At 44.3% G+C, this 144,179-nt stretch overlaps 1 protein-coding gene across 1 annotated transcript; it reads left to right on the top strand.

Moving 5' to 3' along the window:
* The first annotated feature begins 61,275 nt into the window (after positions 1–61,275).
* Positions 61,276–140,562, top strand: ALX4 (ALX homeobox 4). Its single transcript, XM_044437277.1, has 4 exons — positions 61,276–61,735; positions 110,378–110,688; positions 133,912–134,040; positions 139,606–140,562. Exons 1-4 carry the CDS (start codon positions 61,276–61,278, stop codon positions 139,927–139,929), a joined length of 1,224 nt encoding a protein of 407 aa, XP_044293212.1. The 3' UTR covers positions 139,930–140,562.
* The last annotated feature ends 3,617 nt before the right edge of the window (positions 140,563–144,179 follow it).

The following is a 144,179-nucleotide window of genomic DNA, read 5'->3' as shown; positions in this document are numbered from 1 at the left end:
GTCTGAACAGCCATAGGACAGGATGGAGTTCCAGCTCCAACCTTGAAAATGCATTCCAAGGTCAGGAGTAGGTTTGAAATGCTCTCCTTGGGTTCTCACAGCCAGTGCAGTTCTTTCCACCCTGGCTGTGCTTGTGAGTTTGTGGGGGACCATTTCTGGGGAGTGGGGAGCAGATGAATGAGGCTGTGCTTGCATAGAATGCATCCCAGAAGCAAATCCGCTTGTCCACCTCACAAGATGATGTAAAGCTTTAAACAGAAGAAATCCACTAGCCAAGTCTATTGCAGAGCAAGAAAAGTACACAGGCATCTTTGCATTCTTTCCATCCTTGTTCGGATGCCCTTCAACCTTCGTTTTCAGAAGGTAGCAGGCAAACACAATAGATTGCACTGGGACTGACTGAGGCTTCATACTTGCAAACTTGTTCTACTCTTCAGAGCAATATTTACTTCTATAATCAAAGGGTCCTATAACATCCATTCATTCACTATTTCTTCTATATAGTAAAAAAATCTTTATTATAATTGCTTAATAAAGAGGTTACGTGTTCTAGTCATTGTGAGAGACTAGACCCTGCTAGCATGTTTCAAAGCTATGCAATCTGATAGTGATATTTCAATAGTTAAAATTTTAAGCAAATATCAATTAAGTTTGAGACACAAATCTTTTTGGCAGCAGTTACTACTTCTGAGTAGAAGTCTACAGAATTGTACTGCTAAACCTGTCTTCATTTTGCATGTGGCTTGCTGTTATTTCTGATTTTAAAATGTATAAAAATAGGAAAGGTTTGGAGCAAAAACTCTGTTTCTGAACATTAAAAATATAATTACAGTGTTGTTTATTATTGTTCATGAACTCACAACATACTCTAGAAGAAATCTTCAAAAATACTAAAAACTCTGCCAGCATCTCTCTAATCTGAAAACAGAGGAGCAGACCAGTATATACAACAGGCAAAATATTACAATGAGGTTCATTGCCTGATTTTAAAAAATGCCGATAGATCATATATTTTAGTTGATTCAGAGATAAATCATTCCGTTAAACTTCATGAAATTTCATCTGAGGAAAAAAATATTTCTAAAAGCTCTTGTTTGCGGATCAGAGTAGTGTTGTGCCAAAAAAAAAAAAAAGAGTCTTTCACTTGTTTTCCAACCTTTCTCATTCGATTTGGTAGCTCATGGGGTTTTGCGTTCTTGAGATGATCTCACTGATGAAGTGGCTGCAGAATCGGCATACGTGTCTTGGTTTTCATTGTACAATTATCTTCTTGGAATCCTATAACTCCCTCAATTTCCTGCACTTCAATTAAAACCTAGGGAAAACCATCATAAGGTGGTATCTCCCATAAGGGTTTTTTTTTTCTTCAGATCAGAAAGTGAAGGCAGCCTGAAAGGGGGCAGAGCAATTGAGTGATGTAAAATAGAAAGAAAATACACACACAGCACCTTGGCCACTTTTCAGGGGTTGGATAAGCTCAAAAATACCTTTATGATATATTTTAAAATGCCTTGGAAAGGAGCATTGAAGGAGAAAAACAGAAGCCCGCTTCATGAGGGAAGAAAGCTTTCAGGAAGCTGAAGGACACATTTTGGCGCAGTGGTGGTTCACTTCTTTCCTAGAGCTGGAAACAACCCTGTTCTTCTACTGTAGGGCTTTTGGGGAAATAGTGGTATTATGAGCATCTATACTGGAGACCAGATGTATTCACAATGACCCTCGGAAATTTAATATTCAGAATATCCTGGGAAAGGTGCTGAATCCTGAAGAATGACTACTTCAGCAGAAGCAATGATTTGCAGAAGGTATTTTCTCGTCAAGTTCTGAAATGTCCTTGTCCTCCTCTCAAAGGAGATAAAAATCCACTTTGCAGAAGAATTTCCCTCAAGTTTTCTTCACTATTTATGGGGGGGAGGGAACTTCCTGCCCCAAAAACCCCTGCCAGCAGTGAGTCCCACTTATGAAAAAATATTGGAGAATTATGTGTCCCCTCTGGAGGAACTTGGTGAAATGACTCCCCCAATTTCTTGGTCCTCAAATCAGAAGGAGGATTTTGAGAGGCAATTTACACACCTCTCGATTATATTAACACATCTAGGTTATATACACAAGCAAGATTCCCTCCTCTTTCCCACATAAGGGGACAGGCTTCTCTTACAAGAAGGATTGTAGTCTGCACTTTTTCTTTGCACTGGTTTTTCAAAATATTTTTAAATATTAAGATATGTCAACTAATTCACTGGGGACAATTTTTAGCTGATGTCAATGTTTTATTTGATGAATCCAATTGATGAATTGACTAAGCATGTACCCCTAATTAAAATAGCATCTTTCTGCCCTCTTAGAGGATACAGGACTTCTCCCAGGCCATTGGAATCTCTCAATAGGCTATCTTGTTTACATCATAAACTTGTTTACCTTTCTGCACTGCACTGCCTGACCAATTCTGGACCAAGGACCACCTTATTGACCGTCTATTCCTGATGCCACTTAGATGCCTTCCTTTTCTTGTTCTGGTAGAGATATATTTCCACTGGAAGGCCATTTCAGACTAGCATTCAAAGATAACATTCTAGTGGTGGGTGGGACCAAAAGTTAAGAAGATGAAGCTGAACTTCTTAACTACCAGCATATTTTGACTTATGGTACTTACAGCCAGTAACTAAAGCTTAGGCAAAACATTTCTACCTTTTAGAATGAGTGTAAGAGACACATATAGGGAAAGAAAACCTGAAACACCTCCAAACAAAGAGAGTGTGGCCTGGGGAAAGGCCACCTGTGCAATTGTGGAGGCCTAAAATTCAACCCCAGGTTTACTGAGGTCCTGTAAGCCTCCACAGATGTCCCCACAGAGACATCAGAGCCTATAATTCCAGCAGATGGCATCAAACTGGACACCAGTGAGAAATACTGCTGGAGTTTAATAAGCAACTAAGTTAGAATTCTCTTACTTTGGTAGGTTTTAATATTTGTCCTCAGGCACCAAAGTCTTCCTTTGAACCAGGAGCTACAGAACAAGACTAAGTTGTGCACAAGGATGATCCTGTAAGAAAGTGAAAATGCCATTTTCACTACATGTGGCAAAAGTTCTCCCTTCTGAAGGATGGTTTCCAGGAAGGTCTGTAAAGGATATCTTCTTGGTGCAAATTTCTATTTTTAAAATTAATCATTGTAAGATCTGTAAAAATTCTTCTTGTATTCCTTTCCTCCTCATTCTTCATTATGAACATTCTTCCTCCAGTACTGGGCAGTGGGAGCTGGTGGATAGAACAGCCCTTATTTCTTTAACAAGAAAAAGAAAGGAAGGAAGTAGGCCTAAATCACTTTCAAAGTGACATTGTTCTAAATTCTCCTTATCATTTCTACACCTATTGTCCCTTGAAGGGAAAACTGGCATGTTGAATTTGTTGCCAGAAAAAAGCTGGTCTACATTTATGACCATAATGTAAGCTGCAGCTGTTGCTGCTTTTTCTCCTTCTTTGCTTCTTGATTTCTTGCTCTCGCTCTCTCTCTCTCTCTCTCTCTCTCTCTCTCTCTCTCTCTCTCTCTCTCTCTCTCTCTCTCACACACACACACACACACACACACACACACACACACACACACACACACACAATGAAGCTTCATAACTATAAAGAAGACTGCCTGGAGGTTGATAGAGCATGACTTGTGCCACTCTTTACAGTTGAAGTTAATTTTGAGGAACGCTAGAAAAATCTGCACAAACAAAAGACAGACCAGCAAGAAGGAAGGAAGAGAACCAAGGAAGGAAGCTAAAAAGGAAGGGATTCAAGAAAGCTTTGGTGCAGCTAATTCCCATATATGAAAAGGAATTTGGACAGGAAGGATCATTGTCCTTAAAACACACAGAGAGAAGGAAATATCTTTCCTGTGAAATTAATTAATATCATTCAGTTCTATTTATCTCATTTCTGGACATGTGGCTTCTCCCGCAGGGTCTCTCTAAGTGCTCCTTGTGTGTTCACTAAATATAGATCCCAGGGCCCTTTTTTGACAGCATAAGCATGGAAGATTTTCAGGATGAACTGGCCTGCATTAATATAGATGCCCTGTAGATTGGTCTCAGGAAAACTTGCACATGCTCAAATCCGTATTCCTTCCAGACAAGGTGTATCATCTGCACTTACTTAGAGAAATAGTAACCTTTAACAACAGAACAACTGATAACACCTGCTCACCAAACACAACTTCACCCACAAGCCTTTCAATGTAATATGGGTTATGGAATGCAAGTGGTCTCAATGCAACATCCGTTATTCTAACATGGACAAAACTTTCCACATTCAAACCGAGTTCTCCAAACAAGAAAAACTCTTTCTTTGTACTGAAGCATATCTTTATTTCAGCCACATAAGAAGGATTATTGTTTTCCTTGAAAGATTTCTTCGTCCAGAAACGATAAGTCATTTTGTCAAGAGCACCTATCGTCCACTGATATGCAAGCTGTGCTGTCCATAATCTAATTGCCCCTCCACTCATTATAGCATTCTTCCCCATGCTCATGTATCCGAGTATCTAAATACGCTGGAATGAAATTAAAAGGCATGACACCTCTGAGTGGCATCTGTGAAAACTGCAGCAGGCAGACAACAGTACGAAGTCCAGCTGACTCCAAGGCTGCTCTTCTGGGCAGTGCTTCATGCTTCTCTGCAGCTAGAAAATGACAGGTGGACATCTGGATGACAGGACAGAAGACGTTGGGAACAGCATCAGGGGGATGGGAACAGAAAGCAGCCTGGAGGAGCAAGGCATGCAGCAACAAGTCTGTTACTACGCAGAGAGAGGTGGTCCAGGCTGCCTGGCTGGAATGGCTCCGTTCTTATCACAGTGGATCCTGTGATATTCGAATACCAGAAGCATATGAACCACCATATCAGGATCAGAAGTCATGAGAAGCCATCATGGTATGCAAAAACCATAGAACAATCCATTGTTTATTAGTGTGGTTCCGACAGACCAAATGTACCATGCTGAAATACTACGATTGGGTTCTGATGACAGGACAATTAAAAAAATAAACAAACCACTGTAGCTTGTCATGTTGTGTGAACCCAGTCAGTGCCTGGGTTCATACAACAAGCAATTCTGCTTGGCTCCCAGTTTTTTACTATGATTTACCCTCAGATGTTTGAGTGGTTTCTACATTATCACAGTTTCCACCCTTCCCATTCAATTCTCCTGCTGTTAGTAAATATCACCCACCGTGCCTGATATTCAGTCTCAAGCAGCATTGCTCCCTGCCTACATCATTTGCATCTTCCTCACTGGTCTACACATAGAGAGTAGATGGCTGGAGAAGTTCCTGCAGTTACTACTCTTTCCACGGGACTCCGTGGCAGTTGCATACCAGGACCATGGAACCACAATTCTGGGTTCAGACTATACAACAAACCATGATGGGTTTTGATCATTGGTCTGCTGTGCTGTCCAAATCCAGCCATGGTATTTCATCTTGGTAAGTATGGTCTCACCACAATAAGAAACAATGGTTTGTTCTATAGTTTTTCTATATCAGCATGGCCTGTTGTCAACATTCTGAATCTAGCCGATATCTTGTTTTACTTCTCATGTGGCAAAATATTATTTCTGTTGAAATTGCTAAGTGGATATATAGGCTTTGGCTGTTGGATGTTGCTCCCTACCTAACTTCAGAGTAAACTGGAAAAGAGTCCTGTGGTTATGGTGGTTTTGTTTTATTATATTTGGGCAGTGTCATATACATTAAAAACATAAAATAGTAATATTAAAAACAGTGCAGAATAAAATAGGCTGAAACAAGCTGCAAGGAATAAAACCATTCCATTGCATCAAACCAAATTAAACCAAACAGCAAAACAAAGCAATGAGAGCATGTTTTTTTTAAAAAGGCTTGAGAGAATAAAAAATTATCCATCTGATACCAATGGTACCGATACGTAGGTGCCAGGTGGGCCCCTCTGGGAAGAACATTTCACAAACAGGATGCTATCATCTATATCTCTTCTCAATCATTCCAGAGTGCAGGAGACTGAATAATGGCCTCAAATTGCAGGAAGATTCAGGTAGATATTAGGAAAATGTTACTGACTGTTAGAGCAGTATGACAATGGAGCCAACGACCTAGGGAGGTTGTTGACTCTGCCACACTGGAGGCATGCAACTGGACAGACATCTGAGAGGGATGGTTTACCTGGGAGACCTGCAATGAGCAGGGGATTGAATCCAATGGCCATCTGCCCCCTTCTAACTCAACTATTCTATGATTCTGTGACAATGGACGCCCTCTCTTGTCTTGCTTCCAGCTTTAGGAAACCATGCTTCCAAATTTGTTCCCTACCTGCAAAGTCATGTCTATCAGAATTCCCAATAATTTATATGCATTAATATTCAATAAGCTTGCAAAATTCAATCATTTTATGAAATGAAGAAAATCAGCCATTTAAAAAAATTATATCATTTATTTTATTTTCACCTAAGTATTATTCATTTCTGCTAGTGTACCCATGTATAGCAAAAATAAAATGTAGGCGTTAGAACCATTATCTGCTTTCTATGAACAGGAGGGGTCTGCTCACAGAAGATGCATTTGCTCATTTTTCAGAGATATCACCCCACCATACCTAACCCCATTTAGCAGAATTCCTCAATCTTCTGAGTATTTTCGAGGAGGAGATGTTCTGGGGAAGAAGGGATTGCACATGCCCAAGTCTGGACTGAACCCTAGATGTGGCGCACAGTCTTTCAACAACAGGGTGAATTGGCCCCATAGTCAGAGGCAGGGCCAGGTTGCAAAATGACGCATCCATATCCCATCATGTCCTAACAAGCCCTGGAGGTCTGGAAGACTGAACGAGAGTATCTTGCCAAAGGCCACTCTGTAAGCGAAATGTGGGTCTTCATTTGCGTCCCCAGCCTGCATTACACTTGCTGATACTGGAGGATGGTAGAACAGGATTCCAGACACATTAGACAACACATCGTGGAACGCTCCATCAGTCGGGTCAAGCAGTTCTTCTGAGCACTGTGACATCTGTTCACAAGGAATCAGATAATGTCCATGTGCACGAGAACCAGCCATAAAAATCCCAGCTTTCTATCACTGGATGAAACCAACCTGGAATATATCTTATGACAGAACTTCACAAGAATTGCAGTGCCAATGGAGTTTGTCCATTTGTGTACTATATTAAGTAAGGGGTTGTTGTGACCTGGTTCATATGTCAATTTGTGAGTTATTTAAACCACAAGTTGCTGGGGTGAGCAGGACTGAGCAACCGCAAAGTCTCTAGGTCACCCCTCACTTCCACTTTCAGTAAGCAAATTACAATCCTCCATAGCTGTTAAGATGGTGTCTGCCAGCAACAGGCCATGGGTTAACTCTGGATTGTTTAAACCCTAAGCAAACCAGAGTGTCCTGGTTCAGATAGCATGATGAAATTCTACGAATGGGCTGGGGAGAAGATTGTAGATTGTTTACTGAAAACAGAAGTGAGTGGCACAGTAGAGGCACTGCATTCATTCATTCCCACTCATACCGAACATAGATCCAGTTCATTATTTGAAAAGAAGGCCTATGTCTGTCACAGAAAAAGCAGCATCTTGTTTATTTGGCACATGGCTAGCAGGAACTTCAGGGATCCAAATAATACATACAGTCCCCCAGATAATCTGCTCTAATCTTTCAGCCAAGACCAGAAAAGCATGGCTTCTTTGCCACACTTGTTCAGCCTGCTGGGCTTTTATTTATAGGTGTGGAAGTCCTGCCAGAATAAAGGATGGCAAGCCTAGAGATTTCCTCCAACTCCTTAGGAAAATCAATCATCTAGTAAGAATATTGCAGGGCCAGCTCTACAACTAGGTACTTTTAGGCAGGGGTATCATGAAAGAGCAACCTGTGGTTTATATTTGCAGAACAGTCCTACCACTAGCTTACCATAGGAACATTCAGATTCTCAGCCCCGAGGATGGAAAATCACTCTGACCTCAAAGCTGGGATGTGCACTTGGATAGCTTCCTCTCTCCCTTGCAGCTGGTAAAGACCCATGCTGGCCACTTCTCAGATTTTGTAAGAGCAGCTGTGGAGAAAGGGTTGGCTAGGGCATTCAGAGAGCAACAAGGGAGGGCAGGAGACTGGCACCACCAAGGTATGATGCATCCCATGATCCTGGTGCCTCAGCTTCCTTCCCTCACTGTCCGAAGCACCATAGCTGGACTACCAATATCAGCCAACTAGCTGTTTTGAACTGCAGGAGGAGGTTGAAGATGAACATTGGCTCTGCTTTCCTCCCACTCTGCATAGGATACTCATAATCCTCCAGGTCCACAGGATTATGGGCCTCCTTATAGGACTGTGCCTTTAATCGCTCTTATTGCCTTCTTACTGCCAAGGAAACACTGTGTCTGAGAACATGGCTGAGACCACCTTGCACCTTGAGATGAGGCAGATGCTGGAGGTCACTGACATTTGCTTCTGCACCTGAGGCAATAAAATACCATGGGTCAGCCCTGGGAAAAGTTAAAATATAGTTAAATATGAATGGCCTTTAAACCCCTGATGAATGAATTCATCGGCATAGCCCAGAATGATGGATTTATGCTTTAACACTGCCTTGGATATTTTGGGGGTGAGAGACGAAGACCTGAAATTCCAGTTGTGGTGTCAGAATATGGCTCAAACTGCTCAAACTTGTCTATCTTCCTGAACTCCCTCTACAAAAAAAATTAAACAAGGATCTGAGTCCAGAGAAAGCTGCTGCATCTGAAACTTTTCTCTTCTTTGATGCATACTCAATGCATAATGATGCATTTAATTAATGTTAAACGCACACAGAATTCTTCTGGCCAACAAACCATATGATAACCACATTAACACCAGCTGAGGTCAGCATGCTTATTGTCACTGTAATGAATGCCAAAGCGAACAAGAAATGTTGAGTTGTCATTCACAGCAATGTGAGCACATTAATTTCAGTGGGAAGGGATTTAAACTTGTTGAGGTCAGTAGGCCTTAAGACTGTTGTATTTTGGCTTGATGATGCCTATGGTTAGTGAAGAATTGAACATATTTCATCTCACATTCTAGTTCTTAGGATTCTTCAGAATCACATACTATGATTCTGCAAAACCAGCTAGAATAAGAGAAAATATGTTCATTCATCTCTCAACCATGGGCACGATCCAGTCAAAGTGCCCCATAGATTTCAAGATGTTTCCTTCCCTTTGAAATTAATGAGACTTTCTAAATTCCTTGACTTTAAATGGATTATAACCCATTGTTGTTGTAGTTTCACTTTTTGTTTTTTACAAAATACTTCTGATGAAAAGGAAAAGCATAATAACATCCACAATATCCATTACTTTGACCCAAGGAAACACCTAAGCAAATACCTGGGAAGTGTCTCACAGTAATCCATCAATTTCATACGGTCAAAGATTCCTAGGGAAAAAAACCTCTACATTATACAAAACATATTAATAACACTAAAAAGGCATTTTAAATAGTGCTGAAAGACAGAGTTACTTTAAGTCAGAAAGGAGCCAAGAACAGAAGTGCTGTGCCCAGCGTTCCTTGCGTAGCCTGAAGCAAACTTTTCCAAGAATCAAATGCTTGCATTTTTCCTTGTTAAGGAATGCCCCTGAACTAAGCTTTTCCTAGAAAATGGGGCAGCGGGGGGGGGGGGGGTGAGGGAGAGAGGGAAGGAGAGAGAGAGAAAGAGAGAGCAAGAACCCTTATTGAAAAGATTATCTTTGCCATTAATAATCCCCATGTAACAGTTCCTTATTAGTAAACCCCATGGCAAAACCTGACATATTTACTGCGTGCAGTAAACTTTATGTATCTGCAACAATATTCATAATCAAGAGCTGGTGACCACAGCAAATCGTTCGAGCCCTTGCAAATGATCAAGTGAAAGCTTAATTGTACTGAAAAGACCAGCGTCCTGACAAGTCAGAAACCTTTTCCACGCACACTCTACACCAGGAAAAGAGACCTTTCCCTAAGATGAAAAAAGTATGTTGTCAGGATTGGAAACATAAGATTTTTTTTAAGGAAAAAAGAAAAGAAAAAACTAACCACCCTGATATCACAGACTGAGTTGAGACAGAAACCTGATCTTGTACACGGAATGGGCAACATTTGGGTCTGTTTTATGTGAATTGCTCCAAGCTGTTTTGGTTAGAAATGTATAGATTTTAAGGTAAGGCATACCAAATAGGCAGTCTAAGTCACATACACTTTTGGAACACAGTTCTCCATTACTTTTCATCCACGAAAGGTAGGGTCCAAACTTTTCTTTCTTCACTGGTTAAATTCATTGCCTTTTAACCTGGAACATCAAGGGGCACTTGGGATATTGTTCAGTTGGTAAACATTTCAGCACTGTGAGCTGCATGTAACTTTTTGTCTTCTTTTCTAGCCTTAGATTTCTTTCATTAAAAAAAAACCAAGTAGTAATATTGTTGGTGGGGTGGGGTGTCCATTTTCAAGTGATTTAGAAATTTGGTATGCTTTTACTCTGCCTAGTGAATAAACATCATCATCATCATCACCACCATTTTTATTATTAATGCATCATTGTTCAAAACAATATTTGAATGAAAATTAAGTAAGTCAAATGCACCTTCTGTTTGGCTGCTCTTTTGCTCAAAGATCAGAGCCACAGAGGTTATACTTGAATAGAATGTGAAGCAATTCTCCCACATTCTGAATTTACATTCAGCTGCAGAATACCATCCAAAAAAGCAAAAAGGAACGTTTCTGTCTTTCACAATGTTTTTTTTTTTTTTTTTGTAATGCTATGTGCTTAAAGCTTAGGTAAATTAAAGGCATGCATATCAAAATTATATTTTGGAATTTAAAATATGACATATGGAGGAAAATGTATAACAGAAAGTTTCATAAAGCAAAGAGAAATTGTCTAATTAACATAAGGAACAATATAATATTCAAATAGTTAGAATTTAAATGTACCAAAGACAATTTGATTGGCTAGTTTTCATTCCATTTTACTGATTTAGAATTGGCAAGAAAAAAGATTAATAGTTAAATTATATGTTTAACTATACACATACACTTGACATAATCATGAATGATAACTTTTTACAAGTAAGTGCATTTTTAAATTCATGGTGGCATTACCTTTCCTTTATATACATTCACACAGAAAAAGATACATGCTGTGATACTTATATTTTAGTTTTCACTTTCCAACCACTTCTGTTTTCTCATTCTGCCTGGAAGTGTTTTAGCAGCTGCATTTTTTAGGAGTGGTTCAGAGATAAAAGCATGCATGCCTGATTGCATATTGTACTCGCATCCAAATTAATAATAGTGAAAATTCACACATTATTTTCCATTTAGCAGCCATCATTTTTCCTTTTGATTTTTATATGTTTCCTGTCCTTATCATTATCCTTCTGAGATTCCTGTCTTCCTTCTGTGTTTCCAGTGTTTATTTGTCTACTACTGTCTACCTTTTATATTTGTACATTTTCAACAGCGAGAAAAATCTAATCTGTCTGTAAAGAAAATCAGACATATTATGATGCCCAAAATTCTGTAGGGAGACTTATAAAATCCCTCAATTTAATGCACACAACACTAGTAAGTAAGAATAATATGTTTGGACACTCTTATTTAAGTAACTGAATTTGAAATGGAATTTTCTTTAGAAGGTATAGCATCTGCACTGAAGAGACATATGTAAGCTCAGTATAAACACTATTAGTACACAGAAGACAAAAAGTCTAATTCTTCATTGTCTTTCTGGAGTATATATTTGTTGTCATCACACAAACCTGTTTGTTTGTCTGTATGTGTAGTTATACACCCCTAAGACAGGTTATTAAACTGCTTAGCATTGGCTTGTAGGAAGGAAAAATAAAGGCATTTATATCCTAGCCTAAGGACAAAGGGGGTTCTTAATAATAAGCAAAGGAAAAATTTAAAATTGTTTTCTTTACATTAAAAATCAAACAGAATTGTTTTAATGAATATCCCAAGTTAGGAGAGCAACTTCAGTTCTGGCTTTCAGCTTTGCTATGACTCAAAGAACATTTACTTTGTGGTTTTTCCTGCAAGATCAAAAGAATCTAATTAACTTTTCTATAAGGTAAACAAACTTGAAACTTGAAATATCCTTCTGAATTATCTGGGCAGTGGAGTCAGGGCCTCTGTGTGTTGTGTCTTTCGTTTTTTATATTGCCGACATTTTTCCATACTGTGAGGGAAGAGAGACCCTATATTTCTGGGCACAGAAAGGAAAGATTCCAAGTCATGGCTGTTTTATAGTCAATGAAATATTTAAATGAAATAGCTGCAAAATTGCTGAGCTGAACCCATTTGGAAGATTAATAGAGTATTGTTCTATTAAAATGGATTCATCCTTCCTAAATCCACTTTAAGTGCAGTCCCTTTAAGACAGAAACCTACAACTGGGAGTGTGGGAAAGTTGGATATTCAGATATAAAGAATGAGGAGGGGGAATGAGATAAGGGACTGCTCAATGAACCCCAGGTGCTGAAGCTGCTGTTTTGGTGCATTTGTTCTTTTCAAATGAAGAAGGTGGAGTTGAGCCGCTGTTTTATGTACACTGTCTAGCCAACCAGAAATGACTGAATGAAGGGAAGCTGGAGGATGGATAGAATTTGAGCATAATTTCTCCTGATATCACTGAGTTTTCAATAATTTCATATCAACTGGACATATGTTTCTTTGTCTTATAAATGATTCAAGACAGGGTTAGGCCATCCTGGGTCCGAAGTCATTATTCTTTAAGATTTCCAAACTGGAGAATAAACTGGCTTGCCATCTAAACCATTCCCAAGAGTGGAAGACAAGCAAGCACTCATGAAAAAGCAGCCAACTGAAAAAACATACACATTTGTGGATCATCTTCAGGTCTTCATCTCATCTTGAGGGCAGAAGTACATGCTCTGTGCACAGGCATATCTAGCACATGTGTATACATTTGTGTCATCGGAAGGGAGTTTGCAGTGGTGAATGTGTCTGTGGCCATCCCGTTAGAAGGAAGCCATTGCCCCAGGTGGCAAATGCTGGGACAGCCTTGGCAGTCTCCTGGTGGCTTCTTCTGAGCCCAGCAGCTTTTCACCTCTTTCTGCAGCCAGACCAGGATATGCCACACAGTCTGTTCAGAGCCCGCTAACTTGGGCTGCTGCCTCAGGTGCAGTGAAGGGCATTCTCCCACTGCAGGGCTGAAGAAAATTTCAACTGCTGATGCATCACATGGGGAGGAAGCATCAACTTATCCTTTGTTTCAGACAGCAAAACATCTTGGGAAGCCACATCAATCTATCTGGGTGAAGAAGCAACAAGCAGGGAAGTGGGTTAAACATTCTGCTCTCTTATCCTGTCTCCATTTCAAATTTGGATGTTGCTTTGCTTTAAGAGAAGTAGTGCTGGTGGATTTAGTGACAGATATTTGTGCACAATGTATAGTATAGCTAAGTGGATAAACAAAAAGCTCCCTCCTTCCTTCCTTCCTTCCTTCCTTCCTTCCTTCCTTCCTTCCGGGAAAGTCCATAATTCACTGGGAAAGCAAATGCTTTCAATGCAGAAAATCTCAAATACAATCCCTGAAGGGAAGGCTGGGAAACATGTTCAGAACCCTGAAAGCTGTTGCCAATCAGGGAAGACAATACCAACCTAGATGGATCAGAGATAGGGTTCTCTCACTCATAGGCAGCTTCCTCTGCTCCTAATATCATCCCAGATGGCAGAAATGCTTGATACCGTGGTACCACACACCAGTGCCAGATCTGTTACACTGACGGCATTGGTACAATAACTGGGGAAGGACACAAAGAATTGGCCAATGTTCTTTGCCCCTTGGCTTCTGAACAGCAGCCATCCTGCCACATGGCAACCTGCGTTGGAAACCGAAGGGACTTCCAAAGTATTTTGATGACATAGGATGGATGTTTGCTGATCTAGAAAATAAAAATGACCCTAAGCATGTTCAAGACATTGGGTTCGCTTGAAGTAAGTTTTTGGATTCTGGCTTAGAGTTGCTGGCCAAGATCACTAATTTCTTAAGTCAGCCATCACCAACCTGGTATCCTCCAGATGTGTTGGATTCCAACTCTTGGAATGGAAATTGCAGTCCAGTGTATCTGGAGAGCACCAAGTTGGAGAAAGCTGTTATGGCTGAGCACTACAGAAATACATAGGAAAAAGGGGAAGGATCCCCAGTTCCTGGTGTGTTTTCCTGCTTTTGTTGCTTGAAGCCAAATTATTGTGCTTAGAAGTGGGCATTGTCCCAGCTTGCAAATGCTGTATTCCTTTGACAAATGGATTTTTATAGAGAGCAAAGCTGAAAAATGAATCCATTTCTCCAGAGTCTGAACCTCTTGCTCTAAGGACAAGACTTGGGGGTAAGGGCTTTGTTGAAAAATTTCAGGTGTTATCTAGTATTCTTTACAGCCTCATAGATAAGTCAGTTAAGCTGAAGTCATTATGAAATGCAAACTGTGAACCTTATATGTTTCAAAGAATTGATCCACTGGCTCCGTAATTGTGATCTTCAGTTTGCTAATGCCTGGACAAAGTTTCATGTCTAAAACATGAGTTTTGAATGATATGTAAGCATTAAAGTTTGATAACAGAAATTGAACTTAAGCAGGAGCAATCAAAATGAAGTTAAACACCAAATGCTTTTCATAAATGCTTTCATGTTTCTGGAATCTGTGGCCTATAACTGTCTATCAGAGATTTGTTTTCTGTTTTGAATCATCTTCTCCTTTCTGATGGATTTGGTATCCCCTTTGCCTTCATCTTGTTTTTTAATTAAGACTCAAATCTTGTTCACACACTAGAGAACAGCTGGAGAGACCTGCTTAATTGGGGCGGGACATGATTTTCCTGCAGACTGTTAAAATAGCTTGGGTGTAGGCGGCTTGTATTTCTTTAATTAAAATATTCTGAGATCCAGAAAGTGTTTCCCATTTATGAGATTGCTAATTCTCACCATCATCATCATATGTTTGATCCTCATCCAAAAGTCACATTTGGACTGCTCTTATTGTCCCCTCTTTGTAAGTGTGGTTCCTCATTACATAGAATTGCAATTCTGCAGAAGACTGTGGCATTCCTCCACAAAGCATCACAAAACATTCTTCACTCCTTTTTTTTTTTTTTTGGCCTTCTCTGTTTGAAAGTTAGATCTAGCAAGCCTGAAGCAGAGTGAGCTTCAAGGAATCTCCTGGCAAACATGCAGGACCTGTGTGCCGCATGTTAGACCAATGAGAAATCGTCTGCACAGAAAGTGTGTATTTGAGCCCTGTGATTACACTACCAGTGGTCACAATGGAGAGGGTAGTATCCAGTGGTGTCCCACCAATACCTCTACTGCTGCTGCACTAACTTTTACCTATATCTGGGTGGCATAGCTAGTGCAATAGCAAAAGTGTTAATTTACCACCAAAAATTGCAAAAAAAAGTTACATTTTTTTTCCAAAATAAGGTGCATGATTCCTGTGACTTGTTTTGAAGAAGAAATGGACCCTGTTTGCCTCTGTGCTCCAAACTGGAGTGGCAAATGGCTGCTTTCCCCATTGTGTCAATTGTGCAAGAGGTGTTTTACTTATGAAAATACAACTTTCTAAGAATTATACATAAAGTTCAACAAAGACACCCAAATAACCATTTACAAATGGTGTCCATATACTACCCATTCAAATGTCAAGAGCATTGTTAGGTTCTCCATTCATTGCATAGTAGGAAATGAGCTTGTATCATTTCTATGTTATAATACTAGTGTTTTAACTGCTGAAAAAGTGTAGAGAATGCATTTGCACTGACTGTGCATTACTTTCCAGAAAGCAGATAGATTACTTTCCAGAAAGCAGATAGATATGCTTCTTTCTTTCTTTCTTTCTTTCTTTCTTTCTTTCTTTCTTTCTTTCTTTCTTTCTTTAAAACTGTTTTGGACCCTCCCTTACCGTAGTCTTAGGACAGTTTAGCAGTAAAACAAAAAAAAAATTAAAGGGCGTGTACATCAAAGAGTGTTCCAACACAAAGTTTATCCATATAATAACCCCTTCCCAAAAAGAGGCAACTATTGGGCATTGCCAAAACATGATTAAAAAATAATTGCTGTGTTACACTTCCAGCAATTAGCCAGCTTTGACAAACCCTTATTAAAGAGACATTCTGACATCCAACTGACATTTGCTGGATAAGACAAGACATAATTTGAGTTCCATTATTTCACTTCCAGTGTTTCAGATGCTGATGCTAAAAAGGCAGTCCATTGATCAGGCAAAATGAGACAATCCTGTTTCCAATTCAATTCCTGCTTAAGACTGCAACTATCATATTTATTCACTGAAGATCTATTTACAAACAGGGATCAGGGGTGCTAGAACTGATCAACCTCAGTAAGTATTTCCAATTGTGAAGAAGACCCTGAAGCTGCAAAAATGGCAGGGCCAAACCTAGATCTAACAAACGTTGCAGTTGCAAGCACTGCCATCCAGCCACATCAGGCAAAAAACATTTGGCACACATAACCAAGAGAGACAAAAACTCACTGTCAGTGCCCACTGTTTGATTCAAGCAAAAATCAATGAAGTCCACCACAAAAAGTATCTTCTTACTTATTTTTAAATCTAATTTTTCCATAAAGAAAAGGGAGTATGAGAAAATGGATCAAAATGTAATTCACACGATATTATAAACCATACTTCTGTGACAGTCTTAACTGTCAAAGGAATCCTATCCATTTTAATGTGCCAAACCTCCAATGCCATCTGTTTGGAGAGACAATTCCAAAACTGCCTGAGCTGGAAACTCTGTTGTCAAATCTAGTGTTTCAAATCTAATGTGAAAAATGTCAAAATTTAATACAGGTGAACAAATAAATCCATTGATACAAGGCAAGATCTAGAAATCCAAACCCACCTTCTGTAATTTGAAGCTGCATTCTCCTCATGGATGCTTGTGACAGGGAGGACCCCCACCAAAACAAAACAAAACCCAAAAGCAGACCAAAATAAAGCTGATTTTTAAAAGTATGTGCCAGGTATTGAGAGAGGAATCTCATGCATAAACAATCTGAGACACAATATTCATCTTGAGTGTATTTACCTTAGTTCACAAACTTAGCTTTAAGGATGCCAATTTATCCACATCCCATGTTGAGATCTCAGTAATTAACATTTAAATTCAGTCATCCATTTGATATATGCCTCTGGAAATAAGTATCCCTAAATAATAACATCTAGGCACCATCGGAACTGCTAGTTTGATAATATGCAATGAGGTACAGTATCCTGAATTGACACCAGTGCAGAGTTTGACCGGTCAACTGAGTAACTAGACAAATGTCCAGAAGTATAGATCAACTGCTTCAAAAATGGACTAGGTGACCAGAGTTTTGAGAGAAGCAATAAGGAATCATCAAAAGGATAATTTCAAATTCTAAATAACCCTGCAGAGAACCAGCAATGCTACTTTTTAAATAGCACATTCCAGGGTTCCAAACATTTATCAAATCAGTGAAGAAAGTGTACTTCCTTCCCTGATACTTCGCACACTTAACACGAAAGCAAGAAGAGACTATTGGTATTGTCTAGTGTGATGTCATTAGCACTACTGCCAAGACAGCTGTAGTTACTTTGACATGATTATTACCAAAATGGTGTTTTACACTAAATGGAATCTCCTTTTCTTGAGAAGCTGCTGTTTCCTGTGAACCCATTTTCATCAGTTTAAGGCCAAAACAGAGAAAAGGAATACACTTGTTACATGTGTTCAGTCTCATTTTGGGCTGAGATCCTAACACATTCTTACTAAACAGTAACTCACATTGAAATAACTTTCAAGTAAATATGATAAGGAGTGCAAAGGTGCCTTGCCATGTCCTCAACTGGACATTTGTGCAGTAAACCACAAGCATAATTATCCACTATAACAGGCACATGAAATGTGTGTACTTCTTTTTACTACTAACTGAGTGGCCACCATTTATTATATGCTCACAGGGTTGGTGGGACAGGCGAAGAATTAGTACTGTTGAAGATATTAATGTGTACTCTGAAAGCATATATTCTCTTTTCAAGTCCCTTCTCTGAATGCACCCTAAAGCACCATGGAAGCTACATGAAAATATGAAAGTTCTTTACTAACCTCATGGTAGAACTTGCTATCCATGCTGCTGAGTCCTTCACATGGACGGGTTTACACAATGTGGCTTCCAGACTTGCTTCAATTCTACAACCGCAACTATAGGACCAGAATAGATCTGAATGGCTTGCAGATGCAGTAGTTCCCAAGTTATATGCACTCCACAAGGTTACTACAGCCCAGGAGAAAACCTGTTTGTGGATCGGCTATTCACACAACATGGGTGAATAGGAATACAGATGCAAGTTTCATTCACAAAAATAATGCCATCCATTAATACCATTATCCATAAATTGGCCATTAAAAAGTCAGAAATATGTCCTGTCTTCCAAATGCTCGTTGTTGTCATCATTGTATTTACTTTCTTCCTCTCTTACAAGGAATCCAAGGCAGTTACAAGCTTTTCCTCCTCTCCATTTTATCGTCACAACAATAACCCTATGAGGTAGGTTAGGTTAAGAGGCCCAAAGTCACCCAATGAGCTTCATGGCTGAGCCAGGACTACCATCCAGTCCAACACTCTTAACCATTACACCACACTAGTATATAGCAACAAAAGTATTGCTTAAATTCCAATTTCCTTTCTTTTGCAAATCTTATGAAACTCCCTTGTCTCCTGGATATCTAATGTCAGTACTATTCCAATGTCCTTTGCCATAGCGTGCATGAAACAGCTGCACCAAGGACTTAATCAGAAGAACAAAGATCCCATGCAGACTTCTAACTGGGTATAGCCTAACAAAGCCTCGCTAAGCATCATGAAAATCTACGGAGTCAGGCAGAGCCATTTGCTTGGGCAGAAGAATCATGGGAAGGAAGCTTAACAGCGGTGGAGTGCCTTCCGCTGCGGAGCAATGCACATTTGTTCATTTGGCCTCGATGGTGAGACTAAGACCTAATTTGGCATTTCTGCTGCCTCGGCTTCAAAGGCAAGGTTACTGTGGCTTAAAATGAGCAGCTTTACTGAACTACTGAGGGTGAAAAGACAAGATCTAAGGGTTGAAAGGGGATTTAAGCTAAATGATTATTTCATCGTCACAAACGCTGCAGTGATTATTTTCTTAGAGACAGCACCAAGCTATTTTTCTCATTGCCACTTGGTAGCTGGTAGTTAACTGTGTCCACAGCAGCAATGTCATGGTGATGTCACAAATGTGTGGTCACCTGCATGGTGATGCCCTATCACATCAGTCGGGACGCTCTAGCCTCAGGGCTAAATTTAGCCCATCTGGGAAACCAATCCAGCTCCAGGTGACCACGCTGCTTCCTTCCCCTGGCCCAGCCCCTTTTCCCCAGCCACATCACCTGTGGCTCCTTTCTGACTTTTGCGAAGTTCGTTCCCCATCCTAAAAGTCTGAAATGCTTCTCCTGCATCTTAGTTACCAGCAGTTAACATCTTAAGCTACCATAAGCCAGCATTTTGCTGTTATTGTTAGCCACTCCCATTTTGCCTTTAGCCATGCCTCCTGCTAGAAGGCAGTTTCTCTGAAACTGGCCATGGCTCTGGGGCGAGCAGTGGTTCCCCTACTACACCCTGCCATGAAGGGAGACAAGGACTGAGGGGTACACACACACACGCACAACCCAACATGAGGAGCAAAGGGGTGTGTTTTTTAACTGTGAAAGTGCTTTTTGTTGGGATTGAATTTTAATAAACAAAAACATGAAAACTAATTTTGCACATCTGATCTTCACAGTGTGGAGATGAAGGTCACACAGAAATGATCGAGCAAAGGCCATTTTTCTAGTAGTTTGTGAATGTAGATTATTTTCTCCCCACCCCTTAGCTTTTACATTTTGCTTGCTTTTCATTCCAAGGCATAGTCTGGTATGAAGGGATAGACTTTGACTATTTATTATGAATTATTAGTTTGTTTTTAGAAACATAGAAACTGCGCAAGTCAGAAGGGGTCTCCCAGGCCATCTAATCTGATCCCCAGTTCCAGCCAGCTCCGCTCACAACATGGCTTTCACAAATTGGATTATGCCCAGTAGTGTTTCTGGTGCTGCACATTGGTGTAAGACAAGACACCCAATTTTTGCTGAATGTCTGTTGCAGTTATCCACGGCATATCCCACACTGTTCCAGTAAGTCCCTTAATCTTCAGGAGTACCCTCTTTGGTGGGCAACTGGCGATACAATGCTTGACCTTCTGATTTAGCACACAAACACACCTCAGATATGTCCTAGCATGACCAATTTTGTTGGTTTACATCCACACCTACAAATGTGTTTGCATTGAGTTGTGGTTCCAGGATGCACTGGACAAAGGATATGTAATGTAAGAGAATATCTAAAGAACTGACTCACAAAGGAAAAAGCACCACTGATACAGGTTTTTACACAGTAGAAACACCAAGTGTGGCACTGAAGTACTGGATTTCACTCTTCCATAATGAAAATCACATAGGACAGTTGTAGGCTAAGAGCACAAGAAGAGTGCTACTAGATCAGACCAAAGGCTGAGCTTGATTAGTAGCTAGTTATCATCCAAATTCATCTAATTTCCTTTAAAAGCCATCAGTATTGGTGGCCATCCTCACACCTATAGTAGGAAATCCTTCAGTTTATCTCAGGGATGCAGAACCTTGAACTTGGGAGCCAAATCCAGATTTCCAGGAGTCACCCAAAGGCCATGTCCCATTCTTCCAACCAAGTGAGTTCCTACTTTTGTGTGGTTTTTCTCCATTCTAAAAAGTTGAAATGCCTCTCTGAAGGGTTCGTTGTTGGCGAGAAGAGCATTAAGCTAACCTATGTTTGTATGTTTGGTATTCCAGCCCCCTACCTTTTGCCTTTGACCCCATTCACCCCTGGATTGCACCACCACCCCCAAAAATTCTCCAAAATGATATTTGGCCTTCAGGTTGAGGAAAGCTCTGCACCCCTTGTTTAAGAAGAGCCTTGCTGGATCATTCCAAAGTCCATCCAGTCCAGCATGATTTCACACAATGGCCAACTTGCTGCCTGTACAATTCACAAACAGTGAGCACAACAGTGCAACTAGCGTGGTTTGCTTTCACAGCCAGTGTCCTACTGACTGATTTCGTTTCACCACAGTAAACACAAGGTTTTTTTGTCTCTTGCTACCTATGAATTAACTCTTGGTATTAAGGCCTCTGATATGCTTAGTACAATGAAATAATAGAAACTTAAGTCACCTGAATCCAAAATCAGGAAAATGTAGGGGTATTGCTATATTCTTTGGATCGCACTTGCATAATATATTAACCTGGAATACAACCAGGTTCTACCTTTATGATCAGCAATCAAGGGTGCAATCTTATCACCTCTGTGGCATATGCATATAAACCTTGACACTTGACAGCTTACAAGACTCCAATGTCAGGATATCCACCACCACTGAACCTCACACCCCATGGTTGTGAGGGTCCGTTGGCCATTTTCAGCCATCTAGATTTTAAATTGTGATGTGCTAGTTCCTTCTCCATGATAACCAGACTTAAAACAGTCAATGTATAATTTTAAGATATGTTCTTTCTTTAAGTCCCCATGCTCCATGCAGGGAAGAGACTTCCATGCCTTTTAATAACTATACAAATTAAGTGAATATGACTAGCACCAATGAAAAAACAATTACTGCTCTAAAAGGAAAAGATTCTTAAATCTTATTACTGGAGTTGTGGACAAATGAATCCTCTTAGTGCCCACTTTTTACTTATCCTGTCAAGCCATGTTCACACTCCAGATTAACTCAGATGACAATGATAATTTGGGAATAGAAATTGCTCCCAGCCAAATCAGTCCTTTATAGCTCAGTCTATGAAATATTGCAGTATGCTTCCTGATGCCGTTGCTGGCCCAAACTTACACACAAAGCACCACATGCCAGATTCCAATGGCTTCAGCGGGAACTGAAACTATTCAGCACCTCCAAGAATCAGTTGCAGATTTATGAGTTGTTACTCACACAGGCTCCAAATATATAGTTCATTCTTGCAAGTTAAGTACTTCATATCGTTAGGGTTTGCACAAGAAAATCTCCTGGTCGCCTTCACAAACGATAGCTGCCATTCGAATGAGAAGAAATGAAACTGTGCTCAATAAACCTTGCTCATTTCATATGAAGAGCGTCCGGTGGATCCTTAAAGGTCCAAAGAAACATCAGATCCCACCAAACATGGAGCAGCAAGTGCCGTTATTTTGTCGGCCCTGTAAATTGCATCACGCTTGTCTCATTGCTCTGGTAACAATTACAAGGCTGCAGGTGTGTGGAGGGATGGGTGCTGCTACATGCCAGTGCTGCGTCAGTGAAATGAACTTCTTATGTTGGCGTTTCGCTCAACATTCGTGGACCAGGGTTCAGCTTCTTGTTGGAAAGTTGCAACATTACCTAATTATGTCCTATGAAAGCTAGCTTTTAAGGGCATGCTCTTATGCAAGTTTAGAGAGAAAAAAATCATACAGCTAGGGCTGGCTGAGGAATGTTGGGCACGGTAGGACTTTTTCCTGTCCAAACATACACAGGCTTCTGTTTATAAGGCCATGGAACTTTAGCTACATGGACAAACTACTGTCTTGTAGTTTCCAACGGAACAGCTTCAGGACCAGTTTTCACAGCCACTGAGTATCTGATGGCCACTCCAGATGTCCTTTCTATTGTGCGTCTTGGTTTCCTCATCAAACAACAAACCAGCACAAATCCCTACAGTAAACACACTTTCAGAATAAAGTGCAAATGCTCTGCAAATTGTAAGGCTCTAAAAGCAGCATCCAGAGCACACATTCACAGAATGAAATTGCATTTGGTGTTTTGGCTGAGCATTGCCCTTTTTGTGTGTTGTTTTGGCTCTCTGCCCACAGTGAAGTGGTTATGTTGAGGCACCACAATGCCCAGAATGTGTTTGTGTGGGAAAAGAGAGGCTCGATAACTCCAGAAACAGGTACACATGCCTGGCCATGTGAACCCTTCAGAGGATAAAGATGTGAAAGGCCAGGAGAATCAGCAACTAATGTTGTTCCCTGCTGCTTTGTATAGTATCCCCAAATGTCTGCTAAATATAATGGGTTGAATCCAGACTTACTCATACTTAGAATAGACCCATTGTAATCAATGGGTCTGTTCTAAGTATGAGTAAGTCTTGGCCACATCTGCCTTAAGTCCCATGGATTCCAATGTGTCTACCTTCAGTATGGCCAAGGCTAGATCCAACCCAATATCACTACTATCATGTCCATGTTCATAAGCATGCATCACAGATGGAGTCTGTGACCCCACCACAACATCTAGAACAGGTTTTGATTCCTGAGTAGCTTGGACTTTTTAAATAGTTTAAAAATCTAACCACTCATTGCTCTGAAAATTCACTGGAGAACATGCATCTTCTAACATCTCCATGGTTCACTTTTGCTTTGATATTATATATTGGTTTTCTTCCATGGAATCCTTTTTTTAAAAAAATCATCCACTTATTCTTTTACATGATATGATGGGTTTGGATTTTGCCACACTACACATTTTATGCTAATAGAATCTTGCTCATGTTTATGGGATCAAATATGAGACCAAGTCTCGCTCTTTACCTAGATCTCACTAACTCCATAGATGCAGGGATCTCTGTAAAATTGACTGCCCAAACTATTCCCTTAACAGTAGGTTAAATTCAAGCAACATACAGATCATAAGAAGAAGGCAGCAGCAAACACTGAGCGCAAGTACATGGAAACAGGACTGAGTACCAGTCCATAGCAAGAGTGTCAGACTGGAGGAATATCTGGAGTTACATCTCTCTGCCTAACCTGTCTCCCAGGGTGGTGGTGAGCATAAAATGAGGTACAGACAAGACTCATTTACATTGCCCTAAGCTCTTTGAAGACAGGGTGGGCTAAAATGCAATTAATACATGAAATCTTTTGGATTAAACTTTTGCACCCCTTCCCCACTCCCACAAACTGTGAGCTACTTAGGATGTCCTGTATGCATTTCTGTTGCCCTTCCCCACAGTTGCGTTAGCAGATTTGATTTTTTTTAAACTGCCAAAGCTTTTCCCAAGTCCATCATCTTGAATCTTAATACTTTGTTTTACTCCTGAGCATCCCAGTCAAATTTACATCTTGAAATATGAATAGAAAGTAGACACAAGAGATGTCCATCAGATTTCAAGCCAAATTGGGTGCCGTCAGATAATTTCTTTAGGTACTTCCTGAAATGAAGCAGGCTTCCCGCCAAAGTGACCAGGACTGAACCTGGATCATGCACCAAGATCTGTTTGTCATTTGACTTTGGAAAAGCAGATAGTGAGTCTCCAGAATTAGCATTGTTTGCTTTCTTTCTCTAAAGGATGGTGAGAGAGAAGAAAGAAAGGAATTGAAAGGTCCATTTTCGAATCACTGGAGTCATTTTATGATATGTGCTGTTTGTTACAAATACTTTGGTGAAGAAAGGATGAGGAAATGAGTTACTCACACACACAAATATAAGGACAGCTTTCCGCTTAAACAGCTGCACATATCCTTCTAATACTTCTCAGTTTTCTTACTTTGGGCCACCTCTATGTGTCACTTTTATAAAAATTGGCCAAAACAAACATTACCTTCAAAATGTAAATGTTTCTTTTGCACAAAACTCTCTGCACCTATTCATCTGAAACTTGGCAGACTCAGCCCCCTCAGAAAGAGAAATAATAACCACAAATGTAATCCAATTCTAGTAAGAAGCCACTTCCCATTTCAAAAGAAATCAAAATATGAAGTGGTGTTGTACAAAAACAGCTGCACCCATTTTTCTGAAATGTTGGCAAGGGGCTAATACACTGGAAAATATCATCCAGTTCTGACAAATAGGAAAATGTATCATTCTTTTCTTGTCAGTGGAAAGCATGAAACCTCAGATTCCCAAAACTCAGCTCAGGGTTCAGTACCTGAATAGAAGTGGATGGAATCAGTCTGAGCAGAATCAGGCCTGAATGGAGTCAGTACACACCTCTATTAGAGACCAGTAACAGCTGAGAACCAAAATGGATGTTTGCCTTAGTTAATTTTGTCATAATCTATCTTTTCTATAGTATAAGCTAGAAGCAAACAGATGGAAAAGAGACCTCAGTCAAGTGCAGAAGGGACTGCACATTGATGTGGTTCTAATTCTGCCCAAAGCGTCTAAAAGTCAAACCATGAAGCCTGAATCAAGCTCAAGTAAAATAGGGATTCAGGGATTGGGTGCCCCTCAGGATGCAACACAGATGGACTCTTCCCATTGTAAAGGCACAATTGATGGGGCTAAGGATAGGTGGGAACAGGACACCATGTTGTCTTTACTCTTCTTCTCTGGATTCCACAAACTATGGAGAAAGGAGATGTGGCCCTGATATTTTTCAAGCCTATTTTTATTGCTGTGAGCTTGTCTTTGAAGAGTTGATTCAAATGGGTTCAACTGTTCAGCTGTTAAATTCATGTCAGCCTCCGAAAGAGGCTCGCGGCTGCTGTTCAGACGAACACCAACATCAAAGTTCTAATCTGGTTCTGATGACTTTCTTCAAATGCCAAGTTCAACAGGAGTGGGGGGTGTGAATCGCTTCATCTTGACCTGCACATCTATTTAAATATTCCCTTGGCAACCACCAAGGCTTGGGAAAGGGGACAGCACAACTGTCTCTCTAAGCACTTAAGGGCAAATGTTGATGGTTGCTTAGTGAATAGGAAGTTTGACCTGCCATTCAAATGGCTCTTAGGCCTGATGCTCTGATCCATCCTTCATATTCCTGACACTGGCTTAACTTCTTTTGCCAATGACATTCTGCTGTGTAACAAAGATCAGAGTGCCATTCATACCATCTGGTTAAACAGAAGAAAACAGAGTTGTTTGCAGACGCATTCTGCCTCTGACTAGGACTGTGGGAGAAATGTATTTAGCTAACAGTTGAATGCAGATGTACATAATTTTGCCCTTTTGAACCAATACACAAACTGAAACTCAGCTGTCCTTTGAAATGCCAGTTCCCCCAATTTTGTTGCAAACTTTTCTGATCAAAAATGCATAGATGAGGAAAAAGTGCACTCAAAATAAATGCATATTATTATTTCCCATGCAAAATAAATGCATGGGAAATGACTTGCAAAAAACAAATATATTAGGTCAAATTGCAATAAAAAGCATGCTGCAGGAGAAAGGTGGGAAAAGAAAAAGGAAGTCTTAAGGTTTAGGGCAAGTTTTAGCAGTCTCCAAGTTCAGATTAAACCAAGTTTAAGATTAGCAAAATGGGAAACTGAGAGAAACTGAAGTCAATGGATTTGTCTATTTCTACCTCTGTGTGCCAGTTGCTGGGGTTCGACAAACTGAATAAGGCTTTTATCAACTCCTGCTTGCAGACTTCCCAGCAGAACTGGACTAGATGGATGGCTGGACTAAATGATTCATCAGTCTGATCCACCAAAATTCTTCTTATGCTTTTCTTATAGTTCTCATTAAGCCAACCCACCTCAGAGAGGGAGGGTGATTGAGAGATGCTTGTGAGAGTAGCAGTGGAGTAAGGTGATGATTATGCTTGTATAAACGGGTTGTTATTTTAAACCCACAAATTGATTTAACTCCTGGCTCCATTTTTCCCCAGGAAAGGCCTAATGGTGAGTTAGGCTTTCTTTTGAACTCCACCCCCCTTCCCCCGGTGCACAAACACACAGCTTTCCTGCCACATCCCTTTGGAGAGTGACTGAGTTGGAGAATTGTCCAAGCATTAACTTTCTCAAGCATGATTTCTCCGAGTCATTGAAAGAAAAAGTGGCAATCAAGAGTGCACACGTACTTGAGCAGAAGCTGGTAAATTTATAGCGGGATGATTTACAGCAGTAAAACATAGCACGTCGTGCAAGTCAGTGTGAGAGGTTAATATGAAAGGTTAAAGAACTTGAGTCTGGCTGATTTATGGCCTCTCCACTCACTTTCATTCTAACCACAGCTTTCTAACTGTAGCCACGGGTGATGGAGAGAAAAATGAGTATTTAAAGGCATTATCCCTGACCATAAAACAAAAACTTCAAAATGACCAGTGACCTAGAAACATGGCAAATATCCTAAGGTCAACCCTTTTCTACTAGGTCTCTCATGCAGACATATGATTATAATCCATATTATGGTCCATTTAAAAATAATATGTTCCGTATCTAATTAAAGGTTTGTGGGATTTTTCCTGCAAGTTTTTCAAGAACCTGAGCTATTTTGTGCATTTTGTTATTTCTAAAGAATTAATTAATTGGGGCAGTATCCGACCTTGTCCATATACTAGCGGGCCCCACCAGCGGCACAACAGGAAGTGAGTGGATCCCCAGGCAACCGGAAATGAGCCAAAATGTATCTTTCTGGAAAGCTTGCAAAAGTTAGACCTGCTCAGCAATCCTATTCTGGAAACAGGCATTTCCACTAGTTCTGGGCTTGTTTCAGGGAGTTCTATTTTAACAGCAGCCGGTCCTATGGGTGCCAGTGGGGTGCAGTGGTTAAGAGCACGGGACTGTAGTCCTCCAACTCAGCCATGGAGCCAACTGGGTAACGTTGGGCCAGTCAAAGACTCTCAGCCCAACTTACCTCACAAGGTCGTTGTTGTGGGGATAAACCTGAGAGCAGGAGGAGTCTTATGTAAGCTTCTTTGAGTTCTTTGAAAGAAAAAGGTTAATAAATAAACAAACAGAACAAGAGGCCAATTGGTCACATCTAGTTGTATGGCAACATTCACTGTTAATTTTTTTCATTTGGAAAAAATCTATGGAACACTACTTTATAAACTAATTGGTGGTTTATTTTAAGGCAGTTGAGAGCCTATTACAAGCCAGAATAATTTCATTATCAATTACACCAGTGCTGACATATGAGAGTGCTTAGCACATTGAATAGGAGCTACCTGAGTTCAAATTACTATTTATTCTTGATCATGATATCATGCAGGGTTCCTGCAAGAAAAGAGGAAGAATCCTTTAAGGTGTACTGAGATCCTTGGAGGAAAACAAAACACATCCCGACACTACAATCAGGTCTTCCATGGTCTTCCTCCAAGTGCTGACTTCAAGAGGGTTCAGGGGGCAGCAACAACTGGGAGGGCCTTCTTAGTGGAGGCCCCCACCTCTGCAATGACCTTCGCACAGAGGTCTGCTTGGCACCAACTCTGTCATCCTTTTGGTATCAGTGCTCTATGCCAAGGCATTTAAAGGCATCCAAAGATACTTGTGTGAGAGGGGAGTACAATCCCAGGTGTTTTACTAGTCTGCTCTATATATTATAATTTTAGTTTTATTATTATTACTACTACTACTACATTTTTATACTGCCCATAGCCAAAGCTCTCTGAGCAGTTTACAGCAATAATCATAGAATCATACTGTCAAATCACCCATCCCAATTCTGATCAGGTCTGACCCTGCTTAGCTTCCAAGATTAGGTAGGATCAGGCATTTCAAGCTACATGGAAGCTACTGTGTTTTATGCTGTTTTAGCTAATTTAAATTTTTACATTTTGTATTTTGGACAATGTAAATGGTATAGTGCCTATTTTGTGAACTGCCATATGCTGCCCAGAGAGCTTCTGCTATTGAACGATACAGAAATGAAATTAATTCTAATAATACTAACACTAATCATCACCATCAAAATAAAATGTGTTTGACCCCTTAGAATCCCAACTTTGCAGTTTATGCTGCAAGCACTCAGTTACCTCTGGAACAAAGGGGAACAAAGGAGAATTTTGGGTAGGGACCTGCATGGGCTCCTGATTTTAGATTGGGAGTACAGATGCACACAAGATGAATCAAGTCATGAAAACAATGGAATGGATAAGAGTACATCATCCAGCACTTAAGCTGCCTGGGCAGGAGCAGTAGCCAAGTTAGGCAAGATAATAAGCAGTCTCTACTTTTCGCTTTTTGTTTAACAAAAACAAATGAAAGGGGTCTCCTAGTGCCAGTATTTTTCTCGTCTCTCCAGTATTTTTATCTGCATGCAATAGAAGCGCTTTGCAGGACCATTCTCCCTTCTCCCCCCGGCCCTCCCCACATGGCCTAGCTTGGCAGTGGCTATGGAGGCCTATGAGCAGATCAGAGCCAAGCCTCCATCACAGGCCAGGAGCATGGCCCCACCGGCTGGGCTGCCTGCACTTCAGATGTACCCAGATCTCCATTAGGCATTGGAGAAGTTCTTGTTGTTTCACACACCCATCTATGGACAGATGAATGGAACTATCACATTGGGATCCAGTATGCTGACACAGGAGGACTCTCCATTTTGCCTGTGCAATTCTTCCAGAAATACAATTGGCCCACCATTTTTCCAGTCCATCCCACAATTTGTCTACCCACTCACCCCCACTGCTCTCCACGGTCACTGACAAATTAGAAAAGACTGTTGTGGACTAGGAGAAATTACACCTTGGTTTGTGTACAGAGGGCAATCCGCAGTGACCCCGTTTCCATCCTCACCTCCCAAGCTCCATAAAAAGTAACAATTTGTGTTATATCAAATGATTACGCTGTCTTTCCATAGAACCAAATAGGCTGTAAAGTTGTGTCTCTAGGCATAGTTGAATTCAATTATACCTAGAGACACAATTTTACAGCCTGATGACATGATGACTATATTCTCCTATTCCTTAGGAAGAACTAAAGTAAATGGCACTCTTCCCATTCATGAATAAATATAGCTTCATCTTTTCACATCCTCTGAAGAATGTACAATTTATATATCCCCAGTTTTTAACCTCTAGAAACAAATATGTAAAAAAGCTTTACCAAGTAAAGCCATATTGCTTATGATTGTGAAGGGCGAAAGGAAAGGAACCAGAACATATTTTTAAGTGTTCTCATGCTGCGTGCATGTATGTAAAATGTAAATTTGTTGAAGAGCCCTGCTGAATCAGTCCAAAGGCCAGTCTAACCCAGATTCTGAACCCACAGGGCCAACTAGATGCCTGCAGCATACGCAAAAGAAGGACATGAGAGCAACTGCCTCCTTCTGCTCAGGTTGCCCCATGACTGGTACTCAGACACGTATCACCCCTGAGACTGGATTTAGGTAGCCCTCTTGATGAGTAGACACAGAAAGTCTTGTCTCCTCCATGAATCCTTCTTTTCTGTCCAAACTGGTTCCACCAGTGTGATCCCAAATTCCACAGTTCAACGGCAAGAAGTACTTCCTTTTTCAGTCCTGAATCTTCCACCATTGAGAGGGTGCTGTTGCACTTTCAATATTTGATAAGAAACAATGCACTTGGACTAATAATGAATTAATAATAAGTTTAACAACAGCTGTGCGATTAATAGTAGTTGAGAAATGGAAAGTAAAATAAAAGTATCAATTGGGTGATTGGTACAGAGAAGTTTGGAATATAGCAATTAATGATACATTAACTTGTGATATCAAAGTGAGAAAAGGATAAATAAAGAAAAATAATTTTTATAAGATTGGGGGGGTATTTATTGAATATGTACTAAAAGTGGGGAAAGGATTGAAACCTTTAAAAGAATCATTGCAATCTTGGAAGGGGGAACTTCTTGAAAGAATTTTTGATAGAATTTTGAACATGTATCCAATGGTCCCAATGATGGGATACACCTTTTAATGGTTTATTTTAATTGTATGTATGAGGTTATGTGTTTTTAATTCTAATTGTAATGTTTTATATTTGCATTTCACATTTATTTATTTATTTATTTATTTATTTATTTATTCGATTTATATCCTGCCTTTTTCCTACAAAGGGCTCAAGGCAGCTTACATCATTCTCCTCCTCCGTCTTATCCCCACAGCAACAACCCTGCGAGGTAGGTTGGGCTGAGAGTCTGTGACTGGCCCAAAGGCACCCAGTGGGCTCTATGGCTGAGCGGGGACTAGAACCCAGATCGTCTGAGTCCTAGTCCCATGCTCTTAACCACTACACCACATTGTAAAATTAATTTTAAAATTATTTTTAAGAAGGAAACAAATCATGTGTAGAGGTGGGAGCTTTAATCATCTTCTTTCAGAGTACTGTTTGAGCCACATGCACTAAACTATGGGAAATAAAGCGATAAGCCTGAGCAACTAGCAGGTTGTGTAGTTCCCTCTAAGAGGGAACAGGGAATTGTGCTTCCGCTAGGGAGATGACCAAATCTCTCCTGCTGATCGACATATTATCCTGGCATTTCAACCCCTTGAGTCCAGGCGCCCTAAGCCACCAGTCACCACTAGCTCAGACCCCATCCATGAAGTCAAGCTTCACCTTGTTTGTCCCAATGCGCATCACCTCACACTTGCTCAGGCTGGACAGAATGTTAATGCCTACTCTATTCAGGATCTGGAAAGTTCCTTTTCTCTTGCTTGTTTATTTAACCATCCTAAATAATTGATGTGGCATCAGCAAATTTGGCAGCCCCAGTGCTCACCTACAGCAACCTTTAAAAAAATAGCAGTGATCCTAATGTTCTAATATAGATCCTTGGAGGAACCCCAGTTTATGTCCCTCTGGTGTGAGAACTGGCCCTGTCTGTTCTTTTCCCACATACTGATCCAGAAAAGGGAGGGAGGGTCACTCCAAGGCAGGGCTCCAACTTTACATGCGAGATTCAGTCCTAGGCATCTTCAGATAGGGCTGGAAAATATCCTGCCTGGAACCTAGGACGGCTATGACAGCACTATTGGACTAGATAGACCATGCTCTGGCTCAGCGCAAGGGAATTCCCTTCTGACCCAAGAAGACCTCCCTAATTCCACGTAGCCTTTTTCATGAATTTTGGCTGTGCAGGGCAAGCAGGGCCATCACCACCTGGTCTCCTTAAGTAGCTGCCAGGGCCCACCCCAGGTGCTTCCCACCATCGCCGCTACATACACGCACACACACTGTTTACAAAACAGCAGGCCCTCCAAAGAGCCCTGGACAGCTGTGACTATCTGCTGTCTAAATGTCCCACTTCGTGGGAAATTAAAATGGCAGATAAACCCAGCAACTGACTTTGCTTGGAGTGCGCTGCTGTTGCTGCCACCGCTGCTCCGGGACACCTGGTGGGACCTCTAGGGCCCATGTCTAAGGAAGGGATGTATCAGAGGAATTGTGCCCAAGGCCACCTCCAGTCTGGAGTCAGACCTCTTCAAGGAACAAATACTTCGGAATTTCCCACTGGAGTAAGGAAGTGAGGGAGAATCCACGGGGCATTTTCATGGAATTTCTGTAATGAGGTGCCCAGGGTGGCTTTCTTTACTGAGGGCAGTTCTTTGCTTCCAGGGCTGTCGGAGGACAGTGGTCTGTTGGAAGGTCTCCTCCATTTGAGGGGTTTCTAGACCAATTCTCCCACTAGAAGGGAAAGCTGCATGGATGCAACTGCATCCACAGTGGGCACCTGGACAGGAGATTTAGCAAGAACACGTGTCACCAGGTCGTGGTTTCCTCCACTGTGGTGACCTAGACAGTATTTCCAGTTAAATTCTAGTGATTCTTTATCAAAGGTATCTCTCAGAACAATTAGCATAGACAACTGCTTCTCTTGTCCTCTTGATTGCTGATACAGAACAGGCCACCCTGGAGGTGTCCCCAACCTCTCTGAGACAGCCTTCCCCATCTGCCTTTCCTCCCGAACTATTTGCCAGTATGAGAAGGACCCTCAACACCAGAGAGATGGTAGGGTTCAGCTGGGTTTGGGGAACCTATATCAGTACCCTTTCACCTGAGAAAGATGTTTTAAGTACCACACAGGGAATCATCACAGCTTTCTCCATGATTAGTTATCAGTACCTCTAATAGCACCCATTCACCCAGTTTATCAAATCTCAGGCATTCGTAAGCCAGTCAACCAGCGTGCTTGACAGTAAGAAAAACAGCACATGCTACAGAACTCTACAAGCCTGGAAGCGGCTGGTCCGCAGTGATGTAGACATATTGGGCTCCCCTATAATATTGGTCCATATAGCCTTGTTATGCTTACTCTTACAGACAATAGCTCTCCAGGGATGCAGTCAGGGACCTTCCCAGCTCAGCTCATGGTGACCCTTCTAATGCTGCTGCCCATTGGTTGACAGCAGCAGTGGAATGTGATCATCTGTTCTGGACTCTCTGCAGTGGCTGCCAGTTGAAGGCCAAAAGCTAGTCAGGATGCCCTGAACAACTGAGGACACATAGAGTTGAATGATCTTCCCCAGGATCAGCCAACAAGCTGAGAAGGTTTCGCTTGTGGTATCCTTCAAGAATGTTACTAGCGAGGCTGCCACACACAGCTGGGTCTTCTCAGTGGTGGCACCCTAACTGTGGTGTGTCCTGCTAGAAAAGATTTGGTTATCCCACACACTAAATCTGTTTCTCTGATGTGTATATCACGTATTTTATTACATTTTATTATGTATTTGCAATGTTAGAATTATGATTTTAATGACAGCAATATGAAATAATTTATATAGGTCAGCAACCTTCCCCAGCTGTTGCCCTCCAGATATTTCAGACTTCCTATCTCATCAGACCCCATTCAATGGGCCCAGATCTCATCAGCCCCTGGGAATCCTGTGAGTCATATGTCAACACATCTGGAGGGCACCAGGTTGGAAAAAGCATCCCTAAGCTTCTTGTGAAGATGGGGCATAAATTGTCCCTTAAATTTTATTTATAAATGAAAATGTTTACTTTTATAAACAAAAAGCCACCAGTGATAGGACCTGAGACCTTCTCCATGTGTGTTCTACTACCAATCCGTTCGTATACAGGATTGAGCAGCAACCGGCACATTCCCACTGTCTGGTGCACGTTTTGCTTATCTTTTTCAGAATGATGGTAGCATCGTGTCATTACTTAAATAGTGCAGGACAAGTTGTTTATTATTTGCATATTGCATGATTACCATGAAGAACTGTTTGTTTGCTGATGGTGAATGTGTGTGTCATCAGACTCATCAAAATACCAGTCTTCTTTGCCCATATGTAATGCAGATAACATTCACATAACAGCCACTAAAACAAGCAATACAACCACTTTATTCCAAGATCCACTTACCATCTTCCAACCAATGGAACAGAGCAGGTCCTATAACTGTCTGTTTACAGATGCCTTCTCTTTGTGCGCCAGAAATACTCTGTGGGTCAAAAAATAGCCCTTGGGTTTACACGGGTTGGTTAAACAAATCATAAAGCTTTTAACCTCATTTGAAACTTGAGTCTCCTGGAGATTTCTAATCATAGAGCAGAAAGTTACTGTATTGTTTATGTCTCTGCCATGGGGTTGGGTTTTGTGTTTTTTATTTATTTTTAGCCAATTACAATGGAATTAGTCCAGAAGAATTTTAATATCTGTATATATGCACACTGCTCGCTGCAGTCATTGCTGATGCTTCTTTCAACCTAGAGATACATTGTGCCGTGCTCTCTCCAGATTAATTAACTTTGAGGCAAACTCTAGATTAAACTGATTTCGTTCAAAGTACAAATAACTATCCGCTCTAAACTAGCCTGACCTTTTTCTAATGCTACTGTGGCTAGGACTAGCTGGAACTGGTTCTGTGAGGTAAATTCAGTTGTCCTTAACAGACCAGTTTACTTTTCCATTGTCTTCCCATCAAAACATTGCATGCCACTAGGAAAACTAGAACTAAATTGTAAAAGAGTGCATGGAAGTATGTTCACATGCACAATATTCAAGTTGTCTTTGTGCAGCCTTTTGTAATCCGACTGATCTTTATGTGGCTCTGATTTGGGGTGCAATCTTATTCACTGGGAAACCCACGGACCTCAAAATCCTGTTGGACTCCAACTCCCATCACTCCTGGCCAGTGTCCATCCTGGAAGGCTTCAGGTTCCCCACTGCATGCTACACTCACTGACCTGGAATTTCTAGGCTGAATTATACACAATTGGGATGCTAGCCTGCACTGCTTAACCTTGTAGCAGTCCGTGTAATAGTTTCTTACTGGGTGGCCTCCCTCACCTTGTGCCCTCCGGATGTTTTAGATTTCATCTTCCATCTGTCCCAGTCCACATGGCTAAAAATGCTTGGAGTATAGTCCAAAAGATCTGGAGGACAACAGGTAGAGGAAGGCTGCACTGTAGCCCACTCACCAAATCACATCTTATGAAGTAAAGCATGCTTGAAATGGGCCACTTTCGTTTTGGGAAGGAGAAAAAAGCCACCACCAAGTCTTGATCAGAAACTTGCTGCACATCTAAAATCACAACCCATTCTGGTTTCCCACCCAAAATTCCCCTTTGCCGTGCCTCGTCCCTCAAACTGATGCTTGCAGAGTAAACAGTGCTTTGGGAAATGAACAGCAAGGCTGGGATTCTGAACAGGAAGCCAGCACAGAGCCTTGATCTGGATGCGAAGCTCATTCCATATCAGAATGCCATGGTTGCTTTTTTCCCCTTAAAAAGTCACTTTCGAGCTTACGTCGTTAAACACAGGGGCACATGTGCACACGTCATCATAATATCCAGTTCATGGATGTTCATCCAGCATCAAGGCCAGAATGCCTCTGCAGACTGTTTCCTGGGAAACACAAACTTTGCGCTCACGGACTTCTGGGTCTCCTACAGGCAGCTGATTGCCCAGTGTGTTAAACAGAATGCAGGACTAGATGAACTCTTGGTCTGACCCAACACAGCTCTTCCCATATTCTTTCATTTGTATATGGTTTGGCCCCAACCAAGACCACGCTCTGGCCTCTGGTCTGATCTAGAGTCTAAATCTTCCATTCCTTCCTCTCTGCTCCTGGAGTAACTTAAAGGTGATGTCCTATATAATTAAGCATTTGACCATCTGATGGTCTGTCTTCATATGACCACGACCACATCCTGCCCATCATCATGCACTTGTTGCATATCTTTGATCATCTACTCTTCTTCCCTGAAACAATATTCCAGGCAATCCCCTTGATTTCAATATGCCCAAGATTGGCCTCTGCATGAATCTGTACTCTTCATCGCCACACCCTTTTCTGCCAGGCTATTTGACTATGGGGGAAATGGTCATGATATCTCATACTGGAAGTCCATCATTGCTGGCAGTTTTTGGCCACATCCAGCAAACTGAGTGTCATTATCAGATAGTGAGCCATACAGCAGGGGTGAGGAACCATTTTGGGGGGCCAGGGGCCAGATTCAGTTTCAGAGAAACTCTCAGAGCCTGTGTTCCACTGGTGGGTGATGTTGAAGGCAAAACGGTTGAGGGCAGAAACACAGACAGATCCGGCATATTGTAACTCTCAGTATCTGCAAGACAGGAATTCTAGTGCTTCAGAATGGTGGAGGAAACTGCACAAAAGCCAGGAAAGGGGGTGGGCCCAAGGAGAGGGGATACCTGCATGGCCAGATTGGGACCCAGGTCTGAGGTTCTCCACCACCAGCACCACATAGCATACTCTTCCTTGGAATGACTGATTTCCAGAGCATGAGAACAAGTTGCACTCACAACTTGCCTAACATAATATTTGAACACAGTGAAAATAACGTAAGAGCCAAACAAAACACCACATAAAATGCATGGGTTGCTTTGGTTAATAAAAATGCAGGAGGCAATGAAAACTGCTGTGTGCGAGGCAGGGAGCCTCATGCAATGGTTACAATGCAAATATGCCCCTGAACTGGCTAGTCCTCCTAGAAAAGAAAAGAAATGTCATTGGCACTGCTTCCGCCATTGTTTCCCAATGGACGCCTGGGCTCCCTGGACTTGTGACTTGTAACAAGAAATGTGCTCCAATGCTACATCAGGTTAGTGAACAATGCCAAGTTCTTATAAGAGAGATGGCTTAATTTAGAACCAAATATACTATGGTGGGCATGGAATATGATACCAGCTACCAATGAACTTTTCAGTGCTTGGCTGGGGTGATTACAGACCCTGTTTTATCCTTTAATACTGCAGGACTACTGGAATCTCATCATTCCTATAGCAGTGCCCCTGGCACCACATAGCAATACCAAAACTTTGATCCATATTGTTAATGAGAAGGCCAGCCTGACATATTCTGCATTGAGGAAATACTTACAGAAGACTTGATATGCATCTCTAGCAGTGCCTCCCACTACCTGTTTTTCCATGACCATAGTCAGAGCTTTCCGGACTATCATCCTAACAAAGAGATGCAAACGGGGAAGCATGTGAAATATCAGAACAGGGTAAAATACATGTCTGTCTGTCTGTCTGTCTGTCTGTCTGTCTGATTTATTTATGACATTTATAGGCCATCCATCACTTGCATCTCTGGCCGGCTTACAATATAATCTAAATCCTAAACAAAATAAATTAACTATACCAGGACTGAATATATAAAATAGAATAGTTCAAATAAGTTAAATAAATAAACAAACAATCAAAATCAATTAACATTAAAATATTGGTTAAATAAAAAGGTCTTGACCTGGTGCCGAAAAGCATATAATGACGTCGCCAGGCGGACCTCTCTAGGGAGTGCATTCCATAGTCGGGGTGCCATCACAGAGAAGGCCCTCCTCCAAGACAGAAGGCCCTCTGTCTCCTGACCTCTTTCAAAGAGGGTTCCCGGAGGAGGGCCTCTGCTGCTGATCTTAAGGGTTGGGTGGGGGGGCTTATAGGGAAAAAGACATGTGTATTTAAGTGTGTATTCTGCTCAACAGAAGCAAAAATAATAGAAATACAATAAAAACAACAAAACAGAACAGAAGTGATTATATAATATTTACCAATTAGCTTGAGGCCAAAGGCCTAAATAAAATGATATTTGCTTGCACTTTACAGATAGGGTGCAACAGGCCTCTGGCAAGATTTCCTAGGACTTGAGAACAGCAGCTGAGAAGGCCCTTTCGCAAGTTGTCAGACTGACCAGAAATTTCAGACAGGCTCATACAGAAGAATGAAATCTTTAGATAACCTGGTTACAAGATGTGTGGGAATTTATAAGTCACTACCCTCCCTTTGTCTTGTGCCCGCTAACCTGTGAAGCTGTCATAACAAGGATGCCACACGCTGAGACCTAAAACCAGTCCCATTCGATATCAGTATATGGCTGCAGCATTTTGAACCAGATGAAATTTCAAAACACTCTACAAAGGCAGCCTTGTGTACAGCATAATATAGTGATGGCTGGGCATGATAGGAGTTGCAGTCCAGCACATCTGGAGGATACCATGTTGAGGAAGGCAGCTCTAAACACGTTGTGCCAGACTTAAGCTCAAGAGTTCTCATGGGTTACTACAGGTTAGACTTCTGTTATGCTTTGGAGCTCCCTGGCGCTGTTACATCAGTGGATTCTCTAGTGTGTAGGTACCTTCGGTTGCTTTTCCCTGCTCATAAGCAAGCCATATCAACTCCATCAAGTAATTGTGTGGATTGCGCAACCCCACTCCCTTGACAGGTGACTTCAGCTATCATATTTACCTAAGCCAGCCTGAATCATTATTTTTGTCCAGATTCCCCCTTGATAGACATTTTAGGTTTCCAGTCTTCTTTCCCCAAGTGTTTGTTTCCCAGTTTGTGCTGGTTTTTATTGAAAACATCAGGCTAATAGCAATTTGGGAAGAGGGGAGAGGGGTACCTTTCCTTTTTCTTTCTGGAATACAGCCATCAAAATAAACATTAATCCAAAATTCTGGGTCTGAGTTATTACTTGCAAGGGTGCTGGGAAGGAAATTTATAGCAACATTACCATGTCTTGCTAGAAATCTCTTAATGCACCAAAGTGGGAAAGTGTGTGTGTTTTTTATTAAAATGTGGCACTCTATAAATCTGTGTGGCAGAGAGGACACAGGTGGCCTTGCAGCACAGCTCTCCTGGCTGTCATTCCAAACTTCAGAGCGGCCCGTCTGGATCTTCCACTTCATAGCACTGCAATTCAATTTAACCCATCACTTGTCCCAGATCCCAGACTTCTTCGCTCTAATCTCCCTATTGATGACTTGTGCATTAAGATTTTCCTTATCATCTTCATCTGAACTCACCAGAACTAGGTAACTCTCTCAGCTTCATCGTGTCTTAAATCCTGACAACCTGATTCCTTACGATGCAGCCACAGTTGGACAACACTTGTATCGCAGCTAAAAAATATTTCACCGATTTGTGCAAGCTTTTGAGTTTTCTTTGTCAGGCCAAGTGGTACAAAAACAAGGGAGGACATAGGAAAGTCCAAACATTTGACCAAGTGTGTGGTCATAGGATCTGCAGCTCAGATAGACACAGCCTAAAAACGGCAACCGGCAGCCTGAATGAACCAGTAGAAAGTGTTGCAAGTATCAGGTTATGCCTAGCAGGACAACCTCTTGGGGTGAATTCCCTGCCTCAGGTGGCAGAGAAGAAGGAGTTGTGACTTGTGCACTCTGTCGCACCAAAGCCAATGCTGCCAGGGGGGGCCCATAGAAAGGCAGGTGAGCCCTATGAAGAGCTCTGCTAGCCATAAAAAGTGGCCACCATGAGAGAACCAGCCTTTGAGGGGCTCCTTTCTCAGGAACAGACATGGTGGGAAGGGTGTCCATGGAGATCACCTCTACAGTGGGTGACCTCTAGAGACACACATGCCACCATGCCTGGTTCTGAGGAAGGACACTTCCCCCACCCCCAGAAGCTGAGCATTTGGGCTTCTTTGGACAGCCCCAGTGACCGCTTCAGAGAGCAGCAGCAAAGGCAACCAAAACGGGGTAGGTAGAAGATACGGTAGAGAGACAAGGAGATGCAGTGAGGTGGTAGTAATCAGACGGGGTTAGATGCAGCAGGGGTGCCAGGGGGAGCAGGTGGCAGGTGGCAGGGGCCATGGTGGCAATGGGAAGTGGGTAAGTGCAGCCAAGGCACAAGTGTGCTTTCCCACCTCTGATGGTTGGAGGGTTTGTATCCACCCTGAAACCTTGAAAGGCATTCTGGGATGGTGAAGCAAAGGCTGGTCCTCATTTCTACAAATGCAGAGGTCAACTGTAATTCTGTTCTCCCTCTTGCCTTGGGCCAAACATTCACATTTCTGAGGTAGCATAGAGCAAAAGAGCAGAAAAAATAGAATCATAGAATAGTAGAGTTGGAAGGGGCCATGAAGGCCATCGGGTCCAATCCCCTGATGTTGCAGGACACCAAGACATGATGGTATTTATGTTAGCAAAGCCAACAGTGAATTTTAGGTGGCACATTCATTAAAAGAAAGTCAGTTGCCGAACAATAATGCTTGTTGCTCTTATTCTATCTTATTGGAAGGCTTGGTTTGTAGATCATCTATCCCATAGGAAATCCACTAATTAATTAGTTTTTCTAATTAATAAGTGCTTTAAGGAATGTAGTGATAGGGTACAGTGCTAGTAAACCTAGATCCACCTAAATCCTATAGTAATCAATGGGATTTATGCAAGCATAAACCTTAAGTCCCATTGATCCAGTTTCTCAGGATTGTTCTCATAAACTTCCTTTAGAAGTGCAGGCTGTCTCGGATGTGCTGAAGTTCCTACACAGAAAAAAAAGCTAACCTAATTCAACAATCAAGCCAGGAGTCAATTTCAATAGCAATCATGTTATACTCATAGGTACCAGTGAAACAGTACATGGTATGAGAGGTAGATCCCTTGCAGAGGATGCTGGGGCACTGTTCTTAGATCATGTGCTTTGCAAAGGCTGAACCCTAGCAATTTCTACAACTTTGCAAGGATTCTAGTGTACTCCTTTCAGATATCACAACAAAATGTTGCGAGCTAGCCCTGCATGAAAGCACTTTAGGAAATCAGGTGCAGTTCATATGTACCTTGCAGAGAGAAGCTACGGAGCAATCTCATTTCAAGATTTGGTCTAGGTTGTCATCAACTTAGAGATGACACGCATAGAGATTCTAAAGGTCCTGAATGTGTGTTTGGGGCCAAAATTATTATTTTAATTATGTAGGTTCCAAAATTTGTGTGAAATGGCCTGACTTCTAGAGGTACCACCTAGGAGCTACACTGCTTCTAAAAGATTCCCATGAAATAGATAGGCTATCAGTACTCCTGCAAATCAAGATCTTAGTGTATATTGCTGTGGCTATTGTGCTGTTTATGGCATCTGTTTTGTGCATGTGGTAGGCAGCCTGGAAAAATCTGCAGCAGATTCAAACAAGTTCAGATTTAGAAGGATTCATCCTACAGATTCCAAAGCAGACCAGCTTTTTCTGATTTACTGAGATCCTGCAGAGTTGTAGGTCAGTTTTTCACTTTTTGGGGGGGGGGGAGGTGGGGGTGGATTTGCGCTTATGTGCATGAGTGCTCTGCAAATTACCACAAGTAGAATGAAATTCTGGTAAAAACAAAACAAAGCAAATCCCTGATTCCATTAATCAGACATTGGAATGAAAGATGCCTGACCATTCACAAAACGCAAATGGAACAGATTTAACAAAATCCATACTTCCCTAGTATGTATAAGCATCAATAGTAATGAACATGTGGCTTGTTTCCATGAACAGAACCTGTCCTGTTAGAAGCCAGTTACTCTTGGCAAATGAAATGGATGATGACCCATTAGCTCCAAGCAAGTCACAGACACAAGAAAAAAATTGTTACAAGCACATCCATCATATTTCTTTTATTTTATTCAGTAATTTTATTTCTATACTTCCCAATAGCCAAGGCTCTCTTCATACCTCTTGCCAAACCACTTCCTAAACGTTTGACTACGCAGTGTGCAATCTAGTAATAAGCTTGAAATATGAGGGGAGCTTCAGGACTTGCATATATTCATTAATAAATAGATGGTTTAGATACCAGGCACAGTTCCACCAAGCCCAAGAAGATGCCCACTTGGTGAGCAAGCAGAGTGAAGGAAGAGGCCTTTCCTCCTGTGCGAGAATGAAATTGCCTCTTTAAAGATGGTGCTTGCCATCAATTTTAACTTGCACAAATTAACTTTTGAAGTGTCACTACCTTTAACAGGGATGTTTTCCCCAATCTGTTGCCCTCCATATGTATTAGGCTGCAACTCCCATCATTCCCAGCCAGCATGACTGGCAATCAGGCCAGGTTAATAAAAACTGTAATCTAAATATCTGGAGGGCACCAGGTTGGGGAAGGCTGTCCTAAAACTTGCTATTTGGAGACAGTGCTATAAATTAAAACAGAAGCTGTTAAACAAATGAAATGCATTATCACAGGTTTGAATATATTGCAGATTTAGTAGTTACCAAGGAAATTGATGTGAATTCTTACTTTTCAATGATTGGTGTGCCTATTTAGATTGGTGTGCCTACCCGTGCAATCCAGTCAGACCCTCTTTGAACCTACATGGATTGGCTTGAGTTATTTCAGATTTCAGTGTGGGTTCACTTCAAGTCTTCTGAGACTGCAATCCAGGCCACATTTCTGGAAAGTTACCTCCCACTGAACTCGGTGGAGCTTAATTCTTTGTAGTTATGCATACCACTGTGCTGCAAACACCATCAGCCCAGAACTTTGGGGTAGAAGTCAAGGGCCTCACTAAGCAGAATACAGAAGGCTGTATTAGGACATGCTGAAAGAAGTAATATACATTACCAACTCAAGAGAGACACTTTCAGAAGCCCAGAAGCTAAAATGACCTAACTACACCATTGGCTGTACATTGAGCCATAGATCACACTTTAATTTAGGATGGGGCTGCTTTTCATTGGAAACTTCCCATGGCTAACAGCGGTCCCTCTTTAAAATCCACTGATTTCCATTTTCTTCGTGGCACAGGTTGCTGCATGAATGCATCAGCGCTTAAACAAGGCCACAATGCTATGCGTAGTTACCGTCCTCCCTGGACATACTTCTGAGTAGAAACGGAGAGGTCTGCACTGAGAGCGAATTCAGCGGGGGCAGGCGTGCGTTTCGCGACACCCAAGGACATGGGAAGGAATGCGCATGGAGAGCTTGGCTGAAATCCTGTCTATTTGCCCAGGAGATGTGATTTGAGGAAATATGATTCTGAGGGGCAGCGCGGAAAAGCTTTGCGTCAAAGAATGTAACCTGCTCGGATAACATCTCCAGTGCTTTGAGCAGATGTTTCTGTCTGCGATGGAATTTCTAGCTACGGGCCGCCTTAAGGTCCAGTTTCCTGCGCACGGCTGGACCCGGCAGTAATGAGGGGATTGCGCTGAAGGAACCCGTTTCCTTTAAATAAACTTTCCTTTACCAAAAGGGGGAGGGCGGCTTTATAACAAATCGTGATTTGGGACCGCCAGGGAAAGATGCTGGATAGTTTTCTGGGGCTTTTTACAACTGTAAATGTGCCAAGCGCGCTGGTTTAAAATCCAGAGCACAACCAAAGCCCACTGGACGTCGCTTTCCAGCCACGAAGCTCGCGAGACTTGGAGAAAGTTGGCCGCTGCGCCTGCAAAGAGCAAATTTAGGGCTAGATTTTTTTTCTTTCGTTAACCGCCTTTGCCGAGTTTCCTCGTCCGGCTTCGTTGGCGTCGCGTCCCCTTGTCATGCTCCCTCGAGCTGCGGGCTTGGTTTTCCCACTACTTAATAAAAGGAGGGAAACTTCCCGAGCTCTCTTTCGAGGCGCAGCCTGGCAACGACCTTCTTGGAAAGGGTGGGGAGCAAGGTGATTCCCGGCGTGGAGAAGCATTCACGCCCGTCCCGTTGGCTTCTTGCTCCCTCCACCAGGGACATCAGGCATCTGCTCCAGATTTCCTTCCCATCCACAGCCTGATAGTTAAGACGTCTTCGGCGCCCGCATTTACTGGTTACCTGGTTGTAATTATGAACGTGGCTTTCCCATTACACAAACGGGAAGCGAGCTTGATCTTGCCGCTGGGTGAGAGAGAGCCTCCTAATCCCGGAGCGAGTTCGGGCAATCGAAAATAGCCGCAACATTAATATTGACAAGGCAACTGTAAATAATACCGCGCTCCCTATTCCTGGCCTTACTATTCAGAGAGGGCTAATTAAGCAGTCAGTCGGTCAATGAAATATGATGAAGATAGAATAAATAGTAAGGATAGCAACGTCCTCATGGTATAAATAGGGTGGATGCCTAGAAATTAACCTAATAAGAATCATATGACCTTGTAGCAATTGTATCCTCTGTGATAAACCGATCAGAACGATTTGACCGACCGCAGAATGTCATTACGCGGTACAATAACTTCCCCTTGTACATCGTCGTGTGAGGCTGCAGCGATCGGAGCGCGCTTCGTCTGCTGAAATTTCACTACTGAAGTCAATGCGCTTTATCAACCTGTGTGCAGAATTGCAGCCCGTATTTCCTTTACATTGCCAGAGAGCTAAAATAATCAGTTCCTGCATGATGGCAGATACTGTCGATAGAAGAGAGATTATTTCCTCTACAATGTGATAATACTGTTAGTGCCTAATTAGCTAATGTATTAACACAATGTTTAATAATGATAGTAATTACAATATTAAAGCTTTCATCAGTATAAACATCTACTATGATTTTGCCCTACTTCTAAAATAAGACGCTGCAACTCACTCTCGTTGCTTGCTTTCCCCTTCGAACTCCCCAATTTTTTTCATTTCTCCCGTTAAATGCGTTCTTCGAAAATACTCGGTAAGCAGATTGTCGTTATCCTGGATCCTGAACGCATAATTCGTTCTGGATACTGCGTTGGTCTGAGCTACTGCTCAGGGGTCCACAGTGTTTTGCTTTGACTGCTTTTGCAAACAACAAGGAAAAAGTGTCTCTCCGCATTCCCGACCCCGCGCTCCCCTTCGGCGCAGCTTTTGACCGCGGCGTCAAAGACAGCTGCAGAAATCCAAGACTGGGAGAAGAAGGAAAACCACCTTGCCGTGGGAAAAGAGTAGTTCACAACTCCGAATAGTTACATCTGGACCTTCTTGCAGGGGTTCGTGGTAGAATAGCGCTCCATCCACTCTTAGGTGCAAACTCACCTAATAATAATAATGTGGCTATTTAGCAGTTACTGATGTGAACAGAGCATGCCGAACTAAGCGTGTTTAGTCAGGTTAGACTTAAATCGGGCTGAATTAACAAGGACTGCCTTGTGTGTTTTGGACTAATGTCATCATCCTTTTTCCAAAACATGTGTTTCAGGACCGCAGCCCTGTCACTTTTCCACCCTGCGAAGATAATGTAAACTACTAAACCAGCGAGCAAAATAATTTTTGAGCGATGATCGTCTGAATAGTGGGAAGCAATCCAGCAATCCAAACAGTTATGCGCAGGGCAACTTTTCTTTTTCTGCTGGTTTTCCTTCCCTTCTGCCCTTCTCCCCTCTCAGGCTTTCAGTCTCAATGCTAGGGCTGATCTATGCCCGCAGACAGGTGCACCGAAATGCAGGCCAACCGCGCTGGCAAGAACTTTCCTCCATCTCCCCAGGGCCATCTCGCCACCGCCACTTCCACGCTTCCTCCCAAGCCCTCCGGTTTTGCGTTCCCTGCCCAGGGTCAAAGGGGAAATTCCCAGGGCTTAGGCCACACCCCCGGAGAGTGGCAAACGCCACAAGCGAGGAGGCGGCGGGTGCCAAGAGCCCGGGCGCTTCCCAGCGACCTTCAGGAAGGTCATGATCTCAGGCCTGGCTTCCCGGGGCCGCCCTTACGTTGGCTCTTTTCCATTGGCCAATTGGCACGACCAGGCCTCGTATTGATCCCACCCCTTGTCTCCCTGACTAGCCAATGAGGAGACTGCAGTCAGAACATCCCCATATACTGCTCTCTCTTTGCTGCAGGTCCGCGTGTGGAGCTTAGACTCAAGTCGGAAGCAACGGCCGGAATTGTAGGCCTTGCTTCAAAACTCCCCGAGATTTATTCAGCCAGTATCAACAAGAACACGAATTTCTCGGTTCAAACCAGTGCTACGCTGCCTCTGCAACAGCGAGTGTTGATCTCCTGCTATAAGGCAATGGTGAAGCCGCTATGTCTGCCGCATGCACAATCAAAACATAGGAACATAATGTGGAAACAGTACTGATCTTGACTAAACAATTATTTACTACCTAACCTTTTGCTAACTGTTCTCCTAATCGTGCATCCTATAAGGAATACAGGGACCTTTATGTTCCTCTCTTTGTTTATTCAAAAGTACATCCCACTGAGTTCAATAGGATTTATTCTCAAAGGGGCTAAGGATTGCAACCTTAGAATATTTTCAGGCACCTGTATTTTTAGTAAACTTTTGTGGAGGTGGACACCTTGAATTCCCCCCAGAAGTTGTTGGGCTGCTGCTTCCATGCACCCAAGCCAAGACTGCCAATAGTGAGGAGAGTTGCAATCCAACAACATCTGGAGGGGCCACGAGGTACCCTTCCCTGGGTGTAGCAAAAGTTCACATCTGGCTTGGCATTTTGAGACAATTGTTAAAAATTGAACTTCTAGGGCTAGGCCTTTCCCTATGTAGTAGTAAAGTCTGAAGCACTGGCATTCCCTGGCCAGCAGATGAGCAATTGAACCTATTTTTAACGGTGCCTCTTGACTTTCCAATTAATTGTGCTTCAATAAACAAATATATCTTCACTATTTGTTATATCTACATTACATTTATACCCCACCTTTCTTGCTGTTGAAAAGAAGTCAAGCCAACTTGCAAGATTTTCTTCCTTTCCATTTTATTCTCAAACTGACAATCTTGTGAGGTAGGTTAAGCTAAGCAATTAACTGGCCCAAAATCACTCAGTGAGCTTCATGGCTGAATGGAGACTAGAAAATGGGTCTCCCAGATGCCCAGTCTAACACTAGAACCACCGCACCACACGGCTTACAGTATTTAATATTGTCATCCCCCTCACACACAAACCAGACTTCAGCCAGGTAGGACATATGAAATGCTTCATCAGCCTCAGAAAACTAAGGGAACCTTCCCCAGCATTGTGGTGAGGTGATGAGAAAAAATTATATTTGTTGATACTCTCTGTTCTGACCACTTACTATGCCAGCAGTTGAAGTCCAAAACATCTGGAGGTTTATCTTGTGCCCAATCCTGGTCAATTTTACCTATTCAGAACATGTCTGTGTCTCCTATGCTTTAAAACCAAGAAGGGAGAAGGAGTGGCGCTACATATTTTTTTTCTTTTCCAGAGTTTTTAATTTTATTTTGCTTTTTTTAAATGAACATTCAGAATGGTCCATAACATCTTCACCCATTTGTCACCAGGAATTAGCATGTGCATGCTATGCATAGAAATGAAAGCCAGCAGAAGAAAATAAATAAAAGAATGATTTTGATTCCCTTACAGCTCAGACCACATGCCATTCCCAGTTAAGCTAAAAATATCATATTTAAAGTAGATTGGCACAGCTATGCTAAGCATACTTGTTTGGAAGTGCATTCCATTAGAACAGCCTAAGCAAATTTTTTAGAATGGAGATGTGGTCAAATTGAAGGAGTACTTCAGCTTGGTATTATCAACCTAAATTATTTCAAGGAAACCCTTAACGGTAGAGCCTCTTACATTGGCCTGTATATACACAGACTAAAGATCAACTTAGGAGAATCTGCTCTGAACTTGAAATCAGAAAGCTCAGAAATGAAGCAGGTCAGGAAGGAGGGCCTCCAGGTTCATGGTCCCTTTGGTCCAAGCTGCCCAAGTAAGAGCTGCACTCGTTGATTCCTAGAGAGGAAGCCCATCAGCTTTAGCACAGTGTTTTCTGATATCTGTGAAGAGGTTTGCTGTGGCAGATACTTTTCTGTGTTGATGGTTTTGAATGTTGTTTGTTGTTACTTCTGCTATTGACAGTTGCTTTTTAAAATGAAATGATAAGATTTACATTCTATTCTTGTAAGCTTCCTTCAGCATAAAGAGAGGAATAAAGCATGAGGAATAATGGCACAATACCAGGAAAATTAGTCAGAGCAACCCATATTGAAGTTAATACGGGCAGCCCAAGATTGCTACTTATGCAATGGCACTGTACATTGGTCCAGCTTCCATTCATTTACATAGACCTCTGTAGGTCAATATTCCAATGGACTGTGCTCTCAACAGTTAGCTAACATGCAGAATCATAAATATATTACTTGGAGATTAGACCATTTGATTCCAACTGGGTTTCATTATTCACTTACCCAGGTTTGAACCTAAATGATGTGGTCTCAACCTAACTATTATTTTTACTACATTACATTTATACCTCACCTTTCTTCTTGCAAGGAACCGTACGGCAAGGTTCTCCTCCCCATTATATCCTCACAGCAGCAACCCTGTGAGTAGGTGAGGCTGAAAGGCTGTGACTGGCCCAAACTTACTCAGTGAGTGGAGGATATAATGGGGAGGAGTGGACTGAGTGGAGACTAGAACCCAGTTCTCTTGAGCTCCAGTCCAGCACTCTCACCACTACAATGCACTAGCTCATTTTGTAACACTGGGGCTGCAACTTACAGCTCTGGATAAAGAAGGGCATCTCTCTTTGGACCAGGCACATGCATCTACAGCATCTGCATCAGCTAGCTGGAAAGATCTACTGTCTGGATTCCTCCACTGGAAACACACTTTCCAAGGAAGTTTTTTTCTGCATTAAAGTTTAGCCTTTATAGAAATGGCTGAGAGTTCCATGAGTTAAGAGTACCAAAAGAGAACAGAGAAGTCCTACCTTAAAATCTGGTCTCAGTTATGAACAATATTAAGTTACTTTTGGCAAGCCACTGTCAGCTGCAGCTGATACAGGGAGGCTAATACCAGTAATAATAATAGTCTACCTTATAGGGCTGGTGAAAAGATTGCTGAGAAAGTATTAACATCCCTTGAATCCCCAGGAAGAGCCATCTCATTATTAATCATTATGATGTCATAAATGTCCACTGTTTTTCATCACAGCAGAACTGTATGTAGATCATGTGCAGTGGCAGTATTTAAAGAGGGCATTAAAATGATGACAGACACTTCCATCACTTTCTGTATTCCAATGTGAAATTCATCAACACTGCATTCCTCAGAAAACATGTCTACTCAGTAGGATTATAGAAGACTGAATGTAGTGCGACTTACTCCCAGGAAATGTTTCAAGGGTTCCAACTTCAAGCAGGAGCAAATTTAAATGGTATTGACTCTGGGGAAACAAGCCCTTTCTTTTATGTGCACTGCAAACTTCCCAGGTTTTCAGAATTATCTCACCCTTGGCCACCCTAAATGCAAGCACACACTTGATGTGAAACCTGAATAAGCCCCTTGGATAGATTTTCTCTTCCTTTGGTTGTTTGCAAACTGTGGCATTCAAGTTTCCCAGTCCTGGGGATCCATCCAGTCATTGTCTGATTTCTGAAATAGCACTGCTGCTTTGCTGTGAAACAACCCAAAATGAAAAAACTGAGTAGACAGCAGGGTGAGGGATGCTGATTTTAAAAACAGGGAACGTTGCGGGGGAGGGGCAGAATTAAGAAAGCTAACCAATTGCCTGTCAGTAATTCACACGATTTGCAAACAGTTAAAATTCAGCAGCCATTTCTTTTCCCGTAGCCACTGCCTACACCTAAAGAGCATAGAAGTCAGTGTGTTGTAATGGGAAGCCAGTGTGGTGCAGTGGTTGAATGCTGGGCGGGGTCTCTGAGACCCAAGTTCCTGTCCCCACTCGGTCATGAAATTCACTGGGCTACTCTGGACCAGGCACTGACTGTCTGCCTAAGCTACCTCACAGGACTGTTGTGAGGATGAAATACTGAGGAGGATGAGGAGGATTATGTGAGTCCTCATAATTTGGTTCTTTGCAGGAAAAAGGGTGTGAGAGGATGATGCTGAAGAATATATCCCCCTGCTGAAACCAAGTGTGGGAATCCAAGCTATGTAACATCTTGCAACCCATTTAACCAGGTCTATTTGCAGCCTGGATTAAACCTACCCCAAACCAGGGGAAACGCTTAGGATGAGTATTAGTTTGAATATAGCTAGGAATGGAAGAGAACATGGACCAATTCCCACCACTCATTTATTCCAGAGTCATCCTGTTGACTTACATGTAATTGTTCTGACAAGGTAGCTTGGGGAGGGCAGGGGGAAATCTGTGTCCACCCTATGAGAGCCAGTGTGGTGCAGTGGTTAAGAGTGTGGAAACGGGACTCAGGTGACCTGGCTTCTAGTCTTTGCTCAGCCATGGAGCCCACTGGGTGGCTTTGGGCCAGTCACAGATGTCAGCCCAACCTACCCCACAGGATTGTTGTTGTAGGGACAAGACTGAGAGCAGCAGGAGAAGAATGATATAAGATGCTTTGAGTTCTCTTTAAGAAAAAAAGGTGGTATATAAATCTAATAATAAATATGGAGGGGGGCAACTTGATGTCCTCCCTATGTTTTGGACTGCCACTCCCCTAATCCTTGGCCAAGGTGGCTAGTAACAATCACAGCTGTAGCACAGGACATCTTGAGGGTATCGGTTGGGGAAGGCTGGCTGAAACTGATCTGCAAAGAAGGAAGGAGAGGGAAGAGGGTGGGGGAGATACACAAGTTGATTCAGATAAGCTGCATGTGTTTGTGTCAAGAAACCAATGAGGCAAATGTTGCTTTTATTTTTGGTTGCTTCTGTTACATTGATATCTGGACTTGTTCTGCTTGCAAGGAACCCAGAGCAGCTTACACAATCCTCCTCCTCTCCATTTTGTCTTCACAACAGCCTTGTGAGGTAGGAAAGTCTGAGAGCCCATGACTGGCCCAGAGTCACCAAATGAGCTGCATGGCTGAGTGGAGTCTAGAACCTGGATCCCCTGAGTCTCCAACTCTCTGACTGCCTAACTCCAACACCACGTTGTTGAGCCAAATTATTATGAGGGAACAAACCTCTGATCTAGCCCACTTACATCGTCCTTGAAAGGAAAGCAGGTTTCCCCTGCACAGCACTTTGGAAATAAGTCTTACTGAACCCAGTGGTGGTGTTGCTTGGCTCAGAAGATACAGGCACAGGACTGCACGATAGCATGCAAAGATGTGGCCTTTTTTCTGGTTCTCCTGCCTAAGAAAGCCAATGTATTGTAATGGCTAGGGTTTTGGATGGGACACCAGAGAACCAGGTTCTAGTCCCTGCTCAGCCTAGCCTACTTCATAGGGCTGTTGTGAGGATAAGATGGAGAAAGAAGAGGGTTTATGTAAGCCAGGAGGAAAAGGAAGGATATACATATAATAAATAAGATGTCTGCAGGGGTGCGATCTGTCAGGAGCTGCTCCTTCTCCAATTGGTTTGTACATAGGGCTTAATCTGAGCCAACTCTACTTTATTCACAGAGAGCATCCATAAGCATGTACAGAAATCATTCTTCCCCCAGGCACCTGGCGTTGGTGGACAGAGGTTCCACACGGCACTTTGTGGCATGCCTCTCAGGTCTAAGCTTGGCCGAGCTCCAGTGTCTGAGGACTAGTCCCTTTACTGGGAGCCCAGATCACAGGCTTGTGCCATCTTCATTATTGCTCCTTCGCAAGGGCATTACAAGTGATGTTTGAGTTCCAGCCAAAGTTAAGCTCTTTCAAAGTCCCATTGACTTTAATTGGATTTAGGAGCTCAGCATGTGTCAAGTTCCCCTACTCTGGCCCTGCTGAACAGAAAGTCAGGTCATATCCAGACACTGAGCCCATTAATCTGAGACATTAAGTCCCCAAACCCATCATTTCCAATCCCATCAACTCCATGTATCTCCATTACATGTGGTTCGGAGCAGAGTATAAAAAGCGTAATCAGAAGTAGGGTACCCATGGTATGGGAGGGTTCCAACCTGAAAGGAAGCCTGAAAATGATGATAATAAAGAAAATGAAATATACTGTACAGGGATTTTAAAAAATATCATATTGTATTGAGTTCCATGGGATTTATTGCTAGGTAAGTGAGTATAGAACTCCAGTCTTAATCAAAGTGCCTGTATCCTTTATTTGGAAGTGATGGTTTCATAAGGCAGCACCTTCCAGATGTGCTGGACTACGAGTTCCATCATCCCCAACCAAACCCTTTCTGGAAGGCAGCAGGTTGAGAAAGACTGATCTGGAATGATCCCAGCTGATAAGAAACCCAATGGATTTAGTGTCACTCGCTCCTGGGTAACCTGAGGGTTTTTAATTCAGTGACAGCTTTCTTGAAGCATCTTTAGGGTCAGGATGGTGAAAGAAAGACATTTTGCAGATTCATTCCTGCATATGAGCCTGTTAAGAGCTGGTTAAGACTGTGTTGTGCAGCATTAAGTCTTTTCGAAATTAATGACTATACCTTCCACCCCAATGTATTATGGCTGTGGGAAAGGCCCTTTTACATGTATATTCTGCCATTTTTCCATCTCACAAGGACCCATATATGATCTTCTTCCTCTTCTTCCCCATTTCCTCCTCTCAGTAACCCTGTGAGGTAGGTTAGGCTGAAAGTCTATGACTGTCACAAAGCTACCCAAGCGAATCTCGATGGCTTTTCCAAGTCCTAGTGCGACACCCAGCCACTGTACTACACTGCCGTTCCGTTCCCCTTCAATTCTCCCAAATGTATTTATTTATTCGGGGCTTTGGGGACTTTTGAAAAAGCATCTTTGGTTGCCAAGGAAGAGACATGTTGCTACGTGGGCCTTGGCACCCCTGCCGGGCACCGGGGGGGGGACACTTGGCGTTTGGCACCTGGGCACAGAAGCGCGTTCACTACTATTTTAACAAAAATAGGTGGCTCGGATTTCGTACATCAGGTAGGGGGTAGGTTCCCAAGGTTTCGCCTCTAGTCCGAGGCGTGGAAAGCGGTGTGGAAAAGCCTTCCCTTTCTAGTGTGAACAACTCCTCCCGTCACCTCGTTAGAAAATAGCGCTTTCTAAAGGTGCGCTTTTTACGTGTTTGGGCAGAAAAAGCCCTACGACTCCCAGCGTTTCCCCGTTCTCCGCCCGTTCAAACGTACACAGGAATCCCTCCTTGGAAAGTGATCCCACTCGGATGCGGGGTAAACGAAATGAGTGGGGCTGAGTGGGGTGAATTCAGTTCGGCAGTTCTCGGTGAAGCTAGCAAGGGCAAAGATACTGATCGCAGTGGCTTCGGTTAAACCAAGAAGGCGCTACTGGGCCCTCTCCGGCGGTGAAATTCCGCAAGGACAGGAGGGGCGAGATGAATGTGGACCTCGAAGCAGAAGCTCTTAAAAGGGTGATTTTTTACATCATGGTCCCGTTCAACTCACGGACTTAGAAGTCGAGTCTGTTGATTGATTTCACCCCCTGGATCTTATTTGTTTAACCTCGGCGTAAGTTCAAGATAACCTCGATCCTTTTAATAATTTCCCTCCAAGTAAATGCACACTCCTATTCTTATGCTTACTTGGAAGGACAGTCACACCTGACACAAGTTATTTCGAATCGAAGTCGCAGACCCAACTTTGCATTTATTTCGAAGCATAATCTCGTCCTGATCTTCTACTGACTTCAAAGTAAAGTCGCATTCGCACTCAGACGCACTTGAGTCTCGGGATGCGCTTAAACCCAAGCCCGCTGGAAATGAGCGGGACGTGCTAGTTCGTACTTTCTGGCTTGTGTTTTGGGGGTCTTTCCACTGAACCGGCTCTACCAGCGATCGGTGGGCAGAAAGCGCCGAGCTCTGACTATTTTTAACTTGTCCACCTTCTCCGAGATGGACGCATGTGGCAGAGCTTCCTTCCAGCTCTGCGCTCTCCCACTGTCCCTGTCCACCCTTCCAGGGAGCGCTCTCGGCCAAGACCTTGCAGGCTTTCTTCTTTTCGAGCAGCTGGTTAGAACAGCAAGTAAGTACGGCGTGAAGGGGATGCCTAGAGCAGGACGGCGCGGCTTAGCGAGAGTGCTGGACTGCGACCCCGGAGACCTGGGCTCGATCCCCTGCTCGGCCATGGGGCTCAGCGGATGCCTCTGGGGCAACCTACCTCACGGGGCTGTTCTGAGGATGAAGCGGAGAGGAGGAGGGATATGTGAGCTGGGTTCCTCGAAGGGGAGAGGTGAGAGAGAAATATGGTTGACAGGAAATATCTGCAAGATTGATCTGCTACGGAGCATCCCAACGGCGCTACTCGGATATTAGTGGAAGGGAGGGCAGCCGCGCACGGTTTCTTAGAGGCGGCCTCTGCTGAACCATCTTCTGGGAGGTCACTTGGGCTCTCTAGTCTGTGGTGGGATTTACTGCACAGAAATCTCTGGAGCGTCCCGAAGCTTGAAAACTCGGCGGTGTGGGGCTCCCCCCTGAATGGGTTGAATGCTGTACCCTGAGCGGCCCGATCCTATAGTAAGTTCGGGAAAGAGACCGGGCACCGTGTTCCTCTCGAGTAAATCTGCCCGGGAGGGCAGCGAGCATCCCGATCCAGCGCACGTGGAGTCGAAGCCTGCGTGCTGCGAGCTCGTTGAGCTCCGCCTCGGACCCCGGCTCCCATAAGCCCCCTCAGCCAGCACAGCCCGCGGTCGTGGTATCTGGCACTTCCTCTGCAGAGCGGGGCTGAGAAAGCCCCCTGGCTGCGATTCTGTGGGAAGGCGCTGAGCTCAGCGGCCCGACGGCCCAGCCCAGTCGCCGCACCAAGTTAGGGCTTGGTGTGGACAGGATTCCAGATCGCGTGGGTGCAGCTCAGGCTGCGATCCACGCCCACGATCCACCCGAGCCCTGGGAGGAAACCCCACGGAGCAGGCACGCGATTGTGCTGCCAGCCCGTCTTTCCAAGGCCGCCTACGGCGCGCTTGGCGGGGCTTATTTCTGAGGAAAGGCTCAGAATGGAGAGAGCAACCTCTAAAGGCTGTTTGGACGGGCAGGGAGGACTTACAGCCATGCCACAAGCCATCTTTGTCGCAACTCCGCCATCCTGCCGCAAGGGAAACCAGGAGGATGGTTCCTCGCCATTTGCTAACGTTCTCCTATCCTCTTGTTGTTATCATTTTCTTTATTTATTGGATTTATATCCCACTTTTTTTCGTTCAAAGACCTCAAAGCAGCTTGCATAATTCTTCTCCTCCCCTCAGGTTTATCCTCGCAACAGCAATCCGGTGAGGTAGGTTGGGCTGAGGGTCTGTGACTGGCCCAAAGGCACCCAGTGGGCCCCATGGCTGAGCGGGGACTAGAACCCAGGTCGTCTCAGTCCCATGCTCTTAACTACCACACCACACTGGCACCTAGGCCTTAAGTTGGCCCAGAGATTTCCGAGCCATGGTGCATCCTGAAGACATTGGTTGCCAAACTGACTTTGGTTTCCTCAAGCTAAAATAGGGTCTCTCTCTCTCTCCTCCCCTCCCTTCCTCCCCACCCTCTCTCTGTCTCTCACCCACCAGGTGCCTTCCATATGCACAGGCCTACTGCCCCCATAATCATGGATAGAGAGCAATGGGAGTTGTGCCCTATTGAATTAGGAAGGGGTCAGATGTGGGGAAGTTTGCTTTAGAATCTAGATCAGTTGAAAACATTTCCAAATATGGTAATCCAAGTAATCTAGACCCAAATTTAAAGCTCTTTGATGGGTTTATTCAGGGCGGGGGGGGGGGTGGATAGCAGGGATCTGTCTCGATCATCTTGGTTCCCCCCCCCCCCTCTGTTTTCTTTTGTCAAAAGCCTTGCCTACATACTGGGGATGTTCTAGGAAACTACTCATGAAAAGGATTATATCCTCAGTGGGTTTTGGCTTCTTGCTCTGTTTTCAAGAAAATCCAATCCCTCTTCTACTCAAGCAAGGTGGTTCTGAGCCTTAACTGGCTCATGATTCACACTGTAAGGGCCCAACCCTATACCTTTTCAGGGGAAGGAAAAACACTCCTACAATGCCCCATGTTGCCCTGCCAGCAATGCTGAAACCTGTAGGACATTTTTCTGCCTAAATCTGTGAAGGACGGTGCCCAAACCATTGAAACATGGCCTCAACAGCAACCGCTGTTCGGGTGGCATCCCAGTAAGGAATGCCCATCTTGGAAGACCCCTTAGATTTCCTTGAGATTTGAGTTCTGGGTTGTCATGGGAGCTGGACTCACACAATCCAGTCACTTGTTCACTCTTTTGAACTACATATTCTAACATTCTGTTTCGTGATGTGCCACTTGGGGTTTCAACAATGATCCTGTGCGGAAATCTTCAGTGGCTGTCCAGTGGGACATGGCCAGTGTGATTTCCCTCTGTGGATAAAATGCAACACTACACAGCTGGAAGAAAGCTAAAGGGACGGATAGAGGGCTTTCACATGAGTTGTATGAGATGCTTCAGCTGAGGGTTGGGTTCGGACTTCATCGCAGTTAAAGGAGTGAGACTTGATGGCTCCTAAGTCCCACTTCAGTATGTCTACTCTGTGACTAAGCCTGGGCCCGATCCTCAGTGTTCGGGAGGACGAACAGTACAACCTTCTGCGCCCTGATCTGGAGTAAGCCCCATTGAGCAAAATGGGACTTTCTTCCACCGAAACATGATGCCAGACCAGAAAAACACAACATTACAGATACTCCTTGATGAGGGTCATGTTTTAAACGGGTGTTACTGCTACTAGTAGTATTACTAATTATAGTAGCACTACTAATCCAACATTCCTCCTACTGCTACTTCTAGTGAGTGAGTGAACAGGTTTGTGTGTGTGTGTTGTTAATTGTTTCCCTTGAGTGCTTGGGAAAGGCTGCAGTTGGACACATACTTCTTTGGGGGAAATGGATGTTTGATTAAAATCAGTGGGGCTTACTTCTGAGAAAATATGGAAGGGAGAGTGACACCCAAGATGCAGTCTACGGGGCGGGGGGGGGGGGGGTAGTGTGCGAGTTCCACTGAACGCTTCCTAACTTACAGTTTCCATCTATCCCTATGGGGCTTGCACAGCACAAACTTCCGGGTGAATTATGCCCTGAGACTTGAGCCCTGCCAGTAACTTGTTTCTTTCCCTTGCATAATTTTGGTAATGATGGTAAAAGGGAACTCTTGAGCCAGCCAGCCCATATGGGAAAAGCACTCCTTTCTTCCTGGATTTGTTTTAGTGTTTGTTCATTTGATAAAGATGACAGGATTGTGAAAATAGACATTCTGGTCATTCTGTTTTTTTAAAACATCCTTTTATTAATGTCATTTCCTTAGCCCATCTTTTGAAGAAAATGCATCCCTTGATTCAGTTATACGCCGATATCCAGAGCTACATGCAAATAGTCCCCAGTTAAATCTCTAGTATTTCAGCCAGCATGAGCACAGTAAGAGCAGGGAAGCTATTTGAAGCAGTCACCCTACGAGATAGTTCAGTTTGTTTACGCAACTGTCACCCACATATATAGACCTAGATCTAAACAAATTATTTTCTATCTTTATGATTTATGTAACTAATTTATTGATTTGATTGGACAACAAGCTTTGTATGGGGGAAATGCAGATTTTTCAGTTTAAGTTGGAAGACTATTTTTGTTCCTAAACTCTGTCTCTGGGACTTCATATTTAGCTTCTTTTCTAGTTAACCCATTCGAGCTGCAGTTTCCCTAGGGAAAAGTCCTTTTTCAAAAGGAAAAAGAGGAAACATACCTCATACTGTCCCGGAGATACAAAATAAAGGGGTAAATAAATGAAAATGGGGTGATAATGATGGATGTTATTTTAGCACAAAACCTGTTCATTTTTCTCTCATGGCAAAACTCCTATTTTGTCTTCCAGTCTGTTCTACATCGCTTCTGAAAAGAATGTCGAGTTCATTCCCGGTTTGTATAAACTGACTTCTGCTGGCGTTTCACTGGTTTACTTCCAGGTAAACGTGTTTAGGAGGAGACTGGCTAGACCCTTCCGTCCCGCAGACGAGACTACGGCTTTCAGAGGAACCTCGTTCCCTCTATAGGGAGACCCTTGCTGAGACTTCTAGCCCCATCCAATTTCCTTGAAAATCCTGTTGTTTTCAATGGAATTCCATTCCAGGGAGCGCCGCTGAAATCGGTTCCACTTAACTCAGTTATGCTAGTTTAGGAATCGAATTTCTGTCTCCAATCTTGAACATATTTCAGTAGGCAATAAAAATGATGCATTTACGTAGAACTTGCTACCTGATAAATGTCTTTAGGAGTAGGCTTTTAATTTTTCCATTTACAAATAAATACATGTTAGATCTAACAAAAGAAATTCCTAATATCTTTCCGATTAAATTAGCACATAGGAGGGGGCACAATTTTGGTGATGACAAAGTCTGGTCTCTGTCTCTGTCTGTCTGTCTGTCTCTCTCTCTCTCTCTCTCTCTATATATATATATATATATAAAATCGTCTCCCTGTCGCTGTTTTTCAGATTTATTTCCGTCCTTATTTTCTCTGTCACCTAGATCCAGCTAAAGGTCTTTGTGACTAATGTCCCATTAAACCAAAGAAAAAGTGAAATTATTAGTCGGGCCCCTCTTAAGTCGAACTACTTTCAGTGGTGCTCAACTGGGACTAACTTTAGCTGGGTTGTAGCCAGGAGCGTTTTAAATTGCCGTTGCTGAAAAGTTCAACTCAAGATGGGCTTCCTTCTGCCTAAGAGAGAATCCCGCAGAGGCCAGGCGACTCCAGACCTGCACGGCTGCGGTCCTGAAAGAGCAGACACCTTCTCTTCCCGACACTTCCCTCGCCCCTCCCCACCCCCCCTCCCCACCCCCACCCCAAGTTTCCCCAGCTTGCCTTTTTCTCTGAGGATTTCCCAATGCCCGTCCAGAAGTGGATTTTAGAAATACTCGAACGCATTTGGGCTGATTTGGTTTTTATTAAGTCATAAGAGAGAGGGGGAGAGACAGAGAGGCTGAGCGAGAGGGGCATAAAAGGAGGGGGAGAGGGGGGAGGCCCCCAAAAACGAGGAAAGAATTAAGCAGGTAATAAAGAGAGTAAGGAAAGAAAAGCCGCTGAAAGCTTTCTTGGATCAGAAACCTGCCTGAACTCTGCCCGAAAAAGACTTGTGAGGTTCTTTGGCAGTCAAGTCGGCACAACCGTTTGGGGGCTTTTATTTGCACCACGACGCAACCTCACGCCTTTCTGCGGGACCCTTTGCTGCTGTTTTAACAGGAAGCAAGGAAGAGCTCCAGCCGATAAGCCAGCGCCATAAAGTGTGTGTGCTCCTTCCTCGACTGAAACTCTTACGACCGAGATTAGTTATAGGTGACCTTTCCATCTCCCAAAGCACCAGCTCGCTCAGGCCCCGGACTTGGCGATCCACCAGCTCGCACTTGAGTCTTCCCTCGGATGGACGCTCTGGTTCAGAACCAGGACCGTCCCCGCCAAGGGATGAAGACCTCAGGTGCTTCTCAGCTGGGAGAGGGAATCCTTTCCTGCGCCCGCTCAAACAGGTGCCTGGCCCAAGCCGATTCAAGGCGCTCTTTCGAAGTCGGTGGAAATCCCTTCCAGGGTAGCTCGCTCAGCTCATAAAACGGCTCAGGCGCGAATCGTCCGCTTCAGCTCTCTTGCGGATTGCGCCCTAATTGGCTAAAGCGAAGCTCCTCGGCTTAGATTAATTCCCTAGATTAAAAAAGAGAAATACGAATTCCCTTTGCCATGACTTGTAAGCGCTCATCGAGCGATGTAAGATTCTGGATCTAGCTATTTGCCCGTCTGTCTAGCCCTTTCTCTCAAGAAGCAGCCACCCCCCACCCCCCACCCCGCACAATCGTTATGCAGGCAGAATGCACCTAGATAAACGTTGCTGCGGATCCCCACTACCTCCAGTTCCCTTTTCTTAACCCGATGGTGCCGTCGTCTTCTCTGCAAACTCTTTGCAGCAGTAGCGGCCCGCGAAGAAAGGGTTAAGCATCCTTTTGACTGAGGAGCCGCTGATGCCGTTTGCGAAATATCTTTATTACTGGGAACTTCAAGGTAAAGGCGGGGGGGGGGGCGAGCCAGCGAGCGCGAAATGCAAACCAGATGTGGGGATGGAAAAATGAGGGATTACAAAGGAAGACGGAGAAAATGGAGCGTAAAGGGGCGGCAGGAGTTAAAACGCGGAGGAGGAGCTCCGCCAAGGCGAGAGGACCTTCCCGTCACGGGGTCCGTGGCAGAGGCCCGAAGCCGACCCGCGCGCATCCGCAGCATCCTGGGGCGGGCGGCGCATCCTTCCAGCCTGCGGAGGCCCCGTCCGCGCTTCCTTCCGGGGAGCCCGGCCGCAGCGGTCCTGCCGTCGAGTCCCTTCGGGGGCCGGCCTTGCTGCGAGACCACGAGAAGCCAGGCCACGCACAGCGAAGAGCGCGCTCTCTCTGTTGGCTCGTTTGAATCCGTGGCTGGCGCTGGAGGCGAAGGAGATCTCGTTCCGTGGCAGGAACCGGGCTCCTCGCTTCTCCTCTTCCCGCTCCCCGACCTAGTTTTTGTAACAGTTGGCACTGGGCAGACAGGCAGGGATTCAACTGGTGAGGCTTTCCTCGCAGCAACCTTGATATATAAAGGAAAGCTGGACCCGTAGAATTTAGACCTGCCCCTCGCGGTTTCTCAGGCGGAAAAACCCCTGGCTGGGAACAGTCAAAAGAGGAGCGACGCGCCGGCAGACCCGGCTAGGAAGGGCGGGCGACGTGGTCCGCCGCCAGCCACGTAAAAGATGCTCCCCAAAGTAACCATTGCGACAGAAAGGGAGGGCGAGGAGGATCCCCCTGCGTCTGCGCAGGTCGAGGATGGGGGCCAGAACAGAAGGGCCTCAAGCCCTATAGCTGCCTGGCCAAGGCACCGGGGACGACGGGCCGGAGCGAACCGAGGGGTGTCGCGGGCGTGACATTTCTGCCTGCTCGTTCGCTTCGCGCAGATCCTCAGATTCAGCCGTTCTAATTGCATTACGCCCTTTGCCTGTATTTCATTGTTCGGGGATGATGATGATGATGATGATGATGATGATGATGATGATGATGATGATGATGCCTAAATAAAGTCTTTCCACGAAAACGGACCCCCCTCCCCTGTAACCCCTGACCTTTCTTCCTTCCTCTACCTCTACATAGGGATGGGAGCGGGGTAGGGGAGGAGGTCGTTCTTTGGGGTGGGTGTGGGTGGCTGACGAGAGGAGGAAAAACTGGGCAAGGAAGAGGAGGCGGCGGGAAAGAGGGGGCGAAGGAAGAGCTCCTTGAGGAGGTATTCCTTCCCTTCCTCACCCCACCCTGGCCCACCCCGCCTTCCCACGGCTCCTGCTTCCTTCACTCTCGGAGCTGGAGAACTAGAGAGCGAGAGGGGAGGCGAGAGCAGAGAGACCCTTTCCCCTTTCTCCGGATCGGGGGGGGGGGGCGGCTTTGGGTGCGCGCGCGGGTGAGGGGGGAGAAATCTGCTTCGCTTTCGGGAACATCTGAATTCTCTTAGTGCTCGCCGGGCTCCGCGTGCGTGTGTGCGTGTGTGTGTGAGAGAGAGAGAGAGAGAAAGCGAGAGAGAGAGAGAGAAAGGGGGAGGATCGAGGGGGGGGGGGGGAGAAAGAGAGAAAGCCAGAGAAAGTTTCTTGGTGCTGCGTGAGGACACCGCCGGGCCCTCTTTAATTTGAGGCATGAATGCCGAAAGTTGCGCACCCTTTTGCGACCCAGCCGCCGCCGCCGCCGCCGCTGCCATGGATTCCTTCTACAACGCCGCCTCGCAGGGCAGCGCCGACGGCTCCTCGCCTTTTAGGGCATTTCCCGGAGGAGGCGGCGGCGGCGACAAGTTCAGTCCCGCTTTCCTGGCCAGCAAAGGGCAAAGCTTCGGCGGCGGAGACGGTGGCGGCGGCGGCGGCGGCGGCAGCGGCAGCAACAGCCCCAAGTGCCGCAGCCGCTACAGCCAGCCGGAGTGCCCGACCCTGGACGGCGGCGGGCAGCCGCAGCAGGCGCTCTCCGCCGCCGCCTTCAACAAGTACCACCCGCCGCCGCCGCCGCTCTACGCGCAGAGGGGCTCCTGCAAAAGCCCCCCGGGCGCCGGCCTCAAGCTGCAAGACGCCAGCGGCCACAACGGAGCGCTGCAGCTCTCCTGCTACGGTGAGTCCCCGCGTCGGGCCGGGCTGGCGGAGCTAGCGGGACTGCCCTGACCCCCGTCCCCCGCCCCGCTCCAGCGGGCGTCTCGATGGCCGCCCCGCTCGCGCCGGGCTGGGCGAGTCCCGTACAGACGCGGAGTCACTCCGGAGTCGCGGCTGGCCGTGGGCGCGCTGCGTTCTCGAGGGATGCGAATTCGGAGAGGAGCGTGTCCACTCGCGCATGGACACGCGCCCGCGCGCAGGCCGCCCCTTGGAGCGTCCCGCTCAGAGTGCTCCTGGGTTCCCAGGGGTGCGCGGAGGAAGCCCGCGAGCACAGCCAGCGCTGCAGGGCTGGGGCTCGAGGGAGAGAGAGGGCTGCCGAGACGGAAACGGCCGGGCGATGCGCTGAACGCTCCGCCACGAGCCGCGACCCTTTTCTGCGGGGCCACTCGCGCATTTCCCCGTGGGCTGGATCCCCGCGCTAGCCGTGCCCACGCGTCAAAGCTCAGGGAACCCTGTGGGTCTGGTGGTGCGCTAAGGGAGACCCTCTAGAATTCAGTGCTATTGAACACAGACAACACCTGAATAAAGTACTTCGAATTTGAGTAAATCGGTTTAACGGGCTTGTGGATTGGAATGGACATTTTCCACCCAACCGGAAAAGAATTATTTCCTACTCCTTATACCGGAACTTCCTTCAAAATAACGCGTTCCGGATTGCAGTAATTAAAAAGAGAAACGCCCGTTTGGGAGTCCAGTGGGATCTGGGAGCCAAAGGAAACCCATTTTGCTTTAGTGGTTCGTTTAGAGTAACTTTCCAAAGCGTCGGTCCTAATTTTTTCATTTCTCATTTTCTGGCCGAGTATATACCACCCCCTTTCTTCTCTCTTGCTCTTTGTGTTCCTTCTTTATCCTCTTCCTCTCTGTTGCTAAGAAAGACAAGAGAAAAGGCATCTCTTGCCCCCCGCTGGGCTGTGCCACGCAGAGGCTTCACCGGGACTTGCGCAATGCCAGATTCACCCTCGCTGCGAGTCCAGTGGCGCGGTTCGACCGGCAGGCAAGCGTTCTCTGAGAAGCGCTTGTTCTGGCGGCAGAAATTAGCTATAAGGAAAAGTGAAAATACGTTTCATGCCTGGGTCTCCTCTCTTCACAGTCGCTCGTCCTCACAACACCCCCAGTTCATTTTACTTCTCAGATTTACTAATCGCATCCACTTCGAATACAATCCCGGTTATTTCAGCAGGACACCTTTCGGAGTAAACGGGTTTCAGATTGCCGTCTAAAAGCTGCAGTCTTGAGTTTCAGCGTCGATGTTACATCTTACTTCCGAGAAAGTGTTTAGAAATGGGGTAGATTTCTTGACCGACAGAAGGCACAATATCCTCTCCCCGCCGCGTTCTTAAATGCCACAAAAATTACCCCAGGAGAGCCTCTTGAAAAGGACCAGGATGCAGAGAGAAGACCGAGTTCCATCAAGTAGTGGGAGGCAAGAACATCTGGACAGGTTACTGGTAAATACGAGTGAAGCCCCTTTGCTTAGGTGTCGCTTTGGCTGGGTTTTGGCCAATAACAGAGAAGCAGCAACCCACCTTTCACCACCCTGAACGGGGTTGCTTACCGGAACATTTCCTTATTACCCTTTTGATAGCCTCCTTGCCTTTCCTCCCCACAACAGCCCTGTGAGGTTGGTATGCAGTCCCGACAGAAACTGTCTTGGCTCAAGGGCACCACATGAGTTCCAAGGCAGATCGGGGAATCTGAACTCAGATCTTCCCGTGCAGCGTTTGTCCTCTACACCCCGCTGACCCTGGTTCCGGCCTCTTGCCTTCGCCTTGCCTTTGCTTTTTCTCCCCCCTCGGTTACCTCTCACTCACGTTCCCATCTCTAGAAGGCACCTTCCTCTACCCACCCCCACCCCACTGCACCCCCCAAAGCCTTCGGAAGTCTGGGAGTGTCTTCTGTCTGGAGGGAAAGCGGTGGGGCCTCAGGTTACGTTAACAAGTTATCCATCACCCTGAGCAGCCGATTTCTTCGTATGCCTTCTGGCTTCACTCACTCCCCAAGGTAACCACCCGAGTTCCGGACTCCAGCGAGGTCCCGCTAGGTCTGGATTCCCGCTATCTTGGTCGCCATCTGCCTGTTAGTTTGCCCCTGTTGTGGACGAAATTTCAAAAGGCACCGGAAAGTCTTGTGCGCAATTGCGCATCTCCCTTAAAACGCAGCGCCCTGGTGCGGGAGGCGGGGAGACTTTCTCCGAGCCTTGGGAAAAGTGTAAGCCCCGTGCGGCTAAGCCGTCAGCAAGGCGAAGGTAGACAGCCCCGCGAGAAGGCCTGTGCAAACGTGCGCGTGTTCCAGGAGCTTCCCACTCAGGACATTTTGGAGAGGGGAGGGACTGAATTCCCTTTTCGAGAAAGGGCCTTGCGATTAAGAATTTCAGGCAACGGAGTTTTCCCTTTGCCCACTCCCACCTTGAACAAAATCTTGAAGAGCAGCTACTGCCAATCGCCGGCCACCCCACCCCGCGCGCGCTCATTCCCCAGACAAGAACCAGTCCCATCTGCAACCCAGTCAACGGCCAGAAGAATCGAGCAGGAGCTGAATTCAGTTCTGCGTCTGCACGAACCATTCCCCCCGTCTCCGGAAGCCTCGATAAATCATTTTCTTGCAGACGGTGCTCTTTGCTTCATTATGCAGGGCAAATTTAGTGGCATTCGGGCTTGCTCTGCAAGGGAGCGCTTAGCTGCCCGAGACTCAGCAAAAGGCAGCTGTCGAAACATCTTGGGGCAGAGGAGAACGGAAGAAGGAAAGCCGCAGCTTATAACAAGTCCCCGGTGCTGCACCGAGGGTGGGTAAAACTCACAGGCCCCGATTCCGCCCTGCTTATGTTTGTACTTTCGGATTTTTTACAATGCCCCCCCCCCCAAAAGCGGAGGCCCTCCAAATCGGGTCCTGGAGGAAAGATGCTCCAGCAGAGGGCAGATTTATTGCCCCACGAGGCGGGGTGGGGGGGCTTCGAACACTTCTGAGAGGTCCCTCTTCCCCGCCGAAAGCCAGTTTCTCCCGTGGTCGGCTTGCACCCAAGGCGTGGACCTCTTTAGGGGCGCGCGCCTTCGCGAAGGCTTCGAGGGCATCCCCGGGGAAGGGGCGCGAGGGCCGCACTCCTTTCGCCCCATCAGGCGGCGCCAGCGCGCTCCCTCTCACCTGCCCCATAAGGTGTCCTTAGCCGCAACCTTTGCCCTCCTGCTTTCCCCAGCCGGCATTGCTGAGCGTTCAAGATGATAAATCAGGAGGACGTGATGGAGAAGGGGGAGAGAAGTGCCCCTCTTAAAAATATTCCCGACACCTGCTGTGGGTCTGTTTTAAATGACTGTTTGCGCACTGCTGGACTCCGCTAACCGCTCTGAGACAAGCGTGTTGGAACTCGGATGCTAGCGCCAGTGCACTCCAGTTGCGCGCAGACCCTTAACCCCCTCCTGAGCATCAGCAGACTTCGATCCTCACCGCTTCGGCTGCATCATGAACTGCTCGACAGCTCGAAATCAGGAGGCCCGGCGATGGGATGGGGGCGGCCTCGTGCAGAGACGGCCCTGATGCGGTGCTGTGGTTTTCTCATAGTATCCTAAACCTATTTTCTAGGAAACAAGGCTCCTCGAAGACAGTCGGACTTCCCTGAGAATGTCTTAGGGTCGATGGTGACAGGGCCGTCTTAACGCATTCCCTGATGGGCTCTTACCCGTGGGCCCCATACTAATCTGTGTATGCTAACCCTTGGAAAATGGGAAAACTTCCAAAATTAACAGTTGTTGCAGTGTCGTAGGGGCCCCAGTGCACCGCTTTGCCCAGGGCCCACAATGCTGTCAAGACGGCCCTGGATGGTGATCCTCATAAATATAATATGAACAACAATAACCTTCGTTCTAGTACATCATGTATACCCTCTTCAGAAACCTTACAAACGCAGAGTCACCCACGTTGACTTCTACCTGATATTTAAGGGGGGGGGGGATAAAATACACAGCAATACATCCTTGCTAAGGATGCAATCCTAGGCTTCCCAAAGACCTTTAAATCGGAGGTCTTTTCCCACTGCAGGCTTTCAAAGGGTTTTGCAGCATTTTGTGTGATGTGGCTCGAAGGACAAGGACATTTAACGAGAGGCGCATGGATTTGCGGGGAGGATTAATCGTCATAATAGGAAGCATTGGTTAAGGAACCATGTTCGAGTGGCATGTATCAAATGGAGGGTTAGGGAGTGGTGAAGGGCTTTCCCGGCCACAGGAATATGGGATGCCCCGTCTCGTGGAAGCAGGGATGGATAGATGCCGGCTGCGATGGGAATGGGCGTCCTTGAAGCTCCTTAATGGTTGGAAGGGCGCCTTCGATTTCGCAGCGGGGCCACGCGTTTGCTGGCGGAGTGCCACGCGTGGAGGTGACCTGCATGCGGCTTTTGCACGTACGGGAGCGAAATGCATCCACACACACACACACACACACACGGGCGGTTTCATCCCAAGCACGGCCCGAGGCTCGGGCCTTGGTCTGAGAGCTGGAAAGCGAACAGCAGCCCGTTTGAGAACGGCTCGGGTTGTGTCAGAGGCCGCTTTCCCCGGAGAGACGCGGCTCCCTTAGCCCGTCAAGGCTGCTGCTCCCACCGCCGCGCAATTGCAGACGAGGCTCCCGGTTAGCCACTTCTGCAATTGGATCCTTTAACGATTTGTAGGCCTTGGAAATGACCGTAAACTGCAATAAGCACTAATAGCTTTGGAGTGTCGTTTTGGTTAACCAGCGCGGGGCAAGATTTGCCAAACCCCCAGCTCCTGTTTTCTTCGCCCGGGTTCGGGCTTCCTCCAAGGGACTCCCTGGGGAGGTCAATCGCCTCCTGATTAGAGAGAGATCCGTGAGAAGGCAATGTGCGAGCGCGCGAGGCGGGGGGCGTAAAACAACAGGGCGGAGAAAAATTGACTGGTGACTGAACCAGCCTGGGCGTTGGGAGAGCTTCTCATTGCGCAGATCTTGAAACCATTTGCTTGGCAGTTGTGCTTTGGAAGCAGAGCGCATTGAAGTCAATGGCACCTCCCGGAGCATGTGTTGGAGATCTGGATGCCACAGGGAGGGAGGGAGGGAGGGGAAGACTTTTGGAGGAATCGACGGTTCCCTGTAGAGGAAAAAGTGGACCTTCAGGGTTCTGCGCAGCATCTTCAAACGACCTTTGAAACTCCTGCAAAGTTAAGCACCGCGTGATTCTCTTTCCTCGCAGCGAGTTGCTTTCCCCGAAGTGTAGATTTGCCAGATCGGGTTGTGGCCTTGGGCCTGTGGTCCTGAACCCGCTTTTACGTCCCGTTTAAATCCATTGGCGGCGGGGGCGGGGGGAGGTTTCCACGTTGCTTCCCAGAGATGGTTCATCTCGCTGTTCCTCTTCTTAATCTTTTCCACCGTGCGCTTTCCCGTGGGCCGGCTCAGGCGCTCGCCGCCCCGGTTGCGTCTGGGCAATGGGAACCGAGATGCGAAGAGGCCGGCCGGGGGCAGGTGTTTGTGTGTGAATGAGAGAGGGAGCACAAAGCACCATCCTTAAAGGAAAACGGATGGGTTTTCTTCTGCTTCTGGCTGTCTGGAAAAGCTCCTGCAGGGAACCCCAAAGAACCAGCCCAAAGCTGGGCTTTCTGACGGCCTAACTTATTTTCACAAGCGTACCTACATCGAGCTTTTCTCACAGCAGAGAGCAAGGATTCAGGAAGAACAGCATTCCCCAGATGGGGCAGAACTACAACTCCCACTGCTGCAGTGGCCAAGCTGGCTGGTGGACAATGGGAGTTGTAGTCCAACGCCATCTGGAGGGAGTCAGGCTGAAGACGCGTTCCTGGAAGGCAGTCACTGCTTCTAATAACCGTGTGGTTCCCAATAGCAGAGCCTTGCTCAGTGTCTCCATGTCTTCTGGTGTGGAGTTAGCAGCAGAAGGTTTGAGGGCTGGGGATACCTAGCCTGATCCACATGCTGATTGTGAGGTACCAGTCCTCTACAGCCCTCCTACACGTGCCTGCTCAGAACCAGGGCAAGGGACGCCACCTTGCTGGCTGCCCTACTCTAGGACAATCTCTCCAACCAGGCCTGCCTGGTCAACCTTTCTGCACCACGGTAGGACCTTCCTCTTCTCCCAGGCATCGATGAGGTTTCAATCAGGCCTTTGTTTTTCTTCTGATTTATTGTTTCAGATTGTGTGTAGTGTTACATGTATGGGTGTATGGGCAGGGTATGCCTTTTATACTGTGTGTTAATGAATCTCCATAAAGCTGCCAGAGAGCTTCAGCTGTTGTGAGGTACAGAAATGTAATATGTGAAATACATGAAACTGGGCAGGGTCGCTCTGTGTTTTGTAGCCTCAGGATAGCCCAGGGAGAGGAAACTGGGCTACCAGTGAGACTCGTGGATCCCTCAGCAAGCTTCCTCCACGCTTGGGCATGTGCATTCATGTGTGTGCATGTGAGAGGGAGAGTAATCCAATTGTTCCCATTGCCTTCAAGTCCAGTTCTAGCCTATACTTACTCCCATCCGAAATAAATTCATTCTGAAATGTATCTCTTTCTTTGGGTCCTGAATTATATACCCACCTCCCCTCACCCCAAAGGTCAGGGTGCCACCCACAGCCGTGAACCTTCGTGGGAATTTTGCCAACTTGGTTTGAACCATGTGTAGCTTGGGGAATGCATATCTAGGCAACTTCTGACTTGATTGAGAAAGGAATGGATTTAATCGGCCTAGGGCCAGGCCTTTTACAGTGGGGTGGGGGCAGAGAAGGGGCCGGAGCTCCTGAGGGCCAAATAAGCAACACAAGGGCTGAGTATCCCTGGGTCATGTCTTAATCTGATCTATTCCGGTAAATAAGACGTGCAGTAAAAGCGCTGTCCAAGTCCAGGCGTTTACTCGGCTGGTAGTTTTCTTGGCTTGCAGAGGGGTTTGTTCAACAAGCAGGCAGTTCCTCGTTGCCCTCTTGGATCATTCTTTCAAGAGCAGTTAGGAAGAAGGAAGGACTTCTTTGTTAACTGTACACGTGTGTCTGTTCTGTATCAAATGCAAAGCGGAGCGGCTTCGAGAAGCCAATAGAAACATTATCCCCCGAGTCTGCTCGCTCTTAGAAGATTTTCCCTTTTTCTGAATATGACCCTCTTTGCCTCTTACTTCCAAACTAGTGGCTGTGAGGTGATGATTCTTCTGCAGAGTGAAATAGAAATTAAGAGAAAAGCATAAAACATCAGCGAGCAATGCATTTAAGGGAGAGTTGAGGAGCAGGCAAACACAGCACCTTCACCGGTGCGTTAGTAAAAGTAAAGTAAATCTGAATTATTATTTCACTGGCTTGAAGCCGAGATAAATTGTATTTCTTTGTAAGGAAATATATCACTGCTTTGAAATATGGTTTGGGGAGGGGACCAGGGATGGGAGGGTGGGGCGGCCCTTTGGAGGCGTGCAAGAGAATGTGCCCTGGGATGTTTGCTCTTCGGATTAAGAGAAAGAAAAACTGCTTTTCCTGGCACAGGAAAATCCTGAAGTGCCAGGCCTGGCAATGTATAACGACCTGTTTTATTTTAGAGCGAATCTTTAGAGTCTCCCTTAGGCAGACTCTAAGGGAGCATTGTGCCTCGTGAGGGTGGAGAACATCTAGGAGCAGAAGCGGAGACACGGATTTCGAGATGGAAAGGGCTTCAAGTTGCCTAAAATTCCAATTTGGAGTCACCAGGATGTACTGAGAGGATTACTGCCCCTGTGGCTGGCTGGGGGCTGCTAGGAATTGTGATCTGTCGTATGTGGAGGGAACCAGCTTGGGGAAGGCTGCCCTATAGAAAAAAAGGAAGTTCAGAGATGGCACAAAGGGCCGGTGGGAAAATGAGAATGGACTGAAAACATCCAGGAGAGCTCAGGGCCATTCCATAGGAGTGTTGGTCCTAAAGACAACAGGCCAGATGTGAAGGTTTTTACTGCTGGTGAAAACTACCATGACTGGAGAGCATGGGCAAAAGCACACATGTATAAAACTTTTTTTTTTTTTGCTTTTCATCAGAACTGTGTAGAAGTCTGTGCCAGTATCCCATGAACACACAGGCCTAGCCACAAAAGTAGCCACAACAAGCCTACCCTGCCTGCCGAAGGGATTGTGTTTTGCCCCTAAAAGGTAGCCTAGGAATAAGTTCGAACTGGTCGGCCATGCATCGGTCCAGGGCTGCCCTCTAACCACCCCCGAGTTCCAGCACCGACAAGTACAGCCCTGGGAGATGACGCCACCGCTCCTGCCGTGCCAGCGCGCCTGCTCCGCCTTCCTGCTCCCCCCACCACTGCATCCAAGGGGAGACCGGGCAGCCCTCAGTGTCCTTCCCATCCTACCATGATTCTTGCTGCCACCCACTGGTGTGAAGGAATACCACATGGAAGGCGGCCAGGTTTCTAACCGTCGCCTTTTTGGCCCAGCGTGTCCAGGTTCGACCCCTTCATATCCAGGTTTTCCACTGGATGTGCCCCATTCTGGGACAGGAAAAGCGATCTAACTTGTGAAAGGAAAAAAAGTCTCAGAAAAGTCCAAGGCTGTCAAGGCAACCCTAAACATAGCTCCAAACTCCTCCAACTTGGAGCCCATCAGACGCGTGCGACTTGCTGCCCAAGATATCCGGAGAAGGTGGGGCAATGAATTTATTCCCGAGGAGACCCGAGCAGAGAACTGCTCTGCAAGCTGAATGGCATCTCATGCCTTCCACACACTCCTCTCTCCCTTTAGAGCCCCCCCCCGCCCCCGCCCCCGCCCTCCCACCTCGGAGAAGGACAGAAGAACGGGCGGGGTTCCGTCGCGCTTTTCCCAGCCACTAAAGGTCAGAGCGCAGCTGATGGTTTCGAGGGTCGCTGGGACGCCAGGGGTCCCAGCGACCGCCTCTTCTCCACTTGTTCGCAGCACGTTGCTCCTCGTGTGTGTGTCGCGGCAAATTATTAACAAACAACCAATTATCTCCCCAAAAAAGCCACCGCCCCCACAACGCAACCGCCGGGAAGTCCCTCTGCTCCGGGGTCGTTTTCTTTGCGCAGCACTGTCCTTCCCGAGGGCTTGAGCCCAGCGCTTTTAAGGCGAGCCCCGAGAACCGCCGACTCCAGTGCAGAGGGAGCGGTAACGTTGGCGCTGCGGCGCTCGTTTCCTCCAAGAAGCGCTCTGTAGCCATCTTCTCCATCCTCCCAACGTCCGTTTTGGATGGAGATCGGATTCTAATCCCTCTCCTGGCTTCTTGTTGCAAGCACACCGGGCGGCAATTCTGCGATCATGAATCCAAAATAAAGAGTGTGGGGCGGTGGTGGAGCGCGGCTCGCATCCTCTGGTTCCCTATTCGAAGTCTGAAGGGGGGGGGAGCAGTTGATTTGACGGGAGGAAACCAACGCTAGAAGCTCAGCCACGAAAGGAGCCAGAAGATGAGAGTAGCAAAAGAAATCAGGCACAAAAGGGCTAATGTCTTAATCTCAATGATAGTCTGGAACCCGGGACCGGGAGAGGCCGGGTGGGGGCGAAACTGGAAGGAAACGCAAGGAGAAGATGCTTCCCCACGGCCGCCTCTTGTCCTCCCCTGGAGGCAGAGCTCCTGCGCGGGGTCGCGGACTAGCAAGCAGGGTTACTGCCTAGGCGGTGTCCGAGGGCTGGCTGAGCCCAAGCCCTTAGGCTGCTGCTTGACGCCTCTCAGCCTCTTCTACCGCTTCTCCTCCTGGCGTGAGAGCAGCTATGGGTCTCAGCCCGCGTTCGCGCGTGTTCTGAGCAGGCGAGGAGGAGATTAAGAACGCGAGCAAGTGCTGCCCATTTAGAGCTCTCCTTCAGACCAGCTGTGTCCTTAGGGGCGCCACCTGTCTCTTCCTCCGTTTTTGATCATAGCGGGACTCTGTGCGTGGCACGCAGACATTCAGCGAGAGGATCCTTCCTGGCACTGAGACGCCCCAGTGGGGCTCCTGCCGCTATTACCCTACAACAGGCTGGGCAGTTATGGGGGATTTTAGAAGGTCCGCCATGGTGGTTACAGATGACCAGCCACGGGGTGGTTCTGCCTCCATGGGAGATGGGCTGGTTACCTAGAAACAGCTTTCTCTGTGTGTATAAGGTATGTCTGCATCTCGTGAAGTTGGATAACTGCAGATCTACGTTGCACTGGCTTTATTTGAAAGGACTGCACCGTGCGGGTAGCAGATGCTGTCTAATCTTTTAGAATATTGACCCAGAACAAGAACATATTTCAAATGTACCCACTTCCAGCCTGATCGGCATCCTTGGGAACCCCCAGGGCACACCTAGACAAAGGCTACAGTTCCCAGCAATTCTTGAGAGCAAGCCCCACTGAATTCTGTAGGAGTAGGGAACTGATAGGGTTGCACTGACAGCCTATTTACACCCTGATCCTTCAAGGACCGATTGGATGTACATCCCGTTGATTTCAGCATGATGCTGAAGACAACTACAGATCCAAATATACATTACTGGGTGTTCATGGATTTACCAATGCCAGGATGTTATCAGCACTGCTTTGTGAGTAATTACTTTATATACAGTGCAATCCCACTGTACATTGTCTATCCAGAGGTAAGTTTTATTAAGTGCAGTGCAGTTTACTCCCAGATAAATGGTACAGAATCGCAGTCTTTCATTTTAATGCAAATAGTATAGTCTGTATGTTCTGGTTACAGTTTCCCCCTTTTATGTCCATGCCAGTTTAGGATAGGATAATGCACTCCACACATCCGATGAAGTAGGCTCTGGTTCATGAAAGCCCGTGCCATCATTAGCGTCTTAAGGTTAAAAAGTGGGTTTCCCACAGGCAGCTGGCTGGCCTCTGTGTTAAAGGGATGCTGATGTAGATAGGTTCATTCAGCAGTGCTCCTCCTTATGTAAGGAGTTACAAGACTCTTCCTTGGTTCTTGCACGAAAAGACCAAAGCTGCAATCCTGTGCATACTTACCAGGGAGTAAGCCCAGCTGAATTCCTTCGAGCTGTTTACCTCGCTGGAAACAATACTGGGGATGAGTGCTGATGATATGATTTGTGACCATTAGAAGTAAATTCCAGTAAAGCAGTCCAATATAAAATTAAGCACAGATTCAACTGATGGAAGTCTATCAAATTGGTCCAAACACTATCTGACAAAAAAAGCGGTGAGGAAATAAAATATAGTCTTACACTGCACTCTAGTGAACATTGGTTATTGGGTGGATGAAACTATAATATTTTTTTCAGAATTCTTAATGTTTATTCAAAAGCAAACCTCGGAAATTCCATGAGATTTACCCTAAAGTGTGTTTAGGATTGCAGTCTGTATCTCTGCTGGACTGTGTGCCTACTCGGAGTCCCATTTATCAGACTCACACAACGCAGGAAAGAGAGGGGAAAAGCGAGAAGAAAACCCGCTCCAACATGGCACTTTGCCTTAGGGATTGGCCCGGAATAGCGATCCCATCGGCTTCATTCCCGCGAAGGCACCATTTGGGAATCGGCGGTCTTCTCTCAGTCACCCCCCCCCCGCCCCAGAGAGCGAAGGCTCTTCTGCTTTGCCGTTCGTGAGGATAAGCGCGCTCACACATCCGTCTGCCCAGTGCTTGAATTTTCCCAGACTTGATCACTGTACGCTTGAGAAGGTGCAGCTGAGATCAGGTGCCCACAGTCCCGTCTTGTGCTCCTCCTCGCTCGTTTTCAGCTTCTTGCCGAGCAGCTCCTCCTCGGAGAAATTTCGCTTAAGGGAAGAGACCGTGATGTGCGTTGTTGTTCTGATAGCGGGCGCTTCTGCTGCTTTCTTCGTTGTTGCTTTGTTTCCCCGTGGTAAAAGCAACCGCAGTCCACAAACGTATCACTCACCCGTAGCTCGAACTGGTGCAACTCTTTCTGCAGCTGAACAAGCTGATCTGCCCCGAAAGACAGAATCCAGCTAGGGTTGGGCCCTGGGGCCAAAGGCCCAGGGTCCTAACCGAGGGGGCGAGAGATGAAGGGATCCGAGCAGTAGAAGCCAGTGCGGCTGATCCTCTGATTTAAGGGTGCAAGCAGAAAGAAGCTTAAACAGGCCCTATCCTGCAAAGCTGGCTGGGGAATGCTAGGATCTGTTAAACCTGCATAGGATCAGGCCCTGGGTGAGTTTGAAAAGCAAAACTGCACACGCTAAGAAGTGCTTTAAAAATCAGGGTTCCAAACAGATTTGTTGCTGTTGTTCCAGGAATGCAGAAGCGAGCTTTACTCACTGATTGATTTAAGCACTGATGGGATGCGGGAGAGGAAAAATGCTATTTGCGCGCTCCAGAAGTCAAATAGCAGACGTGGCCATCTATAACTCGGCGCGCGCGGGGGGTGGGTGGGGGGATACATCCAGGTTCCACATTGACCCAGGTGCACCGCCGCCGCCTGGTTGTGAATATCATTGTTGATCGTGGACTGGTGAAGAGATTCCACTGAGAAGCACTGCTCTTGAGGTCCTGGGCCACGGATGTTCTGTCTCTGTGCTGCCGAGATTGGCAAAGACTCATTCACACGTGCGGAGCGCCGCGATGTTGCAGCCAGTAATGATGGTCTCGCGAACTGTGTGGAGAGAGAGAGAGAGAGAGAGAGAGAGAGAGAGAGAGAGAGAGAGAGAGAGAGAGAGAGAGAGAGAGAGAGGAGAAGCAGCCTGTCTAGTAAAGCGATCCCAAAGGTGACTTTTATTGGAGACAGGAGATGGGGGACGTGAGACACAACCCTATGCGTGTTTACACCGGAAGGGGGGGACCCCACAACTCCCAGCATTCCCCCGCCAGCCTGGGTGGGAGGAAGCCGTGGGACCTCTTTTCGTGCAAGCGTGCCTAGGCTGGCGCCCTTCGGCTCCGCTCCTGGGGTGGCACAGACTGCGGGAGACTTGCGGGCTTCTTTCTTCGTGCGAGGCAAGCGGGCGAAGTCTCAATTGATTGCAAAGTGCAATGTTTTTCGGGGGGGGGGCGTTTTTGGAGCTGCTTCTCTTCTTCCGACGTCAGCTGGTGCTTTCGCCTTTCTGAGTTCTGGAGCCCTGAAACACTGGAAGAGGAGAGACCCTAACACAAAGCAGAGGTTTTGGGCCAGCCGGGCCTGGAGAGCCGAGAATTGCTTCGCTTGTCCCTCCGGACGAAGCCGATCCTCTGGAAGACACGGCAGTCCAGCGGAGCCCCTGCTGTGATGCAGGAGAAGCCAAGCCGTGGGAGCATGAGGGTCTCGGCCCATCCCGGCCCTTGCAGGGGCTGAAATGGCGAGCTACCTGCGGCACCGCGTTTTTATTCGTTCGTTTTTGGCCGCGCGGGAGGGGGGAATCCATGTTTTATGCAATGAGCTGGATCCAGATTCCAGCGTAGGGTAAGACCAGTGAAATCAGTGGAACAACGTAGTCATGATCCCATTAGTTCCCATGGGTGTGTTGTAAGCCTGGCAACATCTAACCGCAGCACGGTGTCTGTAAGATACTTTTTCGCACCTGTGAATGCATGATGGAGATATGAACACCGTGGGTATCGCACTAACCCCTAGAGACTCCATGAAAAACAGGAACGATGCGGAGAAGACGGAAGAAGAAAGAGGGTACGAGGAAGGCTGTTGCTTATCTGATTTTTATCCCGCTTTTCTACCAAGGCAGGGGCATTCAAGGCGGCTAAAGAAAACTACGGGCAAAGTCCTGTTGCAAATTAAAGCATAGGCTCTACTCTGCTTCGCTGAAATGTGCAATTTTTGTTTTATTTTGCCCAGAAAGGCCAAGAGAAAATGGCGAGAAAGAAGAGGGGAGGAGTTTCATGCTGGACAACGAGGTCGTAGAATTCCGGATTTTATCCCTTCAAACAGACAGGGTTCGACTACCTTTTCACTTTTTCTAAAAAGCTCCCCCGTGTAACAAACTCTCTGAAATAAAAGCAAACAAAGGAGTACGAGAGAGAGAGAGAGAGAAATCTACTCTGGCCCTCTCCCTGCTGTGCTACCTTTCGACTTACAGGAAGGTTTTAAATAAGAGGGGTTGTATTATTCTTTTTAAGCTGACTGCCCCATCTGCAGTTAGTCCAGTGCGCTGCTCTGTGTGCATCAGGCCTATCTCGCATCAGGCCTATCTCGCTGGCTTAGTGACAAAGCGGGCACAGGCGGCGAGACGACCCGCGACAGGATTCGAACTTGGCGCCGCCTGTGGAGCTGCGCCTCCGCTTTTATCTCGACGCGCGCTCGCTGGAACCGCTCCCTTTGGCCACGGCGGTGCTGCTCGCCAGAGTTGAAGGCTCCCTGACGCGGCTTCCGTCTTGCACAACAGGGGTCGCCAGATCGGTCCTTCAAACGATTCCAGCGCCCTCCCAGCTAGAGAGAGAGGGAGAGAAGAGGGGAAGCAAACAAGCTGCCTTTGAAAGTTGGTAAGAGGCGCTTGGAGAGTAAGTCCTTCCTCGCCTGGAGGCAGCATCGGAGCCCTCTTCGTCTGCACAGGCAGCGAGCCTGTTGGATTCTTGAGCCAGCAAAGAGAAGGGCCTGAAAGGTAGGACTTTCCCAGACCAGATGTATTTATGTCTGTTTCATTTAGAGACGGTGGGGGAGCTTTGTAGCTCTTAATTTGGCCACCTTCAAAGTTTCAGAGAACTCTTGTTTGAAGCAGTGATGTGTCCAAAGAGGCAGACTTCCAGACCTCCTCCTTTCTTCTCCACATCCTTTCTTTTCTAGACAAGGAAGAGAAATAGAAGGGAGCGGGAAGAGGAGAGAAAGAAGAGAGAGAAGTTTCCTTTTCTCCTTTTCCACTTGGCCTGTTTATTTTCCAGTTGCCCTGCTCAGAATTAACTCTGCCTTTTCCAAGGCGTGCACTGGAGACCTGTAAAAAGCCTTGTTGCCAGTGCCAAAACAACAAGCAGGAGAGAAGCAACAGCTGATTTTTCTCTCTTCCTTTCTTTCTCCCTTCCTTCCTTCCTTCCTTTTTGGCTTTGATAGCAAACCACCCACTGCAAAGCAGATGGAGTGGAGAGGAGGAACCGCCTGGGTGAAAAGTTTGGGGATGCTTCCCAAAATGTCTAGTTGGATGAGACGCCCTGTCCTCAGCGAGATGTATGGGGGCCAGGCAGTGCATATGAAGTGCGTGTGCGCGCTATCTGGGCCCCGGGCTGTTTATTTTGTGCTCTCTTGGAGTGTGCATCCAATGCGGTTGCATGACTAAACCGGCTGGAGTGATTCACCGGCTGCCTTTCTGGGTGACTACACAAAACAAGTTGTGAATCAATAGAGATGTTTTGGCTCTGCTTCCCAACCTCCCAAGTTAATTCAGTCAGGGCTTAAGGAGAGTTAATTTACAGACTTCAGCTTCTTGGAGTCGGCAGATTTATTCCTTTTTCCACACAGAGCTGTGATGATGCATTTCCCCTTGCAGGATGGAGGTGAGCTCTGTCTGCCAAAATCTGACATGAAGAGGCCTTGCCAGTCCACTTCCCTTTCTCCCCCCAGACATTTTGCTACCTAAAGTGGAGCCCCAGAGAAGCCAGCAACAACAGCTTCCCCACACCAGTCCCAGCTATAATCTGTACTTTAGACGTGGACCATTTGATCTACTACAAATCATCCAGAGATCAGCCACTAGATCTCGATCTGCTGTCTGCCCATTGTGGCAAAGAAAGTAATAGAGCTGAGCAATTTTTCATGGTGCATTGGAGGAAGGATAAAGTGTTATATTTCAAAGAGAAGCTAGTCATTTATATTGTGTGCTTTTGTTGGTTGTTGATGATTAGAGGAGAGGTAACCATGTACACAAACTCTGTGTCAACATGGACAAAATAGCTATCAAGTTAGGATGCTCAACTGGAGACATCTGAAACCTTAAGCTGTTGAGCATGGCTCAAAAGTCTGTCAAAGCATCCTCAAAATAATTATAGTTCAGCTTAGTTTAATAATCAGCCACTTACTGAACACTAAATATGACATGATTATGCAAAATCTAAAACAGAAATGGATCCTAATAGAGCTTGACAACCAGTGCTTGTACCATTAAATTCTTCCTGAGTTTCTGTTCTTGGACAGAAAATCAATGATCCATTAAATCAATCCAGATTTTTTTAAAACAAATAATCTTTTTTGGTGTTTCCTACTTCCCAGACCTGGGTTTGCAACCATTCCTGCAATTTGTTTACCTTGGCAAACTCTAAATGGGGCAACAGAGTAGATAGAGAGAATTATATTCAGTTTCAGATTTATCACATAAACACAGACATTCCTGGAGTGGCATCTTTGTACATTTATCATCTGTTCTGTCTAGAGATTATGAATCTTCAAATTATCCATGGGTTAAAACAACCACTCAAATGACCCTTGCCACCTAGGTTTACATGACCCAGCAAACTATGGCGAGCTGGATGGTCACAACTGCCATTCAGAAACGGCACCCAAAAGTGTCTGGCTCAACACAACAGTCCCTGCAGGTAATTAAGCTGTAATGACACAAAACAAGCCATTATGAGAACTTCTGTCTTCCCAGCTACATGATAAAAAACAGATAAACTTTTAAATTATGTGTTTTCACATATTTATATAACTAAATGTACAATCAGTCTAGATTACAAGTGTTCTAGGGCAGACAGAAGGATTGAGGAGGCCAAGATTCTGCATCCTGAAACACACACTCAGCCCCTTCTGCAGAGTCATGTTTGCAACTACAGAGAAGCAATTGGTGTATTTTTTTGTTGCAAAGGGAGGGCACTCTGAAAGTTCAAGTTCAAGCTTTGAAAAATCCTATGGCTGTCTAAATACTGTCTAGTAGTCATAGAACTGTATTCTCCAGTTTGTCTTGGCCTTTATTCATTTACAAGAGATACATACAGAAGGTAACTGCCAGATAATGGAGGCTGAAGAACCACCCATATGCAGACTCCAACTCTTAAAACAGGAGTGAGGAACATGTGGCCTTCCAGATGTTGTTGGACTGGAACTTCCAGCAGCCTTAGTCAGCATAACCAATGCAGAGAGATGATGGAAGTTGTTGTCCCAGTTCCAAAACACAACTTGGGGCTGATCAGAAACAAACCAATGAAAACAAAGGCCAAATAAACACTCAAGCATACAAATACATTTACTTTTGCTACTGAAAATATCTAGAAACATATGTCAATACAAATGTGAAATTATACATGCAAGCATTATATCTTAATGCATCAGTACATAAATGAAAATGAGAAATAGGGTACCAGCTGTGGCTTGATGCAGAGGTCATTCTGTGCAAACCTGTCCAGGTTCACATAACACAACAACCCCCAGTAACTCTCAGTCAGTGGCTGCATATTCATAATGGCAGTTGGCATGTGTGGCAGCTTCCCCAGGGTAAATTAACCCACTTTGGGGTGTTGTGTCCTGTGAACCAGGTCAATGATTACATTAACTATAGAATACTGATAGAAATCCTTGTTGGCTATCTGTCTTAAGAAGTGATCATGTGTACTTAACCAGAACCCCACTGTTTAAATGGGACTACTTACTCTCCAGGAAATACATATTCAGCCACTAACATGGCTCCCTGTCTGGAAAGCCCATACTTGGAATCCAGAATGATTTAAATTAATCATATTTTGTATACCGCTCCATGTTTCCATGATGTACTTAGTTGCTATATCAGAATTTAGATTATTAATGAAATCTGTTGATAGCCTTTTGTTTGTTTGCATTTGTATCCCACTGTTTCCATTATGGAAGTCAAGGAAGCGACACGAGGTTTCCTTGTCGTCTCCCCTCCATGCACTGACCAGACCCAGACCCGCTTAGCTTCAGCATGGCGGCTGCCTCAGGTGCTTTCATTTGATAAAAGTCAGAAGTTCTCTAGAACAGATGAATTGTTTTGGCTTCTTGCAGTCTCTGTTGTGACTGTATTATATTCTGCTTTCTTCATGTATCCTGTCAATCAGTATGTTTTAAAGTTATGTAAAATTGAGACAATCCACTTTTTCCTGTGTATCATTGCATTAGCTGTGACAACTATCAAAATAGGGTTTATGAGTTCAACCCACTCCATTACTCAGATCCAAATTACAAAGCCATTATGTTGAAGACCTTGATTTTTAAGATGATTTACAGTCCAATGGAGCTTAGTGGCTTAAATCCAAGTACTCCAGCTTAGCTGCTTGGTGAATCAGGATGATCAGTTAATAAAATGTAATATACATCGCACTGTGAAATATTCCAAAGCAAATCCTAGGCTTTTAATCTGGCAGCAACGGGACTTTAATTTTGGCCTCCTGTCTTAGAGTTGATGGAAGCAGGGCAAGATGATGACAAAAGTCCTATTTTAGACCATAATTTCAGACCTTGTGGAAACAGCCTTCTGTATTTCTTGCAAACGTGGATACATGAGTTGGGATCTAACATGATACTATAGGCAGAATGCTAAGCTGGAGTCCAGAAGGTATTTATTGCAAGACCTTGAGAAAGCCATTTTTCTTTCATTTACTTCCCCATCTGGATTTTAAAAAAACCCTCTTAAAATGTGCTGCATCCTAGCATAGTTGAACAGCCAAGCTCAAAGTGAGGATGACTATTCTGCAAATGTAAACAACCGATGTATAGTTTTATATACAGTTTGTAATATATGTGTGTTCAAACATGTCACAGTATGTGGTTTCAATAATCCCTATGACACCCCTATAGGGTATATTGGAATTTTATTACCATATTGTGGATGTGGTGGGTGGGGGGAGAAAGGGGCTTCTTACAGTCAGTTAGTGGGCCTTTAGATGAGCTGAGATTTGAAATGGGTCACCTTTCTTAGATGGAAGAATGAGGGGCAGGGAGATATAGGAGCCAAAGAACTTACTTGCAACAATTTGCCACATTTCAGATTTTAATTGAAGTCCCGGCCATTTCCCCCACTTTCTGTGTACGTGTCTTGATTTTGCAGTCAGACAGTTTTCATTTAAATATGGTCTGCATGTTGTTGTTATATGCTGCCAAGTTCTCTCCAACTTCAGGTGACCCTATATGGTCTACAGCATACACTGCATTAATTCAGCACACATACCCATTGATCTGTTATGGTTCTGAAGAGCAGCAATGCCAAGTTTCAGGATTATGAGACAGTTACGCTGCTGACAGATCCCTTCGTAACTTGCTTGTCTTTCCTCTAGAGCATACAGCATGGATGCAGTACAAAATGGGATGGATTTCTAATGAACTGAGATAGCAACACCTCATTATTTATAATGGGACAGGAGCATCCTCAGAAGAACAAACTTATTGCCAGACTGGACCTTTTTAAATTATGCGTATTATATATGAAAGGCTAAAATGGAGTAGCATGCATCTTCCTGCTTTCTGCATGTAACTTGCAGCAGTGAATCTAGGAGGGTTAGAATTTTTGTTAGACCATTTTTGTGGTCTCGACTGAGAGATCTTCCATATATCTTAACTTCTGCTTAATTTCTATATTTCTAGCAAGTAATTTACTGCTGCAGCACCACTTACTGGCAACGCCAGTGGCAGTGCTTGGATTTTTCCTTTCAAGACCACTAGGCCATGGATAGGGAACTGGGGCCCCTCTAGGAGATGCTGAACTGTATCTCCTTCATCCTTCCTCATGGGTTAGGTTATCTAGGGCTGATGGGCATTGCAGTCGAAGACAACATCAGGAGAGCTCATCTGTACTGGAGAATCCTTCTCAAATGCAACACCCCCAGAATCCAGGGCTCTTTTCCCTTAGCACAGGGGTGGTTGCCCTTTCGTATGGGTACCTGGCACAGGCAGCAGCTCTCCTAAACAGAAGCAGGACAGAACACGGGCCTGGCTTCGGTAAGCTCTTGCCTGCCTTGCCTGTGCCTCATGGAAGCAAGACTGTTGCAAGGCACAGAGCACACAAAAGGAGCTGTCGTGTGCACGAGGGGACACTTTCGTATACTTTGGCAAAAAAGATCGTGTGCCATGAAGACGATGAGCCTAAGCTACATTGCCAGCAGTTTATATTTGTGCTCATAATCATGCTCTGTGCTTGGGAGACGACTGCCTGGCTTTTCAGTCTTCCTGGGCTTCTTTTAGCATTGCCACTAAGCCAGTTTTAAAGCCTAATCATTTTGGCCATCAATATTATATCAATGAATGCTGTAGAGGAGAAGCAAATCTTCCCCTGTCCTGCAGATTTGGACCTCATACTATAATGCAGGAGCAGGAAATCCAGTGCCATCCCCATGTTTTAGACTAAAATTCTTGTAATTCCTGACCTTTGGACATGGTGTCTGGGGCTGATGGTAACTGTAGTGCAGATCATCAGGAGGAAGGCACCAAGATTCCTATGTTAATGGTTAGATGCAACAATCATGGTTATATTCTTTAAGATTCTTCCTAGGTCAGGATATAGCCACTTTCTTTTCTTCTTGCCCGAGAAAGTGGTGGCCCTGGCGCTATTCTGAGGTATCTGGATAATTTTAAGAGACCAAAAAAAAAAAAAAAAATTGTGGAGGATAAAACTGTGAATGGCTACAAGCTGTGCTGACTATCTCATGTGCCTGCAGGGCTATATACTGAGACACCTTTGCTAAGTGGGAAAGTCAAGGGCCTGTAGCTAGATGGGTGACTACACGTGGAAGTGGAGCAGAGATTGAATTCAATGGCCTTATAGGCCCCTTCCAACTCTACTTCTGTTTCTATTTTATTCCCTCTCGTAGCAGAGACAGCATGCCTCTGAACGCAGATGACTAATACTGTGCTGATGGACTTTCCACTGGAGTATCTGGTTGGCTACTGTGTGAACAAAATGTTGGTCAAGATGGGCCTTAGGTCTGCTCCATCAGGGTCCTTATGCTCTTAGGTTGTAACTCTACCAAGCAAAGATAGTCCCCAGTGCAGCTGATGAGGTGGGCTGCAATCTGTGGAAACATGTGTTACAATAACATTCTTAATCTTTGAGGTGCTGTGGTTCCCTTTGCAATTTTTGCTACACACAAGTGATATCATCATCAGGAAGTCTTCCTCACCGAGTGAATCAGGTCTGAGGCTGAGAAGTGTCATGGCTGGAGGATGGTCTTCTCTAGCTTCAGCCTAATGGTCCTGCAAGATCATTATCTGATAGACTGGAAATGGAGGAAGCCGGCTATGTCACGCGTGAAGCCACTACCAAGATAATGTCCATGCCCCAAGCAGAGTTCTTCAGATATGTGGGTAGGCTGCCTGAACATGATTCAGCACAGGGTCCCAGGTATGTTGAGCAGTGCTGCACTATGCTTTAAGAATATGTTAACCGAGTCACTTGATTAGTTAATTAGCAACAGCAGTAGTAGCATCAATTTAGGACACAATCCTCCATTTAGAGGACAGTTTAAACTGCTGTGCTGCTGGGCTGGTTGATCAAAAGGTCGCCGGTTCGAATCTGCACAACGGTGTGAGTTCCTGTTGCTTTGTCCCAGCTCCTGCCAACCTTGCAGTTCGAAAGCATGCAAATGCAAGTAGATAAAAAGGTAACAGCATTCCATGCACTTTGGTGTTTAGTCATGCCAGCCACATGGCCACGGAGACTGTCTGCAGACAAATGCTGGCTCCCTTGGCTAGGAAACAGAGATGAGCACCGCCCCCTAGAGTCAGGCATGACTGGACTTAATGTCAAGGGGAAACCTTTACCTTTACTGGTGATAGAAGACCAGGTATGGCCATCAGCTTCATGTTCTGCTTATGAGCATTCAGAGGTTTTGGAACTCCATTGCTGAACCCAGAACACTGAGCAATTGGTTAAGTTCCATTTATTTTAATTTCCTTTAGTGAAAATTCATCAAACTTAAAAGTGAAGAGTGGTAACTTTTTATATAGTTTTTTGAAGAAAGAATATGCTATAATTAATATGTTGATTTTTAAATTTGCTGTAATACCCTTTGTTGTCAATGCCAGAGAGAATCAGCTATGGGATGGTATAGAAATGTAATAAATAAAATTGTAATCCTATGCACATTTAGTAAGTCCCATGGAAATTAGTGGGACATATTTCCAAGGAAATGTGCATAGGATTGGCCTGTAAGAGCATGATCTTGTGCTCTCCTACCTGGAAGTAAAATCTTATAAATATGCCTAGATTACACCACTTCTAGGCTACTCTGGTAGAATCTGGGGCAGGTACAAATAAATAATTTCCTTTCCATATAATTAATGGCCAAATAAACTGATGCTTTTTAGAAGCTGTTCCTCCAGGAGAACAGACAACTCACCCATTATTAGTAGCAGCAGCTCAGTTCCCCAAACATGATGTCTTTCCAACTGTCTAATAGTATAAAACAGCCGTGCTTACATCTGACGTGATGGATTGTGAAAAAATAAGAACAAAAAGCAAACCTACCCCTCTCCTCAAAGTCCAAAAAGCTGAACCACCAATTGGGTTCTTCTAAAGGTCTTGCATGGGTCTAGCAAGCAGGCAAGCAAGGGAGAGTTTTTTTTTTTTGTTGGTTTAGCACATGAAGACAGCAACAAAATGGACAACTTCCCCTTTCAAACATTCTTCCAATGTTGGATTCTGAGGACGGCTTGAGAATCAGCCTCTGCCAACGCTGGCAAACTCCCCCTCCTCCGATTTCCTGCTGTGAATTCCAGTATCTTTCATCTATTGGAATCTAAAATGTTTATCTCTTCTTCTTCTTCCTTAATTTCATTCTTTCCAGACCCCTGGAGATAGGCATATCTCAAAACAGTTGGGAAAACGGAAATGGGCAGGGAGGGGGTTTGACATGTGCCTTTAAAAAACTTCAAAGCAACTCCATCTATTTCCATGCATCCCCCTATTTGCCTGTGCACATGTTTATTATTTCTTGGCACCCTGGACCTCAAAACATTCCCTTGGAAATAAGGGATATTTCACACAATACAGTTTTGTGTGTGTACACAAGCAAACTCAATGGCCTCTCTGTATTCATCTTGTAAAACAAAATGTGCGAACCAAGCTTAAGTGCACAAAGCCGCACACTGGAATGTGGCCATTTGGTCTTCACAGAGGCGAACGCAACAGGTGGCATAATGCTAGTATTATTAGGCTTCGTAGGTGCTGCAGTTTCCTTTGGTTGATGTACCATTTGCACTTGCAACATCACAGATACAACTGGGGTAGTTCGTACGCCTGTCCTTGTAACAGGAGTTAACACTGCTGTCTCAACTCTTAGCTTTCCCTCAATTTCTAATGTTCAGAGGTGAGTGTAAGGGAAGTCAGTCAGCACCCCCTGCACAAGAGGGAGGTATCAAAAAGGTCAAGGAACCCCAACATTTGTAGAAGTACCTGGAAATCTTCAGAGAGGAAAAGCATCCAGAGGGAGGGACACCCAAAACAATCTAATCACGATTGAGCATATTCACAACATGCACAATGCTGAGTGACGTTTGGAGGGAAAGAACTCTAAAACTAGGAAACCAACTGGGAGGGAAAATGGAATAGAAATGAGCACCCCAGAAGGGGATGATAGACTGGAACCCTGAACCAGAACAATCAACAATGCAACGTTTTGTTGCAGGTTTCCTGCATCGCTATTGTGATGGCTTTGACCAGCTCTCATCCACTGGTTCTGATAGATTCTCATGCTGTCAAACTGGCCCAGCTCTTTGTCATTCAGCTGTGTGGATACTCCCTACCATATAAGTTCAGTTAAATAATTCTGGTGCTTTTATTTGTTTTCACTGAACTGTTAGGAGGCCTGATGAGAGCACTCATCTCCCCAGCACAGTAATGGATTTCATGTACATGGAATATTTCCTATAAGATATGGGACTTACTTGGTGTACTTTAACAGTAAGCACTGGATCAGGCTTATACTGCATATGTTTCTCCCTGAGCTTCCAGTTCCCTTTGGTCCCCAAGAAACCCTGAAGATTACATTTGGCACCTAGACTCATTTTAATGAACAAGCTGAGAGATTTCTGCACCTTTCTCACCTCCTTTCACCCTTGCATCATGGAGGAATGGGGTTGGGTGGGGCGGGGGGGAGAAAAGCTTTGCATGAGATGAGTGGACAGTGGAGAAGATGAGTAGGAAGGTTGTGGATTTGTCCAGGTTGCCAACCTCATGGAGGTTTATCAGGGGGAAGAGAATATTGTGTCTAGCAGCTACTTAAGATTGTAAGACAGAGTGAGGTAATTTGCAGCCCTCCAGAAATTTTGACCTGAAACTCCCATCAACCTTAGGTGGCATAGCCACTTATGAAGGATCATAGGAGCTAAAGGCCAAACATTCAGAGGGCCTCAAGCAGTGGGGTAGTGGCACCAGGGCTTCCAGGGAAGAAGCACCAGTACTTTTTTTTATTTTTTTAATCAACAGGGCACTGCTGCTACCCCAGCCAGAATCTCCTGTTCCCTCCGAGCTTAGCTGCAATTCTCACAGTAGCTGAGGGGAAATGAAGTATCCCAGCAAAGGTCCTGTCGCACAGCAATGCATTTTAGGCTGACTTGGTCTTCGTGGGCATTTATGAGCCATTATGTTTGCAAAATATACTCCTGGTGGAACTGAAAATTCCTAGGCCCTCCTAGTTGAAATGGAGCAACTCAGCTGCCTGGAATTTTGGAGTCTTTGCAAGGATATGACTGTGGGAACTGGCATGAACACGTCTAAACTTGCTGCCATACTGCTGGCCACAAATTGCCCGCCTCTGCTCTACACCCTGCCTTCCTGGGCAGCATTCGCCTAGCTTCACATCACTTTTCTTCCCAGATATCACAGGATGGGGTTATCTGGCTGCCTTTTAGGGCTAAGTAGCTTATCATAGGTATAAGGTTTTCTCACTGCCTGTGCAAGGTTGGAGGGGCCCTTTGTGCCTCAGCTTTGGTGCATTTTAATCAACTACCCTCATAACAGTCACTTTATTTGTACGTCTCTTTTCTGTATGCCTGTATAAAGCCGTTTACCACTAGAAATGTAAGCAACAAATAAAATTGTAAGTACCTTACGAACAATTCATTATTAGTAGCATTCCCATATACTGTACTAGAAAATTAAAAACCCTTTCCTGACAAATAGCTTAAGAAGACATCTCTATACTGGAATAAGCCATTCATAATTTGGTTACTAACAGGAGGAAAGTGAGATGTCCTCTGACCTAGGAGATGAAAGCTGCACTAAAAGCAAAGGGTCTAAAAGATGTGGAGCTTTGTGAATTTTTAAGGTCCTCTCTGCAATTTCCTTGCACAAAACCTTTGTTTTGTATTTTCTGCTTGTATTGTATTGTCATTTTATTTTTAATGTGTTATTGGTTTTTATTGTGTCTTTACCTTGTAATTGTGAGCCGCCCAGAGGTGCTGTGGCACAATTGGGCAGCATACAAATGTTTTAAATAAATAAGTAGATAAATAAGAAGCTTTTAAAAATAAGCAGCTGCTGACAGGGCAAGTCGTCCACCCCAGCCACTGCAGGAACAGGTTGTAGCACCCTCTAAGTTAGTGGAGGGTGAGTAGCAAAAGCTCCTTCCCGTGTGGTGGTCAGAGCCTTTAGATCCACTGTGAGTTTACAGATGCGATGATGATGGTGATGGTGATGCAGGACCTGCCCCTGCACCTGCCTCCCAGGGCTAGTTGGCTCAAGGCATCGAGGACTGGGAGTTCCTTGCCTGCTTCACCTACCAAAGGCTTGGGCAAAGGAGGATGGCTTAGCTAGGGTGGTACATCTTGGTGAGGAGCAAGGAATAGAACTGCTGGAGATGCTCTGAGCCAGCCATGTTGGACACAGCTTTCCCCCCAACTCATCTCTTGAGACTCTGATACCTCCATTAGGCAGTAAGTGTGGTGTAGTAGTTACAGTGGTTGTTGGAGTGAACCTCACAAGATCCAGGTTCTAGTCTGTTCTCAGCCATGAATCTTCCTGAGTGCATTTGGGCTTCTCAGAGCCTATCCTACCTCACCAGCTTGTTTTGAGGACAAAATGGAGAGGAGGAGGATCATGTATACCACCTTGGGTTCCTTGCAGGAGAGAAAAAAGCAGGGTATAAGTTAATAAATCAATACATTAAATTTGGGAGCAAAATCTTCCTTAAGCATAAGTTTCTTGCAAATGCTGATGGGGGCTTCGGTGACAATAGAACATGTTCCTCATCTTGTTGCCTTTCCAATGCACAGAGGCAGCGAGCTCCCAGTTTCCTTTGCGAGATAAAGGCTTTTGCTTGTCAGAGGAGGAGGAGGAAGAGGAGCAGCAGCAGCAGCAAGCTCTGCAGTCACTTGGCAGTGCCAAAATTCCACACATTTAAAACATGATCTATGTACCTAATGAAAAGGCTGAATGGCTACAGATAATATACAGCTCTTTTTTCCCTGTGTGTGCTTATGTGAAAACTTTGCAGTGTAAATTATTTTAAAACTGGCAGAGCTCTTCAGAGCTCCTTCCCCCACCCCCCACTCCAAACTTTCCCAGGGCAGTATTAAACTTGTCAAGTCTGAATTTAATTTTGTTTTCTCAAATGAATGTTATCCTGGAATGCTTTTAAAAGGTATTGTTAGGAATTTGTGTCCTAACAATTCTCCCAGAAATCTGCAAAATGATTATCATGAGACTACTGAAGGCTTTTATGCCCTTTTATGTAATACATGGTTCCTTGCAGTTATACAAATTACGCAGAGAGAGAATGTACCCACATGCGCAGATGCTGCTAACATTATTATGAGATACAATAAGGAAAATTGTAACTTTTAAGAATTATTACTTTTTTGAAATTTAGGGGTAAAACTATGCTTGTTTAGACACAAAAAGGCATGGCTGGCAAATGCTAGGTGTGTAGGACTTTTTTCTATACGAATATGCACAGGTTTATTTCCTTAATTGTATATGTATATCTATAACCAAGAGGTTCCTACAGTTTATTGTGAATCTTGCCCAGGTACCCTTTACCAAAGTACAAGATGGCACCCTTGGTGTCCTTCATTCCTTGTTGGTCTTGATTTCCCATCAGTTAGTGACCAGGACATTGTTTGGGGTCAAGGCCTCATGACACTGGAGGTAGGAGAAGGATAGTCAACACCATTACTCAAAAGACACTATCCTCTAGAACAGGGGTCCTCATACTTTTTCAACAGGGGACCAGTTGAAAGATGCTGGCTGTAAGCGCGGGTGCGGTGAGTCCAAACCCGTGGGCCATAGTTTGAGGACCCATGCTCTAGAACACTGCAAATGTCTTCTTAAGACCTTCTCTGTGAAGACTTTCCCTGGAGGTGATCCAGGAAGCCATGGCATGTAGCACACCGGAGAGTGTGAAGTTTTACTACTGATTCATATTTCTGTTGTGTTGTTTCATCTTTATAGTTTATTGTTGCTTCAATGGTTTTACATTTTATACCTCTGTGGAAAATGGGCATTAAAATAAATAAGCATGAGGTTGAAACCAAGAGGTGCAGGTGGGAACTCAGAAGAAATGAACCAATCAGAAACACAAAAGAATGTGATAATGAGCCTTCTTCCAGAATCTCTGTGTGGATTTAAATGAGGTCAGATTTGTGTTACTGTTCCTATAGGTGGATGTATGCCTTATAATGTGTGCAAATCATGGCACACAGCTGGGTTTTTTCCAGTGTTTTGTGGCCCATGTAGATGCATCTGGCAGAAGATATACACAACCATTTTCTGAAGTGTAAGTTGGATTGAATCCTGGTTTTCAAGCAGTGAGGTGCTGGGTCCCATTGCTGTTGCTATGGAAACTCTCTAATTCCAGATATACAAGCAAATGCCCCCTTTTGCACATTCTTAGACTCACTCTGTACCATTGTAGAGAATAGTGTAGTGTTGTGGTTAAGGCTGAGAAACAGGAGATCTGAATTCTAGTCCCCGCTCAGCCATGGAGTTCACTGGGTGACTTTGGGCCAGTCACAGACTCTCAGCCCAACCTACCTCACAGGGTGGTTGCTGTGAGGATATTATTGAGAGGAGAAGACATATGGAAGCTGCATTAAAAGGATAAAAGGTGGGATACAACAATAGATAGATAGATAGATAGATAGATAGATAGATAGATAGATAGATTTCTCATACACTTCCAAAGCTGAGATCTGGCACTTAAAACAGGTTCTGGAACTTGGCACTTATCAAACATGGCTCAGATTTAAGTGCCTTATTCCCATAGATGTATTTGCTCCACCATCCCTGCAGTAATCTGTTCTCCAAATACTTGTTACCCTTCTCCATTCAGGTCATAACAGAATCAGCCTTCTGAGAATTCAAAAGGTTCCTGAGTGGGGTTGTGAGCAGCTCTTGAGGGACAGCTGAGTTTGTTGGCCATGGAGTCATGGAATCCCCAAGTTAAAATGGACTCCAAAGCCTGAGACCAGAGCATCTTACAGGTTATCCCTACCATGGCTGAAATACTCAAAACGGTGGCCACTGCAACAAGAAAACACCTGGTAGGGAAATTTCCCTGTGGTGGCTTCTTGCTGTGTGAACCACAAGGGTGTGAAAATGTGAATGAGCCAAGCTGCATTCTTTAAGGGAAGGTAGCAACCTTTCTACTACCAGCACCCGGGTCAGTACAGACAGGGGAAAACACTTCTGTATTCAAATATAGCAAGCCAACATTCAGTGTTAACAAATTTTACCCACCTAATTATATCAAGATAAGCTTTAATAACATACATCAGCGTGTCCCTGAGCAGATCATCCGTAGCTGTGGCTGTCAGGAGCCTCTGGGCATTGGTTGGTATCCCCGGGATGTTGAAGAAAGCATGGGATATCAAAGGGAACCAAGCCAAAGGGAGTCAAATTTTCAATGGAACTGAAATCCTAAATACTCCCTTAACTCCAGACAACACGAATCCAAGCACTCCGGGGCTCACTGAAGCCCAACTCTAGACGCCAGTCCATCTCTCCTTGTCTCGTGTGTGTTGGGTGCTCTGCCAGTTCCTTTTAATCAGGAAGCATTTGATCATTTTCCTTCCCTAGTAATTCTAGATACTTCCTGGATATCAACATGCACAATTTAATCAGAAGTCTTGAGACTGTGTAAGAGTCACGAGAGTCACAATACATTTCAAAACAGTGAGCTTTATGTTTAGTTTTACACGGGTCTTCTAATCTGTGTGGAAATGTTTCTTCTACTATTGGTGGTGAAAGGTGCCAGGAATCTCCACAACCTTGCAGAGAATTCTGGGATATGTTAAGTTCATATCGCGGGCTAGGTATACGCGACCTCTGGGATCAGAAGCACATGCCTCTGAGCGCTGGTTCAAGAGCAGGAGAGGGCTAGTCTAACCCCTGGCTGCCTGCTGTGAGAGGTGGGATGCTGGACTTGATAGGCCTTTGGTCTGATCCAGAATGGCTCGGCTTGTGCATTCACGTTCCGTCATGCTGGTGTAGTGTGTGAGTCTGCACTTGCACGTTGCTTCCAGTGTGGAGGGCACCACTTATGCTGTTTGCTCCAGGTGATTGTTTGGTCTTCTGATTTGTTGAATCTAGCCGAGACAGAGACGACCAAATGGATTGGTTCTATAAACACATTTCTTTATTAACTTATGCCTAAGGTGCCTTTCTGAAATTCTGGGGAAGCCTGGTTTCTGAGACCAGTTCCCCTGACCGTTTGGGAAGTTGCCGTTCCCCTTAACCCCATCCGTTGCATCCAAAGATCCAAGTCCACATTTAATGCTAGAAGGAAATAACAGCAGGGAAATGCGAGAGCTCTTCAAAGGCAAGTTCCTCTCTCCGATAGAAGAAATAAGAGGTGTGACGTTGTAGTGGCCATTTAGAGTTGTGATTGATGGAACACTTTCGGGCGCTTTACCATTCAGATCCGAAGCCGAGCAACGCTAATGAGTCTGCCGCATTGGCAGCCGCCGTTCAGACAAAATGCCAATGCAGTAAGTCATCCTGGGAAGACAGAAGGAGGTGGGGCGGGGAAGAGGAAGGGGAGGAAGGAGGAGGCAGCTGACAGAGGCCGAGAGTTTATTAAACTTCAATTTAACTGCTGTTGAAATATGCTCCTCTAACTCAAGGCAGCAAAGGTTAATGGAATCCTGTTTGTAGATGTTTTATGGCAGCCTTCTGGGATATGTATAAAGGACTGGGGCATTTTGAGTAATTTAAATAAATATTTGTTTAGACTGTGTATGAGGGGCACTGGGAGTCATCAAGCATTTTCCCTGTCTCTCTCCCCCTCTCCCTTTGACATATTTAGACTTATAATGATGCATCTAATTATGCTATTAAGGTTTTTTAAAAATACGTGAAGGAAATCCTGATCACAGCTCTCCCTCACACATGTCATTGTGACTTCATTAATTTCTGCTTAGCCAAACAACCAAAGTGAGCCAGCCAACAATTAGGCATGCGCTAGACGACAGAAAAGGTGGCTTCCTGGGCACTCAGGGCTGCTCTGTGTTGAGAGCAGGATGCTTGTATGCTCACTTTTCAGTATCTGTTTGCAACCATCCTGTGTTTCTTCAGTGCTGCTTCCATCTTTTTTCTAATTGGAGAAAATCTAATTTTTTTGGAGAAGGATAGAAGAGTGACACAGTCCCTACAAATGTAGAAGGCTTTAGTGAGGCATTAGTTTTAAAGAGGAAAGCTTTTGACATGGGCAGAAACCTCTTTGGCAGGTGAACCCTTTACAGCTGAACAGATAGGCAATTGGTTTTTGGTTTTTTTTTTTTTTTAGGGCATGCCATTTGTATCATCCCTTTTTTTCAGGTTCTGTCTTCTAAATAATGCAGTTCTCTCTCATGTCCACTATATATATATATATATATATATATATATATATATATATATATATATATATATTCATATTCTCATACACACAAACATATGCATTTAAAATATATTTTAAAATATGGTTAAATAGAATTTAAAGAAAGACTGATATATAAGGCAATATATATAAATGAAAAGGTACAATTAAAAACCATGTCACTATCACTTTAGTGATGTGCTTAATGCTGGTGATGGGAAAGCTATTTTTTTAAAAATTAGTGTTATTTTTACTGTAGCCCAGAAAAGTAATATGACATGATATAGATATATCACTATACCTGTATAATGCTAATTAAAGCATCATTTAAAAATATTCCCATGGTCATCTTCTCCACTAACCACCTTGCTAAGAGTCTTTTTTTTTTTACATTGTAGGGATATCCTGCTATAATATTTATTCAGTTAAGTAGTATTTTTCTATTTCAATATTCAGGAATATTGGTTGACAACACATTCTGTAAAAAAGAAGGCTTTTATAGCCACTGCGATATGTAGAGAATAGAGCATGGCATTCTGGAACATTAAAAGTAACAGCCACCAAGATGTCTGCACATTTTGGGAAGCAAGACGGCATGCATAGCACAGTCACTAAGATGCTATGCAGGTCTCAGAATGAGCTAGGCTAAACGAGGCTGTTAGCCACTATCGTATCCCATCTTCTCATCTCTGTTTGCACTTTTACAAAGGAGAGTTGCTTTGCTTAAAAAAAAAAAAAATCAAAAACTGGTGAGAAACTACAGTGACACCAAAGTAATGGGATCAGTTGCTATGTGAAATAATACTTGTATCCTGTAAGGCTTTTTAAAAAATCCCTTATGTCTGTGTTTTGTGGATCGTCAGTCTTAAAGAAAAATATTCCAGAAGTCAGCAGAATCTGTGTGACTCAGGAAAAGCTAGACTGCTGAAGAATCCGTAGGTAGGAGTCATAAAAATCTGAATCTGGTTCTACCAGCATTTATCATCTGTGATTGTAGTTTTATTTTTATTATTATTATCTACCAGCATTTATCATCTGTGATTGTAGTTTTATTTGTATTATTATTATTATTATTATTATTATTATTATTATTATTATTATTATTATTTTAGAGATGTTATTAGTGTTCTATTTTAAAAATGAATGATCAGGATAAAAAAACTTAGAAGTATAGCCTTATGCAGTGTAATGACCTCTGGAATGTATGCAGCCCAACTCCTTTGTGGTACTTTCTTCTTGTTGTTGTTGTTTAGTCACAAAGTCATGCCCAACACCCCACAACCTCATGGACAACATTCCGCCAGACTCCCCTGTCCTCCACCATCCCCTGGAGTCTACCCAAGCCCACACCCACTGCCCCAGTGACCCCATTCGGCCACCTCAACCTCTACCATCCCCTTCTCCTTTTCCCATCAATCATTCCCAGCATCAGACTCTTCTCCAGTGAGTCCCTCCTTCTCATTAGGTGGCCAAAGTATTTGAGTTTCATCTTCAGTATCTGACCTTCTAAAGAACCATCAGGGTCAATTTCCTTTAAGACTAACTGACTGATTTCTTTGCCGCCCAAGGTACTCTCAGGAGTCTTCTCCAACACCACAGTTCAAAGGCACCCATTCTTCGGTGCTCAGTTTTCCTTATGATCCAGCTCTCATAGCATAGCATAGCATAGCATAGCATAGCATAGCATAGCATTGCATTGCATTGCATTGCATTGCATTGCATTGCATTGTGGACCTTAGGGGCTACTACTGGAGAATGAAGCGTTCTCTCAGAGGCCCGGGAAAGAGTTCTGAGGAGGGTTGTTTGAAGTGCTTAAGAGGGGAAGGAGGGGCCAGGATCCCTGTTTAGAGCCCTGACTGCTGAGTTAGAGCAACATGGGAGCAGTTCTTTTGCTGGAACAGTTGTTCAGCAGGGCTCAGGACCATCCACAGGCTTTTCTGAGAACTTCAGCTTGGTCCAGAATGCCGTGACCATCAGACTGTTGACTGGAGCCGGTTACAGAAAGCTGTTAAGATGACAGCTTCTTGGCTACCAGTTTCTGGCCATATTGCAAAGTCCCATAAAGCTCCGTAAGGCTTGGGACCAGGCCACCTGAATGGTTGCCTTCCACCACATGAGCCTGCCCCGGTTTTACAATCTTTGATGCAGGGCCTTTTCTTCGTACACTGGCTGTCAGAGACATACTTGGTGGAGACATCACCATCTCTTTCTTTCTTTACTTCATTATTTCATTTCTTTACCACCTCACAGCCGAAGTTCTCTGGGCAGTTTACACAACCCATAAAAACCAATGATAAGAATACCATAAAAATATCAGGAAAAATAAAAGCTTTAAACAGCTAAAAAACAGATGTAGGAAGCATTTTGGAACTCCTTGTTAAGGGAGGTCAGGTTGGTCTGTCCTCTGTTGTCCTTCTACCAGCAAGCAAAGACAAGCACCAAAGGACCTGTAAGCTGGTTTGTTGGGTTGGATGCTGTTTTATTCTTTTTCTGTTGCTTTTTTAAAATGATTCTTTAATGTGTTTATCTTACAGTTGCCAAAACTAAGTTTTATGTTTAGTGTTGATGCTTATTTTGTTAGCCAAACCGAGTTCCAATTCCTTAGATGAAAGGCAGGGTTTACATCAAGGAATGGGGGCAGAATCCATGGCCCAAGGGGCATTTACAGCTCCTGAGTTTGTACTTCCCGCAGACACTCTTACACCCTGACATTACTAAATCACACACAAATTCCCCACTACCTGTACCATTCCTTTCCCCAAGCAACCTTTTTAAACTTGCTCCTTTTCTGTTGCTGGCAACAGTGAAGAAACGGTATCAGGCTCACAGTGGTCAGGGAGAAGAGAGACTGAAGACTCGCTAGTTGCTGCTCAAGAAATCCTCACTCAGTTCTCTCTTTCTCTGCCACTGCTAAACAGGAGGGAAGTGCCCTCTTGTCCAGATTGCTTGATGGTTTATGTGCCTCTCCCAACTCGACCTCCGAGCCAGTGTTTCTCCTAACTCTTGAGGCAGGAAATGGCACATCTAGAGACTTAGAGCAATCCAGTACAATGGGCAGTACATAGTTCTACTCAGTTCATAGTTCTACTCAAAAGTAAACCCCAAGACTCACTCCCAAGGGAGGGATATAGTAGACGTGTTGAAATTCTTTCAATCTCAGGGCTGGATTCACATTTGAAGAAGCTCTGATGGAATGTGACCATCTGAAGAAGGATGGGCCCCAGGCCTGAGATTTGATGCCTCAGAACTGGCACTTGAATCTTCTGAGTGGAGATGAGTGATTCATCCGGGCTCTAGTACCAACCCATGTAGGTCCATGGCCAGTGCCCCATTGCCTGCCATTTCAAACACTGCAGCTTCGAGAGGGACTTTCAACCTGTTTATAACACATCACAGGGCAATTCTGTTTACCTCTTTATTGAAAATAAGTTAAAGAACACTCCTTCTCATGGCACTTTAAGAAGAAAAAGACTGTTTGCAGTGTGAACACACACATGCAGTTGCTCAGATTCAAGCCATCCTGTGTCGTGTGTAGCCCCTGCTGCTCCACTGCAGCAACCATCACAGCTGTTACATTTTTAAAAAGCCAACAAAATTTAGTAAGAAAGTGCCAAATGTGGCTTGTTTTCAAGCTAAATTTGGCCTCTTGAGTTTCTGTAGCAATGTCCTGCTGAGTTTCCATGTCAAATCACCATGTTTTGCCACTGGAAAATTTGACTGCCTGGTGATAGCAGGAGTGTGGCCCTCAGAAGAGTCCAGGTGCTGGAAATTTGCCTCTGGGCTGCTCAAGCTTGTGCATCACTCAGGTGCAGGGAGAGACTTGGCACAGATCTTTGGAGTGAGAATAAGGATGTTAGGAGCATGACCCTATTTCCAGGTGTGAGATGTTGAAGGTTCCGCATAAGTGTATTTACTCATAAGTACAGTCTACTGAGCTTACTGTTAAGTAAGTGTGCAAAAGATTGCTGTCCTCTTTTATTTAGATGATGATGATGATGATGATGATGATGATGATGATGATGAGTTATTGATAGTAGCAGTAGCAGTAATTGCATTTTCAAGTTCAATGCCACCTGGTGGCTGTAGTTGGCAATAGTCAATTTCTAAATCAGATTTGCTATTATTTTTGGTCACTTACTAATTTCACACTAATCATAGGCACAGTGTCTGTGAAAGTGATGTATGAAATCATAGAGAAGTAGAACAACAAGTATCAAAAATGGAAAGCCATAAAGTCTTCTCGGTTCACTACCATTATAATATTTTTACTAGCTGGCAAGCACATTTCCTTGCAAAACTCATTCCCTTTCTGCTGACTTTCTCCTCGTCTTAAAACAAAAATAGATGCTATGCTTCCAAAGAAGCACACAGGTTTAAAATTCATTACCTTTCTGAAAGTGGTAGATGATTATATTGCAATGATGAATTTTGAAAGTTGGTCACTTCTGACAGCCCACTTTGAAATACTGATTGTAAACTGTGCCAATAGCGTACAGTCTACATTATAAAATATTTTCTAGTTGCTTCCACCCCATTCTGCCAGTTGAACAGTTCAAGCAGAAATTAGGAATTTAGAAAGCATGTGCATCTGTAAATTACTCCAACAACAGCAAAGCCCTAATTCTGCCCACTTTTATCTCCTTGGATCCACACAGCCACTTCCTTCTGCACTCAGATACAAAGCTGAGCAGTTCTAACAGTGGTCTGACTGATGGAAGTGATTGTGCAGAGGTCGGACATATGTATGCTCATGCAAGCATCATTTCAGTACAATTCTTTGCATTCCATTTGCTAGGAAACACAGCTGGATGTTAAAGGGGCAGTAAAAGCATAATTCCTTCTGTCCACCATCCCCTCTTTTGCAAACCGTATCACTTCTTCTCTTCCATTTTAAAAGGCAAGCTTGATTTGAAAGAAATGAGTGACTCCCACCATTTTTCGTGTCCTTCTTGAAGCATTTGCTTTCGAAAAAAGGAGTTAATTAATCCTTTTCCCATAGCAGTGCTTGCAGGTAAATCTAGACCATTGGACCAGCCATAAATTTCTTGATCCAGAAAGTTCATCAAGGCCAAGTTGCACAGAAATCTGTGAAACAAGGTAGTTGCAATGCGTAAAGCCTTACTGGTTTCAGTGGGACTTCAGCAGGATTTCAAAGTAGGCCTTTGCTAGATTGCTACCAGAATGTGTTAATGTGAAACTTACCAGAAATCAAAGCTTCGTGTATGCTTTCAAGCAGGTGCATTAGGAGAGATACCTATACCACAACTGACTATCAAAGGAAAAACATTTGCACACAGCAAGAGGTGCTGTACTGCCATGTTACACCAACAACTACTAGCATCAGAGACAGTCTTGTACATATGTTGAAAGTTTTATTAGCCTGCAGAAGAAATCTAGTAGCTCACACTTTCCAGATGCTTGCTCACGCTATGAAATATTCAGATAAAGACCTGCTCCGGGTGATTTCTTTAATCCCCAAAGAACATACACTGTTGCTTTTCCTTTGAACTCTACAAAGGATTCTTTAATCTTGATTTCTCTCCTTCTTTCACACAAAACCAATTTTTCAAAAGTATTTTGTTTCTTCTTGACCGTCTAAACAAAAATCAGTTACCTCAACTCCTAAAACAAACACAAAGACAAACAACCTTAAAGAGGACCCAACTACTTTAAAATGTTTTTCTTATGGCCAGATTTTCCAAGAGAGTTTAGGAGGTGAGAAACCGTGTTGTGCTTATTTTTAAGAGCTGAGGAATTGTGTCGGCCAATTTTCCTCCTGTTTGTTTCTAATTTGGAAATGGTTTATAAATTGCAAGCCATTTGTAAAAGATTATTAACTTGGATGACTGAGCAGTGTGACCATACTATGCCTGTGCTTTGTCAGTTGCACTGGCTCCAGTTCATCTCCCAAGCCCAAGGTCACCCCATGAGCTTCACATCTTTAGTTGGGATTTGAACCCAAACCTTTTCATTTCATACTGTATTCTCTCCAGTTATATTGGATTAAACTTCCAGCATCCCCAACCAGCATACTCACTATGCCAATCGGGGATAATAGGGCTTGTAGCCCAGCACATTCAGAGGGTGCCAAGTTGGAGAAGGCTGCTTTAACCTCTTTGCAAGGCAGATACTGTCCAACATGGGTGCCTTCCCAGGCTCCATGACAAGTCCTATGGAAAGGCTCAAAGCTGCTTTCAGTGGTACACTTTACTACTGCATGTTCTGAAAATCTCATGCAGGAGAGTCATCCCATCACAGTTTATGGTGACCCTTATGAATGAGTTCTCTCCAAATCGATCTGACCTTGGCAGCTCTTGTAGGCACAAGGCTGTGGCTTCCTTTTAGGGAACCAATCCATCTCATAGCTGGTCCTCCTCTTCTTCTATTACCCTCCATTTTCCCTAGCATAGCTGTCTTCTCCAATAAGCCTTGTCTTCTCATGATTGTGTCCAAAGTATGACAGTTTCAGTTTTGTCCTTTTTCGCTTCCAGGGCAAGTTCTGGCATGATTTGATCTAGGATTCACTTGTTCATCTTTCTGTCAGTCCAGAATATTCACAAGTTCTCTTCCAGCACCATGTTTCAAACAATTCTCTTCAAGTCAGCTTTCTTTACCGTCCAGTTTTCACATGCATATTTCTGTAATACATGCCTGCCTGGAAAAGTTTCCAGGACCTTGTCTGTGTTTTATGCATCTCAGTCTTGGCTTCTGACTAGGGTTTATGTATGGGAAATCCCTATTAAAATTGCAACCAAGTTATCCAGTTCTCTAGGTGGGCCTGCTCTAGGCCCCAGCAGCTGTTTGAAATATTTGTAAAGCATTTTTGAAAGCAAAGTTGAACCACTTTAGATTCTCTCAACAGTTATGGAGCCAGCTATGTTTCATCTCTCTCTTCCCATCTTCATCCACTTTCAGTTACATTTAAGTTGTTAACCCATCGGAGGGCCAATTTACCCCTGCTGAATTGAACAGGAAAGGGAAGCCAGCGGTGCCTTTGCTAATTGGGGTACACGCTAATCCCAACAACTTCTAAAAATAGGGTAGGAAAAAATAGCACAGCATTTTGCTTGTATCAAAAATTACTTTTTTTGGGGTGGGGGGATTCTACCACTTCAGGAGCACTTGGCTAGAATTTTTTTTTCTGATTTTGTGACCCAGTCTTACATTCCTGTTTGTACCAAGCAAAAAGGAGGAGGAGAGGAGGAGGAGAGGAGGAGGACAACATCACAATGAAGTGAAGGAATCCATGGAACCTCAGAGTACTTTTTATAGTAGAGCTTTATTATGTTCCAAGTTGGCTTTAATTTGACCCAAGAGTTAACTGCAAACTTGCCACAGTGATTTCGTATTTGTCATTAGAAAAACAAACCAACAAGTAAGCAAACAGGCTTCAAATCCAGTTAAGCTATTGGGGTATCTTGGGTGCTTTTCAGTATTTGCTGTGAGTCTGGTGTTTCCCTAGGCATTTTTCAGCCAGACTTTGCTTTCTTTCCTGCTATTTCCTCCAGGACATCTTGCTGGGTATTTTAAATTAACATTGTAACCTCCAGTATAGCCCAAAAGCTCTGGTGCTGTTTTTGGAATATGACATGAATAAAATCTCCATCTATTTATTTTTCTATCTAGTTAAGCCTAAGTCATGTTGAAATCAATAAGGAACTTTTTTCCTTTCCCTGGCTTTAAAGGATCCTTTGGACCCCAACTGCAGATTAATACTATTAAAAATAGAATGCCAGATTTACACAAGATACTCACTCTTTGGCACCAATTCATAGGACTGTTGTGTGGATAAAATGAGGGACACCGCTTTGGCCAGTTGCAGGTTTTTGTGGCCCTCAGAACCCCTTGCACTGTCCCTTTCCTTGTCTCCCATTCCCACGGCAGCTCCCTTATGCATCAATGCCCCTCCTCACAAATGATCTCTCTTCCCGTCTTTCCCTTCAGGGCTGATGCCACCTCGTTAGGCAGCATTGGGGTGTCCTGAAAAGGCAGCAAAATGTTTGTTGTCACTCATCTCCATGAGAGGAGCTCTCAGCATATTCGGCCTATGGTGCTAAAAACCATGGGTCCAGTGCCCATGGACTGCGGGTGGGGTGCCATTTGCGATGGCCAACCTTCGCACCTAAGACTCTCCTATACTCTCTTCTCCCCAGTTCACTGGGCCTCTCATTTATCAACACACACACATTTACTCCCTCCAAGTTATGGCTTCTTTGAATCCACCCACCACACAAACACATACAAAGCGGAGGTCTAATGGAGATTGGAAAGAAAGAAATTGCTGCCCCATCAGCCCCCTAGGGTCACCTCTGAGTGAAATGGCTCTATTCTTGTTGCGCTGGACGAGGGCACAGCAACACCTTTGCCATGCTCATTTTAGCCCTGTTGGGGCTGGTGTGAGGCTTAAAAAGCCCACAAAAGAGTTGTTGCTTTGCTTTTTCCAAGTGGCCGGCTCTGCAGGAGACATGAGCTTGCTGTGCTGCATGGTTCTCCGAGGCACATTTGTCAGGGACTCATGGAAAAAAGACTCTCTTGGTCTGCTATAGAGAAGGACGGAATCACGACTCTGTTCTCTCCTGGCGCCTCTCAAACTATAAAAGAGATGATCAGCCCAGCGTCTCTACGGATGTGCATCCATTGTCCAGAGTCTGAGAGATGATACCAAGGAGTTTTACAAGGATTCCCTCATGTTCCAGGAAGCCTCACGCCTAAAAGAAGTTCTTTACTCTGCTCCATCCAACACTCTCCCAACAGGAAATCTACTTTTACCCCAGAGCACCCATGCAATCATTGCAGGAGCTCCTGGGCCAATCTCCCATTCCTTAATAGGATGGCCGTGTGTGCTACTTTAAAAAGGAACGTCCTCTGTCTCTAAGGCTGTCCAGTCCATGGGTCGTATAAAGATAAAGAATCCTAAGAAGGGCCAGCAGAGGCCTTGGAGTTACTCCTCAATTCTTAGGACCTGGACACCTTGCAGAGCAGGCGCATGGGTCTCTTGGTCACAGTTTCCCCCCTCTACGGAGAGTTGTATGGTGTTTCTATGCCTGTACATCTTCACATGTCATGTCACCCACTGCATCATTGCTTCATAAAGTGCTTAAAAGGTGAAGATGCTCTAAGTTATATTGGTTTTGGTGGACTTCTATGCAGAGGCTTATCTTTCCATTTAAACTCAATGAGATTTAACTTCTCTTTACATATAAAGAGAAACTCTTGCTTTTCTAATGTTACATGTTGTGCCATTTTACTTAGTCTCTGTTCTCAGACTCATGGGGAATGGAAGATAACAGAGGTTTTTCAGAAATGGCTGCAGTAGGAAGGCTTCCACAGATCTCCAATCTGAGTGACTTTGGGCTAGTCCCTTTATCCTGACCAATTTACCTCATGGGGTTATTGTGATAACAAAATGGAAAAACTCCTCTGTATCTCACCTTGAGCTCCTGGAAGGCAAGCAGGATACAAGAGATTTATGATGGTGTTCTACAGGTATAAGGTCAACTTAGACAGAGCAGAGCTAGCTAGCCTAGTTCTTAATACCAGCAAAAATGGGAACACACAGCAGGAAATAGCCTTTAATGAATCATTTAATTAATACCTTATATGAGCAAGAATGAATACAGGGATTTGGCCCAACAGCAACTTGCTTGTCAAGCTGAGTGTCCCAAATGACATTAATCACAATCACTGTATTTATTTAGCACTCCATCAATATCAGTTTGCCTTCAAGGTGTTTTTCATACGATTAATCAACATGTTCCTAGCCCTCAAGCACTTTTCATCCTGTAATGAAATCACAGAGCCAAGGGGATGGGTCAGCCAAAACCAACTCTGACTGGAGAAGGTGGATGCGTAACTATGCATCTATTGTCTGGTGCTGTTTGCTTGCAGGCAGTGGTGATTGTTGAAAGCTCTTGGATCCTTTTCTCTGTGTAGTTTGTTCTGCAGCCAGTAAAATTAGATCAATTATGCGTTTTCTCTCTACTTGCATTGTGCACACATGTATTCTCTTCTCCCTCGGTCATAATTCTTTCATACCCATCCATGAAGAGCTCCCTCCACTACTGGCAACAGCAACTGAGCACAGAAAAAAAGCAGTGTGGAACAAAAGCTGGCAGCATGCGACCGACTCCCTCTCCAGCCATTGTTCTCTGGGCCGCCTCCTGCCAGCACCGAGGAGACAATAGATGTGGCTCCATGTTCAGATGGAGTCTTCCTGTAAATGATGTCCTACTATGAATGGCTTAGTAGGCGTGACAAATTAAGAACGGCCAGAAACAGGGATATGAATTTGGAAAATGTCAATGTAATAGTTGCCAGATTGGGGACTTTATAGAGTCACTGAGAGAGGTTTCTCTCCCCTTTCACTGCCACCTCCTCCCCCCCCAGTTCAGTATTAAGTTCAGAAATGTGTTTTTGAGCAGGGGCAGGCAATGGATCGATCGATCTACTGGTCGATCTCTGGGTGATTTGCAGCCAATGAGCAAGAGTTCCTGCCTTCCAATTAGCTAACAACAGCAATAACTAAGATTAGCTTACTAAAATAGCTTATTAAAGAAAAGCATGGGAATGGGAGGAGACAGAAATGCATTTGGTGCAAAAGGACTTAGGAACTTGGTTCTGGTACCAGTCAAATTCCTTCACTGAGGATGAGCTCAGGGGCATCCAGGTTATTAATTCCTGGTTTATGTCTGCTTGCCTAATCCATAGTCTGCTGAATATCAAGGTTCAAGTAACAAACAAAGCAGGTTCTGCAAGCCAGAGGCCTGCCCATCCCTGCTGGATATATAATATAACATCTTTCCCAATATATTCACATAATGTAGTACATTAATTACGTATATCATTGGCCTTCAATTGGTAAGCAATCAGCCAGTTCAAGGGGCTCAAAAACTTCTACCATTGTTAATAATGTTTTCTTAAGTGGGAAGTGGGAGGTGAGAAGAGAAACACTAGAGTCTGTTTCATGCAATCTTTGCATTTCTTTTTTGTTGTTATGTGTTATCGAGTCATCTCTAATTTATGGGGACCATACGACTGAATGGCCTCAAAATACCTGTCCTTCTTCTAAGTGGCTTCCTTTATGGAACTGATCCACCTCATAGCTGGTCTTCTTCTTCTACTGCCTTCAACTTTCCCTTCCATTATTGTCTTCTCCAGTGAGTTTTGCTTTCTCATGATTTGCCTGAAGTATAAAAGTTTCAGTTCTGTCATTTTTGCTTCCAGGGCAAGTTTTGCCTTGATTTGATCTAGGACCCACCTGATTAATTGGGTTCCTATAGAAATTGGACAGCACCATGTTGGGGAAGGCTGCTATGCATTTTTACATGGAAGTAAGTCCCATTGTTTAGCAGAGATTATGCTTGTCACCCCCAAATTCTAGAGTGAACTTAAACAGCAGCCTATCAAGCTTTTGCAGCATTTCTCGATGCAACGCTTACTCACATGGAGATATTACCATGTTTAAGCTCCACAGATCTACTTCTTGAGCAGATGCTCTGTTTCAAGATGTATAGCAATACACTTGGGATCCTGTGGCTTCAGAGTTGGACTTAAGAAATTAGGGGCAGCTGCATCCCCATCTCCACAAATGGGGTATTACATATTGTGAGCAAATTGCCCTCAGGACTCCTTGTGAAAAATGGGGATAAGAGTGGACTACCTCACCAAGCTGGTACAAAGGATGAACACAGTGAGGGCTGTGATGTGTTTGGCAGATTTAGCTTTACATTGGAATTTCCAGAAATTTAGCTGCTGTTACAGCAAAAACAAGAGAGAGTCTTAGTGCACCCTTAACAGCAACACATTTATTGTTTTGTGGCATAAGTTGTTTTTATCACTGCCCATTTCATCAGACTCGTAGAATGTGAATCTTGGACTGGTGGAGCAACATAAATATGTAACAAAGGAGCATGTAAAACCTGATGTCAGAAAGGACTGAATTGCAAAAATGGTACAGACAGCAATAACTAGCTTAACGGCTGTAATTCACAAAACATTGTTAGGCAATAAGACTTAACCTCCTGGAGTCCTATGCTAATTAACATAAGTAGGGTTGGGGTTTTTTTTTTTTTAAAGACTTTTGACCCTATTCAAACCACAGAAAATACAGTTGAATGTCTAATAGATAATAAATTGTTCTTGTTGTTGTTGGAATTGAATATCTTTGGTTTCTGTCTTCAATATTCCCTGTTCAGGATTAGCTGCTTTAAGGTCATTCGCAAAGGGTTCTCAGAGAATTAAAAATTATTCCACTGGTTTCTGAGCATTTCCATATCGCATGTCAGATTCATGTCCATTTATTCTTCTGCATAGAGACTGGCCTTTTGGTCCTTTGCACTGTAGGATGGAGTAGGGTTTTGCTGGCAAATGATGGCATATATCACAATGAAGAATGAGCAGGTATGTGAATAGAGTTGCCAGGATAAATATGGGGACAGAGTTGGCATCTGGGTGTGCCACAAGGTCTGGTTTCCATATCTCTGTTGTGAAGTCTACTGTTGTTGGTGAGAATTTCTTTTAGGTTCTGTGGCTGGCTGTAAGTACGTACAGGTCCTACCACCCAAGTCCTGTGAGAGGGAAGCATCATGGTCCCCACTGGGTTTTGGATCAATAATTATAGGTTTTGTATGGTTTGAACAGGGAACCATAGGTGGCAACAAGTGATGTGCTGTTTTCTCCTCTGGAACTGTCATATATAGGGTTTTCCTGTGTATTATTAGCCTGGCCTCATTGATCTGCTTATTCACTTCATTGACTAAATACTGTAGTCTGAGAAATGCCTGATTTAGATTCTTAAGTTGTGAGTCCCTGTCTAGTGGGTCAGAGCAGATACAGTTTTATCTTAGGACTTTGCTGTAGACAAAGGATTTTGTGGTGTGTCCTGGGTAGAACTTGGAAGCATGAAGGTACGTGTAGTGGTCTTTAGGTTTCTGATACTGGGTGGTGTTTATATGACCACTAACTAGCCATACTGTTGTATCCAGAAGGTATACTTATCCATGGATTATTTTAGGGTCAGATTGATGATGAGGTAGTAGAAATTTTTTATTCGGTCTGGTAGAAACCTTGAAGGCTTCTTATCCATGAGTCCAAATACTACATATGTCATCGATACATGTCAGACAGAGAAAAAGCTATTGGAAACAAGAGCTAGGGAAGCATTGTTCCAAGTCAGCCATGAAGACTTGGGTATACTATGGAGCCATGTGGTTTCCCATGGTGGGGCTATTGAGATGAAGGCAAATGTTCTCTTCAAAGCAGAAATAATTGTGGATGAGTAAATAATAGCAGACTTTGGTGGCTAGACAGGCTGTGCCTCATCTGAAATGATACTCTGAGTGGATTGTAGTCCATCTTTATGGGGAATGTTGGTGTAAAGGACTTCAACATCCATGGCAGCTAAGATGGTGGTTTCTGGGAGATTGTCAATGGCAATGGTAATAGATTCCTTAGGAAGTCAGTGCTGTAACCTGTGTAGTTTGTAATATTGGTGGCATTTGGTCTAAGAATGGCGTCTATATAGCCAGACCACCTAAGTGTGATAGCACTAGTGCCTGAGATGATGGGATGTTCAGTGATGCCTCCTTTGTGATTTAGAGTCACTGATACAAAATACCTGGACAAGGCTCCTGAGATCTGCTCACAAAGCTCTAGCTCTGTACCACTTTAAGTAATTTCTTTAACAGATGACATAGTTGCTTTTGGCAATCTGCAGGGGATATGAGGATAGGGCCGCCTGGAATGTGCTGTCAGAGATTTGGCCCCTGCATGTAGATCAGCTTGTTCATTAGAAGGAGAGGAATGGCATGCCTGCACCAAGATCCAGGGAGCTGCTCAGGCTCATGTAAGGGGTTGGTACTACCAAAGATGTTGGAGACATTTTTTCCTTGCTTTGGACAGCTCACCCCCATGCCATATTGTTGGGGTGTCCAAACTGTTTAGGTCAGTGGCACATTTGGAATTTTGAGAGTATCCCAGAAGCTCTCACAAAATGGCTGTCATTGGAGAGAATGCTTGCCTAGTCATAAAATGGCTGCCATAGTGGGCCTGGCCAGGCCCAGACACTCATCTTCCAGAAGGCAAGCTGGTGAGATAAAAGTATCTAAGCACCAAGAACTTAAGCATAAGGCACACATGAAGTTTGAGCTCTTAAACATAAAGCAAACATGAAGATGGAGGTGGGGTGCAGCCTTTAGCTTTGCAACATGCCAGCATTTCAGCTCTTTTTTTATCAATAAAGATCAGGAGGAACATAGAAACATAGAAACAGAGCGAGTCAGAAGAGGCCTCCTGGGCCGTCCAGTCCAACCTCCGGCACCAGCCGGCTCCGCTCACGACATGCCCACCATGTGCATGTCCAGGAGGAGAGGGCTTGGTGGGTGCCCTTGGCCACCCCACTGGAGAATGCCCAGCCATATTGCAACATGCGTTTTGAAATACCCTTCAGTTCCCAAAGTAGTTTGCCATGCAGCAAAACAGAGGCAACAGCATGGTCCTTGCATGCGGCTTTAAAGCTACGCACCTGTCTGTGATTAAGCTCTATGGATTGCTGTGGGACTGACTTCTCTGTGAACATACATAGGATTGCACTGTCAAGCTCCTGTGGGAACTAGTTGCATGGTTCCTTGGCCCTTGGCCCTAGATGGCTTAATGAGTTCCTTTCAAATTGAGAGTAGCGCAATGGCCATCTTTCCCATGGGTTTGTGCTATCTTTTTATTTAAAGCTCTTCTATTTAAGGCTGTTCATTATTTTCACTTTCCTATCACTGTGATTTCTGTCTCCTGGACAGACTTAGTAGTTTATCAAAACATCCAGCAAATCTGAGCCATCCCACAATTGCATGGTTATAATTTATAAAGTCAAGGCATACAAAGTCACTTTTTTGGACAGCAAGCTTTATATATTCTCAAATTTGGTGGCAAAATAAACATTCAGTAAAAAAAAACCATGTGTGTGGTTGACTATAGACAGAATATCTGCAAATGAGTTACAAAACAGCACTCAGTTTCAAGCTCATAATTTGAAGGGAAAATCTAATGCAAGCACAGAATTCAGGAATATCATCAGAATTATACAAGGTTCAAAGTTTCTTCACACAAGCAGTTAGTATGCTGTGAAGTCAACACAAGTTTACTTTCCAAACATACATATATTTGCAAACTATGACGTCTTCATGGTGAAGTGCAACAATACAAGTCTAGTCTTGCGTTGTTTTCCCCCAGTGTGCTGCTTTTCTTTGGCTGCTTCCATGATGCTTTGGTTGCATCATCACCCTCCCTCATTCACAGAACTTTGGTGGGATGTCTAAACACCATCGTCTTCTACTCATAACCTTCCCATGTTTTCTTTCTTATTCTTCCGTCTTTTTTTCTATGCAGAAAATCCATCAAGGGAAAAAGCTTGAATTGCTGCACAATGTTTTCTGACTGGTAGTGCTAGGAGGCACCCTTTGGAAACACCACCCCCCTCTTCTGGGAGTGGGAGGACAGAGCATTAGGAGGTAGAAAAGTGACAGAAGTGAAAAAGTTAAGCTGTCACAGAGAGTGAGAGAAAGAGAGAGACCTCCCATTAAAAAATAAAGTTTGGGTAGCTGATTAGAGAAAATAAGGAAGCAGAGTAAAAAAAAAAGCATCATGAACAACAGCCATAAAACGCAGCAAACATAAAAACAGGATGTCTTAGGCATCCAGGGAACCAGAAGAATAAAAGCAAGAGTGAATAGCACTCAGCAGTATCCATCACACAGTATCAGATATCAATGCATCTCGAATGTCCAGTGGCATATGAAAAAGCCAGGGTTTGGCAGTGTAATTTTGGGCATGGCAGACTTCCCTGGAGATGGCCTTCCACTGCACTGGCAGCAACCTGGAAAAGGCCCTGCTACTACCATCTTAGACCAGGTTGAACAGAGACTTTAGGAAGTAGGCTAATGAAGCCACAAAACCAACTGAATACAAAAACCTCCACTGCCACTGTGATATCTCTATTTCCGCGCATTAAGAAGCCATTGGGTACATTCACCCCCATCCCAGCTATTTATTTCTGAAAGGAATCACAGGGCTAGTTCACATATCATGGCGGAAATAAGCCGCACGGATTTCAGCTAAGCTAAGCTAAGTAGGTCTAGTTCTGTTGGAGGAGGGATCACCTAGGAGTCATATGTACCCACCTTTTCCCACAATGGAAAAAAGTGAGAGAGAAATATGGACCTTTGTGGGGTGGAAGTGTTCTAAGTATATGAGGCAGAGGCTGGTGTAAGGACTTGCCTTCTGTTCTGCAAAACAAGTCGCTTCTAAAGGCAGAGGGCTCCCGTTGCTGATTGATGACACAAAGATGTATGCACATGCTTAGAGGCATTGTTATCACATGGCATCTTCCAACCCAGTTATTAATGTAGGTCCCAGAACAATTTAGGCTCCATGTAGAGTACTATTTGTTCTCTGTGGTTTGGAATGGACAAGATATAGATGATGTTGTCAACATTCTTACTCATAGTGAATTTAACTGGTGATTGCTGACAGGACTGTAATCAAAACAGGACCAATGAAGAACAAGAGAGAACTATAAACATGCAGCCGAGGCTTGCAAAACTACAGAAATACTGAAGACAAAAACCAAAGTGGGCAACCCTTTCTTCCAATAGCCTAATGAGTACTGAATAGGCTCAGTGGCACAGAATGCTAAGGATCTGTGGAGGAGAAAAATGGAAAATTGTGAAGAGGGAATGGCTCACTGGCTGGAAACTTCAATAGGGATGCTTCACTTTACAAGATTTGCTGTAGGCTTTTCCCCCATAAGTGAACTTGAGTGATCAGATTCCTATTAGTTGGAAAGTGAAATAGGGTCACCCAAGAATAAAACTATTATTTCTGTATCTTGAAGAACTTCCCATCCCTGCAGACATTCACAGTGTTAGCTTCTAGACCATTAGTTTAAGCACTCTGCATCTGCTGCAGAAGTTAAGGTATGTTTACAATAAGAGCACCAAGATGAAATAGATTATTATTTCTCTTTTAGAAATCTAACCTGTGGAACAAAGATTCTCTACCACAAAATGCACTTTGCACCATCTTTTCTGCTGCTACCGCTGTCCTACTCCAGAGCCCTGAAAAGCACTCATATTCAGGGCTGGGGGATATCTTGCAACATTTTGCTATAGGTCTCCACTTACAGGATATTGTACTGCTAAATTTAAAGAAGGGGCAGGACCAAATAGGATCAGATACAGTACTAAATCCAATGAAAGAGAAAGGATGGAGCTACAACCTGTATGGCTATTCTCACTCCTGTTTTCTGGGATAAGCATCATTGAAGTCAGTGAAATTTACTTCTAAGCAGCTGTATATAGGATTGTGCTGTAGGACATTATTTTTTATACGTTACTACCTTCACGTCAGGTTGATGGGTAGGTTAATTTGACAAGCACTGCAGTGCATGTGTCTGTGGAGAAGAGGAATTTCCATTATATATTGAGTGTTTTGGATGTTCCCCGCCCTTAGGCCATGCGAATAAGTTACATAGCACTGCGCCATATGACTGTATTTGCACAATCTAATGTTAGAACGCATACTGTGTAATCAGTGGAGTGCGCTATGGGAACCCACAAGATAGCCCTGTTATCGTCTGTCCATTATGTACCCTGACGTGAACTGCCGCAGCACAGGAAACCACAGCAGAACTAGCAAGACCATTTCAAATCCCTGCCAGCATGGAGTCATACAGCTAATCTTCCCTAAGTCATTAAAACTGAATCCTTTTATTTATTTTATAGGTCTCCAGCTGCTTCCTTCACCATTCATATACATCCTAAGCCAAATGGCCCTGTCTTTCTCAATTCCTAAAGCGACGACCTCCTCCAATTCTTCCTTCTGACTTACAGCCTTCTCCTAGAATCCTTATCTGCCCATCTCCTCCTTCAGTTCCCTGTGTATTTACCCCCTTTTCATGGTGGTGTAAATCCTGCTCAGATTTGATTTATCCATGTCTTTATGTTTTCTTTCTCTCCTTCCTTGTTCCCATTTCCCTCCCACCCACTCACTGCCACTTACACAGCTAAAGAGAGTTCCCTGGGAGAGGCCGAGCTACAGCCAGGCTCAGATCCTGCTGGCATGGATGGCACTTACCTTAGTGTGAAAGAGACGGGAGTGAAGGTATCCCAAGAGAGGGCGAGTAATGACCTACCCAGCCCAATGGACAAGACTGATTCAGAGAGCAACAAGGGCAAGAAGAGGCGGAACCGCACCACCTTCACCAGCTACCAGCTGGAAGAGCTGGAAAAGGTCTTTCAAAAGACCCACTACCCAGATGTCTATGCCAGAGAGCAGCTAGCCATGCGGACAGATCTCACCGAGGCCCGGGTACAGGTAAGCACAGATTTGGGAGATGGGAGAACAAGAAGGGGGAACAAGAAGCCAGGGACCCTCGCATCTCTTTGTTTGTTGCTGTTTCTAATATCTCAGATGTGTCCCTTGATAACAGTGTAACATCCCTGATGACAGTGTAACTTGACTAATGAACCATCTGGAGATGTCCAGCCATCTTGTCCCCATAACATGGTCTACTCAGCCAGTTCTCAGGCAAGTTGCTTCTCCTGTATCAGCAGAAAAGGGCCACAAAGATGTTCTGGGTCTACGGATTGCACCAAACTTCTGGATGCTCTTCCAGCAGCTTCATCGAGGCCAGAAGTGAAGAACCATTTTGGCTCCTCATGTGTCCTCTGGTATGGTGCAACCAGGGTGGGGTCACATCCATTCAGATGTGCACATGCGTCTGCACGCACACAGGCAAACATTCATATACCGCATGTATCACTCATACACACACAGGTCTGCCACACCCAGAAATATCCACACTTAACACCCCTAAATAGGCATACAATAAATTACTGTTCATTTATTTAAAACTTTTATATGCCAGCCCTTATGCATGGCATCTCAGGACAGCTTGCAATCATTAAAAACAAAATACAAAAAAACAATACATGCAAATATAATAAATAATATAACCAAAAAAATTAAATCAAAAGGAACTGGTGAAACATTAAAATACTAATTTCTAAAATAACGATTAAATAAAAAGGTTTTGATTACCACTGCAATTCATTGTAGATACTTTATCAGAGTTTCTTTTGGAAGAGGCTGGAGCAAGAATATCTATTAGCATTAGCTGGACATAGAGTATTGCCACCTGTTTTGAAGATGTCTGTTTAGTTATGAAAGCAAGGTGACTAAAAATCCCTCCTGAGATGGAGGTCTCCTTCCCATCCCAGCCACTCAACCCAGTCACCAAAATGAGGAAAAACAGTCTAGGAATATGCTGTGTGGATACTGCGTAAAAGCTTCAATCCAAAAGCATTCCCAGAGCATCGTAGGAAATCAGTGCAAACCTTTGAACCTGGCTTTCTACAACTCGATAGAAACAAGGCTTTTATGGCAGCAACGCAAGCATATTCTTAGGATGCGCTTTTCCCTCCACCCCTCTCTTTTCAGCAGTGGCAGGGCTTGGGGGACAACCTGTGACCCTCACAGCCCTGATGTATAACCACGAAGTGAAAGCCACAAACAGGACAGAAGACAATTCAGGGGCAAATTGCAGGCTAAATGTCTTGCACCCCAAACAGCACTTTCTGCCATTAGCCAATTAAGGAATTACCCAGTTGACTTCACAACCACCTCCCACCACAAAGCAGTGCAATCGAGGTAGCTACTGAGAGGGATCATAAGACCCACACAGCAATATTCCCTCTATATCCTCTTCTGAAGAAAACCACCCACCAAGGGGACAAACGGAGTTGCCGTCCCAAATCCAAGCTCAAAGCCAGTCTGATAAGGGCTGAGTACAAAACATGACACCATCTGGCAATGCCTGGTTTTCCACTTACCTCTAAATCTCTCAGAGTTCATGCTTGAGAGGCAAGATCCCTGAGTGGAAGCCAGGCACCGGGAGAAGCACTCCTCTGGAGAAGCATCACAGTTTTGGGAGCCTGCAGGAAACACTGTCAAGCATTCAGTTATGAGTTTTCTCTTGTAGCTTGGCTTCTTTCCAGTTGCTGAAGAAGCCATTTTGGCTTTTAATCTTCACAGCTGTTGTCTAAAGACAATAAAGAAGAGTTTGCCCCATAAGACTAGTGTGCAGTTCTTCCATCCCCTGCCCTGTGTATGCAGACATTTCCAATAAAATAGGCTCCTCAGATATCATTACGGATCATTGCTATTAGGAAGAAGGAAGCATCAATCTTAATATACCATGGTATTGTTCACATAATTGAATTACCATTGTAAAATACAAATTGGGTATCAGTATAGCAGTTATGGACGGCCAAGTGCGGAAAGAGGGAAGTAGGCCCCCCTCCTCCGCATTTACAGAGATAGAGGATAGCTCTAAGAGAACTGGCAGGAGACAAAACTCCCTGTGGGTGGTAGCATTCAACCTTTACTTCCTGGCATTCAGGTAGCTGTTTGTGCCTAGAAAATGAAAGACAGAAGATAGTTTTCCCTAGGGATACAGAATTTCAGACCTGAAGTCTATATTTGCCTCACGATCCAGCCTTCTGGGGATTCCTGAAAAGTTACTCGTTCTTCTTCCAAGCCCAGTCTCCTGCCACGAACCACGGGTTGCCTGGCATTTTCCCAGCCTTGGTGCAGTTTCCTTCCATCCTAAATGGTTGAAATGTGTCTCTAGAGGCTGAGTAACTGGACGTGAAAGCTAAAATATGCTGGGGCTTATTCTGGTGTTGTTCTTTGGTCCCGTCATTTCTGCCTCCAGTCCTGCCTACACATCATTGTCAGGGCCTCTCTGAAATGGAATTCAGCTGTGAGGGCAGGGTTGAAAAGAGCTCTACTAACTCCACCTGGTTTTGAGGGTATTAGCCCCCCAATACACTCCTGTGCACCCCAGGAGCATCCAGTTACCTAGCTTATATATATATGATGTAAGGACTCTATTAGTCTGGGTTCTTCATACAAACAAAACCAAGACTCTTTGCTTTTGTAAATCCTATATTATAAGCATTTGTCACCATATGGAAACATTCAGAATTATAGACAAAAGGGCAGAGACCAAAAAAAGTGGTAACCAAGCAGCTTGGCAAAAATGTAGAAGAAATTGTTATCCTTTCACACTCACAGAGAGCATACTATAAAAAAATCATATGACCGTTAGAATCTTACTGCTTTTTGAACAGACATAAAATACATTTAATTATAGAAAGTCTTTCAAAATAGGGGGTTGCATAGCTTTTTGAGAAGGTAGAAGATGATGAAGTAGTAGTCATCGTTAAGCTGATGTCAAAACAAACAAATGCAGTGGGATGTCTTTGTATACTGAGGTCTTAATGAAACTTCAGGTTCACCCCATCCTTCCCATTCAGATGTGCAGCCCTGGAGCAAACCTGTTTATTTGCTCATAAAGAGGTCTGAATAGCCATAAAAAACAAGGAAGTTTGAAAGCATTGGGTCTTGTTCCACAACATAAAGGAAATGAATAATGTCCAAGCAAAAAATATTCAAGGAAAAAGGAAAAATATCAGGAGAAAAAATAAAAATATTCCCTGCTTGGGGACTTGATGAATGAAAACATTTAGTTTGCAATGATGCTAATTAAGCCTCCACATTTACTTCCTCCTCACACCCATAAACCAGATAGCCGGCCAGCCCTCCTCCTCCTCCTCTTCCTCCTCCTTTTTTTCTTTTTCTTCTAGAACCACATAATGCCAGACAACTATAGGTCTAGGAGGAAAGGGCAGAACAGCTTCAGAAAGGCTGCATTCACACATAATGCTAAACCATGCTGTGTGGTTACCGTGCAGCATGGTTTCTTAACTGGTTGTCGGGTTCAGACAATCGCATGGTTACCACCCTCCTCCAGCATTCCCCCTCATGGGGGCAAGTATCCCATCAGCCCCCCATGCTGTGAGCGGTCCCATCTGGTGCTGCCCAGCCCCTCTCCACCCACCCCGGCAGCCAGAATCACAACACTGTTGCAAACAGGCCTTTATTTCTGCGGCATCATGGGGAGCAGGGAAAGGGTGACTGTGCCAGAGAAGAGCTTGCCCGGTGTTTACTCAACATAGTGGTCTCTTCTGCTGGCGTGTGAACTCTGCTGCCCCATAGCACTTGCCCACATGCTTTCCTCTACCCTAGCCCCACCAGGGCCATCTTAACAGCATTGTGGGCCCTGGGCAAAGCAGTGTACTGGGGCCCCTACGACAACTACAACTCCTGTTAATTTTGGAAGTTTTCCCATTTTCCAAGGGTTAACATACACAGATAATTATGGGACCCACGGGCAAGTGCCCATCAGGCCCGTGCGTTAAGACGTCCCTGACCCCCACAGCGCTCCGTCCACAGTAGTATCCATCCAGCCCCTGGATGCAGCTGCCCTACTTCTGCCCTTCACTACAGCGCACACTGCCAGCTCCCTGACCACACGGGCACATGCCTGCACATAGAACGAGCTTTCAGCAGTGCACCAGGGGCTCCAGAAGCTACTCATGGGGGTGCAGTGGAGGAAGCATCTGCACCAGGGCCCTGACCACCACCTACGTCTCTCTGCATGGTGGGCAGGAAGTTCTGAGGAACACTTGAGTGTAGCTCCTGCCAGGAAGTAGGCTGGCATCCATACCAGGTAAAGCACATTCCTCAGTGATAAAGCATGTTCTTTACATGCCAAAGGTCCCTTAGCATCTCTAGGTCGAGCAGGGAAACCTCTTTGTCTACACAGCCATCAGTCAGTTTAGACAATCTTTCAGTAGATGGACCCATGGCTTCATTCAGTATATGACTGCTTCTTATGCATATGAGCCACAGCGTGTAAAGTAGTCTGTGAGGTGCTGTACATGTTATGTGCATCTAAAGGTACACCTAGAAATATGAGTGAATGGGAGAAACACCTGGAGACAGTCATCAGCATGTAAGAATGGCTTCGAGAAGCCTGTCAAGCATACAGTCCACATTTGCTACCATGGGTTAGGCGCAGGGGTCCTGTTTACATCCTAAATTCTTAATCCAAGATGGCACATTCATTTTCTGCTTCGGTTTCATGAATTTCCATGAAAAATGGCAACCACGGTGCTACAAGACCTCAGTGGTGCAACTCAGGTTGGAACTTGGGGCTCAAGTCTAGGGTCCTGCAGTTGAGGGATCCTCCAAATGACCACCCATTAAACTGATAAGCAAATTCCATTTTATTTCTGTACTCATGATAGCGCTATAATTTAAGTAACTTTAAAATGCAAAGCTGCACAACACGGTCACAAGATTTTAAATCAGGCTGGCAACAACTTTTGTTGTTTTAACATCAGGAATGTAAAATGGTTTTAATGCTTAAATGAAGTTTTAATGCCTGGGGGTGGTTGTTAGTGGGGGAAAATAAATTTTACTTGTGTTTCTCCTTCACAAGTGAAGTAATGAACATGTCCATTTAAGAAGGCCTCCCCTAAGTCCCCCACCCAGCTGTACCACTGAGAGTCTTCTAAAAGGCAAAGCTTTGTCACAAAACACGTGCACCTCATGCAAAAGATTCAAATTCTAATCCCCCGCATTTCTAGTTAAACTGAAGAGTTGCGTCAGTCAGCATAAACAGTATTAGACTCGATGGGCCACTGAATTGACTCGGTGTAAGTCAACTTCATGTGTCCAGAACCCCAAGAAGTGTTAGGACAGGTTTGCCCAGGACAAAGAAGGTTTTGGCCACCCTCCGTCTATGCATGAGCGTTGTCACCCAGCATCTCTCACGGCTGCTTTTCTCCAATGGGCTGTTTCTCTTTGGCAGCACGTTGCTTAGCTCGCTAACTTGCCTCCATCCAATGTGTTGAGTGCCAAAAAACCTTTGCTCATCCCCAGAGCCCTCTCTTGTTAATGAACATCTTTTCCAGTGGGAACCCCGTGATGTGGCAGGCTCTTGAAAAAACAAGGTGGAAATGTCAAACTGCTGTAGCAAAATCACTGCCTGGGTGAGGAAGAAGACGACATTGAGAGGGGTGGGGGGAGCAGAGTAAAGTTCGAAGTAATATATCTTGATCCCTTTTCTCCCATAAAACCCTGGGAGGCTGGTGGAAGAAGCGGAAAGGCTGAGCTAAGCCTGCAGGAAATTAAACGTGAAATGAAAACACGCTCAAGTTATTCAGCGCTCTCATCCCAAGCTCCAATTTCCCATTCCAGGCCACTGATAAAATGGTGTCCAGTTTCAGCAAAACTTAGAGATGAATTCTGGCTCTGTTCCTACATTCAAGCAAGCTTTCAGGGGAAGAGCTTGTGACTCTGCGAGAAATTTGGGAGAGGATGGGGGAAGGGCAACAAGACAAGGGGGACCGGGGCACGGAGGTTGTGTGTGAGAGGTTGCCGAGAGGATGGGCCAGAGGGAGACAAGTGAGGCACAAGGGTGTGAAAACTAACTGGGAGTATGTGAAGGGCGAAGAATGAATGACAGTTTCAAAGGACTCTGGCACAGCGCTGTGCAGAGCTCAAAGCAAAACTCGATTTCGCAGCTCTTAAAATCTATCTCTTGGAAGTGACAATGATGAAACAGAATTTGTGCCTGCCCGTTGATCAGTGTCATAACACCACCAGGGCCCTGTCTAACTCTGACCCACAAAACAGAGTCACCTGAAACTCGGCATGCATACAAAGGAGATTCCAGAGGTGTGCGCCTGGGGGACATTCTGTCTTTAAAGCACACTCGTACATTTTAATTCATTTAAATGTATCGGTGTGGTTGCAGCCTCCACTAACCTCTCCAGACATGCAGGGCAGACATCCTTAACCAGCACATAGCTCTGAAGCCTCAACACAGGTTGAGGCTATGAGAGATCTTCAGGCTGAGGGACAGAATTGTACCCTTCTCTGCATTTTTTCTAATTCAGTCGCTGCCTACAACTGGATACATTCATTCAGTTCAAGTCACCCATTATTGCAACACATCCTGATTTGGACTCACCCCAAACATTCTGGTTTGAGGGATGATAACATGTTCCTAGGAGTAAATTAGTCTTGAAGCCTGGTATTGCCACTTTCAGCTCGTCTGCAGAGGAGTCCACACACCCTTTAGACTTTCAAGTCTGTATACCCTCTTCCAGTACAGTATGCTGGGCAAGTGTTATTGTTATTCTTTTTTTTCCTTTTTTTTCTGGACTAATTTGCTGTGAACTGTCCCGAGACTTTGAAGTATGGGACGGTATAGAAAAGTTTTAAATAAATAAAACACATCTTTCCTATACAATTTATATTCAGAGATGATGTATCCCATGGATCCTCTCCATTTAACCAGCTTTCTGTACTGTACACTATATCTAGGTTCTCCTCTCAAACCACCTGCCCTTGCTCTTCTAATTTGGCTCAGAGGCTTCTAGCATTTGCAAAGAAACACCTGTACATAGTCTGCAACCTCTGGTGCGCACAAGCTCTGTTTTGACACTCCTTGATAGTTTTCTCTTACCCGCACAGCCTATTCCCTCTCCTCCTGCATTTGAGCAATCAAAAACTTTTCATCATCCTCTAAGGATGATGTCACCCAAATCAGATGCTTCCCAGCTTCTGTCAGTTTTCCCTAAAATTTAGCTTTAAAGCTGCTCTGCTGCTTTTTTAATGTTTTGTGCCAACAGTCTCGCTCTGTTTTGGTTCAAGTGCAGCCCAGTCCTCTTATACAAGCCCAGCTTGTTCAAAAAACTAACAGATCCCAAACCCTCCTTTCTACACCACTGTCTCATCTACACATCGAGGCTGCTTTGCTGCACCTGTCCAGCTACTGCAGCATGTAGAACAGGTCGCATTTCAGAGAAAGCCACCTCGATGGTTCTGGATTGTAGCCTTCTATGTAGCAACCTAAATTTGGCTTCCAGACTTCTCAGCTACATCTGCCCATGTCATTAGTACCAACATGGACCATGACCACTAACTCCACCCCAGCACTACCTACAGAGCTAGCTAGATGGCACATATCCGCAACCCTCACTCCAGACAAGCAAGTTAGTACGTGGGTTGCACTGCCCCCACAAACCCAGCTATCTACATGTCTAATAATCGAAATTGCCACTCCCATGAGCCCCCTGCCCCTTGCAGGCACATCCTTGGTGCAACAGAATGTTTGCTCATCTTCTGAGGAATGCATCCCCTCTAAGGAATCATTTCCCCCTTCCTTGGGGTGGCACCCTCCTTCCTCAAGCCCCCATTCTCCATGACAGCAGGAGAACTGTCACCCAGGAATCAGGACCAGGCATTTGGTCCCCAGGGGTCTCATCAGCCAACCTTACTGACTCTTAGGTTCTTCAGGGCAATATCCTTGGCTTGAAGGGAACCAGCATGTTCCCCAAGAGCCAAGAGCTCATTGACCTGAGTACACACAGCTTCTTTCCAGCTGGTAGACAGTCATACCTGTGCCACCCATTGCAATACACTGCATAGCCCACTGCCATCTACCTTCAAAGATGGGTTGTTTTGTTTGTTTTTTCTACTGAGAGAAGTTGAGGACCTTACTTTTAGTTATTAACTTACAGTTACCAGATATTTGCCATGAGAAGGGAGGACAGAGTTTTTTGTCCTGGCCCTGCAGCTGAATTTGTACAGTTGCTCAGCCCTTTTGTGTGCTAATACCTTTGTAAGGAGACTGAGACTTTCAGAGAGCTGCCTCCTTATATAGCTCTAGGTAGGTTGATTTTCCTGAAGCCAGTCTGAGTGGAGGACCTTGCTGGACAGCTTTTATCAATGGTACAATCGGTGAAGGAGTATTTTTGCTCTGTTCATTGCACCTTCACCTGACTTTCTAACGCTCTGGCAGCCATGCTTCTCAGTCAGCCCGTGCAGATGTGTAGGATGCAATTCTTTGCGTACTTAGAATAAAGTCCTAAAGACTCCCAGCATTCTCCAGCTTGTTGACACCTGCACAGGATTGCATCTTTAGATATACAGGTGGCCATGTGACTATCTACCACCAGATTAGGACCTTGGGCACCTGGCCTTTCTTATTCAATTGCAACTGATGCTTTTTGTGGGGGAACAGTACTACAGCCTGATCTGAACAAAGTTCACCTGACTCTCCTGACCCATGGCCAAATGTCGGGACTCTGACAAGCACGATGGTCCTGTTAGCAAGAGTGGCTATGCATGGGAGACAGGGAGTTTGGTTTGGTAACAGGGAGTTGCTTGATGCACAGGATTAGCTATGGATGAACTACAGGAAACAATTCACAGCCACTATAAATTCAAAACCGCAAAGTGGTAGCTATTTTGGGCTGCTTATTAACTGCAGTTTTGGTTTGTCCTTCAGTTGAAAAGTCTCCAGAGCAGGTAGCAAAATCATTAAGAAGACAGTGCTGTCTTTGGGTTTACAGTGTAAAAGGCGCGACATGAAAGGAAAAGGAATGGGAAAGAAAAGGAAGATAAAGTGAACACAGGCGATTCTTGTAGTCGCAAAGACCTTAAAATGGAACTGGAAAACACTGAAGGAGATGGGAATCAGAATCAATTAACCAAGCTGATGGAGCAACACTGTTTCCTGCCTCACCCTCTGCTGCAGGTTCTTGGAATGCCTGTTAGAGGGGGAGGAAGCACCTTATGAAGCTGGTTTCATCTATTTAATTCTTTTCATTTTTATTGCAGGTGCCAAATTTAGATCATTAGTTTAGTTTTCCTAAACTACTTTTCACTTAGCTAAAATGTTCAGCTCCTTTCATGAGTAGCTTCAAAGAACTATTTTTTGAAAGTAGTCCAGAAACACCATATCATCTTATCTGAGGTTTTCCCTGACTAGTTAAAACATAACATTTTTTGTGTGTCTTGTAGATAATATGCACTTTTTGGAGCTCCTTATTAGGTTTAGTTTTGTAGTCTTTTATGAATAGCTTTCCCATTTACCAAAAACTTAGGGTTAGAGTTAGGGAAAAGAATCTACGTGCTGTAATCCCCCCACCCCACCCCCCCCGCCAAAAAAAAAAGCTTTGGCAGAAAGGACAATTCTTGCAGGAAAATGGGTCAGTCCTCTTCCCATAGCATCATGGTGCACAAAAAACTAATTCCTCCATGAATAGTAGATATGTATAGGTATGACTATAAATCGATAGTAGCCCTGTTCAGGATCATTTTCAATTCCGACCTGCAGCATCTCCAGGTGCGCTGGCCTGGCTTCTGATATTGAACAGGAAGATCCAAACAGGAATTCTTCTGGTGTTTGCTTGAATGTCAGTAGAACTCCCCATGCAGTTGCACACTCTGCTCTATAAATGTTTTACTCCCAGTCAGGTCGTTCAACATGACAAGAGACCATGATGCTGGAGTGCGGGGAAACTCTGTGACCAGCAAGCACCTTGTTGTCACAGTATACATGCTAATACCATACGCATTCTTTTGAATGCCTGAAGAGAGCTCATATAATGTACTTAAATCATTATATAAATAATGAGCGATGCATAAACTAGTTAGATATTATATTCTGTGGAGTGGTATACACATATTAGCAAGTAATGGAATCAGAGCCTATTCAAAGAGCCATCTGGGTGTGTGGTAGCCACAGAAAAAGGCTGGGTGTGTTGCATCAGCTGCCATGCACAACATTTGGGTTTCTCTTGCAAGCCAAACATCAATTTTCAAGGATTGGGAACATCATTTTTCTAGGAGTGACAAGCAAGGTTTGTTGCTTGTGGCAGGAAATAAACTTTCCAACAGCTCAGGGTTTATGAATTTGATATACCACATACCTCCTAGCCATCTGAAAAAGTGCTAATACCATTGTATAAACATGGAGATTTAAATTGGAAGGCAAATTAAAGTTCTATTTCATAATTAAAATAGAAGAATCTGCAACTGACACCACATATTCCGATATGCATTGTTTCTATTTGAACAGAATTCAGTTTCAAAATGGCCCAGAGAAATCACAGCTTGGGGGCTTCCTGTTCCTTCTAGGGTTCCTTTTATTTCCTTTTTTTTAGCATATCTCATAAACATATTTTAGTCCACTCTCATTTTTCTGGAAAAACTTGTAAAGAAATAAAAAGTCTGTTTATTTAAAAGAGCATGAATTCAGGCCTACTAAGAGTAGACCCATTCAAATGAGTGAGACTTGTTATACTAACATTTGATAAAATCCTAGGAATGGAGCAGAAGAGACGAATAACATAAAAACATTATCCTAGAAATAGTAGCGATTAAGATATCTCTTTCTGCAACGCATGTTGAAATCTTTTAATCTCTGCATTTGTACATCATTTATGAGCATTTGCATTTCATTATATCTCATTTTGAAGGAGCCAAGAGGTAGTAGGATTGTTTCATGCTGTACTCAAATGGTTTCAGTTAGTCTTTTTCATCTGCCCAGATGTTAGGGGTGTTTTTCGCTCACTCTCAGTGCTCAGCAATGGTCAACTTTAATACATTCATCTTTGCATATCAACTGCAGGTTGGTTCCAAAAACTTCATGAGCCTTTGTTTATGTTATTGTTAGTTAAACCTTTAGGTTCTGATCTACTAGGATTTTCAAAACCAACTAAACAATTTGCCACATAATAAAATGTTATGACTGGTAATGTGGATCAAAACTTAATTAAAGAAGAAAGGGAAAGATTATGCTGGATGCTTTTGGAATCTGACATTCCTTTGTTGGTGCACCTGGGAAAGGGATGTAAGGGTCCAAGCACAGGAGTGTAAGTGATGATGTTATGTGGGTGTTAGAATTCAGTCTTAGTCTCCACGGCTGCAAAATTACAGACACTGGGAAAAGGGTTGCTCAGATTGTCCCCAGGCTGATTTGACAGAACTAGTTTAATTAAGAACCCTGCCTGTAGCCTGAAGGCTGGGACCTACAGCAGGGATGCCTGGTGCAGCACCTGGGTATGCCATTGCACCCACAAAACTCTTCTCTCCCTGGCCCTTTCAATCATATTTTTAATAACCAATGGAAAGCATTAGGGTACCAGGCTCTCTTTCGCCTTCCCGAACCTGCCACTGTTCAGTTCTTCAGTGGTCAGGTAAGAGAAAGCAAAACAAAGGGCTAGAGAGGAGACAAGGCTAGAGAACAGGAGCTGGGACAGCCAGCGAAAAGGTGTGAGTGGGAGAGAAGGAGCAAGAGCTGGGACTAGGAAGGGAGAGAAACAGCAAAGAAATGGGTTGTCGGAGGGGAAACTCAAGGCTAGAGCCTGGGAATGGGGGGAGACAGGGAGAGAGAAAGCAGAAAGGGAAAAGCTTTGTATGGACCAAGGCCAGAAAGCAACTCTTTCCATTCCCCTCCCTCCCAGCTCCTAGCCTTGCTGTTTCTCTTCCCACCATCTCTTGACGCTCATAGCAGCCATTATGTGACTAGCTGCAATCTCCACAGGAATGATGTGGTTTCTCAAAATTCTCAAATGTGTCCACCTGACCAGCTGGGGTGGGCACAAACTAGGTGATCCTAGTTTAGGATACGCTGAGTCTGCCCTTGCAGATCAGGCCCAACCTGCTTCTAGTGTGGGATAACCTGTGAAGTGCAGGGTGGAATCAGCCCAGTCCATGCACCAGGGAATTAGAGGCCACTAGAAATGCCTGGCTGCTTCTCGACCATTGCAATTTGTATGGGAGCAGATTTTTCTGTAGAGGCCTCCTGTCTGTGGAGTACCTTCCTAAGCAGATCCACCTAACATCTGCACTGCAAATGTTTAAATGCCAAGTAAGACTTATCTCTTTCAGCAAGCATTTAATCTCTAATCTGATGTCTGATTTTTAATTTAACTGTTATCTCTTTAATAATACTCATAACATCCTCATGTTATTTGTGCTCAAGACTACATGTTTTAAATCTTACATAGAGGGGTTTTTTTCCCTCATTGGCAGAGCACTTGCTCTGCATGCAGGTCTTGGGGATCAGCCCTGACTTCTTTACATAGGGCTAGGGAAAAAACCAACCTGAAACCTTGCGGAACCAGTGCCAGTCAGTGCAAACAAGAATGGAGGCTCAGTAGAATAAGGGCCTCACTCAGTGACTTGGTTTACATGACCCAATGATCCATTGTGTCCGTGGTGGAACCCAGACCACTTCCCTCAGAGTAGCTTAGTGTCTTCCAAGGAAGCCATCCTGGGAAACCGCTGTCTCGATTTACCCACAGTGTGTTCTCGTGTCACACCGAGCTGCATGACCAAGCCCCAGCATGGGTAGAGGGAAATGACAAGAGAGGTGCTTGGCGAGAGCGGCAGACAGTTCCCTTGCCACTCCTGCCTGTCTTGCCTGTGATGCTGCCAGCGGCCACCTTTCACGTAAGCAGTACACTGGAGGACTGTCCCTGGCTGCCCCCCCCCCCGCCCACACACACACACACACACCCTTTTTAATTTTATTCATGTGTTTGCTTTATTTTTGTGTGCAATTGTTGCAATGTTTAAATTAATTTTATTTTTTCTAATTTTAAAAAATTCAACAACAGCAGCAAAAATCTTACTTCTTGCATGGGGGATTTGTTGCAGTTTGACAGCCCTGGATACTCACTTCTGACTACTTCTGACAGCCATCAGAAGTAGGGTATTTTCCCCTGAAAATAGTGATTTAGGCAGGGCAAAACAGGACAGTTTTGACAGGGCAGTTTTCAGATTTCATAGGCAAGGCCAGCAGCAGTGAAGAAGGGGGTGAAGGGCACTTTTCCATCTTCCTGAGCATCTGGAGTCTGTCTTAGGAATGTGTGGGGAAGTTGAAGGCAATGTGGCTCATAGGGGAGGAACCTGAGGATCTCACTGCAAAGAGAGAAAATAGCACCTAACTCCTTTCTCAAGCAAAGATCACTTACAGCCTTGCTTTCCCTTGACAGCTCATCCTTTGACAGCTATCAAGACAGAGCACTATTTAAAAAAAAAAAAAAAACCTATTTGGAGCCTCTCTGGATCTATGTGCAGGGCTGGTATTTGTTGCATTTTGACAGGCAATACCCCACAAGCAGACACTGCCCAGGTGGGAATTCATGCTCAGACCTGTTAAAGTGCATACTGGTGCACTTGTGCAAGCCAAATTAGAACTTTTTTAAAAAAAATTCAAGAAGCATAAGTGCATATTTGAAGTGCAATTAAAAAAAAATTGACAGTTCCTCCAGTGTGATGCTTGGGAAATGGTTATCACTGCATGTTGTTTTAGAAATTGCTGTTTGCATATTCAGGAGGAAAAAATGGTGAGGGGAGGGGAAAAACTGCAGCAAGACAAGTAAGGAGGAAGAAGAGAAAAAGCAGCTTCAGCCACAAAGTCTGCTGGGATACTGGCTGAAGGGCCATGTGGGAAAATAACCCATGGTGAGCCTGACTGTCTGCCAGGCATACAGTGGGCTGTTCATGAAACAACCAACTCACTAGGCCTTATTGCCAGAATGGGTTAGCCTGATGGGCAAACATGCGTAGTAAAAGGCAGCTTCCATTTTTATTGCTAGGGGGTGGGTAGTCTGGTTTTTAATGAATGTCAAACATCCTAAGTGCATTTTCCAATTGAGTGGTATATAGATTTAGCAAATAAATACAAGAAAAAAATGAAGTAGAAATACAATTTCTATTTTACTACAGTTCACAAACAACTCTGATTAGCACTAATACACTGGTGACTTCTGCTTTCTGTACGGCATAGCTATTCTAAGTGAAAATAGATGTTGGGACAAGTAAAATGTATGAGCTTTCACATTACTGGGGAGCAGCTTGTCCTAAATGTAAGCAGGGGGCAGGATGGAAGACCTGGCAAAACTGAATGACTCTCTACCCCATTGGTACACTTATGCAGTTTTAGACTCCAGGCTTAATGATCTTGCAATGGGTGGGATGTATCTTTCTTCTCTTCAACGTAAGGCTGCTGTAAGCTAAGGCTGCTGCATTTGTGGGGCCTAAACTCTTGCCTTTAATTTCTGCCCTAGTGGCACCACTGCTCTAACTTCTGAGATTTAGAACTTCACTAGCCAGCAACATGAATGCTCATGTTATATATCCAGTTATATATCCAGCTCTTCCATGGATATATCCAGCTCTTCATGCTGCTCTCAAATCAGCTCACCCGAAGCCTCAAGGTCAGCTGTATTCTTCTGAAGGTTTTAACTCTTAGATATGAAAGCTGCTTTGATATTTGGCTCTTGCACATGTTGCCAGTACAGTCCTCCCCTCAGAAGTTGTGTGTCAGGGTTTCTCTTTGCCTGAGGACACTCCTGGATGTTCTGGAACAGTTATACAGTACACACCATGCATATTCAGGAGTCCCATGGTGAGTTGTTAACACTGACAGAAAGAAATGTGTTTGCCATGTATGGACACATGTGCACAGCACATGTTCTGCTTGCAATGCACGGCACCCTTTTCTACCTGCTACCCACTCCCCAACGCACAGCAGGGTCATCATCCTGGACTCTGCATCTGCAGATCAAAGATCTATGGGGTTGGTCACATCTGTGACTGGCTGCCAGCTGGGCTGCTTATGGGGGGGGGTGCGATGTCAACATGTGGGGAAGACAAAGCAGACTGATGAGGGAGAAAGATTCAGCCAGTCCCAGTGCGAGTCCTCTTCCTCCTCTCTCTCCCTGTAAGAGCGTACTCCTGTGTTGGCATAGTTAGACCCCAGCCTCTTTTGTCTCCCCTGCAGCACACACTCTGTTTGATCCGCAGCCACTCTGGGCTTCCCCCTTAATTGTTAGAGATCACTGTCTTTTGCGGAGAGTGCAGGCCAGGCCAAAATCTCACTCTTAACTCAAAAGCTGCAGCTGGCAGGCACTTGTGCTGACGTACTTCCAGCCATTTCACAGAAATGAGTGATCGTCTTGCTTTTGCTGCAGCTGCGTGAATGTGAGACAGCCCATCCCAGGACCGCATGGGGAGGAAACCTCCAGGTCACCAAGATGCTCCTTGCCAGCCCTAAGCAGACAGCAAGAAATCTTCTTTCCAAGATCAAAGTGAGACGCTGGCAAGACTGATTTGAGTGGTTTACAAGGGAAGTTAGACACAAGGGGTGGGGTGCAGGGGTGAGAGAACAGAAATAAACAGACTGGGAAGAGATCTGCCATCCATTCTCACTATCCTAGTTCTCAAAAGATACAAAGGACATCTAAAACAACCATTCAAATTGCCTTAAAGTAAAAAACAACATCAACAGTCTATTAAACTCATGGCAAAATGTGAAATTTTATGTGAATACAAGAAGAAGGCTAGCACAACACAGTAAGTGTAGTCACTTCAGCCGTGAGTCTGTCTGCACTAAGGGCACCCCAATCATTGGTGACGTTCAGGTGCCTCTGCAGCTTCATAGAGGGGATTAGATAGGGGCCAAACCAAATACAGGATAAATCAGCCCAGAATGCCCACCCACCGTTCCAGTGCTGGAACTTTTGTTTTAAATTCAATACAAATTTAAAAATTGCATCAGCCAAAGGCCATACCAAGAAACAGAAGCAAATAACACAGAGGAGCAGTGAAGTGGGTTTTCTGGAAAATTTTGAATTGGATGGTTTGTCTCTCATCCAAGAAGCAGCAGCAAAAGCAAGATGATCTCTCATTTATTTGCAGTGGCTGGAACTCATCTGCACAAGACTCTGCCAGCTTCAGTCCTTTGAGTTAGGAGACTGGGCTACAGTCTGTGAAATTAAGCTAATCTGCATAGGTTCATTTGCATCAGAACATTTTCCATTTGCACTGGGAAAGTTGTGTCTAACAAAGTCATTTCACTGGAGTGTTATTAATATAGCATGTTTATTTTACTTGAGTTTAGTAAAAGTTTTGTCCCATTACACTCCAAGTATTTCACCTGAAATAATAATGGCGGGGAGGGGACATTAAAAGACACACTATGATCCAATGTTATATTGTGTAGAATTTGGTATTAGAATACTTGTAGAAAAACAGGAGATCTCCCTTATGGTGTTTTACTTTTACAGAAAGAACAATCGTTCCTGAAAACAGGAGACATGCTAATTTTGACAACCCAATTATGCTGACAAGCACTCATCTAGGTCAGCTGTCTTCCACTAACATTGCTGAGTACCTTGACTTTTGCCATCTATACTTATTAGTTCAATTTCATGCGGAGACATAATGCACTTCAGTGACATAGCTGTATTTTCTCACATACTTGCAGCAAGGGACAATCACCTGAAAAACAATTACTGGATTAAAAATGCCAAGCTTGCCTGATAATTTATTTGCAATTGACATCTATTCATTGTTACTAATGAAGTTATTAAATGGAAACATTCCCAAGGAGAAAAAGCACTGGAAAATGTTCTACCCCACACCACTGCACAGAAGACAATAAGCCACAGTCATTTTTCATCAAGAAGCAGAAATGATGACAACTGGTTCTAAATCTGTTTTAATTTTTGTTGCTTTTAACAGTTGGGTCTATACTGCTGATTTACTCTTATGCTATGGTATGTTTTGGGACTGAATCTTGAACATGATGATTCCTCCAAGCAAAACATACTTGAGGGGTGGATCAAGAATGAGGACACAAAACTGGTGTTCACTGACAGCTGTTAAACTTTCATCAAGTTGAGTGGGGTGCCTTCTAAAAGTTATCTTGTATGTCAGTCACTCAAAATGACCCCTAGCCTGAAGCAACTAGGTGTCTCTGAACCCTTATGATTGAATCTCATTGGCTTCTTCACTCAAACATGCCATTTCCACTTTCAGTGGCCAGACTCAGACAGTCAGAAGGAAAGGAAACCATAGTGGCTTCTTTTCCCGTTCTCACACTGCATAAGTTGCCCTTGCACTGCACAGTTCTTTTTTATTTTTTTTAATAAAAAAGAGGTAAGATACAAATTAAGAGGAAAGGTGGGGAGAGAAAGAATATCAAGGGATATTGCAGAAATATATAATTTCAACATCTAATAAGTTCACCAAAAAGTGAACATTTCTCTTCTACCCATAATCAAGTCAATCGGTTCTTAATTAAGACTTGTAAACAAATTAATCTAGTATATCGCATTAATTATAAGTAACATCATAGCTTTAGCACATAGATCTTTAGCAGGTCTTCTGTTTATATAATTAGTTTCACCATTATTGCATACTCAGCTAGCTTATTTTTCAAAACTTCAGAAATTAGGAAGTCTTTTGCTTTCCACTTTGATGCAATTGTAACTCTTGCCGCTGTTATCATATATTTATATAACTCTTCCATGCTCTTTGGAAGAGTCTCTGGTATAATACTCAATAACATATTTTTAGCATTCGTAGGAAATTTCTGTCTTCCCATGTGTTCTTCCAAAATCTTCTGATTTATCACATGTCCAACATATATAGTAAAACATCCTGTCTACTTCTTTACATTTCTAACATTTTTCATTATAATTCTTATCCATTTTCTGTATATCTTTCAGGATAATATACCACTGAAAAAACATTATACTAACTTTCTTTTAATGCTTGACTGGCTGTAAATTTTATCCTTCATCCATTGGACTTCCCATTGATGGGATAATATTTCTTGTTCAAAATTCTGCATCCAACTTATCATACATGTTTCAGCCTGCTGAGTTTCAGTATCAAAATGGAGTAACTGTTTAAAAATTTGCCCTAATAAATGGTCTTTTTGATGTTTAGTTGTCATTTCAAAATCCATTGGGTCCCCTATTGTACCTTTTCCAGTTTGAATTTCCTTTTTCAGTCTTGAAACCAGCTGAAGTAGTGAAGAAGCCATTCTATATTTTTTTCTTCATCTTTTAGTTCTTGCCGAAGCTTGATTCATCTTTGTTGATCAACCATATCTCCTTATGTTATAAAATCATTTTCCGTAATATGCTTCTACTGGAGACATCAAAAGGGAAACGGAAGGACTGATTCTCCTTCTCATAGTGTACCACATTTTTATTAAACCATTTCTAAGTGCATGGCTATTATTTGGTGTCAAAGCTTTTTTAATAGAGTCTTTAACCCATTAGTAATTATGTATTCCTTATTCAAGATCTGCTACTTCCAATTTCACTAGTCTTTCATTAAAATTAGGAATTCAATCTGCAATCCAAACCAAGCCAGCCACATAATAATATAACTTAATCTCTGGTATTGTGAGACCTCTCTTTTTCTCATCCTGTAAGACTTTGAATCCAATCCTTGGTTTTTTACCATTCCAAATAAAGATATTCAACTGCCTTTGTCACTCTTGAAGAGTTTTCCCTGTATAAAAATTGGTATTATCTGGAATAGGTGGTTCATCTTAGGCAGAACATCCATTTTTATAATGAAAATTCTTCCCAATCAGGACACTTTTAATTTAGACCATTTCTTTAAGTCCTTTTGAATCTTCACCCAAGTTGTTTTATAATTATCTTGAAATAAAGTCCCCATCATGTTTATTACTAAATACTTAACTGGATTGAAAGTTATTTTGCCTCCTGATTTTTTATCTTTCTTTCTTCTTGCTGTGTTAGCAACTTTAATATAATGTTCATTTTCTTCTTATTAATTTTGTAACTGGAGTAAAATCTTTTTTTTTCAATTTGGTCTTCCAATTCATAAATCTTGAACCACAGTCTAAATATTGAAGAGTTTTCAGTAAAAAGGGCCAAGGTACATTATCGAAGGCCTTTTCTGCAACTAGAAAGATAAACACCGTTTCCTTTTTCATGACAAATTCAATAGCATTAATCAGAAAGCAAACATCTTTCATAAACCTCTTTGTGACAAAGCCAGTTTGTTCTGTATGAATTCATTTTTCTATGTATTTTCTTAATCTTTCAGTCATTATTAAACAGTGCACAGTTCTTACGTTGTCTGACTGGGGAAATGTGTGGATTTGTCAGTATTTACAGTGCAAAACAAGATGGGGACTCTGCATCTTTTTTCTGCTGAGAAAGCAGCAACCTGGGAGGGTGACTGGAGGGAAACAATTCTTTTTGTTGTGGAAGGAAAAAGATTAAGCAGCACCTCTTGCCTTTCCCTTCCTGTTGGTACGCTTCTGAGTATACTTTCTATGGCTACTTTTTAAAAAGAGTTGAATGAAAGGGCTCAGGGACTCCGTGTGACTCCTGGTTTGCCTCTTTGTTGTTCTCACTAGATCTGAGGATAAGTAATATGTGAATTAATTTGAATAAGCAGTGGCCACATATAGGACTGCTTATTGCACATACCCTGTTTTTATCCTTTAAATTTAAGCTGAATAATAGGCAGTTAGCTTGTAAAATCTGAAAGTTGCTTAAGAAAAAATGAAGGGAATGGTTTCATCTTTCAGTTGAAATTACCAATGTGGCTAATAGTTTAGTGGTTATTAATGTTTTGGGTGTTGTTGATTAAAATAGGTTCTTGCAGTTGTTTGGATGATTCCTGGCTATATGTAAGTGTGAGGTAACCCAACTCTGGCTGCCAGTATAGGGGGTTTTTTTTAAAGAGGACTTTATGTTGAATCCTAATAATTCACTCACAATGGAAGCTCACTAGGGTCTTGGGCTGCTTCTTATCTTGAACTACAATTAACTACACACATGATCAAACTTTAATTTCATACATAGAACACATTTCCATGTAAAAATTATCAGGATGTGTGGATTGTACTATGTGACAAGCTATCTATGTTGTTTTCTTAACATGTGGACATGCCAGAAAGCTATAATGGCCGAGATGAACAGTGGGAATTCTTCATGGCAAAGATCTTCATTCTGATGCTCCTACTTAGTTATTTTTCCTTCCCTCTCTATATTCCCCATCACCCTTCCTTCCTTCCTTCTTCTGGTAGGTGCATTTGTCCCTCAGAAAACCAAAATTACATCCTACAGTTCTTGTTGTGCTCTTCCTCTCTTACTATTCTTCCTCATTGCAACTCTTAACATGCATCTGGCCATTCCATTTGGTGTGTTTAAGTGTCTGTTTCAAAGCTCGCCTTCAATCTAGTTCAGGTATTATTTTATTTATTTTTTAATTTATTTTTTGATTTATATCCTGCCTTTTTCCTACAAAGGGCTCAAGGCAGCTTACATCTCCTCCTCCATCTTATCCCCACAACAACAACCCTGTGAGGTAGGTTGGGCTGAGGGTCTGTGACAGGCCCAAAGTCACCCAGTTGGCTCCATGGCTGAGCAGGGACTAGAACTCAGATTGTCTGAGTCCCAGTCCCATGCTCTTAACCACTACACCACACTGGCTCTCTTATTTAACCCACAAATTGGCAGAAGAAGGAGACAAAGCACACAAGGGATCAGTAGGGAAGAAAGGGATCAGTAGAGAAATGGGAGGGCAGGGTGGAAAGGTCACCTTTTAGCAGTGTTAATGGAATAACCCTGCTTCCCCTTCCCTCCTTCTCTACATGAGGCTGGTGGCAACATTTGGAGAAGAAGAAACCTTTATCAGCAAGGCTGATGGAGAAGTCCTGCTTCCCTCCCCATCTCATGCCATGATTTTGATCTATATGCAATGGATTGCTTTTTTCAGAATTACTGCTTCAAAATAACTTCCCATAATTTGGCAATGTGTGAAGAAATTTTCTCACAGGATTGTTTTGAGGCTATACTTCCACACCTCTTTAAAGAAATAGCACCAATATCTACTATAGTTCAACTGGGTTCTTGAGCTGGAACCTTATGCCACAATGAAGAGGTTTTGTCTTTAAATTACCACAATATGATTTTACTAACATTTTCAACAAGAGACTACCATGTCTACCATTTTCCCAACATTTTTAAACAGTTTTGTTGTATATGTTGTAAAAAGCTGCTGCATTGTGAAATTTGGGTTACATTCTGGTTGATTTTGTCTGAGCTTCAAGCATCTCAGAAATAGCAATGAGTGAAACTTCATGACTCCATTCAGGGATTTGGAATTATGAAACAGAAGACAGCAAAGAAACGTACCCCTCTCCATTCCTCACTAACAAGGTCTGTTGTCCCCATTCCTCACCAGCAATGTCACCAGAAGCAGGTCACTTCATTTCGCTACATGAGGACTAGAGTAATGATGTGTCATGTGTGTGTTTCAGCTGCAGTAGAAAAGCCTGTATTGGTCTTGTCTGAGCTGTTAATGGCGCTTAATAACGCTCTAGGGGTTTTAATGTCACATTTCATAATATCAGTGCAATATTAAGTAAAACATTTAGAATCTTCAGGCTGCAGTCCCTCTCTGTGTCCTTACTTTTGACCAAGGACATTGATCTCAGTGTGACTAATTTCCAGACAAACCACCACTCCCTACAAGAGACTGCTGAGATGGATCAGTGTTCTGTCATCACTCTTTTATGGAAGGTTATAGCAAAAGGGGAAGCTGGAAGATGTGTCTTAAATCCATGATTGTCCAACTTTTTATCTTTAACGCACTCCAGATCAATTTCTCAGCTGTGTATTTGCCACTGATTTCTAGTGCATTGCTGTGACTATCTGAGATGTATAAGAGGGCATGCAGTTCAAGGCACAAAAGAGGGATAAAGCAACACCATCAATTCATGTGAATTTATTTATTTCACTGATTTGGAAGTGAGGAGCAAGACAAGTTCAATACCATATCTGTCTGTCTGTCTGTCTGTCTATCTCTCTATCTCACTGCTCTGCCATGAAACAATACCAAAACAGGTTATACCCCAGGCAAAGTCTATGTAGAGGTGAATGTCAAGGAAATGTCTTAAAGTTAGACATCTTTAAGTTTTAACTTCAACAGATGTCTAGAACTCAAAATTATAGAATCACTAATGGCAATGGGGATGCATTCCAGAAAGTAGGTACTGCAACAGTAAACTCCGTTACACATGTTAATAAGAAAAATCTCAGGGCTATGTGGCAGCCACAATCATCAAAGTACTGCTTTTGAGGGTCACAAAAGTTGGGCAGGGACATAAGGAATGATGCAGTTCCTAAGATAATTGGCCCCAAGTGTTTATGGTTTTATATCTAAATAACTAAGCCCTAAATTTGACACTAGAGCTGATTGGCAGCCAGTGCAGAACTTTTGCTTTGCTTTGCTTTGCTTTGCTTTGCTTTGCTTTGCTTTGCTTTGCACAAAGGTGTTGCATGCTGCTGAGAGGAAACTCCTGTTAGCAGCCTTGCAGTTGCATTTTGCACCAACTGCAAGTCCTGGACCAAGCTCAAGGGTAGCCCCGCATTGAACACATTCTGACAATTCAGTCTGGAAGTCTAAAGCACTGTGTCCAAGCAATAAGTAGTGGTGGTAAGCCATCAACATTTCCTGCCACCATTCCTGCCACCGATAATCACTGCTGACAGTCTGAAATCCGTGCCCTGGGACATTTGCTTGCATTGATTTTAATTATAATATGTAATTATTTATTGGATTTATAGCCTCTCTTTAGCTGAAATGATCGTCAGTGCTTCTTGCAACAGATTATACGCACACATGCATACACAGACCTCACCCCATGCTGTAATGTCAACACTGCCTGCTGTCATTTTTGTCAAAGGTTGGAGACAGACTATTTTTTAAAGAATTCAAAATAGTCTCTCTGTCTTTAGGGAGGTGTACATGCACTTTTCTTTCAGCCCACAATTGCCTCTGTTCACAGATTTTATAAGTTTCTGCAACAGTGCAGAATCTGTTTCCTAGATGACAGTATAGTGGCATTACAAACAGCAATTTTTCTTTGAAATCATGTACATCTCTCAAAAGAAACCATCTCCTGGCTCAAGGCTTAGAAGCCCTTCTTTTCTTTCTACCTGCACCGATTTGACTCTCTTGTGCTTATCTTCTCAGGTTTGGTTTCAGAACAGACGAGCAAAATGGAGGAAACGAGAACGATTTGGTCAAATGCAACAGGTTCGCACTCACTTTTCTACAGCTTATGAGTTGCCCTTGCTAACTCGAGCAGAGAACTACGCCCAGGTGAGTGTGTATCACTGGCATACCTGTCGCTTCAACATCTACCTTAAATCAATTGTGATACAAGCCAATTGGGTGAAAATAATTCAAGATACAGAGATCAGATGACTCTATTAAAAAAAGGTTGTTGATTTCAGCCCTGAACTTCAAAAATAGGAAGAAGCAAGTGCATAGTATGTCATAGCAAATTGCTTAGGGCACAATTCTATGCATGTTTAGACAGAAAAAAAGTGTACAACCACCAGCATGCCCATGATTGTGTCCTTACTCTTAGAAAACCTGGAGAAGTCTGGAAGTTAAAAGTTATTTGGTGAAATTGCAACCTTTCTGCAATCCTATGTGCATTACTTGTGAGTAAGCACACTGAATTTGGTGACCGATCATTCAGCACAAATATGCGCATGATCAGACTGTGGGCATACTTACCAGTATCTACATTTCAGAGAAATAAAGACTTTATGAAGTGACTGAAAAGGCACGATAATGTGGGTGTCTAACACTCCCATCCTTTCTGCAACTGCCCATAATACGTACTAACTGGTGATGAGCCAGGGAGCTGTGAGACTTCCTTAGAAACATTTCAGTATTGGCTCTTCTTAATGGGATCAGTGACGGTAGAGGAATTCCCTGAATGTCCCCTTTTCTACCACGGCCAGTCCCTAGGTGGCTTCTTGGCTGCACTCTCAGTCTGCATGAGACAACCGTTGGCCCAACAGGTCTGGCCATTGTCTGTGTATGCGAGACATGCAGCAGGTACCCGATGTGATGGTATAGCTAACTTGGTTACAGCCAGATGGGGATCGCTTGATTTCCATCATGGCCCCCTGGTAAATATAAGACACACACCAGTCTTCCACTTCTCCCAGCAGACCGTGACTTATGTATTAATCACCTCGTGTTATGAGTTGGTCAGCCTTCTACAGACTGCACCCTTTTTCTGCTACAGTCCGATTGGGTTTGCAGTGTTTGGCTTCAGGGTTGTTTGAGGCAGTCACTGACACATAGAGGACTCTGACTTTAACTCAGGAGGATGGAGTGGTTAATATTTTGTGCAGTGTAGTTTTCTCCAAACTTTTCATTCCTGAATTTTAAAGCTTCTACTCCTGTGGCCTTCAGTGTGAGTGGAATGCACAGTAAACAACAGGATACAAGTAAATTGTCTTGCAAATGAAAAGGCACCCCCTTTTCCCTGTGTTGAAAATACCCCTCTCTGTTTCACTGGATAATCATGAAGTCAACTATTAGTTTGAGGGATGTGGGGAAAATGGGATATACGTATTTTCTTCCAAGTTCCATGATCCCCAAGAAGCAAAGCAACACTGGCCAGGAATCTTGGAAGTTGTAGACAAAGATGTCTGGAGAATGCTACATTGGGGAACGGAAGTGGATCTTGGATCCCAATATCATTTCTACCATTAGGGCAATCCAGATAGATTAGATATGTAATTAGCATCAGAGATGTGGTGGAGCCAAGACTCACAGAATTGCAGCACCTTCATATTAGCAGAGATGCTGCTAGCACAGCCCCACCCCAGAATCCCCTGTTCTGAGCTCCACTACAATCCTCACAGTAGGATTAATTTTTCCAGCAATTAAAGATAGTCCTCTCTGTTGTAATGCAAAGGAGGTGAGGTTAGTAAAGTAACCTGCCATTAAAGAGGTACAGATTTAATTAAATCTGCCCTTCCTGTTTTTCACAGGTTGCCAGGCATCTTTATTTCATTGTCTGCTCACCAGTAGCATCAGATTTTAAAGGATGCATGAGAATTTTGTTTCATGTGCACAAATGTACATTCACATTCGCATTAAATCTGGTTAGTGCAAGTGCAAATCTTGAAGTCAAGATGGCTCAGAAAAATCCAGTCTCCTGCAGAATCCAAAGGCCAAATTCATCAAAATCTGAGGCTATTTGAATGGTCTCAGCTTTCTCTGACATCCCTACCTAGAGTTGAATGGGCTTTATAAAAGACCCATTCCTGGTTGAGGTAAAACTTCTGGAACTGCTTTGCTGATATAAATCAACACAGCTTCCAACATGTTTGGAGCCTCCTTCAAAGAAAGAGTCTCAGAAAAAACCTCCCACTCCCATTCATGCTATTATTATTTTTTAAAGCCACAGACATGGTGGCTGATGGCCGGCAGTTCCCTTTTGCTAAACTAATATTCCCCTAACTCATAATGTATCAGCTTCCCCTGCACAAGAGATGCTTCTATCCCTTGAGCGTTTCCGTTGCCTTTTTCTGTACTTTCTCCAGCCATTTTGAGATGAGGGCAGCCTGAGCAGTAGACGATAATCTAAAATGTGGCAGACCGTCAGCCTAAATGTTGGCCTGTTCTTGCCATCCTACTGGCCCATGCTTTCATCACTTCTTGAGTGTTGCTGAGTTGCTTTTCGCCCCCCACCTGACACGAATCTGTAGCCAGCCAGAGGTAAAAGGTCAGAAGTGGAGCTACAGCAAATGGAGCTGGCAGGCTGTGGAATGCAGGCCTTTCGGAGACATGCATTTTCCTACTCTCCATCTGGATCCTCTCCTGTTGCATTCTTTCATCTTACGCTCTCCCCCTCATCACACCTCCCCTCCACCCCCATAGGGCCTCCTGCTGCCGCCGCCGGTAAAGGGCCATTCTTCACTCTTCTCTTTGGTAGGATCATTGTGGCTTTAACATCTTTGACTATCTGTTTGTTGAGTGGGACTTGCAAAACCCTTTGATATTGTCAGAACTTTGCCTTTCTCTTTCTTACCCTGAGCAAAATGGGAAAGAAGCAGGGGTTCAGGGGAACAGACCTTAGCACTAAGGTATGTATTTAATTACAGAATGCCCCAGACACAACCCCAACCAATTAAAAAGATCCTGAACAGAAGAACTAGGGAACACCTCTGCTTAAGAATGAAATCAGTTTGCCTGGCTTAGGACTGTCTGCCATAGCAAGCAGAATTACTATCAGGCCAGGCAGACAGCCCTGGACTAGAGAGACAGCTGGCCTGGTTCATGAGAAATTTGACCTTTCTTTGGATTTCCACCTTTTCTTTACTGTCAAAGGCTCTGTGCCTTTAATGGCTGAATGAGACATTCAGCAGGTTCAGCTTTATTGCAATCTCTGCATTGAAAGGAACTACACAGATCGAATTGTTACCTATCCATGCAATGCATGTTTTTGAGGTACTGAATCTGTCAGAAGGAAATAGTGGCAGACCCATTCCTTGTAATATCAGTTAACTTAAACTGCTGCCAATCAAACCAAAAAGGTCAACAGTGTTCCAGAATAGAGCTGTCTATTCTTTTGCCGTTTGCTAACTGCAAATCTGCTCCAGTGGATGAAATATAGGAAATGGGATTTTGGTACATGGCAGCCAGTTTTTGATCCATATGGAGCCTCTCGTGCCTTTTTCCCAGGAACTGCCATCTTTTTGGTGGCAAGATCTATTACCCTTGACGCCTTGATTATGCAGTGGCACGGACATGATTATGCTCACATTTATGGCTGTTGTCAGAGCAGACTGAGTTCATAGTTTCTTAGTATTACTAGTATAGCAATACTGGACCCCAGGCTCATCCCATGTAGCTGATTGGTGGGAGCTTCAGGACTGATAAAAGGAAGTACTTCTTCACCCAACATTATTTATTTTATTTATTTATTTAGGGAACTTCTATGCCGCCCCATTCGCCGAAACCTCGATGCGGCTCACAAACATACATAAATAACATCCTATAAAACAATATAATTTAACAGTATAAATTAAGTCGCCCTGGCCAAAGAATAAAATGAATAAATAATATTAACAATTAAAATAACATTTGAATAAAAAGGTCTTCACCTGGCGCCGAAAAACAAATAACGACAGTGCCAGGCAGACCTCTCTGGGGAGCGCATTCCATAGATTGGGCACCACCGCAGAGAAAGCCCTCCTCCGAGTACTTACCCTCCTAATTTCCTTCACGGAGGGTTCCCGGAGAAGGACCTCTCCCGCTGATCTCAAGGGGTGGGCGGGCATGTATGGACGTAGGCGCCCCTTCAGGTAACCAGGACCCAAGCCGTTAAGGGCTTTATAGGTCATCACCAACACCTTGAATTGGGCCCGGACTTCAATGGGAAGCCAGTGAAGCTGACGGAGAACTGGAGTCATGTGAACATAACGCCCAGTCCCCGTCAGCAGCCTGGCAGCTCTATTTTGAACCAATTGAAGTATCCAGACCGTCTTCAAGGACAGCCCCACGTAGAGCGCGCGACAGAAGACGTAGAGCGCGTTACAGAAGTCAGGACTATATTCTCCCTCCAATAAGTATGCTTCTGTCGTGCTAGGTGCTGGGGACCGTGGGCAGGATTACTGTCCCTCAGAGCCTGCTTGTGAGCTCCCCACTGGGTTATCTGCTTAGCCAGCCACTGTGTGAACAGAATGCTTAACTAGATGCACCCTTGGCCCTTATATGTTTATGGAGTTTCACTCCGTCTCTCAGTACAATTTACAGCTCTTGTCTCTAGGTTTACAAGTTAAAAGGAACAAGACAAAAGGAAAACAGAAAGGAGAGAGAAGGGGGGGGGGAAGGCAAATTCAGGCACTGGTTCTTAAAGTTGCACTTCGTATGATGGAAACAGTTGAGGCAGCTTGACTATTGATAAGAACCACTTCAGGGGAAACGAAAAGCAGCCGGTCTCTTAGAATTAGTGATTATTTAATGTCAGCCAAACGTGACATCTGGTTATGCCCAGTCCCTGTTATTCTGAAACACTGCAACCCCAGTGGACGCATAAACGGTTGTCCCTTGGCTCAAAAGCGGCTGCAGCAGAGCCTTCTTTCCAAACTCTGACTGGCAAGCACTTGATTTCCTTCTCCCAGTGAGCATGCAATATGAGCGTTTGGAGCATTTTCCCACATTGCATGTGTAGCGCTAGGGCTGATGAGCCTCTTGTGCACTCTAATGCTGAACTTTTGTGAGAATCCCTAATACAGGACATGAAGTCTAGCAGAAACAATTGTAAATCAAATGGGCAGTCTAGCCATGGAAGGTGATACACTTTACATTATGGGTGTAACAGGTACAAAGCAACAGCCGCCTAGTCTCAGTGGCAAAACATTCTGAGTTATAGTATTACTGTGGCTGTTATTGCTCATGCTGTCTGCAGAAGCAGGATTAGATCACAAGGAAAGGGAAGGATTAGACTGTTAGGCACATTTTAAGATTGTTATGGAAATGATGACAAGGTGGTGAAAAGCTGGAAAAGGGGAAAAGGGAACACTAACTACAAAATCAGTAAGCTGAGTGGGGCAGGAGACACACCAACCCTTCATGCACATGGTAGGGATGTCATGAGTGGAGCCGGCTGGAGCCGGAAGTCAGACTAAATGGTCCAGGAGGCCCCTCCTGACTCTGTTTCTGTTTCTATGTCTATGTCCATATTATTCTGAAAAGGAGTTAGCTTGACTCAGCAATGTAATACTTGGACAAGGTCACCTTCTCTGTATCTCTCTCCTGGAGCCCTCTGCTTATAAAATGAGAAGCGTGGCGTAAGCCAACATGAGCTAACTGGTATCTTTCCCTTCCTCCAACCCCCCACCCCAATCTCAGATCCAGAATCCATCCTGGATTGGCAACAACGGTGCCGCCTCCCCTGTGCCTGCCTGCGTAGTGCCCTGTGACTCAGTGCCTTCCTGCATGTCTCCCCACGCTCATCCCCACACAACCGGAGGAGTCTCTGAATTCCTGAGTGTCTCAGGTCCTGGCAGCCACGTGGGGCAGACTCACATGGGCAGCCTCTTTGGTGGCGCAGGCATCAGCCCCGGCATCAATGGGTATGAGCTGAATGGTGAGCCCGACCGCAAGTCTTCAAGCATCGCAGCCCTGCGGATGAAAGCCAAGGAGCACAGTGCTGCCATATCATGGGCAACATGACAGGGCTACAGCCATTGCCCTCCAGACACTGACCGAACCAATGGGGACAGTCAAACCAATCCATCCACTCTCGGACTCGCGGCAGCCAGTGCCCTCCTCAGAGATCGGGATGCAGCACTTTTAGCTACTCTAGGTACCATAGCCTTGCGTATATTACCCTATTTGGAGTGTTTGAAGCCTGTTTGCGGGGTGGGGGGGTGTCCCTGAAATCAGGTACGGGGGAAGAAATGATAGGTGCTTCTACAGCACCAGACACATCCAGTTTCCTGTTCACATGGCATGTTTCCTCTTAAGGAGTCTCTCATTCTCCTGAGTGTCCTTTTTAAAATTATTCACAATGGACACCCTGGCTTCTTCTGCCACCAGAGGTACTTCCAGATGAGGCTTTTATCCTGAACTCATCCTGCCTCAAACACAGAATGTTAAGTGGATTCCAGTGGAAGCATTTGTGCAGCACTTTTCATGTTTTTCCACTGCTGCTGCTTTTTCTTTTTCATTCCCACAAACAAATCTGTTATGGAAGGAAAAGACAGACTGGCTCCACAATATCTTGTGATTGGCTACACTAGAAGCTGTCAGTCTGGAAGCACCCCGATTGCCCTTCCATGAAAGAAAGACAGAAAACAAAACAAATCCCACCACAATTCCTAGCTAATTGTCCCCTCATGAGTCACCCCTGATTCCATGCATTCTAGAGCTATGGACAAATTTTTGGTAACTAGCACCAGAAGGAGGAGGTTGCTGTCAGAGTGGTTGGCAAGTGCCACAACGGTATGAAATACGAGTTCGTGAAAAGAATTCACGTGCATGCTAATTCAGTACACAGGAAACCAGCAAAGCACACACTATAGCTACCACTGCTGCCGGGCCCGGCTCCGGAGGTTAAATTGGACAAACGATGCAGCAGCTACTTTTTCTTTCCTTTCCCTCTATCCTGCCACTGGCCCCCAAGGTAAGTAGTAAATGGAGATGCCACAGAGCAAGGAGGGGTTAACCACAAGGAGGCAGCATCCCTGGATTCAGCAGAGAGGACAAGGGCACGGGGGGGGGGGGGGTGTCTGTGTCACAGCTTGGCAACTCCCACACAGCAATCCCGTGCTGATCCTGTGCAGCGTGCTGGGGACCAGCAGGATGGCAAGCGTGCCAAGCAGCCGTTTTTGTCCAGTCGCCTGTATTAGCTCCTGCTTCCTTGCATTACCTCCCAGTCCCAGCAACACCAGCAAACGCTACATCACTATATTAGCTGTGGGAGAGCACTTAGTGCAACCTGCCAAGCTATGGGCTAGATTGAAAAACAAAACTGGGAGAGGTCTGTGCACCCCCCCCCCCATTGGTGACCTTCACTGCCTAGTTGCTGGGTATTGTGGTGCAACACATCCGGAGGCCACCAGGTTGGAGAAGACTCCTCTTCCGGCACTTGTGTTTACCCAGTTCTCAAGCAGGATGAGGGAGCCTCAGGCTGGTGGGCCCAATCCAGCCCTTCTGGGATGCTGATTGGCCCTCAGGCATCCCCAGCTGCTGAGACTTCCCCTTTTTGCCTGACTCTTGCATGTTTTCCCCATTCTGAAAGGCTGAAATGCCTCTCCTGAGCCTTGCTTTAAGGCAGGAAGAGCTTTAAGCTATGCTGGTTTTTCTGCCTCTGCGCCCCTTTGCATTAGCCTTGCTCATGACTGGAGCGAGATCCCCAAGAGCATCTCTGAGACCTGAAGGAAGTTTCTTACCCAGACTGCAAGGAGAGCCTCAGTGTGTGATTTCATGCACAGGTTTCTCCAAGGTGCTCCGAACAAGGGCCTTTTTAAACGAAGGAGCTATAACAAATTGCCGCTGGCTTCCTGGTGTCCCTTTACTGAACCACCCATTCCTCCCAAGTGCAAGGGGAATGCCAGAGTCCTGTCTTGATGAAATAAAGTGAGAAAGGTTATTTCCTTAGTTGGAAATTCTTTGCCTTCTGCCCAAAGCTTTCAGCAGACACAGACCCACCTCTTGTCACTCCCATTCATCAGGACGATGGCAACACCCCAGCTCCCCCTGTATCTTTCCTCGCTTAGAGAGGGATCAAAGGGGATTTGGGTCGAGTCAGCTAAGATTCTGTCCAATTCGACTACGAAGAAGGCAGACTATTAATAGTGTTTAGGTTTCTGTGGTTTCTTAAACACTGATCCACATCCATCAGAGGAAAGCAAGAAAGTGCTTTAAACTGTCTGTCTGGTTTTAAAGAGGTGTTTACTGGGTTGGTAGCTACTGGCTTCCCTTCATCCGGTGAGCAGCTGCTATGCAAGTTTTGTAATATGCAAAAATTTAATTTGGGCTTCAGAGCAAAAAGCAGACCGCCCTCAGCATGCCTGAGGCACAGGCAAGCACATCCCTGCCTTCTGGCTTGCATGTGGCATTAGAATCACGAACGTCCATGCACACACTCCAGCCTGAACCAGGAAGGATGCAGCTGGGAATTCCTATGAAGGAATGAGCTCACAGACAGCAGAGCTTCCTGGCTTCCATTACATGAAAGGAAAACCCAGTGGCGAACCTGAATGGGAAGCATCCTATTTCTGAAGAACAAGTGAAGGCACCCTTTAGGGAAAAGGGAAGTTCTGCCTTCCTCCCCAACCCCATTTTTCATACTGCAGATGAAGATTTCTCAGGAATACCTACATTTCTGACTATTAGTTCTGCACACTTAACTGACATGAACAATAAGTGTGCACAGAGAATAAAAGACCCCAATCCCTTTCCTTTATGGGGTGGGGAGATATATCGCTTCCCTTGCTCATCTCTCCAGTGATAATGCCACTGGCACTATTGGATAAAACCCCCGTTTTTACAGCCCCATATCACAACCCCAGTTTACAGTACTCCTTATTGCAATTGCTATGCAGGCTGCAGAGAAAAACGGGTTTTTTTTCCTAATGACAAAAATGAAGCCCCATTAAGCCCCACTGGGTCCAGCAGCATACTGAGGCCATCATTAGGACTGAGAAGCAATTCTAGCTGAGGGCTGGGAAAATGCACCTCCTCACCAATAAATGTGTTATTTTCAGAAAAGACATTAAAGTTTCCCGGCAACAAATGTGTTACAAGTTCACATTTTTTGGACTACATACAAAAATTGTTGGCGGAAAGTGCCATTGCTTAGACTCCCTCCTATCCTGACACTTTGAAATCAAGGTCTAACCATTACTTCTCAGGCTAACTCCACTAAATGGAGAGTGTTGAACTATGATGTCAAAATGAAAGGGTATCCTTGAGAGTTGTCGCTAAAACTCTCATGCAAGAAATAATGTGTGCGTTTGTGTGTGCAAAAGCTATATTATCCATGACTAACCACGTTTTTGTGTTCCTAAGTGTGCCTGCCTAGGAAATACATTTTGTGTGTGCTGACCGTGCAAGTATGTTTGTTGTATAAACAGCAACGTTTGCCATCTCTTGGGTGGAGGAGGAGTTTGCTCATGTCGGCCAGATAGTGGCACTGTGCATATATGTGTCCAGCGAGGTTTCAGACATGGGAAGAGAGGGACTGTGATTAGGAGTTTTCCATGCTGCTGTTTTCACTCTCAGTGCTACATCAGCTCCCTCTAAAGCTGCCATCCTGTCGCAGGCCGGATTTTAAGAAGTACATGGCTGTGTGGCTAAAACAGACAAATTCAACTGCCGTTGTAGAATAGCTGCAAGGCCAACCCTAGCTGTGTACAATGGCTACACAATGCACAGGCATATGCTGTAGTGTACAAGGGTTCTTGCATATGATATATGATTGCACAAAGAATGTGCAGAAATGTATTTGAAGTGTACTTTTTGGTCACCTCTAGTTTCCCTTGATGCCTGTTTGTTGCATGTTGAAGTCAACTCAAAAGCAGCTTTGCTTGTGATTGGTTCAATGCATACCAGGCTGTTTCCTGCTTTGTATGATATGACAAGCTGCCATGGAGTGATTTGTATTTTGCTAGGCACCCATAGCTGTCATTTTTAATGGCCTCCATGGGTCCCAAGTCAGCTTTGACTTGTCACACCGTATGAACTCAGGTGATAGTTTGTTTGTGGGTTAGACAGCACTCAGCCCTAAAAGAAGCCATGGGTTATTTGAAAGTTATCCGTCGCTGAAACCCCTGCAGCCCTGTTTCACACAGCAAGCATGAACCCACCAGCACCTGCCACAACCTGACAGCCGCCGCAGGTACATTAAGCCACAGCGGGATGTTGTGAATATCCCTGCTTTCACTGCGCCTCACTGGCAGACCCTGTGGGGTAAGCGA

This window comes from Varanus komodoensis, unplaced genomic scaffold, assembly GCF_004798865.1.
Source record: "Varanus komodoensis strain SLA01 unplaced genomic scaffold, ASM479886v1 scaffold3, whole genome shotgun sequence".
In the NCBI taxonomy this organism is placed as follows: domain Eukaryota; kingdom Metazoa; phylum Chordata; class Lepidosauria; order Squamata; family Varanidae; genus Varanus; species Varanus komodoensis.
This window is presented reverse-complemented; position numbering and strand designations above follow the sequence as displayed.

Excerpts from the sequence above, each read along its gene's own strand:
- ALX4 (XM_044437277.1), top strand. The coding sequence starts at position 61,276 with ATGAATGCCGAAAGTTGCGCACCCTTTTGCGACCCAGCCGCCGCCGCC. Across the intron at positions 61,736-110,377 it reads GCTGCAGCTCTCCTGCTACG|CTAAAGAGAGTTCCCTGGGA; the intron begins GTGAGTCCCCGC and ends CCACTTACACAG. Across the intron at positions 134,041-139,605 it reads GAGCAGAGAACTACGCCCAG|ATCCAGAATCCATCCTGGAT; the intron begins GTGAGTGTGTAT and ends CCCCAATCTCAG.